Raw genomic sequence first — 125,979 nt, forward strand, 5'->3', positions numbered from 1 at the left:
GTTATGGCTAAATATTAAGTAAAAAAAAGGAAAAGAAGAAGTAAAGAAAGCATCCTGTAAGAAAGCAGTAGGAAACCTTTTCCATGTTACTGCCAAGGAAAGTAAATATTGCATGAAATAACCTGGAATCAAACTTGATTTGAAGAAGACTTAGATACTTACACCTGAAAATCCTTGCATCTATTTAGGACACATACTCATCAACATTTCTTTGTGGTTCTTCTTTGATTTCAGACTCAAGAATATAAGAAAATAGTCACGATTGGGATCTATTAACAGCTCGTACTTTACTCTGGATACCAAACAAGGATTCCTAGGATTCTTTGGTATCTCTGTTGGATAATATCAAACAGGAGTCATTACTTTTTGTTTTCCTTAACTTATCTTCTAATGCTTAGATAGTTCCTGTCTCCTGCCAGATATATAATCCTTGGATCTATTTAGGACACATACTCATCAACATTTCTTTGTGGTTCTGCTTTGAGAATAACTAAAAGTGGGTGGTAAACAAGCATTGCTTCTTCTAACATTCTTGGCTTTCTGCAATCAGTGCCCACTTTGGAGAAGGAAGAGAAGAACCTTGCTTGAACCTTTGTGGGTGGGATGAGATAATTTAATGGATTAGATTCAGCCCTGGGCTAGAAACACTCCATCCCTGTTATATAATAGGGCTGCACAAAGCCTTCAAAATGTTTTTGAATGTTTTTCACAGACTGTTACATAATATTAGATAAAAGAGAACCCAACTTTTCATTGCATTGTGTGTTGTGATCAGGGGTAGGATTCAAAATTTTTAACAACCAGTTCTGTGGGTGTGGCTTAGTTGGTGGGCATGGCTTGATGGGCATGTTATTGGCTGGGCATGACCAACTCAATAACACTCACATAGAGGCATGCATCTCCTCGCCTGGCCTCTCATGACTGTGGGGATGCTGCAATGGTCATAAGTGTGAAAAATGGCCACATCACTTTTTTCAGTGTCATCGTAACTTTGAATGGTCACTCCACACAAGCAAAGTACCAGCAAAGGAGGGAAAAATAACTCCAGAGAAATTCTTGAGATAGGAAGTCTAGTCCTGCCAAGAATGTAATAAGGGTTAATGGAGAGGCAGTTTCTGTAAGCAACACCAGAATGTTCCCTTCCTGCCTTCCTCACAGGATTAGGCCAGTAATTTCTTCGAACAACCGGTTCTCCGAACTGCTTAGAATGTTAACAACCGGTTCTAGCGAATAGGTGAGAACTGGTAGAATCCCACCCCTGGTTGCAATGTCCATTGTTTTTAAAATTAACAGGTGGACAACAAAAATTAATATGATGTGCTTTCTTTCATGGTTGCAATGACATTGGAATTATAAACTGGCAGAACTGACTTATTTGTAAAGATTTTATGGGACCTCCCAAACAATATCATTCATATACATACATACATACATATACTATCTATATCTATATCTATATCTATATCTATATCTATATCTATATCTATATCTATATCTATATCTATATCTATCTATCTATCTATCTACCTATCTATATCTATATCTATATACATACATCCATATACAATATATATATATCTATATACATATATCTATATCTATCTATCTATCTATCTATCTATCTATCTATCTATCTATCTATTTGTTTTCTCAAGTTTTCGCGGGTACTTACATGTATGGCATTCAGCTTTGTTCGGGTATTTTCCCACATCATTGTAATTGTGCTTTTAAAGTTGTAGCAACGTTTCGGCAGAATCTCATCTGCCATCATCAGGCATCATCAGATGAACACAATACAGAAGCCTGATGATGGCAGATGAGATTGCTACAAACGTTGCTACAACTTTAAAAGCACAACTGTAATGATGTGGGAAAATATCCGAACAAAGCTGAATACCATACATGTAAGTACCCACGAACACTTAAGAAAACATATATTTATATATATGCAGGTCTTGGCATGTTTGGATCTTTTCTCATGTAAGATTGAGAGTATCGTGGCAACGTTTCGACGAGGTCCCACTTGCCATCTTCAGGCTGGAGCTTTCGGCTTTGTGCTTGTGCAAGCAAAGCGTGATCGGAGCTGCCATCTCCCTATATATACTGGTGGAAACACACACACACACACACACACACACACACACAGAAAATAGCCTGAAAACCTTACTTCGCTTTCTATATTTGAATAAATATTCTACCAGGTGAAGCCTCATTCCCCCCCAAAAAAAAACCTATTGCAAAAAATCTGGACTGCAAAAACATTTAGTTTTCTTTTTATTTAGTAAGTGAAATTGTGTAATTTTTAAGTTAATGGTGATCTGAATACACACATACATTTTAGTTAGATATGTATGCATGTACGTGTATGTGTTTCTTGTATTACCTTCTCACCTTTATGGGTGCTATGTGTCTTCCTCAATCTCAGATCCTCTACTAGGAGTCTGGGCACTTTAGGGTTCTGTGCAGTATTTTACTAGCACTACGCTCTTCTGGACAGAGAGCTTTCGTGTTGTTCCTGGCATTTGTTACAGCCACTTCTCCAGCTTTAGAATTACAGTCCTGATTGCTCCTACCATCATTGGGACCACTTTGTCTTTACCTTCCAGTCCTTTCTAGTTCCTCCTTCAGATCATGGTATTTCTCCAGTTTCTTGTCTATGAAGATTCTCAGTCATCCAGGTCTTGGTTATCTCAAAGATGCTTTTTCAGGAGGCAACTGAACCTTCTTGTTTTTTCTTTGAAGACGTTTCGATTCTCAACCAAGAAGCTTCTTCAGCTCTGACGGGATGGTGGGGAATGGAAGGATTTATATTCCTTGCAGACAACTGGTCATTTGCATCCTTAGAGAGTCTAGAGAGTAAATATGTATATATTGCATATGTATATAGATGTGTGTGTGTGTGTATGTGATTTTTTATTTCTGAATGTAAGCAATAAGATCAAAATGGAGGAAAAAGGACCAAATGAAATTCATCTTCTATTTCTACAAAGTTCAAACTTCCAGATACGTAGTTGTTTAGGATGCTGAGCAACTTTTGGTGATGGTAGTGAGAATTATAATGCCCTGTTTAATTTCACGTTGCACCTGGATTTTGTATGAATATGGAAGGGGAGTTCATGATTTCATATTTTCAACTGAAACACAATCCAGTTGTAGATGCAAGGAAATCTCAGTTTTAAAAATGCAGTTACAAACCTTAAACTTTAATATTGATATAAATTGCAACTTTCAAGTTATTTCCTGTCATGTCAGTTCTACTCACTATGCCTTGTACTCCTAACAGCGCTGACCTCTTTCTGACCTGTATAAGTCTGCATTATTTCTAACACCTTTAGTGTGAGCAAAACAAATAAAAATGTTGACTTTGAAAAGTTGTTTATTAATTTCCTTGTAATTTTATAGGATAATTCTTATACAGATAGAGCAAATCTCCATCACATTGAGCTCCATTCCTAGTAATGTCATTACTACATTCAGGTAAGATTTTTGTCAGCAATACTAATATGTGTGATATTTTCAATTTCTTAATGTAGCTTATAGTTTTCATATTTCCAGAAAGTCTATTACTCAGGTATTAATCAGATCTGACACTGGTGAAGTTTCCTGCCAGAAAAGGTCACTCAGGCCCTGAGACCTGCTGAGACAATAGAAATACATCACTAATCTCCCTTTATGTTTTTCACACCATTCTAATTACATTGGAAATACAATATTTTATTGAACATAGCATGCTATATTGGCAGAAAGTCACTTTATTGCCTGCTCTTAAAGCTAATTTGTATAAATATTATGAAGTTCCCATGAAAAGAGATTATTGTAAAGTAAATTTGAATGTGTAGAATATTCATCTAGATCTCTAGAGGCAATATTGTCTTCTAGTCATTTTATTTTCACTAATAAAGCTAATGGAATGAAAATATAAATCCTTGACACGCAACAATTCAGAAATACATTGTAGATTTACTACTTTTGATTGAGGTCTGTGGTAATTAGAGCTAGCTTATTTTGTTAACAAGATGCTTTCTTCTACGTCAGCAAGCAAGATATTCCCTATTTTAAAAAGGGACCTTAAAAATGAATCAAAATATGTACTAGATAGTTCCCTGAGATAAGGCAATGTTTTGAAATCATTTCTAAGGCAAGCCTGCCATTCTCTGAGGAGTAAGAGAACATTAGTTCTGCAAACAGAAGGGAAGAGCATGAATTTCCCAGAAGAAAGCAGGTCCCCATTTAGTTTATCAATTCTAAGAATCTAAACAATATCTCAGCATTTCTTATTTATTTTAGTAGGTTATTTTAAGTTGCTGAACAAATATCTTCCCACTCTACCAAATACATTCACATCTAGCTTACCAGGTGTCTATAGGGCAGAAATGGATACATGATTCTCAATTCTATTTCAGTCCCATGAGCGTGCAGTCGAAATTCAATTATACGTTTTCCAGGTTTCCCTAAGCCTAACTCTAGAAACTTTTCAATATCTACATCAGGGAATGGCCATCTGTCATTTATTGTCCCCAGAACCTGCACTGAGTAATTTAAACCAAATGATTTGGACTCATTTCAAGGTGTAGAAGGTAATTAAGGGTAAATTTAGTATCTGTGTTATATGAATCTGTCCCTAATTACATGTTTGAAACTTTGAAGGTCATATTATAATCTAATATTATTAGTAAGGCATAATATGGCAGATGCTCAAGAAAAATAAAATAATTTCTTCTAAATCAGTTCTTTGAAATTGAGAAATCTTTTCTTGCAGGAACTACCAGTGAAGATGGATAATAGATCTTCACAGCTTCATCCAAGCACAGTTAGCCACCTGACCCGAATCATGCAAATTTAAATCTAGGCCACAATAAACTCTGTATGATGCTCCATATTTTCAAGCAGAGGATCAGGCTTGGAGAAATCCCAAAATCTCACAGTGAAATCATAGAAACAAGAAACCAATATAGTGGGATGAAATTGTGAAAATTTCACTCTTCTTATTGCATATGTATGCCCAAGCAGAATGAATATAGGTTGCTGGCTATTTCTCAGGTACCACCAGCCTTTCAAACTGCAGTTAACAGCACCTGTTACAAACAAGTTCTGATCATATTTGCACCAATCACAACTTAAAACTTCAGCTTGGTGATCAGGAATTATAACTGGGAGTCCTGATGATTTTGCATCCCAAATCTATCCTGTTTGGCCACCTGAGGTAGAGGCAAGCATCAGGAGACCATATGGTGCTAAGATAACACCTTTCTGGTCTCTGAATATTTATAATAGTCATTCCATTTCAGGATCCCACAATTTTTCTCTTTGATCCCATGATCCAGATACTATTAACTGATCTCCTCTAATTTGACCCTAGTCAACACTATAGACCTCTTGAGTGCGTTGTTTATAAACCTGCAAATGGCCTTCAGGTTTTTCTGTATCCCAGATTTGTAAAGATCCATCTCCACTAGACGTGACCAGCACATGTTCATTGTTTTCACTCCACATCGCTTCAAATAGACCATCATTCCAGTCAAAATTCCTGAAAAGATGCTTTTCATTTTTTTACCCAACACTACTAGAGTTCTACAATCATATAATACTGCGAGGTAGTACAGGCCAAACGCCCTGGCAGGATAATTAAAGATAATCTTAAATAATTATTTGTTCATTTAATACAGTAAACAGATCCCCCAACTCTGGTCATTCGGGATGTTAACAGCTATGTCTCTTCTGTGAGGCAAGACAAAAACTTCATTGTTACCCAATTCTGATCTTCATAGAACAGCTTGGGTAGCGGAGCAGGGGTGGGATTCTACCAGTTTGCACCTATTCACTAGAACTGGTTGTTAACATTCTAAGCAGTTCGGAGAACCGGTTGTTCGAAGAAATTACTGGCCTAATCCTGTGAGGAAGGCAGGAAGGGAACATCCTAGTGTTGCTTACAGCAAATGCCTCTCCGTTAACCCTTATTACATTCTTGGCAGGACTAGACTTCCTGTCTCAAGAATTTCTCTGGAGTTATTTTTCCCTCCTTTGCTGGTACTTTGCTTGTGTGAAGTGACCATTCAAAGTTATAATGGCACTGAAAAACGTGATATGACTATTTTTCACACTTATGACTGTTGCAGCATCCCCAGAGTCATGAAAGGCCAGACGAGAAGATGCATGCCTTGATGTGAGTGATATTGAGTTGGCCACACCCAGCCAATAACATGACCACCAAGCCACGTCCACCCAGTCACATGACTACCAAGCCATGCCCACCACCTAAGCCACACCCACAGAACCGGTTGTTAAAAATTTGAATCCCATCCCTGTAGCGGAGCCCACTTAGAATCAAGCAGAGCTAGATTAATTGCTAGTCTTTCTCTTTTGAAAGTAAGGTAGGACACAAATACAATACACTAACAATATATATATATATATAAAATAGATGATTTTAATATATTATTAAGATTACAGTATTGGTTATAAAAACATTCAGCTTTGCATTGCATGGTACATTATTGTGTGCATATATTACTGTATATATATATATGCAAAAGAAGTCAGAAAAGGTGCAGTTTTTCTTTCAATGAGCAAAATAAAATTCCACAAAAGCACAAGGATAAAAAAAGCCGCTCCAACATTTCCACCCTAGCAGACTGCACCTAGCAGGGCATTAAATGAATCAGAGAAGTCTGAGGCCAGAGTGCTCCAATCTCATCTCAGGACTAAATTTCATATGATTCATTATTCGCTTATAGTCTTTAAATTTGACACATGAATAAAACTATTTTAATTTACTTAAGTTTGTAGCCTGATTAAAATCTCAACATTGCACTGCTATCTCTATAAAAACTGAACACAGCTGTTTGTAATGTACTTGAAGCAGAAAAAATTCTCACTATTTTTTTTAAACTGTGAAGTACTTCTGAAAAGAGGTTTGTTTCAGAAAAAAAGACATATTATTCATTTCTGAAGAACTTCAGCATGGTTTAAACTTGATGTCGAAAACATACAAACAACTTTCAAGTTTATGTAGCAGTTACCAGGGTACAAAAAGACTTCAAGGCAAAGGATGATTCCCCCCGCCTTCTATTACCTTGTACCAGGCTTTTGCCATAAAATGGCCTATTACAGCACTGAGTCTTTGTTTATTATATCATTGAGGCCATACCCATGGATTACATGGGTATCAAACTTCTGGCATCACATTACCGTTACGTGACGTTTCACGATATTTTTTTTCTCTTTGCAGACCTGGGTAGCCATGGCCTGCCCCCTGATCCTCTCATGATGGCCTGCATGAAGCCAGTTTGACACCCCTTCCTTAATCACTATACCACATTGGCTCTCTACAAGATAATGGAATATAATAACTGTCTGCAGTTTTTAAAGCAGTTGTATCAGTTCCTTTTGTAGCTGGTCTGGTCTTTTGTGCTTGTTCTTTTTTTTTTTTTGAAAATTTTATTGATTTTTAGAAACAAACATAAACAAACAAAACATGAAACATAAAAACATGAAACATCTTTTTTGAAAGCAGCTTGATCCCGGGTTACATCTCTTCGTACAGACACAAATTCAAGTTCATGCTCATTTTTATATACCATTCCATATCTTATTACCATTCTACATTTTCTATATAGCTTTTCCCCTCTTTTAACTTTCTTAATTTTATTTTATTTATTTCATCTCAATTCAGATAATTATACTTATATTCTTTGTCTGTCCTGTTTCAGCTATCTATTATCTTTTCTCATTAAACAAAATTTCTCCTGGGTTCTGCTTGGTACATTCTAAAACTACACACTATATTTTAAAAAAAGAAAAAATATATGAATATATAATATAATTAAAACAACAATCTATACCAGTTCAATTCTATCGTTAATATTAATATTCATTTAAATCTTAAACATTTTACACATTACTTTTCAAATAGGTATCATGTTTCTATGGGAACACTTATAAACTTTCCATAGTTACTTCCCCTACACTTCACTTATATTTTATAAAACATTGAGTAAGTCCTGTTTCTTTACATCTTGCTCCAAACCTTTATAACTTCTCTTCCCTTCCTCCTTCCCTTGCTTCTTCTCTCTCCCCTTTTTACCCCCTTGTCTCTCCACCTCCATTTCCCTCTTCTGTGTTCCCCTTTTCTGTTGCTTTCTAACATTATATCCACTTTTCACATTATTTTTCTCTTTTTTGGCTGTTATTTTTGGTCTTGAATTCTCTATTCTCTTTCCCCCCTTTCCCCTTTCTTCCCCAGATAAAGTTACTTGTTCATTGAAGATGGCTTCTTCTTTGTCCCAATCTTCTTGTTGTGCAGTCTTTTCTTGTAGTTTCTCGTAGGTAAAAATTGCCATTTCTAAGAATTGAAAAACGGAGCCAAAAGAGCCCTTCCCTTCTTGTTCCTTTTCTTTATATATTTTAAATTCCATTTTCAGTTCGTCCACAAACGATGCCATTGTAAAAACATTTTAAACAACCACCCAATTGTTTTTAGTCATTCAAATATAATTTTCAGAAGTCCCAAAGTCACCAAACAATCCAAATACACACAAGCTGTTTCTTTTAACACTTTCTTCTTTTTTCACTTTCTCTTCCTGGGGTTGCTATTTAGTTGCAAAGTTCCAGTTAAAATGCATCTTTTAGAAGTCTTATTAAGATTTAACTTTAGGTTTCTTTAAATTCCAGGCAGACTCCTCCAAATCCTGCCCTTATTCTTTTCCTCTCCCCTCCCACTTATAGCACAAAAAATATATATATATATTTTTTAGTGTTCAGAAATCTTTATTGTCCCCTTGGCATTTAACTATATTTCCAGTTTAATTACTTATTGATGCCAAAGTGGATTTTTCCAATTTCTCATTCATCTCTCTTCGCTGCCAACGTAAGGAAGGAGAGTGGAAAAAAAAAACTTTCCCTTTTCCCTTTTCAAAAGAATGATCTTTGCTGATGATGTAAAGCTGTTCAACACCACAGACAATACTGCTACCCTTCAAAAAGACCTTGACTATGTATCAGGATGGTCAAACAAATGGCAACTTCAAATCTCAACAAATAAATGTTCTGTCCTACATATTGGCAAAAAATATATATCAGAAAATAAAATACAGGCTGAATAGTCAAGACCTTGTTGATGATCCAAACTCTGTCAAGGATCTTGGAGTACTCATCTCTAATGATCTAAGTCTAGAGCCCACTGTAACTACATAGCCAAAAAGGCGTTAAGAGTTGTCTTACATAATCTTACACAGCTTTTTCTCTGGTAATATTACACTACTAACTAGAGCATACAAAACATTTGCTAGACCAATACTCGAATACAGCTCATCAGTCTGGAACCCACATTAGGTATCTGATATTAACACAATTGAGAAAGTCCAGAAATATTTCACAATAAGAGTTCTCCACTTCTCTACTCATTGCAGAATGAATACCTTATGCCACCAAACTCAAAAGTCTAGACTTAGAAAACCTAGAACTACGCCATCTTCCGTCCGATCTAAGTATAGTATATAAAATCATACATTGCAATGTCCTACCTGTCAATGAATACTTCAGCTTCAACCATAACAACACAAGAGTAAACAATAGATACAAACTTAAGCTTAATCGCATCAAACTTGATTGCAGGAAATACAACTTCAGCAACAGAGTAGTCAATGTCTGGAATACTCTACCTGACTCTGTGGTTCCCAAACCCCAAAAACTTTAGCCTTAGACAGTCTACTATTGACCTCACCCCTTTCCTAAGAGGTCTGTAGGGGCGTGCATAAGCACACCAATGTGCCTACTGTCCCTGTCCTATTGTTTCTTTTATTTTTTTATTTTTCTTATATGTATCCATGTATTCATAACTATGTTTTTACTTATACCTATTATCTTGTAAGCAATCGACAAACCAAATAAATAAATAAATAAATAATATCTATAGTATTAAACCTGCAGTAGTAAGAATAAATAAATTTATTTATCCCTCTCTTTCTCTGTGTCTGGGCTCACCAGGTGCCACAGTCCACCACGCAGGCTGGGAAGGACACACATGGGGGTGGGGGGTTGAGGGTGGTGGCAGCTGAACATGCTGGGCCAACAGTTCAATGAAGTCATACAGGCAGATAGAGCATGCCCAGGCAGCAGACGCAGGCCAGGAGGGTGTCCTCGCTCAGGTGCAAGAATAATGGAACCCTGCAGGGAAGGAGGAGGAAGTCCATGCAGGGAGAAAGGGCCACCCCCTCACCCTGCCACTGTGCCCACTTGCAGGCCATTGTCCAAGAAGAGACCAGCCGGGTAGCCATGCAACCCCAGCAGCATATGGTGGATCATGATGCTGCACAAGGAAAGGGCTTGAGCCCCTCTTTGCAGGATATCCAATGATGCCCCCAGCCTCCTTAGTGAAGAGCCAGCTCTGGGTGCTAGAACAGGCCCCCTGAGAACCAGTTGTGTGCCGAGGCATCACATTATTGCAAGGCCTCGCTCACTACCTGCTGAGATGCCTAGACCTGGTGACAGATGGGATCCTTCAGGCACTTAGCTTGGCAGCCTGTTTAATAGCTCCGGATCTTCCCTCCAAGTGCTTTGTCAGAGCTGCCTTGAGTTTTCCATGCGCAGATGTCGGTTGCTTGGAGGGCAGTTGGCGGCTGGTTAGAGGAGCACCGAGATGCCAAAATGGCCTCAGGAGAGGCCAGGCAATATGAGATTTATACATACTACCACTAAAATTCTACTGTAGGGATCTGATAACAAACAAGACAGTGTAAGAAGAAACTATTTAATACATAATTTATAAAGTGTCAACTACTAATTTTCCTGACTTCCTTCAGAGTTTTGAGAAAACTTTTAAATTAGGTAATCATTTAAAAAGATATAAGAAATTGATTTCTGAAATTGATACTTCGTTTAGCAATCATCCAATTCCCTTCCCTTATTTTGTTGTTCTATCACAATTATCTGTTGGACTTGACAGAAAACTCAAAGTGAAAAGATGACAACAAAGTACATGGTGTCAGCATTACAGAAAACAAATTATTTATATTTATATTGTCACCCTATGTAAAGGATTTTAGAACTGACTTTGGAAAATGGAAGGCATTAAATTGGGAAAGGAAGGCATAAGTTGCTGAGGAGTGACTTGTTGCAATGTTCATCTTGAGAAAGAGATAGTATGAAAAACTCAAAATAACCCTGCCTTGATTTTGTTCAAATATATTTGAATACAATATATTTTGTTCAGTATAAAAGAGGGAAGTGAGAAACCTGGGTGCCATTTACCATACTACAACAAGGAGCATTCGTGAACTTCCTACCTGTCTCAAAGGGCTAATGCCCAATTTGCATTGTCTCTCCTCACACATAATTTTTAACATATTTGGTACCTGTAAACATCAGCCAGGCATATTTACCATGGAAACAGGGTGATTTTAGTTGAAAGATATAGTCTATGAAAAGATGTATCAGAGTTCCAATAGTGAGATGGCTGGCTTATAAATGGTTTAAAATAAATAAATGCTCTGAACCTCTGAAAAACTTTACATAGAAAAACTGCATATGGGATACAACTACTGAACCTTATTTTAAAAATCAAACTACATTGAGAAGATAAAGGTGTCCCTAAAACATAGTAAGATATGACCAATATTTAAAACTTTTTTTAATGGGAACTAAGGGCCATTGTGATGATAGAGAAAATGTTATACATACAGTATGCATAACTGCAATTTCTTATCTTCCTTCACAAGTTTCTAAATCTCTGGTATTCTGCAGCTAAAACAACTGTTTTCATATCTTCTCTCCTAATGGAAGAAGCCATTTCACTGGACCTCAGCAATATTGCCACTGAACTTTGATTAGTAAAGCTTTAGAAAACATAGTTGCACCTTATAGCCCTAAAAGGAGATATTTCTCTGAAGGCTCGTTAAAGAATTATGCAAGCCTGTTTGTTTTATAAAACTGTTGTGACTAACAGTTAAGGTGATCCTTGACCTTGAGAGCGATTCCAGCTAACAATCTGCTGTCCTGTTCTCTTTCATGGGTTGCACAATTTAAAAATATGCTTCCTACTATGAAATGGATTGATTTGTTTGAGCAGGGAAATGATACTTATTTTTCAAAAAGTTCTATATTGTGTTAATGTCAGCTTTATTATGTATTACTAACTGTCAGTGTGTAAGAATGTTAAGCATTAAGGTGGGGTGTTCTTTTCTCTTTTTGTGGTATCTGTAGGTTGTTTACCATTCTTTAGCAAAATTGTCCATTTCCTTATGTGAATCTTCAGACTAAAGGTGTACTTTATGAATCATAACATAAGTCAAATAGACCTTTTCAGGAGTTATCTTCTAATAATATGATTATCTTGATAAGATCCCATATGTAATCCACATATTTTCTTACAGGTTGTGGTATCTTAGTTCATTCAGGAATTATAAAAGTTATTGTCTTCTCCTGTCTTATTTTTATCCTGTAGATACCAGAGCTTCAGTGTGTAGCTTGATTACCAGACATTCAAACTGGTATTCAAACCTCACTTTGAATATTTTTCGCAGATCCTGCTAGATAATTTCTGGAATTTTTGAGATAAGAATAAATGAATGAATAAATAAAGGCAGAAAACAAATATCTGTTTTACGAAAAATGTTGGAATCACAATTATTGTGGAAAAATAAAGCTGGCTTCAAGATCTGTTCCACTGCAGATGTACAATCAATGGATTCTTCTGTGGTGTGTTTAATCCACAACCCTCTGATATATTTTGGCCAAATTTTACCTTATATTGTATTACTTTTTTCCTTTCAGTCTTTTTGGCTCCTTCCAACCCTCTCTTTGAAAGTCAGCATTTTTTGTCTTTTTTTTTTCAGCCAGCAGTTTTATTATCTGCTTGCTTGTAGTAGAACTTGTAGTTTTATAACTTAGCAACCACAGTGTGAACATTTACCTTTTCAAGAAAAACCCATAACTTTTACCTGTATGTGCTAATGACAGAAACAGGTGTTGTAGATAAAACAACTAAATCTTTTAGCAATTCAGCACAGAGCAATTAAGAATGCCATCCAGCTTCAGGGAAAAAAATCTATTTAATTTACTGGCTTACTTTTTGTAACGCTTTTTCTTGGTAGATGGTTGATCAACTTACCTAAATGTTAAACAGCCTAGACAAAAAAGAATTCTGGTATAAAGGTATAAATAGCAGCTTCAGAAAAGTTCCCTTCTCTCCCAATACTACAACAGGCCAGGAGTAGGATAAAATTTCCTTTCTGTTGTTATAGGGATGATAATTTCAATTTAGCTATTGTTATTTGAATTAACAAATACTGAAGTACACATATGCAAACAACTATGAAGATTGTGAATAAGTGGCCTGGGAAATCTGTGCAAAACTGTGGAAAGAAAAGTTTTACAAAACTTCTTCGTGCTTTAAAGTTTCTATAGAAATAGGACTCTGCTTCAAATCGCTCTATTAAATTCAAAAGCATATTTGTTGGGTTTTAATCCTACATTTTGTCAAGAGTATATACTTGGGTATAACTTTTTGCTATGTTTGCATCTTACGTATCCTCTATTTACATAATCCTCTATTTGACAAAATCCTGAAATCCTAGTAGGGTCTTCATATCAGAGTCATATAGACCCACTTTGTCTGTCTTCTAAACTTCATCTTCAGTTCATTTTTGATGCAGATAAAAGCTACAAACTGCCTTGCCTTCATTTCATTGCCCTGCCTTTCTGTTTACAATTTTCTTCTCAGTCTCTCTCTCTATCTTAATCTGCCCATTGAAGATAACTTGTCAGTCTGATTACATGGACTCTAACCCATAAAGGAATCTACATTCTTTTCTAGACTTGCTGGAAGAAGTTTTGGTTTGAAAGGAATGTTGGGAGAGAGAGGCTAAGTGCCCACTCAATCCTGTTTCCCTAACTGGTGATATGCTGCAGGAAGAAAATGAATAGGAGTATAAATGCTTTCCCAAAACATACCTGTTTTGGGGTATTAATGATTGTTACAATATGAGGGAAAAGCTTAATCATCTTCCTTTTTTCTACCTGATATAAGGACCCCTAAGTAATTATCATAACATAATATATAGGCCTGATCAAAAATATCATATTTTTCATTAGGCATCTTTCAAGTCTTTTTTTGGGGTGGGGTGGGGTTTGCAATCATTTAATTGCTTACCATTTTGAAATGAGAGTTTCATATTGTTTTTGTCTTCCAATTTTACTATACCCATTACCATGTCCCTTCTATTTCCCCTTTTTGCTATAAGTTATTCCTTACTTCCTAGAAAAGACCATGTATTTTAATCTCTTAGGAGAAACAGCTAAGATAATGTTTAACATGGTTCTGTGAAGCCATTGGCACAGCCATCTAGTTCAAGAATGCTACTCCAAATAAGACAAGTATTTCATAGGAATATGGTCTTGCTTTCTTATCTTCCTCCTCTGCTTATGCTAAACTTTAGTTGGTAAATAGGATGTGGATCTATAAACCATACTGTACTTTCTAAATGTCTAGTACAATTATGATCTGAACACTAAATATGACAGGAATCTCTTTAAATCCACTAGTTATACCTCAATAGGAAAAGGCCCCATCCTACACTGCTGTTTGAAAATAATGAAGGATACAGATCATTGCTGTATGGAAGCACTTTTGAAGAGCTCTGTTCTGGAAATTGATGGTCTAACCAGGCAGTAGTCTTTCTTTTATTTATTTCTACTAGAGAAATTAGGCTTTAAAGTCCTTACTCATATTAACCGTGGATGTTTTGAAATCTATTCTTTCATTATGGGAGCTTGTTTAGGAATGTATTTGTATTGTGTCTGAACATGTACATAAATGAAGAATGTATGTGTGGCTCCAGTCGAATGAATCAGAAGCTGCAAAACTGCACTATCATGGCTCTATTCATTTGGTTGTCCCTCCTGTGAACCTCCAAATCTTCCAATTATCAGCAAACAACTCCTGCTGTGCATTCAACTTGATGACACTTTAGAAATACTATATTTACTAAATAATATTTACAGTATCCAACATTGTTCATTAATAAGAACACAAGAAATCAGCTTTTTCTTTCCCTATTAGCTCAGTGTTGACATGAGGGATCCTTAGTACTCTCTGAGCTTGCTTGTTTTCTTGCAGATATTTCATTCAGAGGTGGTATTCAGCAGGTTCTGGAGAACCAGTAGCGGAAATTTTGAGTAGTTCAGAGAACCAGCAAATGCCACCTGTGTCTGGTCCCACCCCCATTTCTTCTCTGCCTCCTGAGTCGCAGCTGATCGGCTGGGTCTTCTTTTGTTGTCCTGCACAGGAGAAGGGAGCTGGAAAACAGGTTAGTGGAGTGGGGAAGGAATGGGATTTTGCAGTATCCTTCCCCTGTAGTGGGGTGGAATGGAAATTTTACAGTATCCTTCTCCTACCATGCCCACCAAGCCACGCCACGCCCACCAAGCCATGCCCACAGAACCGGTAGTAAAAATGTTTCATTTCACAGAACCACTGATTTCATTACCTAAACTAGGTAACATCATTAGTGCCCCAAGGACCCCTGAGAGCACCAAGAACCCCTCAGAGTTATTCTGAGTTTCTTTCTCACACTTGGTTTAGCCTCTGGATTATGTAAATACTCCCAAGTTCCTTTTTATGGTAATTTCCAAATTCCCTTAAAATGACCCTGATCTGTAGGGTAGGACTGGAGAAACAATTTTTTTGTGAGCTGGAGAAAAGTCTGGAATAGGACAGCAAGAAAAAAATATTACTTTCCAAGTGAACATTTGTTCACATGACATTAGATATAATTTACTATCCATATCAGCATTATTTACATAATTCAGCTTTCTTCAACCTAGTGTCTCAGACATTGGAACTACAAAATCTCAAAATCTACCCAGGAATATATAACTCTAGCCATATCCAATGTAGAAGGCACCATTTTATGAAGTTTTATAGTTTCATGCCATGTCTATAAACACAGCTCAGACATATGAAGAAGTTAGGAAATTGTTGTCTCACGTGGCACACAAGTATGTGCCAGAATTTCTTGCAACTGCTTTAATGTTGCTGTAGTCCTCTTGGCAAGTTTTCTTCTTGCTTTTTCATCAATTTTGGAATGATGTTCAGTTCTTGGTAATGTCTCTATTATGCCATATTTCTCCATGTTGATAACTGTCTTCACTGTGTCCCATTATATATCCAATTCTTTGTAAATTTTTTTGTTTCCTTCTCCTGACTGTTTTCCAACAACGTGATCACTTTGATGCTGTGTAAATTCTCTGCAGACCATGGCTTTTGCTAAGAGGTAACTGCATATATATCAGAAAAATCCTACTAGATCAGCTAAACTTTATAAGGGTTTGATCAGAATTACATTAATTGATGGCAGGTGTGTACTGATTACTATTTACCATCAGTTTGAATGTGGTTGATTAATTCTGAACACACCCACATTCCTAAGGATGTGAATTATGCATCCGTATTATTCTAGTTTTATATTGTTATTTTCCCTCTAAGAGATTTCAGTTTGTTTGTCAATTGAATTGTACAGCTTATGTTATATTAAAGGTGAAAAAAAAAATCTGAAGTGATTTATCTTACTCTGATTTTACATCAAAAACCTGACTTTTTAAAGGGGGTGTATAGAACTTTTTATATCGATTGTAGATAGATAATCTAACTATTATATACCCCTTCCTGAAATCCTAGTCTTAATGTGAGATTTCTTTATTACTGAAAAGTGAAGTATCTTACAAAGAATGATCAGGGCAGTACATTTATTTCTGTTTCTATGAGCAACCATTTAGGTTTTCCAGTGAGTGGTCGCTCTTTATATGACAAGAACATGCTAATATTTCATCTAGCAAGAGAGACAATGATATGACAGATCTATTTCAATATTATTCCTGGAACTCTTCCATATACTAATACTTGCTACCTCATTACCAAATAAGTATCACAGTTTTGAAACATTCACAATTCTTCTCTGTATTAAAATAATGTCAATGTGCAATGTAATGTACTGTTCAAAAAATACTGGTCCCTAAATGTATGGTAAACTTGGTCATAAGAAACCCTGTATTTTTATGACATTTTGATTAATTTTAATGCACACTGTTACAATGCTGATTTTCTAACTTGTCATCCAGAGCTTTCAGTTGTTAGATATATAATTATGATGTTTTAATATATTTGCTTCTGTGGTCAGTCTTGTAAAAATGATATAAAATATTAGAAGCTCATTGGTCTGTAAGAAAATAGAGAAAAGTAAATCCCACTTAAGCAATTACAATTGGAGTCTTGCAGAACTCTTCATTAGGTTAGGTCGGTGTTCCTCAAACTTGGCAACTTCGATGCCATGCTTGCTGGGGAATTCTGGAATTGGTCCATGCATCTCAAAGTTGTTAAGATTGACAAACCACTGGGACAGGTGGTGTAAATGGTGAAAATGGAAGGGAAAATATTTAGGACAGATCTAAGTCTTCCCTTTCCCCTCTTTTTCTTAATAAATTTGACTTGAACCTTTTCTATGGCCCTTGGTTGATTCTAATGAGTAAATATCTCAAGTAAAACAAGGACTACCTTTCCTTTCTTTAACAATTAAATATTGCAAAGTATGTGATATAAGCTATGCTATAGTAAACACTTCTTGAACTATAGCCACTTTCCATGAGTTCTGCTTTGAGATGTTACAAAAACAAGCCTTCAAAGATGGGAGAGGCTAATATTTGGAATAGACTCTCCTGCTCAAGCAGGGGTTGGACTAGATGACCTCCAAGGTCCCTTCCAACTCTGTTACTGTATGATTCCATGAGCTTCATCCATCTTCAGTCCCCCTCCCATTTACCTATGAATGTAACTTTATAAATAAATCAGTAATAAATTAGTAATATAAATAAATATTAAATATAAATAAAACAGTAATACGTTTTTCTTACGAATTTTGAGATGAAACTGAAAAGCAAGTGTAATAAGACTGAGGCCTTTCTGTTCAGTCCATTCTTGAATTAACTTTTATAGGATAAACTATGTAGAACAGATCCGGACAGCTGGTTTAATGGCCTTTAATCCTTAAAGTGGCATAAAATTGTGCTGGTACAGTTTGTTCTGTCCATGTAGTTGGTCTCTAGTCTGTTCCATGAAAGACAGGTGAGTGATATTTTCCCATTTCTTGCAAATGAAGACAAGTTTCTGTATCAAGAAGTGTACCCTGAAATAATATTTTCCTATTCAAGTTTCATGAAATATTAAAATGAAATTAAAAACCAAAACACACAATATGAACATTTCAAGGATTTAATATTTCAAATTAAAATATTCAGTTTAAATAAATGTTAATATTTAATTAATATTTAAAATTAAATATTAATTTCCAAAGAACTTTTTTTTCCTGGCTTACATTCTAAAATGATAAAGGTTTGACACAAAAGATGGGTTTCTAGGAACACCTGAAATATCCTGTTGCTGACATTTCCAAATAGCAAGAGGAGACCATTCTCAAGTGTGATTGTCCTTTCCAAGTAACCAGCTGATTATAACTAACACAATCTGCAAATCTTCTTCTGATCATTTAAATAAACATTTAGATCTGTCATGGATCTGAAATGCAGAAGTGGGTAATCGAGACTAAAGTTATTTACAGCTCTATACATTTACGTTAATACTTTGAACTTTGATTCAAAAATTAAAGAATGAATTAATTACGTTGAATATATAATGTTTGCATAAACATCTCTCCGATTCAAGATTCTGCTATGTTCTGCCTCATCTGTAGTTTTGAATCAGTTACAAGGGTAGCATTCTTGCACACCTCTGAGAATTTTACAGACTAAATATCTAGACATTATTATTACTAGTAGATAAAGTACAGTTTTTAGGGGTTTAAGCTATCTTTGACCTACAAATGCTTAGAAGACAAAACTCTGACAACAAAAGTCAGTTATGTTTCTAATGGTGATGCATCAGGAGTAGAACTGGCATGCTTATTTGAATGTGTTGTTTGTAATAGTCCATCCTTTTATCAAAATAATCTTCCGGTTTGAGCTTCTTCAGCAATGGACTGAAATCCGCGATTGTGCACGGTTTCGATCCGTGCTCGCTGCCGGAGTGCCCCGAGTTGGCTAGATTCGGGGCAAAAGCTACCCTGTAGAGGTGGTAAAGAGGGGGGAGACCACCAGCATGGTCGAGGAGAGCTGCATCTCTCCTCTTCAGCTGGCCATTAGTCCCTTTACCAAAGGCGGTTGCAGTGGTGGTCAGAAATGGCCACCTCAAAGAAGAACCCGACCAGAAAAGATTGTGCAGGAGGAAGATAAGAAGAGAAAGTTTCGACTGACTGGGTTGAACTGAAAAAGCAAAAGGTACCCTGGAATTTAAACTATAAAGAATAACTTGTTTCCAAAGAAGATTTTTGAAGTGGCGAAGGAGAGAGGGAAGGGAAAACATTTGGTCTTTTTTTCTTTCCTTCTCCATAATGACAGTAAAGAGACTTAAGTAAGAAATTGATAAAAATTCACTTTGACATGAATAGGCATTTAAGCTGAAAATAAAATGTCAAAGGGATAATAAAGATTTTTGGATATTTAAAAATGGAGAGAAAAGGAAAAAATAAAAGGGTGGGATCTGGAAAAATGGAGGAGACCACCTGGAAGTAAAAGGAATTAACAGTGAAACTTTAACAAGATTCCTAAAAGATACATTCTAACTGAAACTTTGTAACAAGATAAATAGAACCCCAGGAAGAGAAAGTGGGGGGGAAAAGCAAGAAGACACAGCTTTGGATTATTTGGATTATTTGGTGATTTTTGGATTTTTGATTATTGGATTTAAATGACTAAAATCAATCATGTGGTTGTTTAAAAGTATTTAAAATGGAATCACTCTGGAAAGAACTGAAAATGGAACTTAAAAAACAGAAACAAGATGAACAAGAAGAAAGAGGGCTTTTTGGTTTCGTATTTCAATTCTTAGAAATGGAGATCTTGTACTATGACAAACAACAAAAAATGCTTTCAGAACAAGAAGGGTGGGACAAAGAAGAAGCCATCTTTAATGACCAAGTAATTCTATGTGGGGGAAAAAAGAAAAGGGGGAAAGAGAGTGAAAAATTTAAGATCTGAAAAAACAACCAAAGAAAAAATAGTTTGAAAAGCAATTACAATATTAGGAAGAAACAGAAGATTGTAATTAACATTAATGGTTTAGCTGAATTGGAATAAAATAAGTATTTTATATATTATTATATATATTCTTTTTAAGAACTTGGTGTGTATTTTAAGAATGTACCAAGCAGAATTTGACTGCAAAAGTTATGTGTTATAAAATAGAGGTTAGATATTGAATGTTATAATTGTAAAGGCATAAACTGAAGTTTAAATAAGATTTGAATGGACAAAAATTAAAAGATACAAAGGTGTCATACTCCAATCAGTAACTACAGGGGAAAACTTGTTTAACAAGAAAAGAAAATATGAAATTGAAACAGGACAGCCAAATATATAAATATAATGATTTGAAAGATATTGAAACTTAGAAAAAGATATATAATTGAATTTAGAAAGGAATGAGATAATTAAAAACAAGGTTGAGAAAACTAAGGGAAGGGAAAAATCACTGAGAAAATGCTAAAATAGTAATAAGATATGGAATAAAATACAAAGATGAATATGAAATTGAGTTTGTGTCTGTATGGAGAAGTGATAACCCGGGGTCATGCTATTCTCAAAAAAAGATATTTTATTTGTATTATGTTTTGTGAAAAATCAAAATAATGCAAGGCAGTTTTCAAAAATTACTTCAGCAATGGCTAGTCAGTCAGTTTTTCTTCTGAAGAACATGACAATGTAACTATTATTTATATTTTATCAGTTTGAGTACGAACGGATACAGCTTTGAACATTCAAAAGTGTTCCCAGCTGCAAATAAATAAAAAAAAACCTTATTCAAACTTGCGATAAAATAGGCAATCTTCCATCTTCATAATTTGTCCAGAGAGCTGGAAAAATATCTTCAACATTAGAACTGCTGTGAAAAGTGCTAATTGTGCTGGAGTGAAAGAGAAGATGATAATTTAAAAATATAATTGCTCTGGGGAAAATTTTCTACTGCAGGCAGCTCCATATTAAATAACGCTTTTAATTTATTTCCTTCGGGAAATTTATATTTACAATGAGGACAAATGGGAGAAACACAGTAAGTGATACAGATTTAATGTCTCAAAACTGAGAAGCCTGTTTATTTAATATATGCCGTACTAATTTATATGTATTTATGGCTTTACTGATCTATAACACTAATCTGAGCATCTTTTTCATGTTTTGTGTACCTATAAATCAATTTTAATAAATGAAGTCCCTAGTAAAAAAAATAATGCCTCACAAAGATATGTACTACAAAATGCAAAAAAAAAAAAAGATAAAATACCAATCCTGGCTGCTTAATACTCATTGGGCCTCTGCAGATTGAGGCCAGCAGCTCTGCCTTTAATCAAAATGGTCATTAAGTGGGAAATCACATAACCATGACTGTGCTTTCCTTTGCCCATCCCACCTTTTTCTTTGGAATACTCACTCCAGTGGTGGTACAATTAGCAAGAAGGGAATTAATGGTTGTATGTAATAGTTGTAGTGGACAATGTACAATGCAGATGTGCAGCTATCCTGACTGTGCTATTGCAAACATCCTGGTGTATTCCCCTTTATGTGCCGTTTGCAAATAAGTTGTTGGCAACAGGCTAGTAGGACATAAATGAGAAGAAATGGCATTCATTCTTCCTGTTTTGAAAAAAAAAATGCAGTTAAGTTGAAAAAAGTCAAAGAGCCACCATAGAGACCTGCTTAATGGGACATATACTACACTACAGGATATTTCCGACAAAACCTATGGCAACCAATTTAGAAAGTGTTTGTTTTACAACAATAATCCCAATTATTTATATTTATATTTATTGAAAGCTATGTTGAGGGCATTACTAAACTGAAAGGAGAATATAAATAATTATAATAAAGAACTGAATAGCAAGCAAGTAGTGGGAAGAAATTAATTTATTCAAGTTGTCAGAGCCATTTTAATTGTATTACTATTGGAAGATATAGAAAACTAGCTGGTTCTAAGAGCTGTGATTCTGTCTCATCAGTGATTATAAGTTTACATGTTTAGATTGTGATCCTGCATATTGTTTGTGGGGGTAATCCTATTAAATCTCATGTTTGACTATGATATATACATTGCACCTAATTAAAGTGTTCCAATCTATTTGAAGAACTGATCTGATGTACATTCTTTAAAGAGTGACCAATAAATTGTGCATTTATGGAGATTTTGTGTAGGGAAGCATAGTCAACTAATGAATATTCTTGTTATGAACACAGGAATTCTCATTAGCATTAGTTTTAAGATAACAAGCATGTTATGAAATGTCAGTAAAACAGGGAAAAGAAGGTAAAACAACTTTGCTTGGAAAAAGGTTACCTTAATATTTCATAGAATATCACCCTGTTGAAGTTAATATTAATTGGGAAATGTGATTTAAAAAGAACACTGTAGGAAAACAAAACATTGCCAAGTAGGGGTGGGATTCAAAAATTTTAACAACTGGTTCTGTGGGCGTGGCTTAGGTGGTGGGCATGGCTTGGTGGTCATGTGACTTGGTGGACATGGTTTGGTGGCCATGTTATTGGCTGGGTGTGGCCAACTCAATATCACTCACATTGAGGCATGCATCTCCTTGCCTGGCCTCTCATGACTGTGGGGATGCTGCAACAGTCATAAGTGTGAAAAATGGTCATGTCACTTTTTTCAGTGCCATTGTAACTTTGAATGGTCACTCCACCCAAGCAAAGTACCAGCAAAGGAGGGGAAAAAACTCCAGAGAAGTTCCTGAGACAGGAAATCTAGTCCTGCCAAGAATGTAAAAAGGGTTAACGGAGAGGCAGTTTCTGTAAGCAACACCAGAATGTTTCCTTCCTGCCTTCCTTATTGGATTAGGTCAGTAATTTCTCCTAATAACTGGTTCTCCGAACTGCTTAGAATGTTTACAACTGGTTCTGGTGAATAGGTGCAAAATGGTAGAATCCCACCCCTGTTGCTAAGTTGTGCATATCAGCCCCATACTTTTTTTTGCTTTACAACAAGGGGTATTATCTATTTTTTCCAGCACATTTTATTGTGATCACCCAGGATTCAATTCACTGAGTATATCAGTCATGAAACAGAATAGTAAAGCAAGATAAAGACAAAACTATTTTTAGCATCTGCTATTTCGTTGACATGATGTCTATTTTTCAGCTATTATGTGATATTAAGCAGTTGGTTTATTGAAAGGTTGCACTGAAACAGACATAAACAGCTTTGCTGCAAAGTATACACCTGGGATTTTTTGGTCTGATTGTTGAAAACAAAGAACTGCTAAAAAGCTGTCAGGTACAATCTCTATAGATTATTGTTTTTATTTAACACACAAGCAGAAAATAGGTGTGTTTTTTCCAAGAAATTTCAAAGTTCTCTATACAAGGGGAAAAATACCTACTACTAGGCTAGATGCGGAGTGAACCAAAATATTAAAGTCATTTCCAAAATTACTAAATTAACATATCAGTTTTGCATAAATCGAATGCAGATGGATGAAAGGAGAAAATGAGAGTAAAATCATCTGTTTATTCTCAAACCATATTTTGAATCTCATCAATGCTTCTTCTGCTATAATGTACTGATATTGCAGGGAGAACAACATTTTAAAGTTTACTCATACCTCAGTTAAGGGGGAAATCCAATTCATATCCTAATTAATTATGCTTTACATAATTACATATGATGCAAAACAACAGTTTGGGAGGAGGGAGTCCAAACGTGACATGAGGATATGCAAAATATACTAAGCCATCCACATTTATAGCTTGGCTTTTTTAAAAAATATCCATTTTGGCAGAGTGGATAGGGAAAGTCTTTGATTACAAATAACCTAATGCCATACTTGTTCCCAAATATTCAATATCCAATGCATGGATATTAGAATTCTTCTGGAAGATTTCAACCACTGAGGAACTGTGGCAACGAAAATGTGAGCCTACTTATTCCAATTTTTACTATCCTAAGGGAAAGTTGATTCAATTTCTTTAATTATGCCAGTGAATGTCAGAGACCGAAACATAAAAGTTCATTTCAATCTTCTTCTAGAGCAGGTGAGTCAAACTCATGTTGTCATGGCAGCGTCATGTGATGTATCAGGACTTCCCCCCGCTTCGCTAAATTGAGCAGGAGCAGGGCCAGCAAAGGTGCCGTGAGTTTGACACCTCTGTACTAGAGTGTATCCTACTTATTTGGAGGGCTAACCCAAAGTGCACCTCAGATTTAATAACAAGTTCCTAAACTTTTAAGTATAATGTTTTGCTTTACATAATTATCAAATGCTGTTTTATGAACACAAAACTCTGTTTTGTGAGCAGTAGTAGATCCTGAGATTTCACAAGCAAGTCAGTAGAGATAAGAAAGTCATTTCCTGGTCTGAAATGTAAAAGTCCGGAAACAATTTTGTTATTTTCTGTCATATTACTTTTTAATACAAATTAAAAAACAAGAGCATGCCTTGAGCCAGTCTTTAGTGTAGTATAATTATAAGGAAGTATAATTATAAGAAGTATTTGGGACGAAATGATCAAGTTGATGAGCTGTATCTCAAACAATTATATATCTAAGCATTTCTTTATTCCAGTGTTAAGAGGGACCTTGTTGTCACAGAAGGCTCTAGGAAATTGTAGTAGAAACTGATCAGACCTGGTTCAGTACCTCAGATGGATAATGTGCAAAAAGAAACATTATTCAATAGTTTTAATCAACCTCTCAACATGTTGCATTCTTGCTAGCTGAGACTGTACGTCATAAACATCTAGATATTTTGTTTGATATAATCGTTCCCTCCTAAAGAACTGATAAATTGTTCCAATGCCAGAGGTCTGAATGAATGAAATGCATTGTTAAGACATATCTAAAGGTCCACTGAAGGAAGAACTATTGTATGTCCTGTTTTGGTTGTTAAGTCCAAATTGAGCTGAAAATAAGAATGTAAGAAACAAGACCATTGGGTGATTTTGAAATTATCCATCAATTGCCCAAGCACAGAGTTCTCAATTTTTTTCAGAGTAGAAAGACACATGATCTTTTCATCCAAATTTTACTAATCGCTTCTAATTTACATGCACATGTGCAAGCATGTGTGCATGTACACAAGTACATAAACACATTCATACACATAAGATGTGCCATCATGCTAAGATTTTTTAAAAAATGAAAACAGATGCATAAAGTAACAATAATTTTTAAAACTCACATGCAAAATCAGTTCTTTTTGAAAGTTTCCCTGCTGCTGTAAAAGGAATTATGAATCATTACCATTCTAAAAATCAGCTTCAAAATTATTAGGTCAAATTTATAGCAAACTTAATTAAAATCAACAATCTAATTTATTGCATTATTTTCATGAAACATCGTCTCAAAGCTTTATTTTTTTTTTTTGCGGGGGAAGGAATATTTGTCTGGGTTAAGCAATAAGAAGAAATCAATCACATTATTAAGAAATATTGACCTTGAACATATGTCAATATATCCTTATAAAGGCAAATGCATATAAAAGAGTGTGTTGACCTATTTTATGTCACTGCAGTATTTACAATTATGCACGGTTAAAATATTATTTGTAAGGTTCAGCAAATGTACAGATATTCCTCAATTTACAACCACAATAGAGCCCAACATTTCTGTTGTTAAGTGCTACATTTCTTAAGTGGAGTTTCGCCCCATTTTATAATCTTTCTTGCCACAATTGTTAAGTGAACCACTGCAGTTGTTAAATTAGTAACACAGTTGTTAAGTGAATCTTGTTTCTCCATTGCGTGTCAGAAGGTCACAAAAGCTGATCATTTGACCCCATGACATTTCAACTGTCATAAATATGAGTCAGTTCCCAAGTGGCTGAATTTTGGTCATGTGGCTGTGTGCATGCTGCAATTGTAAATGTGAAAAATTACCATAAGTCACTTTTTTCACTTTATTTAGAATGGTCACTAAATGAACTGTTGTAAATTGAGGACTACCTGTAATTGTAAGCTTCATTTGGTATCTTCATGTTGCCATCAAGTCTGTACATGTATACACATTTATAAATATCCCAGAAGGAAATGTTAGCTGAATCCTGGAATTAGTTCAATTGTTTTACATATAGGTGAAACTCGAAAAATTAGAATATTGTGCAAAAGTTCATTTATTTCAGTAATGCAACTTAAAAGGTGAAACTAATATATGAGATAGACTCTTACATGCAAAGCAAGATAGTTCAAGCCGTGATGTGTCATAATTGAGATGATTATGGCTTACAGCTTATAAAAACCCCAAATCCACAATCTCAGAAAATTAGAATATTGTGAAAAGGTTCAATATTCTAGGCTTAAAGTGTCCCATTCTAATCAGCTAATTAAACCATAAAACCTGCAAAGGGTTCCTGAGCTTTAAATGGTCTCTCAGTCTGGTTCAGTAGGAATCACAATCATGGGAAAGACTGCTGACCTGACAGTTGTGCAGAAAACCATCATTGACACCCTCCATAAGGAGGGAAAGCCTCAAAAGGTAATTGCACAAGAAGTTGGATGTTCCCAAAGTGCTGAATCAAAGCACATTAATAGAAAGATATGTGGAAGGAAAAAGTGTGGAAGAAAAAGGTGCACAAGCAGCAGGGATGACTGCAGCCTGGAGAGGATTGTCAGGAAAAGGCCAGGAAAAGTGTTGGGGACGTTCACAAGGAGTAGACTGAGGCTGGAGTCAGTGCATCAAGAGCCACCACACAGACGGATCCTGGACATGGGCTTCAAATGTTGTATTCCTCTTGTCAAGCCGCTCCTGAACAACAAACCTCAGAAGTGTCTTACCTGGGCTAAAGAAAAACAGAACTGGTCTGTTGCTCAGTGGTCCAAAGTCCTCTTTTCTGATGAGAGCAACTTTTGCATCTCATTTGGAGACCAAGGACCCAGAGTCTGGAGGAAGAATGGAGAGGCACACACTGCAAGATGCTTGAAGTCCAGTGTAAAGTTTCCACAGTTTGTGTTGATTTGGGGAGCCATGTCATCTGCTGGTGTTGGTCCACTGTGCTTCATTAAGTCCAGGGTCAACACAGCCGTCTACCAGGAGATTTGGGGGCACTTCATGCTTCCTTCTGCAGATGAGGATAGGGATGCTGACTTCATTTTCCAGCAGGACTTGACACCTGCCCACACTGCCAAAAGCACAAAAACCTGGTTCAATGATCGTGGGATTACTGTGCTTGATTGGTCAGCAAACTCACCTGACCTGAACCCCATAGAGAATCTATGGGGCATTGCCAAGAGAAAGATGAGACCGAACAATGCAGAAGAGCTGAAGGCTGCTATTGAAGCATCCTGGTCTTCCATAACACTTCAGCAGTGCCATAGACTGATAGCTTCCATGCCACGCCGCATTGAGGCAGTAATTGCTGTAAAAGGGGCCCAAACCAAGTACTGAATACATATGCATGCTTATACTTTTCAGAGGTCCGATATTGTTCTATGTACAATCCTTGCTTTATTGATTACATGTAATATTCTAATTTTCTGAGATTGTGGATTTGGGATTTTCATGAGCTGTAAGCCATAATCATCTCAATTATGACAAATCACGGCTTGAACTATCTTGCTTTGCATGCAACGAGTCTATCTCATATATTAGTTTCACCTTTTCAGTTGCATTACTGAAATAAATGAACTTTTGCGCAATATTCTAATTTTTTGAGTTCCACCTGTAATTCAGTATCAAAAAAGGCCAGTATTGTAGATAGTGAAAATAGCGTTAAGTAGAGAGCAAGACTGGACTATCCCATAAGATTTTCCTCTTACTCCTTACTGCTTGTTCCTCTTACCACCTGATCCTTAGAAATAGGAAAGAAATTCTCCCCTGCCACTGGCCCTTCATTGTGCTGGGGAGTTTGATATCGAAGCTAATTGGGAAGTTAGTTAGTGCTTACTTTATTGATAGTATGTGGCCTCATGAAAGATGGGTAGAGAAATTCTCTTTTGTAAGATTTTTAAAGAGACTGCTGTACTGAGATACAAAATGTGCAACATAATGACAGATTTGATTATACATATAAATCATATTCGGTGTGCTTCTGGCCTCTGCTCATGAGCCATGATCTTGAATAAACCCATACTGATCTTTGTTTATCTACTTACTCATAAAGACACTGAATTGGCAACTAGCACATATTCTGTTCGGACTTAAAGCTAATGCTTTTATGTGTTTTTCAGGTCCCTGTAGTGTTGGATATCTCACATGAGAGAACATCTCTTGTGTTAAGTGTCCATTGATAAATACATTTGCCTGATACAAATACCAATATTATCCATGTTAAAATTCTTTGAAAAATCAATTTGTGCTCAGAGAATAAACAGTTAAGAGGTGCTCAGCAAGAAACTGTAAAAGTGAAAACAACTCAGTTTTGAGGTTTTAATGCAAATGAAGCTGGAAAAGGGAGAAAGTGTGTCCTCTGAGAGAATGTGAAGTCGCACAGGGATTAGAGCAAGTAGATAGAAATATCAGAGTCAATAGCTTAGCATTCTAAGTTTATGTTTAAAGTTTTTAAAGTGCTGTGACATTTTAAAGTGAAGTTGTATTGTTGAAAAGATGTCTGAAGGTAGCAGAAAAATTGGAAAGAAATACAATTATACAGTACAAGCTTAAAATCAAGTCTATTATTCTGTATCTGTAAATGCAGCAAAACAGGTTTCATTCTCTTACTAAATCTACAAACATTCACAGAATGTTAACCCAGAATATTATTTAGAATATCCCATATCATATTAAGGAAGGGTGGACTGAAAATGTAATTAAACTGTAATAATCCAGTGAAACATGTCATGGATAAAATTACTAGGTAATTACTGATCTACCTTCAGTACGGAGCACACTAGAGATTATAGAGCAACGGAGCTCATAACAATCTGCACTCAGGTCTGGAAAATATAAAAACCACATTGGTCATTCTAAGGAATAACCTGTGGAAAGATTTGGATGGTGGAATCATGATTATACTTAATTTTTAAATGTCAATCATAATATCCCCCTATGAAGGTTAGGAATTGGAGATTTGGTTTTGCTGTGATTCTTACCTGAATAGTCTCAGGAAGAAAGGATTGGCCTTAGATCATTCCATTCTGGAATACTCAAAGGCTTGGTTCTTTTTTCTATTCTGCTTAATATTTTTATTTAGCTTCTGGGATATATTATTGAGAGTTTGGAATGAGTTATCATCCACATACACATAATGCCCCTTATATATCATCTGGCTCACCCAAAATGCAGAAGTCTGCATGCCCACTGGGCAGTCTAAGTAACATTGTATTATACCACTGTTGCAGGAAATATATTAACAATGTACTTCCAAGTGTAATTGAGAGTGTTGGTCTCTACTTACAAAAATGTGTAGCTCAGAGCTTGGACACCAGGCCTTTCTTGATACATTCTGCCCACCCAGTTTGGGTGACCAGGGCATGTTGAGAAATTCTTATCAAGAAGTATAACAGGAAGTGGCTTGAATTGGGTGTTTGTTATGGGAGCTGTCCACCTTTGGAATAGTGTCCCAAGGCAAGGGTAGCTTTCGTTTTTAATATATTCTGTTAAAACTTGGCTTTTCCAGAAAGCCTTTGGAGAATGATTACTGTGGAACTACTTACAAGGGCACTGCATTATTAATTTTGGATGATATACATTACTTAACTATAACTGGCAATTAAAATATCGAAGTGGTGAGTGGTTTCTGTCTTTTAGATGAACCATTAAGAGTAAAGGGAACTGGCAGACCAGAAATTTGCTGCATGAGTGCCTTGGAAAAGTTATTCAAATGCCATGATGTGTCTATGACTGTATAAATCAGAAATGTGCAAGCCACGATAATACCTTGACACTCTATGGAAACAAACAATGGACTTGAAGAACCAAGCTAGGAAGAATATTGATGCTTTTCAACTTTGATGTTGGAGAAGACTCCTAAAAATACTGTAGAGAGCCAAGAAAACAAACAAATGGATCATTGAACAAATAAACTTGAGGCACAAGTTATTTTACTTTGGATACATTATGTGAAAACCCAGCTTTGTGGATATGGCTTTAATGCTGGGAAGGTGAAAGAAAAGAGGGGAAATGGAAGACCAGCAGCATCGTGGATCGATTCAGTTACAGTGGTGCCGAATGCACCATTTGAGGATCTGAAAAACTAGCTAAAGATCATCATGGACAAAATCTATGTGGTTTCTAGGAATAGAAAATGACTCGATTCAGTCAAAAATATTACTTTTGCTGTTCTAATCAATAGTTCCTGAAATAAGGTGATAATGCCTCCTGAAATAAATAAAGAACCTTAAAAAATTCAGATGGAGACAATGCAGGAGAATGTAAATTTTAGTATGCCTTTTCCTTTCCTGTATTTTAAGTGGCTAAGGACTGTTTTAATAGGTCATAGCCATATTTAAGGCCTGTGAAAAAATTAAACTGCTCATATTTTCTTTCTTCTCATTCTTTTGCAATGAATTATTTCAAAATCAATAGCCTTAAATTGAAAGGTTAAATTGAAATTCACTGAACACAAATGAATCTATTATTACTGGTATTCATTTTATTTCTATTGCAATTGCATCTTAAAAGCTTACTCCTTTAGACTGAGTGGCATAAATTAACATTAAATAAATATATTTTCCCAAACCCCAATTGTTTTGTTTTCCTTTTATTGAATTGTGTGACGATATCATAATGGGAAGCATGTAGGATAGATTTAAAAAATGAGGTATGACCTGGTGTGCTGCTACTATATATTGCAATAGTAACTATAAATTAATCCTAATTCTTTATACAAAATAGTTAACACAAGTTATTTACTGCATTTAGTGCACGGAGAATCTTTCTGCAGAATGGGCTGCTGTGATGATTTTCTCAGGTGTAGCTGTGCTATTTTTTAATCAACAATTAATGGAGCAAGAGCTGAACATAACACCACCTTAAAGGGAACCTTGGTAGCTGAATGGCAGGGTCAGGTCATAAACACTATGACTTGACCCTGCCATGATATATCAAGCACTCTTAGAGAAAACCACAGCTTTGCTTTCTTAAATTTATGTAACATCACACGTTGAGTGGAAAACTGTGGGGCAATCGTGCAGCCAACACCTAGAACAATGTATCTTAAGCTTGGCATCTTTAATATGCCTGGACTTCAAGTCCCAAAAATTCCCCATCCATCCATCCATCCATCCATCCACCAATACTAGTATACAAAAGGGAATCTCAGACAGATTTAAATAGTTATCTGCACTTTGGTTATAATCTGCCTTGAGTACAACCATCTTTCCATGTGTTGTACAAAATGTGGCAGTTAGCCTGATAATCAATGGTAGCTGCATTGCAATTAGCATAATACCCATGTTAAAAGATTTGCATTGCTTGCCAATAGCTTATTGCATACAATTTAAGATCTTTATGTTGGCAACTTAGGGCCCAAGAACCATATCCCTTCCTACAAACCAGCCCAGGCATTTGGATCATTAAGAAACGGAGGATAGTCCTGCTGCCATCTATGGTTTATTATCAGGACATCTAATGCTATTTTGAACGGGGTACTTTTGGTACCAAAACTCCACTATTAAGAAAATGATAAATATCTCTTTCCCCAAACTTTTAACTTAATGGGGTTTAATGGTGGTTATTTTGATCTTGATTTCTATTGTATTGACATTATTCTTCTGTTTATATTTAGATGCATTGTTATGAATCACATTGAGTGCTTATATAAGATGGGCTCTACATTCAATATAAATAAATCTAATGGAAAATAAGAAACATTACAGGAAGCCTTGGCTATGAGTTACACATTTTAAAATGATCTGGTTTTCATACGGGAACAGATTTTAAACTAACTGGCCAAAAATAGTTATGCAAATTAAAAACCCATGAAATATTTTTGTTTGGTGAAGTGAGAAAGAAATGAATAATGGGAAGAAATGAATAATTTTTATATTGCAATGGTGTATAAAACACTAGCTCCAAGAACAGCATAATCCTGTCCATCAATTTAGCAAATTGATTCTATTTTGTACTGCCCTAGAAATTATAACTGATAAATAATATTCTGTATTTCTTGCAGTCTCAAGTTCTCGTCCTATGAAATTCTCCTTGAGGATTTTAAGGTTCAGGACAAAGATATACATAAACAGCCACTCTGCATTGGAAACACTGTCCTTCAGAAAGAGGGCATTAAGATAAAATGATTAAGAAATGCCAACACTGAAGAAAATGTGTTGTTGTTTAAATAGTGTCCTTCATTCAAATCTATTGTAATAGGTTTGTCTTTCATATTTACCTTGACATTGCCAGATCTACTTTTTATTTCAAATTTGTTTTAAAGGAAGTTTTTTTTTGCAGATGTATTCTAAATGTAGGGTATCAAAATACAAAACACGTGGATATTTCTCCATAGATTTCTAAATCCAGTCTACATCACCCAGAGATCTTCACCAAAACAAAACTCATACAATCTAATTGTTTTTCCTAAGGCCATCCAGTATCTGTGTGGGCATGCTATGATTTAGGCTTCCAAGTATAGCTTGAAATTGAATGCATCTCTTCAAAATTGAAGTAACTATCTGTGTTCACTGAATTAGGACTACAATCCTTGACATTTAGTAGACATTTCTGGTTAAGAATGCTTAACAGTGAAAAATAAATTGGATTGATGCCAAATTTGCAATGTAAAAGTTTAAAAATGGAAAGAGTTTATTGCCACACATTTGTTAATATAACATACCATGGTACCATTGTCTGGAACAAACTGGACTATTTGATATAGGAATAGGTCCTGCAAGATGCGAAGAGCACTCCTCATCCACAAAATAATCAAAGGTGCAATCTCAGTTCAAATCAAGGTCATGTCAATAGTTAGGAAGAACTGTAGAAGCCTCTGGAAAGATTTCCTGCAGTGATTTTTCAGAAGAACTCAGATATACAGTGGGATTATGATGCAGAACTAAAGAATCTAAATGTGTTGGATAAAGTGGAAGCCTCATGTGGCAAGCAAAAATAAAGTATACTAAATGAAATGGAATAAAGTAAGTTAAGAAAAAGGATAACGTCCACAGAAACCAAGGAGCTCCATGAACAAATGTTTGATCTGTGTGAAGGAATTCATACCTACTGATTTTTTTTATCCACAAGGAAGGTTTCTTTAGAAAATTTAGAATGAGTTTTGCACAGATGCACAACTCATATATATAAATCACAGAAAGCATGTTTATCTTGATTTACAAAGACAACCATTTTTAAACAAACGTATAAAAATAGAATGAAGATCTAAGTTTAGATAAATAGGATACGTATTTGAATAAAATATCACCAAAAATGTGAAGTAAGAGATATCAAAGGCAACTGAGCAAAATTTGATTATCTTTCATGAAGTTAGAAAAGAGCTGTTATTTAAAAGGAAGGGTAATAACAGAGCTCCACAACAAACTGTACAAAAAGGATATAATGGGAGTATGTATGAAATAATATCTATTATCTGCACTGGGTAAAATTATAGACGCTCACAGGCTAAATCATATTTCCAGTAGAATGACCATGGAGTTTGTGAAAACTGAAAGCTTTTCTATGAACACAAATGTTTACTGAATAATTATCTTATATAAAGGAACATACACTTTGATCTGCCTACAGATTATTATCAAAAATTCATTGCTATAGTTCCAGCAAGTCCTTTTTGAGGCCAAGCATAGAACTCATATGCAATGGATATTTTTAATCCAATATATGCTTTTCTTCTGCACTGATAGTTAACCTGAAAAATCAGGGAAGCTACAGAGTTTTCAGTAAAAACTAACACTAATTTAAACCAGAATTTGAAGTAGTAGAGGTTCATGTAAAATTCTCTTCTCTAGATATGAGGAAGGGAAAAGGGAGAAACATACCTGGGGTAAAAAGATCATTATGAGAATTGCCAGTAACAGTTTTATAAATTATCTTATAATTTAGAAACAAGTGAATCTGAAATATTTAAAGAAAGCTAAACTATTGAAATCAACATGCATCCAGTTTAAATACACTAACCTACTGGACAAAGACTATATTTTACAAGTGAAACAATTATGTATCATACCTGATCCAAATACTTACGTTTATTCAGTTTTATAAAGTGAAGAATGATAATCTATGCTATGAGATTAGCATCTCATAGAATGATTTATAGTGACAAATTGTAGTTTTTCCTTTGCTTTCACATTATGCCCAATTTATTAACTTCTAATCCTGACATAACAAGAACACTGAAAGAAACCACTTCAACACTATATGGTATTTGAATACGTGTTTAAAGTTTTCTCATCTTGGACCTAAACCTATTATCCTATATTATCCTGTCCTGATAAAGCAAATAGGATAAAATCATGAAGCATTTAGAAGGCTTCCAAGCCGCTTTGTCAGTGTCTAAATACAGATGTTATAACAGTAAGATATATAGTGTATGAAATCAAATATAAAATCTAAGTTTAACTTTTAAAGGTTATCAAGCAGTAACTTCCATTTTGCTTAACTGCCAGTGAAACTTTTAAAAATGAATTTATAACATAGGTTAAATCAACATCTTTACTCTCAGTCTGGTGGGAATAGAGAAAGTCTATTAATTTCCTGACCTAAAAGAGTGGTTCTATTATTTTACTTCTATGTAAAATAAAAAAAAATTTTTTTAAAAATCAGTGATTGAAAATGTATGAGTAAGTTTCTGGTTTTTATCTAAGATGGCATTAAAAATAATGTAAAACATATTATTTGAAGAGGTGCTATTGATTCCAAGTATTATTCTACTGGTTTTTTTCTCTTTGACTGCATAAAAAACCTATAAGGGGAATAAACTTTTCATAAAGCAAAGAATAACACCATGCCTGCTATTTTTTATCACACACAATTGCACTTTTAAGAGTTCTTACAAATAGTTTGCATGATAGGACAGATTGCTAGTGAAGTATTAAATTCTATACAATGTTGACAATTGTATTATTTTTGGAATGTAATATGTTTTGTATCTTTTCTTTATGAGAGTAAATATTATTTAAAACTTGTACTATACCATATCCCATACTATACCATACCCTACAGTACCCTCCCACTACACTCCCCCGTACTAGTGTGTCTTTCAAAACAAGCCTTGACAAGCAGTAAGAAATTATAATGTAGAATTGTTTTTAAAAAACCTAATTATTTCAACCTTTTAATCGTTTAGATTTTATTTAAAATATTGTTTTTAGCTATAAATATCAATTCACTTAGCTTTTGCATAGAAATTACTCTGTATAAGTCATTAGCAAATATATGTAGAATGTGTGGTTTAAATGTCATTATTTTTTAAAAAAACTTAAGTTTATGTTAAAAACTATTTTTCACTGCATATTTTACTTGTCATTATTTTGCTTTTATTTGAAACAAAAAGCTGAAGACTTATTTATAAAACCTATAAGGCCATCTTTCTTATATATAAAAATCCTAGCAACTAACCAACTCTCACCACCATGTAGTCAAACACACTGCTGCAACATTCATAAACTTACATTTGCTGGCTCACTTCTATCCTAGCCAAAAGTCTGAGTGAAGAGCTAGGTCTTCAAAGCCCTTCAGAAGTTAAAGGGTGGGACCCTTCAAATCTCAAGGGACAGGCTGTTCTAAAGGGTCAGGGCAGCTACCGTCTCTTAAAAGTCCCACCAGAGGTAATATTTAAGAAAAGGGACAGACAAACCATGTTATCTGATCTGGTAGGATGAACAGAAACCTTGAGGTGGTCCTACAGCCATTTAAGGCTGGAAAGTAGTAATCAACATTGAATTGCACCCAGAAAACAACAAGAAGTTAGTACAGCTTGTGCAGCAATGGTAAAACATAGGCAAAGCTCAAGCACACACTGCTGCATGCTGGACCAGTTGTAACTTCTGGGTGATCTTCAAAGGTAGGTCCATATAGAGCACACTGCAGTAATCCAACAGACAGGTGATTAAGGCATGAGTGACAGTGAGCAAGGCCTCCTGGTCCAGAACACATGTGATGACAAATGTTTATATAACACAGGGAAAAAAATCAAACAAATGTGAATTTCCAACATTAAGACTGTGCTCTGAAGATAGAAATTGATCTTTTCTATGTTTAGATTTTTTCCCCCCACAGTGATTCCAACTCTTTAGTATTTATTGCTTATACAATAAGTTAACAAGGTACTAAGATTTAGATAGTTTCATGATTTCTCACATTCCATTTATGCAAATATAAGTTTTTGCAAGGTTTGCTTTAAGTTCATACATGTAATAACACATATAGTATTGCATTGGTAAAAATTAGGCAATAGTAAATATGCCTATAAATGTTTTTCTGCTTTGCTGTGCTTAAAATTAAAATGTGTATGTGAGCTCAATTGGAGCTATACTTTTTTGGTTTACATTTGCTATATGGAAAGGCTGGTTGAATGAGATTCCTTTCATCATGCAGGCATTACTGTCTTTGCTACAGTAATAGAGGCACACATTGATTGACAATAAAGCATCAGCTGACAGGCAGTTAGTGGGTAGCTGAAATGGGATTATAGGCTGTTCAAATATGTCTGCAATTGTCCCAGATCTATGAGGATCACAAAGTAGCCATTCATGACCTAGAAAAGAAAATGTAGTCTATTACAATTTGATGAGTTCATCTAATCATAAAACATTATTATTAAGGTTTGTACTAAAACAACTATGGAGGAGCTAGTGGAAGACTTTCAACAAAACAGAATCTGATTAATGCAGGAATAAACTACAATTTGAAGTATATAATTATTCAAGTGGTTCAAAGTTTTATAAAAATGTATATGTAAATTAAAAAACTCGGTATTTACATACAGGTCATTTAAAAAAAAAATTAATCCTTTTCAGTTACCCTAAAAGCAGCCTCCTTCTGAATGCAATAAACGTTTCATTAGTTCAATCAGCTTCATTTTTTCCCAATTGACTAAAAGATTGTAATTAAATGTAGGTTACATAAATTGTTATAATAAAATGTTGTGGGCTGTACATTCTATTTAAAATTGATGTTACAAAGTCAGGAATAGGTTTAAATGAAAATTCTGTAAGATAATAAGGATATATCTATCCGTAAGGTTTTTATTTTTTTTTAAACCAGGCCTCTACCACCTAAGTATTTGGATAACAGAGCAGCAGAAATTTAGCATTTATCTCCTATAAACAGGAACATGGACTCTTTTACCTTCTGCAGTAAAAAACCAGGAGCTAGGTGCTTCTTCAGTCAGTTTGGCATTTGGAGGCAAGTTGAGCATCAGCACGAACTGAAGAGCTTGGCCTGGACTTACAGTCAATGAAGGTAGCTGTAATTGTGAAGCCGATTTAGGGAGCCTTGGTAGTTCTGCTTTATCAGTCATTTTAATACTCCCTCTAGTTATAGTGTCTACTGTATCAATGTGTAGAAGGGGAAGCTATCAAAGCAATAGAAAACATGTTAATTTTTCAGATATACTTTCATATTCTAAAGTTTGAAAAAACAAATGTCATTATCATGCTGATTCAGATGGGATTTTAAGAGCAAGTATTGCAAATTGAATTACTGACAACCTCAGCAAAGACCAAGGGAATGATGCATGGGCAGGTTTCTTGGAACCTTTCTAGATAAGGAAAGGATGAGATATCACACACATGTGGTCCAGGCGGCTGCTCCTCATGGGGCAATGCAGGACAGTGGTGATGGCTGTGATCTGGAATGTTCTCTATGTTCATTATGATGATACATTTTAGACCCTTGTTAATAAGTCTCCACGTTTACTGTATTTACCGACTATAGAGCGCATCGGAATATACGCCACACCCACTAAATTTTAAAAGAAAAAATATTTTTACATATATTAGCCGTACCAGACTATAAGACGCAGATATATACGTTGTGAAATGAGATATTTACATAGAAAGAGAATACTCTTCGCATGCAGCCAGACATCTCCAACGTCTCACCATTGATTCATTAACGCCAAGCTTACATGCAGCAGCTCTATTTCCTTCCTGGATAGACAGATCGATTCTTTCAACTTAAAAGCTGCATCATATGCTTTTCTTCGTGTACTTTCCATGATGAGGGTATGAAAAATATTTTGGGTTTGTGCGTGTCATGCTGCTTGCGTCGAGTGCGCCAAAAACTATCAGTAGCGACTTCTTCTTTGCATTGACCTCTTGTGTCTGTCACGTTTTTGCACCTCCTGATGGCAGTTAGCGAAGAAAAATCTATAGATATGCCGCATTGTTGTACAAGCCGCAGGGTTCAAAGCGTGGGAAAAAAGTAGCGGCTTATAGTCCGGTAAATACGGTATTCTATTCTATTCTATTCTATTCTATTCTATTCTATTCTATTCTATATATTTGTCAATTGCTTACAAGATAATAGGTATAAGTAAAAAAATAGTTATGAATACATGGATACATATAAGAAAAATAAAATTAAAAAAACAATAGGACAGGGATGTTAGGCATGTTGGTGCACTTATGCACGCCCCCTACAGACCTCTTAGGAAAAGGGTGAGGTCAATAGTAGACAGTCTAAGGTTAAAGTTTTTGGGGTTTGGGGAAAAAACCACAGAGTCAGGTAGAGTATTCCAGACACTGACCACTCTGTTGCTGAAGTCGTATTTCCTGCAATCAAGTTTGGTGCAATTAACTGTGAGTTTGTAGCTATTGTTTGCTCTAGTGTTGTTATGGTTGAAGCTGAAGTATTCATTCACAGGTAGGACACTGCAGTGTATGATTTTATATACCATACTTAGATTGGACCAAAGGCCGCGTAGTTCTAGGTTTGCTAGGTTTAGAATTTCGAGTTTGGTGGTATAAGGTATTCTGCAACGAGTAGAGGAGTGGAGAACTCTTGTGAAATATTTCTGGACTTTCTCAACTGTGTTAATATCAGATACGTAATGTGGGTTCCAGACTGATGTGCTGTATTCAGGATTGGTCTAGCAAATGTTTTATATGCTCTAGTTAGTAGTGTAATATTACCAGAAAAAAGCTACGTAAGATTAGGTTAACAACTCTTAATGCCTTTTTGTCTATGCAGTGGGCTCTAGCACTTAGGTCATTTGAGATGAGTACTCCAAGATCCTTGACAGAGTTTGGATCATCAACAAGGTCTTGACTATTCAGCCTGTATTTTATTTTCTGATTATTATTTTTTTGCCAATATGTAGGACAGAGCATTTATTTGTTGAGATTTGAAGTTGCCATTTGTTTGACCATTCTGATACACAGTGAAGGTCTTTTTGAAGGGTAGCAGTATTGTCAGTATTGTCCTCACTTCCTGAGGGCCTCCTTAGTATGAATGTTGGAAGAAAGCTTTCCCCCTTTTCCCCCTCATTTTTAATCAATATATATTTGTATTGAATAAAATGTACTGTTTATGTTGTGTAATATAAAATTTTATTATGTATTCATTTAAGTTTTTATTGTAAATTGCCTCAAGGTGCTTTGAAATACCTTAAGCAAATTACATTTTAAAAATCGATTTCAATGCATTAAATTCAGTGCTACTTACTTTGGATTATATGAATAGAAATTGTAGTGTTATATGTATTAAGTTTCTATCATTGGATAATGTATATCCAACTCCTTTTGAACAGGTGGGACTGAGGCCTTTTACTGTCACTTGGATTAGTTTCTTCAGTTCTTGTAAAACAGAAATTAAATCAAGCATAAACATTCCCTTTTTGTGGGAAGGAGAACAAACCCACTACAGACACAATGGAATTATATTCAACATTAGATGCCTAATATTTGATGGGATGCAGAAGAAACTCCCTATTGAAAAGAAGTATGCCTGGAATTAGACTGTTAATTTGTTTTAGTAAACACTATGATTATTCCTTCTATTTTTACAAGTTCAAGTTTCAAAATTGTCTGAATAATAACTGGATAAAAACATATAAAAGTAAAACAATTTATTAATGGTTAGCAAGCAATCCATTCAGTCAGGAAATAAAAGATTATGCTTTATAGAAGATGTTTTGTATATTAGTATTAAGGAGACTTTCTAGACTCCGGCATACCTTATACATAGTTTTTCAATGCATTTGTCTTTTTGTTTCAAGTCAAACAAAAGAGTTGATAAATGCTACATTTCTTGGCAGTTTTGACTTCCAATTTTCCAATTTAAATAACCTAATGAATATATTTTGGCAGTTTTATATGATAAATTGTAAAAAATATAAGATAAATGTTTGATTTAAAAAAATATCTTTAGTTTACTGAGGAAGCAGCAGACATCCTTTTATTAATGCTATAACAAATACTTTCTTTTAAATAATTTTGCAATATGTGAACCAAGATCTGAAGACAAAGTATAGAATTAATTGTACTACTACTTTTGAAGTAAAAGGAATAAAAGTGTTTTCTCACACTATCTTAAAATATCCTTTAAAATTATTTTTACATACATACACAACATATACTTTCTTCAATAATATATGTATCTATATAAACTTTTCCATTCATTCAAAGGCATAAAGGAAAATCTGATCTCTTCAGGACATAACACCAATCTTCCCAATCTGATCTTTTCGTTGTTGATGTTGCAGATATAGATACAAGATAGGCAATACTTGATCTGTGGGAATATTTATAAAAAGGACCTGAGTGTGCTGGTAAACCACAGATTAAGCATCTGCCAAAACAGCCACAATCTTGACCTATATCTGCAGAGATATAAGTGTTAGATCATAAGAGTGATTGTTACACTCAGTGCTGCACTGATCAGACTGCACTAGAATATTATGTTCCATTTTGGGCTAAGAATGTGAGAGAGAGAGCTTGGCTGTTCCATCACTGGATGTTTTCAGATAGATTGGAAAGCCATTTGTTTGAGATAGTGTGAGAATTCCTGCCTGGCAAATATTAGGACTAGAAGATATCCAGGAGTCTTTCCAACACTATGAGTCTATGATAAAACAGAGTATGATATTGAAGCTTCTAATTTCACATGATAAATAAAAAATATTTTATATGATTTTTTAAGTCTTTTATAAATCATATGTGTTATTTTATGACACTTTAATGCATAACTATTTGTTTATGAATTTATTATATTGACAGTTTTATTGTCTCGCTTGAGTACAATAAATGAAATAATGTTGTTCAGGATAATGAAATACTTCGTTTCTAAATGCCATGAAAGGTGGTTTCCATGACATGGCCAAAGCTACAGAAGCAGCACTGTAGAATATTCTTTGAGGTACATTGGGAATAGGCAGGATTGTAATCCTTTCTGAACATCGTACAAGCAAGTCTTAGAGTAGTATCGATAATATGAATTGAAAGAGTATCTGCTGGATAACATCTTCTGCCCCATCCCTTCTCACTCTTTTCCTAATAAGTCTATTTCTGTTGCAGAGGTTCTTAATTTAGTAGAGTACAGGCTGATATTTTAAAAAATCCAAATATTTACTTCATTTGCATTCAAATGATTCAATAATATGGGCCTTATTTCCAGTTTATGGGGAAATGAACCGAAGGAACATGTGGTTCTTAAGCTCAAATGAGCAAGATGAGATTAAATAATATCTCCAATATCTATGTCAAAATAAGTTCTGAAAGCAGAGGTTTTTCTATTTCAACTTATTCTAATGGCACTAGTGTCCTTTCTAACCTCTTAAAACAGATGGAACATTTATTTTAAGCTTAACAGGATATCCTTAACACAAAAGCAATTCTGTTTGCCAGGCCATTATAAAACACTGCAATAATGCATGTATAATGCAATCCAGGTATTAGAATTAAATTTAGCTCTAATAATTTATTTTCAAATAGAAAATTCTATCCGTATTTTTTATATAGTAACTTACCAGTGAAACAGTACGGGTTTCTAAATCTATCACTTTAATTTGATGGTTGTTGGTATCTGCAATATAAAGGAACTGTCCTCCATCTTCAACACATAGCCCTCCTGGTTCATTAAAAGTTGATGTGGTAATGCTGGAACCAATTATGTTGCTTGCTTCTCCTGTACCTGCTAAAGTGGCACAATTCTTCATTTTGGGATCTACAAATTTAATCTAGAACAAAACAAACAAGACATTGTAGAACATAAAGTAATATTATACTATTTTTGGATTTTAATATGAATGTCCTTATAAATCATAGTTCTATCCATATTTAAAATGACTACAAAGAGATTATATTTTTAGGTTGATCTAGAAATTTACAAAATATTTTTAAAAAACATATAGGAACAAAGATTGACTAATATCAAAATAATTACTAATGGCAACCCAGTGATATTAGCCTTTGTAGTGCTTCATAACTCAAATTAATAATAGTTCCCACTTTTTTGTACATGCATAACCACCACACTATTCTCTTTTCAGGTGAGTAACTTTATAATGTACATAAAAATAGTAAAAAGTAATAAATAAAACAAATTAAAGACACAGAACAATAAAAAAATAAAAGAAAATCTAAACCCAGTTTTCACCAGCAATATTCATTATCTTCTTTAACATATTTCTGTTCTCGAAACAATGCTAGTTTCTACATTCGTGCACTAATTCATACATTGCTTCAGTATTTTACTTTTAAAATATTGTTATTTATGATTTAGGTTCTACTTTAAATATCCTGCTATATGAACTTACTATACTATAGTAAATGTCATTTGCACTCTTACTGGTATCTTAGAAATTGTTTAGAGCAGGGGTTGCCAACCTTTTGGACCTTAGGGACCACCAAACTCATAATTTTAAATCCCGCGGACCACTAATATGAATTTTGACTGACGATTTGCTGACATTGGTGGGAAAGTTGGTCCCATATTCCAGAGCTGCAGTAGTCACAGGACTGCCCCTTTGGTCATCCTGGAACAGCTGCTCCTCCACCTGAGTGCATTGGCCTGCCATGAATTGTAAGAGCTGCTCCAGGATGACCAAAGGACCAGTCTTGTGACTACTGCAGCTCTGGAATATGGGATTGACTTTTCCACCAATGTCAGCAAGCCATCCTGGGGCAGATTTCCCTCCCCCACCATTGGTCTTACCTTCTAGTTCCAGCTCGCGTGGCTCTACTCAAGGTAAGGTTTGCACTCGGCCAAAGGGTGAGGGCCAGCGGGTGGCGGGCCATGTGGGTTGAAGAGGAGTTATGTTCCTGCACAGTCTGGATTAATTGCTTTGGGGAAGTGCTTTGGGGGTGACATTTCTTTGAGCACCACCAAAATTTTCTCGTGGACCACCAGTGGTCCCCGACTCACCAGTTGGCGACCACTGGTTTGGAGTTCACAGTTTTTATTGTCCTTTTGCTTTCTTTCCTATCTTATGGCCTTCTATGCTTTGTCCTTTTTTTTTTTTTTTTGTGAAACTGGTTGTTTTATTTGAGATCAGTGATTGTAGTAAAGATTATCACTCAATCAACCAATCAATCATATATTCTTTTGTTTTTTAAACTTCTCAATTGATACGTTGAGAAGATATTCTTTAATGATATTTAGGATTGGCCATGGGAGATGGGGACAAAGAGATGCTACCTAGGAAACCATCAGGTAAGAGAGTGCACAGTCCACAGCTGGACAATGGAGGGCAAGAGGCTCATTTTTCTTGTGCGGTAAAGGAAGATCTGTACTTTCAGGCTTGTAGGATTCTGTTAATGTGGCCTTACAAGAAAATAGAATTAGCTTATCAAGTTGTGTTTCCCGTCTGGTCTACCTGGTAAGGCTCATATAACCCTCTCTTTTTAAGGATTCCATCAATTCTGTTGAACAATAGCTTTGTCAGTCTTGCCCTTCCTCTTGACTATCATTTTTCTGTTATATAGATTAGGTTTTGAGATTCCAATAAAGGAGAATATTTGTAGCTCAGGGATGAAATGAAGGGTCCCAGGATTTCTCTGAGTTTGGATTTTTTTTCTTGCAGACATTTCAGTACCCAAATTAGATAACATTATTAGTCCTAAGTTGATGGGTTTTACCTAGTTTGGGTAATGAAATGTTTGTTAGAAAAGAACTAAGACCAGTAGCTCTAAGGATCCCTCAGTTTTGAGATTGTATCACATCAGTTTTAACATGTTCCTTTGCCTGAAATCTCATTTCTATGTTCAATCCACATTAATTCAGCATCTATACATTAATGATCTTATCTCTTCTTATTTTACTACACACGTTTCTTAAGTAACCCAGTCCCATTGCATTTAGCATTTATTTATTCTTATACCAACTCTCACTTCTGTATAATAAAGCAGGAAGAACATTCTTAGGTACAATCTTTCTTCTTATTTTTATCAACATTAATTTTCTTTGACAGATCATATTATCCCCTTCTTTTCTAACATTATTTCAACATCTTAAAGTATCTCCATCCATTTCCATATATTTAATAACATTTTACCAAGGAACACAAATTCATCAACCTGCTGTAATGTTTATGGGTTAGATTCATAAACGTGACTAGTATAACATTTACAAAGCAGGGATTAAATCATAAAGTAATGGAGACTTTAACCTCTAAGAGTAGGAGCTAGGTTTAGGAGGCTAGATTTTTGCAAGTCAGAAACTTTGGCTATTTCAACAATCAACAGCTGCCAAGATTCAAGGCTGCAGGAAAGGCGGGAAAGAGAAACACAGATGTTAACCACTGGGCTACAAGAACAGTCTCCTTCTGAAGCTGACAGAAGATAATCAACTGTTTATCGTCATTTCATCCTAGTATGCAATTAAAAGTCTTGTCTAGCTATGAATGTGCTGTGGATCTGGCTAGGCTTTTAGTAAGTTGAATCATGGGAGTCTGACACTAACCTTTTTTCAGTTTGTTGGGTAAAAAAAAAAAAGAAAGAAATATTTTTATCATTTTGACTCCATGTTTAGTACTCTTTACCTGTTATTCATCAATTGTCAGAATTCATTTGTTTGATTTCAATCTAAGAAACTTTCCTGAGGTACTATATACAAATTGAAAACTTGCCTGAAATATTATTTCAAATATGAAATATAAAAAGGAACTGCAATAATACATGCAAATATACAAAGATACCATTGTATTCTGCAATACAAAGTTTTGTATTACTGAATAATAAACTAGATTTTCTAGTGAAAATGAAGTGTGCAAAATCACCTTATGATTATAGGAATCTGCAACATAAAGGAGGCTTCTTTTCTTGTCCCAAGCTACTCCTAGTGGGTGCTGTAGTTTTGCATTCATCCCAGCTCCATCAACATCACCAAAAGCAAATAAATTCTTAAAAAAATATTTGGGAAGTACTGTAATTATTATTAAATTACAATTTTAATCAAACTTAGTAATAATCAGTGTGACTTGTTAAAACATTAACTTGAATTAAAAGTAGACTCATAAAAAACATTTTTTTCTTGACAATAAATGATAATTTGGCATTAATCTCAGAACTAACCTACATATATCTATTGGGTTATCGCTCTAACTATCGCTCTAACGTCATTATAGTTGTGCTTTTAAAGTTGTAGCAACGTTTCGGCAGAATCTCATCTGCCATCATCAGGCTTCTGTATTGTGTTCGTCTGTGAGTCAGACTTTCACAGTTGTTTCAGTTTTAAATTTGGGGCTAGCCTACTGCTGTGCCAGAATGGTTTTTTCTTCATCCTGATTGGTTGGGAGTCTTGGTCTGTGTTTATTGGTCTTGGAGTTTGCTTTGTTCTGCTTGATTGGTGTTTCTAATATCTTTTGTCTGTTTTGTAGCTTTGTTTGTCTTGATTGGCTGGCAACATTGTGTTTCCTGTATTAAGAGGCTTTTAGTGCGGCTTGGCTCTGAGTAAACGGACGGCTATCATTTATTAGGAAGCTAGGTTTCATCTGGGTGCCTGGTTGGGGTGTGTTTGAGCTGGAGGTATCAGGGGAAATCTGTTTGTGCCCAGGTGTTTGGCTGGCTTGTGGTGTGGAGATTTTTTTATTTGAGAGTGCAGGCTTCCAGATAATTGACAGTCTGGTGGAGTCATCTCTTCTGTTCATGCTTTCATATACAAAGGACAAAGATACAAGCAAATTGAAGGAGCCCCTATGGGATCACTACTGTCATCCGTCATTGCAAACCTGTTCATGGAAGAATTCGAATCCAGAGCCCTAGCCAATGCCACCCACAAACCCAAACTATGGTTAAGATACATCGATGACACATTTGTGATTTGGCCCCATGGAAAAGAAAACCTAAACAATTTCCTAACACACCTAAACAGCACACACCCCAAAATCAAATTCACCATAGAAACGGAAACAAATAACTACCATTCCTAGATGTACTAATCTACAAAAAAACAGATGACACACTAGGACACACCATATACCAGAAGAAAACACACACCAACCGCTAACTCAACACCCAATCCCACCACCACCCAGCACAGATAAACTCCGTGGCTAAAACACTAATTGCCAGAACCAAACGCCTGGCAGACAAGACACACATAAAGACTGAAGTATGCACCCTGACTAAAGTAATGACAGCCAATGGCTTTCCACAAAAGCAAAATCACCGGCTTGATCCACAAAAACACACTGAGACATAATGGAGACCTAGAAGATGAACAGACCTATGGAACAGCTGTCCTGCCCTACATAAGAGGTACTACAGACAAAATCAGTAAGATACTACACAGGCATCACATCAAGACTCCCTTCAAAACAGACAGAAAAATAGCAGCCATCTTTAGAAACCCCAAAGATAAAATTGACCTAGAAAACCAAGGCATATACGAAGTCCCCTGTGCATCATGCCCGGCCACATACATTGGTCAGACCAATAGAAGAATAAGTACCCGCCTGGATGAACACAAAAATGCAGTCAAAAAGCTGGAACACACTTCCTCACTAGTCCAACACATGGAAGCCACAGGTCATAGCATCAACTTCAATGGCACCAAAACCCTAGCCACTATAGAAAACCCCAGCTACAGAATTATCAGACAAGCCATAGAGATTGAAAAAAGACCTGAAAGCATGAATAGAAGAGATGACTCCACCAGACTGTCAATTATCTGGAAGCCTGCACTCTCAAAAAAAAAAATTCCACACCACAAGCCAGGCAAACAGCTGGCACAAACAGACTCCCCAATACCTCCAGCTCAAACACAACTCCAACCAGGCACCCAGATGAAATCTAGCTTCCTAATAAATGATAGCTGTCCGTTTACTCGGAGTCAAGCCATACTAAAAGCCTCCAATACAGGAAACACAATGTTGCCAGCCAATCAAGACAAACAAAGCTACAAAACAGACAGAAGATATTAGAAACACCAATCAAGCAGAACACAGCAAGCTCCAAGACCAATAAACACAGAACAAGACTCCCAACCAATCAGGATGAAGAAAAAACCATTCTGGCATAGCGTTATTGTCATTTTCCTGTATACACAATGACACACATTAAAATAAAATTCCTATGATCTACGCTCTCTCTCTCTCTCTCTCTCTCTCTCTCTCTCTCTCTCTCTCTCCACACATATACATACACATACACACACACACACACACACACACATATATATATATATATACGCACACACATACATATATTTAGATATATCATCAGGCTTCTGTATTTGGCTAGCACCAAATTTAAAACAGAAACGGCTCTGAAAGCCTGACTCACAGACGAACACAATACAGAAGCCTGATAATGGCAGATAAGATTCTGCCGAAACGTTGCTACAACTTTAAAAGCACAACTATAATGACATGGGAAAATACCCGAACAGAGCTGAATACCATACATATAAATATTCGCAAAAACTTGTTTTTATCTGTTATGAATTGCCCAGAATCACTTAAAGATGGGCAGCTAATAAAATAAAATAAAATAAAATCTCAAAAAAATAATGAGATTGTTTTTTCTTCTGAATTAGTAAATTATGCAGACTAGTCCTAGCCATTTTTTGATTAACCTTTTTAAAAAACTTATGTCTGCCTTCTTTTCAAAATATTAATGGCTATTTTAAAATATTTCGATTAAAGGATGTGAATGGCAAAATTCAACTTTTTGTTAATCACTAATAAGAGAAGATTGTTTATTATTTAATATTGGAACTATTTTTTGCTAAAACAATATTGGAAAACAAATCTTCATTGTCCCTTCTGGTTTCACAGCAGATATATCTGCTTGCTGGCATGAATCTAAAGATTATTAGCAGACTAATTCAACTGTACTGAAAGTTAATCTTTTTTAAATGATCTCAATTAACTATTGTATTAAATAACAAATAAAATGTGACCAACTGGCATTTAAAATAAGCTTTTATCCATAGGGATCAGAGATTTTCTGATCTGGCTGTGTAGGATCAATGGAAAACAGAGAAATACAGATTTAGATTACCATTGGATCTCTCTCGCCTCCTACAAGGAGTTTCACACTGCCATCTTTTAGATAAATTGTTCGCACAGTACTACTCTCACTGTCTGCAACAAAAAGGCAATTCCATGGATCTTCAGCAGCAACAGAGAGACCAGAAGGTTGAGCAAAGCCTGCTTTGTGGGGATATGCATTGTTTCGGTTCTCTTCATTCCCACTTCCAGCAAATCGAAGACAAGTTCCTTTCTTCAAATCACTTTTAAAAAAGGATAGGAGTGAGATTTACATAGGCTCTACACGCACTTGAACCTACAATTTATACAACAAGTTACATTCAACGTGTTTGATGCTATGAACAAAAACAAGCTTTCTTTTCCATATTTTTTAAACTATGAAATAATTCAAAAAGTATTTTATGCAATGTTCAGTGATATAATACAGACAGAGAGGGAGTCTGAGATTTCTATATTGTATGTAACACTTGCTAATCTTTTTAAAAGTTATTTCTTTTATAACTTATTTTTCTCCAAGAACTCAATTAGCTTACAAGATAGATTTAGTTCATTTTACCTCCACAATAGCAACCCTTTCCTAGCAACCTTAATCAAGAAGATAACTTGATTACAGCAATGATAAATGTACTGTTGGAAGATTTGACGGGGCAAGTCAGGGTAGATCATCCAGGATAAGGTCCATCTATATGGTCATTAAGAATTGACATCAATTTGTCAGTGCATCATCATCAATGAATCAACATTGCTTTAATAAAAACAGAACGTGCCCATTCAAATCCTGCTTATTCCAAATAGTTTGCATTTCTTTCTGAATAGTTGGATAAACTAAACCTAGACTGAGAAGGTATGTATAACAATATTTAGTAGTGCAATCAGATTATCATCACCTATTCCTAGACGAAATGGATAGCAAACAAGTCTAATAAATAAATACTGTAAACAAATAATATGATCATAGGATGATGGTAAGCCAGTCTAATATTCTGACTTACCTTCCTTTAGGTAGTTTTCCACATTCCAACATAAGTGCCCAGATTTGATGTATGCCTGCCATGGCAATCCAAAGAACACCATCTTCGTGAGTTGCTGAAACAATAAGAACACATGAGTAAAAGTGACAATAAATGACCTTTTGGTAGCAAATTGCTTCATTCCTTATATAACAATAACTTCAAATTGCTCTGTAGACATGTTTTCATTCTGCATTTGGATAATTAAAATGCTCAATATATATAATTCTATTTTTATAATACTGTACAAAATTTATCCCCACCAGCAGTTGTGCCTGTGTTTTGCAATTTAAAGTAGTCTAGGATTTAAATACTTGCCACGTGCTTATGAAACAGGTGAATTCTAAGTATATGCAAAAAATAAAATCCAGAACAAAAAATGCCATTAAACATTTACCATTTCCTAAAATGGGAAATGTTTGTAATAATTGTGCAACTAATGATACATCAGCGGTGAGTATTGTGGGATGGAAGCTCATTAACAATTTCAATTGATATGAAAACTAGCAAAGGAGTAATATTAATTCTAACTATGAATAGAAATATTTTGTGGCACTGGACTGCTTAACACTGTAGCAGTTAACAGTAATATTTAATTGTGCTTATTGTTGTTCTAAGACTCTAATTCAGCAAAGGCTTCTATACTACAATATTAAAAATATTTTTGGTAACTTCTACCTCTTTGATTCAGAATTTTGTGGTAATCTCAGAAAAAAGAGTCGCTTTGAACCCTGAGATGAACAACAAATAAATTCGATACAAATCATCATCATCATCATTAAACATCAACATCTGCCAGGTCCTGACTTACTAGATAGATAAAAACGTGAAATCCAAACTAAACATCTGGCTCAATGTACAACAAAGAACAACATCATAAATTAACACTTGGGCAGTGCCTGTAATATAATACTCAGCTGGGATAATTGATTGGACTCAGCTAGAACTTGATAACCTGGATTGAAAGACAAGAAAACTAATGGCAATGCACCATGCTCTGCATCCAAAATGTGATGTTGATCGATTGTACTTGCCAAGATCTCAGGGTGGCAGAATTCTCTTACAGGTAAAAACAAACTGTGGAAGAGGAAATACATGGCTTAAATGACTACTTTAAAAAAAGAAAAAGAACCTCTGCTGAAGGAGATGAACAAGGGAAAACTCTTGAAACAAGACTGAAAGCAGAATATCGAAAGGAAATAATTGAGCATTGGGTTTTTAACTGGAAAAAGAAGTCTATGCGTAGTCAATACCTGAACATCATTGAATGAAAGGTAGATAGAAAGCTAAAATGGAGCTTGAGATTAGGTGTGCTGAAGAAAGAAACTGAAGGCTTCATTTTGGTTGCCTAAGAACATAACTTGTGGACCAATTCCATGAAAGTAAAAATTCAAAATGTCAGCAACAACAGCAAATGTTGCTTATGCAATGAAAAAGATGAAATAGTGTATCACCTTATCAGTGGCTGTAGCACAGTCTCGCAGCCTGATTATCTACATAGTCATGATAGAGCTGTCAAAATTATACATTGGAAGCTGTGGATTGAATGTAGCAAAAATGACTGGAAACACCAAATTGACAGTCAAGATCCTATGGGACTGTCAGATCCAAACATCTGGCCCACAATACCATGACATCACTATTGTGGAAAAGAAAAAAGTCTGATTCATTGGTATTGCAATACCATATGATGCACGAATTGAAGAGAAACACCTAAAAAAATTATCAAAATATCGTGATTTGCAAATTGAAATTGAGTGACTATGGAGAAAGAAATGAATGGTTGTTCCAACAGTAATAGGAGCACTTGGAGCAATACCCAAAGGGCTGCCTAGATAGATGGAAATTTTGAACTTATTAGGCCTGAATATTCTGACTTTGCAAAAAAACATCCTACATGGAACTGCTATATACTCAGACACTACCAATAGCTCTTAGGTCCTTGGTTAGAACTTTTTATTTTATTGAATTGAATTGAAGATTAAATCTTAAAAAATAATACAAGAGTTGGCAAAGAGAGATAGAAAAGAATTTAAAAATTAGAAAACATTGATTTAATATAGTAGTCTAATCCTAATACTAATGTCATTGCAAAGGTTACCCAAATCATAAGCGCTAGTGATGTCTTACAAAGGCATATATTGTGTATCATTAGATTATACCATATACTTTCTTGCATTACTCAATCCAGTAAGAAGGTCATGAGAAGGACTATTTAGACTTTCCACACTTTCCAAATCAGAGTTAAAGATCAACAGTCCTCTGCTGTTTCTCCTGTATTTCAGAACACTTTGCCCCCAGAGGTTTTTGAAGGCCCTTCCCTCTAGGCATTTTATAAAGCTGTTAAAACACAATTCCATCATGCTTTTAACTACTACAAATAGTTCTCAATTTATGGCCATAGTTGGGACCAGAACTTCTATAGCTAAACAATGCAGTTGTTAAGTGAGTCATTCTTGATTTTACCTTTTTGCCATAGTCATTAAGTGATTATCCATGGTCATTACTTGAATCACATAGTTAAGTGAACCAGGCTTCTTCCATTGACTTGCTTGTTGGAAGGTCACAAATTGTGACATTAGGATGCTGCAACAATCATAAATATTTCCTAGTTGCCAAATGTCAAAAAATTGATCACGTGACAATGCTGTGATAGTTATTGTAAGGACCAGTCATCTTTTTCAGTGCTGTTGTAACTTTGAATATCATTAAACAAATGATTACTGAGCACAGTTGCCATCTTGAGGATTTCTATAATTCTAGGTCTTTTTTTTTATGCAGAAATCTTTGCGGTCGTGCAGTATATTTCAGCAACTTAAATATCTGATTATATCTTATCAATTTAAGAATTCCAAAAAGATAAAAATGAGCTTTGATCAGAAATGGCATATTCTATTAAGGTGGCCAAGTTTGTGATTTTAAAATCAGAATGAAGTATATTTCTAAGCAGAAAGCTATTTCTTAGAAATATAATTTCCTATTTGCTTTTCCCATGTGATGAGTTCAGGCAAAGGAAAGGGAAGAAATCATTTTAATTTCTTTTGTGGAAGTAGCCTTAATTTCCAAAGGCTGTGTTGTCCAATAAAAGCAACAAGATCAGGGGTATGGATGGAAAATGATACTGTATTGACGCAACACCATTGTGTGCGTGACTTGAATCTTTTAAGAGCTGATGGGTTTCCCTTGTTCGCCCTAAATTATTATAGAGGAAATATGTATTAATTATATAATACCACACACATGAGCTTCTAAATTTCCTTTTGGAATTTATTTACACTGTACAATTAATAGCTCTGAGAAACCTTTGTGACCTCAGTGCTTCCCAAGGGATTCATCATTTCCTGAAAAATAATAATTCTTTTTCTGGGAAAATATTTGAATACACTTAATAGATATAATAAGTGAACAGTATAAAAGTAGAGCGCATTCTGGTGGACACTATTATGAATTGGTACTTGGTCTTATAACCAAATATTGTAACAAAAAGTTCTTATTATGATACAAATATTGGGGATTTCCAAGTCATCCCTGGTAAATTTTTGTCATGAACAAAATGTCATTTGTCATTCCTTAAAAATAAAACAAAATACATGAACTAATCAATAATAAAATAATAACAAGGTGATTTAAACATAAACGCCATTATCATCCAATCAACCCTCTAAAATACCACATATTATGACCCAAAGCCCAAGGAAAGAACCAGATCCTGACAGACTTTCTGAAACCTATCAGAAAGGACAGGGCCAACTTTGTGGCAAGAACAAAGTTGTTCATAAGAACTAGCATTGAAAAGGCATTCCTTCTGGAAAGATCTGGAATACACCTATTCTGTCAAATTTTATGGACAGGCAGATACCATAGGGAGAAGGCAATCCTGTAAAGTCAGCAGTCACCAACCAGTGGTCCACAGCCCACTGGTGGTTTGCAGAGAAATGTCACCCCAGAGCACCCCCCAAAGCAATTAATTCACTGAGCAGGAACACAAGGCTGTGCCGCCCACATGGCCCGCTCTTCCCACCTACTTACTCCTTACCTGGCAAACATGCCTGCTAAATTGCTATTTTTCCTTTTTCCGGCATCAGCTTTTCTGTTGTGCCGGGAGATTTAGATTAGCTAGAAAGCAGGAAATCATTGGATTTCTTGCTTTCTAGCTATTCTTTAGATCTTTGGCTTAAGCAGAGCCAAACCTTCCTTAGGACCGAAGCAGTGCAGACTAGCTAGCTGATGGCAGAAACACAAATCTCTAAGTGAATCTATGATTCAATCTGCCTGCCTGCTCTGCCTGCTTTTGGATAAAAGTTGCTTTTTTTAATAAAAAAATTCATTATTTACATACATGGTGTGTTGTGAATTAATTTTGTGAGTTTGCTTGCAAGCAAATTTTATGTGACAGGCTCAGGTAGCCAATCTCACAGATCTCTGAATGAATCTGGTTCTGTGAGCAACTCAATCCACCTGCATGCTTGGTGTGATTTTGGGTAAAAGTTGCTCTTTTTTTATAAAAAATTCAATATTTATATAAATATTTATAATATTTACATACAAGCCATGCACAGCCAGTCACATTACCACCAAGCCACACCCACAAATTAGGCCACGCCCACAGAACCGGTAGTTAAGAAATTTGAATCCCACCCTTGCCTCTGTGTGTGTGTGTGTGTGTGTGTGTGTGTGTGTGTGTGTGAGAGAGAGAGAGAGAGAGAGAGAGAAGGAGGGAGAAAGAGGGAGGGAGGGAGGGAGAGAGGTTAGATCAGATCTCTCTCTTTCTCTCTCTCTCTCCCTCCTTCTCCTACCAACGTCAGCAAGCCACCATCAGTCAAAATTCATATTAGTGGTTCCCGGAATTTAAAATTATGAGTTTAGTGGTCTCTGAGGTACAAAATGTTGGTGACCCCTGCTGTAAGTAACCCAATTGTGCGCCATGTAGGGCTTTAAAGATGATATATAGTATCTTGAATTGCACTCAGAAGCCAATTGAGAGATCATGTGAATTCCTCAATTAACAATCATCTGGTCCTGAGGTTACAACAGTATAGGATCGCTGGGATTGCAATTGCTACTTAATGCAGTCGTATGATGTCGCATTTTACGAATGCATCGCTTAGCAATAGAAATTAGACTCCCAATTGCCATCATAACCTGAGAATTACCTTGAGTAGCTATGCCACAGTTTTTGTTTAGAAAAGTTCAAATACAAATAGAATGAAATGGTACCGTCAGAGAAGAAAAAAGAAATATTGCAACTGAATTCCTCAGAGTGTTCAAAGAAACTGGCAATGTGAGTATGTTCCTTTCATAAATACTACTGCATAATAAAGGAAGTAGGAAACCGCTGTATTTTTAAAAATCCTTTATGATAATACACAAAATGTATTATCATAGCTTAAACTGAAATGAGCTTTCCTTAAAGACATGGGCCAATGGCTGTTCTAAAACCACTATTATCTGCAATAATATTAATGTATTATCTGTGGTTAAGGCATTGGTTAGAATCTGGGAGACTATGAGTTTAGGCACAAAACCAGTTGTGTGACTTGGGCCAATCACTTTTTCTCAGTCCTAAGAAGAAGCAAACCATTTGTGAAAAACCTTGCCAAGAACAGACAGCAAGAACTGAATATTACTGAACAGGAAAAAATGTGGAATATATTGGTCCATTGGCCAATGTTGGTTGCTAGAAATCTTTCTTTTTAAAATAATATCAATAAAGTTGGCAAACATTGACCCAAGATATATCTATATTAAACTCCTTAATGATTTATACTATATCTGATAGTTTCTGCTATGGAACATCTGATTTTATTTTTAAATAAAAATGAGAAACTATTGCCAATCAACCATTGTTAGAAGTAATTGTAGAAGATTCTGCAATAATATCTATTTATTTTTGGAAAATAAGAAAAAAAGATCAATTGAATTGAGTTTAGTTGCAGAATCAGGCATGTTATGCATCTAAGTCCATGAATGTGAAGAGTGATGTTTTAATCACAAACTGTCTTTTAACTAGGACAACTATACATTAAAAACAGTTGTCATTTTTTTTACAAAACAGTTAAATACTGTCGTATGTTGTGTAGTATTATATACACTTGCTCTTCACCAGGACTTTTTCTCATATATGCATATATGCTGCATATTTCAAAATTACTTATTTAAAATCCTTATTTTATGGGGCATTATAGTGACTTTTGCTAACTATACACACAAAAGTGGAAATCATAGCTACCCTTCTAGATCATAACACTAAGGTCTTAGATCTGTGTCTTTCAGAAAGAATGTAGCTATCAAGAACACTTCACACTTCAACCAAAAATGCATTTAGCACTGCTTGATTTCAATAGCACTGCATAAAAATAGACGAGAATGGAAAGAACATCCTCTGCATGTACATGTCGAAAAGCACATGGTCAGTAATAAAGTAATAAGATGTCAATGCTATTCAAAAGCACTAGAGCAGGAAAATTTATTATTTTAAAAGTTAATATATAAGTATTTCTATTAAATTCAGAAAAAGATTAAACTATTTACATTTAAATTGTATTTGTTGTTACAAAATGAATGCATGTTCCTAAAAAAAATTGCTTGTCTTGATCTCTTGAATGAATATACACATGTCGTGATGTAATATAATTAGAGCCAGATTTTTGTCCTTATGACCATGTAATGTATATTTTGTACTACCATTTTGTTTAATCTTACTGAAAAAAGCAATGTAAATATACATTTGACTGATTCCAATTCTGCAGTCAGGTTTTGCGTATTTGTTATTGAAAAGAGCATTTTACTCTTTAGGATTAAACTCCATTAATTAAAATGGATCTGTAACCTTTCTCAAACATTTTTCCCCTTTCACTTACATATCTGAGAACAAAATATTTTGCATTAATATACATGAATCAAATGAGTAGCAAACCATTTTAGAACATTAGTCTTAAACAAGAACTCTCATGAATAAACTGTATTTAATATTAAAACATGAACAATATTCTACATTTTAAACTTTATAATGAATGTAGCAAAATTATTTTAGAATCCAATCTGAATTGGTCATTGGGACTAAATGTTTGTTCTTCCAAGCTTTTGGACTCATACTTAAGCCTATTCCCAGCAACTTCTCAGTTTCCAGGATGTGTTTATTGATCTGTTTTATGCATAGTATTTACATGGTGCCTGATTGTATGTGGCTATTAGTTGTTGAGTGGGTTGTTGATAGTTGGCTTTAAAATCTGCATGATACAAAGATCATTTGGAGGTAGGAAAAACTTCTAATGTAATTTACCAGATTCCCTGCATGGACTGTCACTGTAGAGGAAGTTAACTACCAGATCACAACAATACAAATGAGCGATGAGACGAGACGACCTGAATTCACTGGTAGTCTTACATTGCAATGTAAGACTGAATTCACTGATAGTCTTACATTGCAATGAATAAGGACATACATTCAATTTCACAGCTACTAAGATTGTTGGCTGAGCAGGTATAAAAATAGTCAAAGAAATGATTGAAACCTAGGGAAACAGGCTTCTTGACCGTCAACAGGAGTGTTGATTTACCACCATCTTACCAGGTACGTAAAACCAAGATCCCAGCAGCACAAAGAAACAACAATCAACGACTTAATACTGGCCATCATCACCCCAATCAACAACTAAAAGCCATACACAACTAAGCACCATTTAAATACACTGCTCAAAAAAAATAAAGGGAACGCTTAAACAACACAATGTAACTCAAGTCAATCACACTTCTGTAAATCAAACTGTCCACTTAGGTAGCAACACTGATTGACAATCAATTTCACATGCAATTGTGCAAATGGAATAGACAACAGGTGGAAAGTATAGGCAGTTAGCAAGACATCCCCAATAAAGGAGTGGTTCTGCAGGTGGTACCACAGATCACTTCTTAGTTCCTATGCTTTCTGGCTGATAGTTTGGTCACTTTTGAATGCTGGTGGTGCTTTTACTCTAGTGGTAGCATGTGACGGAGTCTACAACCCACACAAGTGGCTCAGGAAGTGCAGCTCATCCAGGATGGCACATCAATGCGAGCTGTGGCAAGAAGGTTTGCTGTGTTTGTCAGCGTAGTGTCCAGAGCATTGAGGCACTACCAGGAGACAGGCCAGTACATCAGGAGACGTGGAGGCCAGAGGAGGGCAACAACCCAGCATCAGGACCGCTACCTCCACCTTTGTACAGGGAGGGACAGGAGGAGCACTGCCAAAGCCCTGCAAAATGGCCTCCAGCAGGCCACAAATGTGCATGTGGCTGCTCAAACGGTCAGAAACAGACTCCATGAGGGTATGAAGGCGACATACACAGGTAGGGGTTGTGCTTACAGCCCAACACCATGCAGGACGGTTGGCATTTGCCAGAGAACACCAAGATTGGTAAATTCGCCACTGGCACCCTGTGCTCTTCACAGATGAAAGCAGGTTTACACTGAGCACATGTGACAGACGTGACAGGGTCTGGAGATGCCATGGAGAATGTTCTGCTGCCTGCAACATCTTCCAGCATGACCGGTTTGGCAGTGGATCAGTAATGATGTGGGGTGGCATTTCTTTAGGGGGCCGCACAGCCCTCCATGTGCTCTCCAGAGGTAGCCTGACTGCCATTAGGTACCGAGATGAGATCCTCAGACCCCTTGTGAGACCATATGCTGGTACGGTTGGCCCTGGGTTCCTCCTAATGCAAGAAAATGCTAGACCTCATGTGGCTGGAGTGTGTCAGCAGTTCCTGCAAGACAAAGGCATTGATGCTATGGACTGGCTCGCCCGTTCCCCAGACCTGAATCCAATTGAGCACATCTGAGACATCATGTCTCGCTCCATCCAGCAACGCCATGTAGGAGGTGGAGGATGCTTTAGTCCAGGTGTGGGAGGAGATCCCTCAGGAAACCATCCACCACCTCATCAGGAGCATGCCCAGGCGTTGTAGGGAGGTCATACAGGCATGTGGAGGCCACATACACTACTGAGCCTCATTTTGACTTGTTTTAAGGACATTACATCAAAACTGGATCAGCCTGTAGTGTTTTTTTCCACTTTAATTTTGAGTGTAACTCCAAATCCAGACCTCCATGGGTTGCTAAATTTGATTTCCATTGATAATTTTTGTGTGATTTTGTTGTCAGAACATTCAACTATGTAATGAACAAAGTATTTATTAAGAATATTTCATTCATTCAGATCTAGGATATCTTATTTTTGTGTTCCCTTTATTTTTTTTGAGCAGTGTATTATGCATAGAGCAGCTCAGTGCATATATCCTGGAGATTCTCTGAAGATGGGCTTCCAGCATGAGTCCAAAAGCTTTGAAGAACAAACTTTCTGTCTGGATGATCAACTCAGATTGGATCCTGCACCATTAGCCTGGGACATGTATATTTGCCTTCATTTGCAAAGTTATTTTGCTACAAGATACACAATTATATATTTAATATACAGGTTCTATGTATCTGGGCATATAACTGACCACATGAGTAAAAAAGTGATTGCCTTCAACACATAGAATTTATTGTAAATACTGATGACTCATAATCTTCTGTGCTCATGAGAAAAGGGTAAGTAGAAGGAAAAAATTAGATGGTAATCTACTGGCAATGGTATTAAGCAGAGTACAATCTTTGGAAAAAGCATAATAAATATAAAATATAAACATCATAAAAAATACCTAAGTTTCCCAAAGTTATATCCCATGGTGAACTAATAGGCTGCTCATCTCCTTTGGCTCCTCCTTCCTTATCAGTGCCTTGTATTCCAACTCCTGCAACAGTGCTCACTAATTCCAACCGCAGGTCAATCTAGAATCAATTATTGATTTATTTTAATAAAAGAGAATATGTGTAACTCAGGGTCAATCTGTGGAATTCCTGGCATTTTTCTGAGCTTCTTACTAATTACAAACAAACAAACTCAAAAAGCACAAAGAATTCATATTAATTTAGTTTTCTAGTAAATTTATAAAATGGCACATCTTTTTATACTGTTAACCATTTTTAGCAAAATATCTTTAATACTGTAATATTTATTTGGAATATACTATACTTGTGCAAGCAGGGAGTTAGTTTGTGCCCTGCTTTATAGTTAGTATCAGAGTAGCACGTATCTTTAATTTTGAAATAGTTTATATCTTTAGTGAAGAATTTATATCTGTCTGTCAGGGATAACAATGCTTTTCTTCACTCAAAACATTGGATGTCAAAGTATAGTCAGGGGACCCTGGGGGTCCTGAGATCTTTTCAGGGAGTCCCTAAGTCAAAGAGAGAAATACTTCAAATGTTATAAATCTTAAATTTCTAATATGCTAATCCAGAAATATAAACCAAATTCTTGGATATCCTCCATCATTTTTAAGAATGATTGATATCTTCAATCATTTTTAAGAGGTCCTGAAATAAAAATGTTTGAGAACCACTAACTTGCGAGATCAAAATATATAATGCAAATGACTTCTATGAAATGAGAGAATAAAGTTCATTAATTAATCCTAATTCAGTATCTATAGGACTAATCCACAATATAAATTAATGACAATTTATTATGTACAAAAATATAGAGCAGTATAAATGAAAAGCTGGCTTTTTAAATCTTAACTCTAAGAGTAGTGAGTAGGCATGGCAATCATTTCAGATGTTACAACACGGAAAGTTTGGAAAGTATGACAATCACGAGATGATTTCATATATGCAGGATCCATTGGTTGGAAATGATTATCAATCAGCACCAAGATACTGAAATTTTGCGATGCCAATGAAAATAAGGTTTGAAATGGAACATATTAAAAAGTTACAAAATGGATTCCCATGGAAAGAATATGAATGAGATACAATGGACATATGCACACATTGTTCTGTGCAGAGTACAACTGGTATCTAATGGCCCGTGCTCTTGTTTAGCAACTGCTTCAGACAGTGATTGTTCGCAGTTATGTTAACAATAATAAAAAATAACTTTTGAGACCAGTGTCTTCATTTATGAATAAAAATATATGAAAAAGAGATTCTGCAGCATCTCTTGGTGAAGTGTATTAAAATCAGCTCATATGTGCTGTCCTATGCCTGACCTGTTTTCTTTCCCCGTCCCACCTCTTTGCAGAGTGAAGAGATTGCCTGAACATGCTCCTTCTTCCCGAGTTGCTTTTGTCTGCAGTGCAGCTCTTTCATGAAAGGTGCTAACTGCAAGTTAACAAACTCAGATCTGTGATTTTAATTAGTTGATTAGAAGCCGCCTGCCGCTGACAAGAATGTAATCAATTTCACAATTAAGGCTTTTTGGCTCCTAAGTGGCTCACAGATAGATGTAAGTGTGCAGTGGATGCTTATTCACTAATGATTTTTTCCTTTCCACTGAATGTAAACGCAAACATTAATTTCCTTCTTGCTAATTAATCTAACGTTTTGGGAGTGTGTTCTAAAAGGTGGGAGAGTGGGGAAAAAAGACTGTTAGATTTGCCCTTTTACACAGCTTCCTTGTGTGTGAACATTCTTCACTGTGGGGACTTGCTCCATTGTTTGGAGCCATATCCCTCTGATGCCATAATGCAAAGGAAAGTTGAACAGTAAAATCATAACCACACTGCAGTCATGTGATTTTTCATTTAGTGACCACTTCATGTAATGACAAGGTAGTTGATCCCAACTACAGTTGCTAAATGAAAATTACCTGCATTTGGTAAATTGCTTTCAAAGCTCAATACAAAAATAAAAATAATACTTTTTTTAAATCTACGTGGAATAAAAATATATTTAGAAATACTATTGCTGGTCACATTGCATAGCCCTTTGTGTTGGCATTGTTTTTTATCCATAAAAAAAATCAAGGTAAGGACCAGGTTAGGGACACATTGTCTATGTTGTTGCTAAATTGGTACTGACATGATAGAACATAATCAATCAATTTACCTTTCTAATTAGATGGTTTTCTGTATCTGCTACATAAATAATACTGTTCTTTATGGCAACTCCTTGTGGAGAACTGAATGATGCTTCTGAAAATTTTCCATCATTTCTTCCTCTGTCTGGTCCTTGAACAAAAATAACATAAAACAAGAGTATAACTTTTTCTAGAGGTCAACAATGGATACACAGATAGATTTAGGTCGCAAAGAATTTTATTTTACATTAATTAGAATAGCAACAGCTGTGGACCTAATCAAATCAATATTAGTCAATGTGTTTAATATTCTTCCACAAAAAAGTGTAGATTCTTTTTAGAAAAGCAGAATTTTTAAACTTGTAGAATGCCTTGCAATATAAACTATTAATCTTTAAACATTATCACATATTTATTGCATCTACAATAATTTCCTTTAAAGATTCAGCTTTCAAACACAAGGAATTATATAATACAATGCAAAATGGAACACAATGCCAAGAAAACATGCAGTCAGCTACGAGCTAAAATAAACAACAAGTAATTGAATTTCATAGAATCTACTGCTCAAGTTATTTTTAGAATACCAGTTTCAAGTCTGAAAAATGTGGTATCATTTTCATGACTTACTAAATTTTGTATGGTTATTAGAGCTCAGAATTAGATAATTATTTATTTGCAGCTCCATGTACACTCAAAGAAGCATTTTGTAGGACTGGAAACTAATTTTAATAGTTTTCTATGCAATATTGAAGAATTGTAGAAGACAGATAGGATTTGCCATGAGAGTTGTCAAGGTAAAATGCAAGGTTTTAAAACAATTATTATATTTTAATCATTAATCAACAAAACAAAACAATACAGTATAAGATCTTTAAATATATTTGATTACCCTTACCTCCAATGATGTGCAGAATGTGACCATTTTTTTTCACAACCAAAATCCTATGATGTCCAGTATCTGCTATTACCAAGGTGTTTTCCAAACTATCTACTGCAATTTTTCCAGGGAACAGCAAAGGTGAAGACGACAAAGAGTCTCTATATAACTGTGTTCTAATTCTGTTACTATTAATTTGCCTTTGTTCCTTGTAGTATTTTAAAGCTATAGATGTAAATAGAAATAGTTTGTCCTTGTGCCCTTCACCAATCAGACTGAACAAGATATTGCCACGAGGTCCAACAATTACCAAGGTTGGCCAGCAGGACACTTCTAGTTCATGCCAGAGGGTTGCATTAACATCATTTACCACAGGATGAGTGATGTTATATCTAAGAACAGCACTTTTGATGTTATCCAAAACTTTTTCATTTGGAAATTTTGCTGAGTGAACACCAATAACAAGGACACCATCTGAAAGCATAGATAAGAAACAAATAATGAGATTTAAACCTAGTTGGAATGCTGTACTGTTGCTGGGATATATGGGATAAGCTAGATAGTTGTACTATGTATGTGGTTTTCAGCAAGAGCGAACATATAGAACTTTACTGTAAAAATATATAGGCCTCTACTACCAGTGTTATAAAATGTGGTAGAGATTTATTGTTCTTATTAGATCAAAACTCAGCTCTTCCCTGTTGGCTAACCCCTCTAATTCTAATAGATAACTTTTCCTCACCCTGAAAGCAGACAATATAGCATAAGCTGACTTCATATGGGTGATCTCTATTACAATATGTATGATCAAAGTAAGCAATTAAGTATTTAAAGAATAAGGGGCAAGTAATTCCAGATGAAAGTTAATAGGGTATTCCAACATAATAGAATTTAAAGCTAGATTCAACATATTTCCATCTGCATTTCTATAAGGCAGGTACAGCAAATCCCTGTAGCTAAGCGCATTTGCTCATGTGGGCACAGGGATTGTAACTTTCTCAGACTTCTTATTATATTGAAAATTTTATGGGGGCCCACCTACATTTGTAAATAGTAAGAATAATTTTTTTTATATTGAGTTAAATTGATTTACAACACCATTTGATCTAGCTCAATGCTGTCTATCTAGATGGCAATGAAAACTTTTAAATTTCATACACAAGTTTTTTTTCTACTCAATCAGGAATTAATCATGGCCTTTTTGCATGTAAAATAAAGGGCTTACCAATGGTATTCACAGAGGTTGGTGATGTCAAAAGAGCAAGATGAAAGCATTCTGTTCAAAGTGTTGCCTTTGTTGTGTGTTGATGTTGTACACACCAAGGAATAGGGTTGTGACCATAATGCTTTAGCTGCCATCTTTCCCCACCCTGCCTCTCAAAGCCGTTGTCTGCTACTGAGCTATCACTTTTTCCTTCATCACAGAAACAGTACTGTAGTGATGTTCTGTGAGACTAACAATGAAATCTGGTGGCAGTCTTTTGCAATAGAGACTAAAGACAAATTGATACACTTAGCCAGGATTTGGATCCTATAATTGTTTTAGATCTGTTTAATTATAATTTTGAGTTTTTTAATCTTTATTTTTATTATTGCTACCTGCTTAGAGCAATTTCAAAAGAAAACCTAGATGTATATCTAATTAAAAATGTGTATTTTCCTGTTTTTTCTTTAAATATGTAACAGCACTTGGAGATTGCCCCACCCTAGTATATATTCTGGGGGTAAAAACAGATTTCTAAAATTCATAATAAAGCATTAAAACAAGAAAGGCCAAAGCTACAACCTCAGCATCAAGATTTAAGATAAGAAAGAGAATAGCCTCAATCAAGACAAAGCAACAAATAAAATTTGGAGTCACTGAACATTCTATAACACACCTTTATGGTGGTTAACATACTGGACAGCTTATATAATCAACTTCAAAATGACCCCTACAGTACTTTCTTTAAATGAAACTTTACAAACCAGAAGACTGGATAACAGCTCTGGACAGTTCAGCGGGATGTCTGAGGCTATGGTTCTTTATCCTATCTCTCAAGGTTATTCTCGCAGGCCATTTTATAAGACAGGATGAGACAGATACAGAGAGGAAGTGTTCTAATGCCATTCTGAGAAAAAGAAGTCCCAGAAATCTTGTTCATTTTTCTATTATGCAGAGTTGACACAATATCACCGTAAATAACCTTGTGCTCTGTAAAGAGACAGAATCCTAGATCAAAAGAACTGAGGAAATGATAGGTCTGATTTCAGTATCCTTTCCCACATGCTTAAGTGACTTTTATACTGTATTTAATTTATTACCAAGTAGAACAAATGCTTAGAACGAACAGTTTATTTGGTTAGAATTCAATTGCATTTTTCTGTTATAAAAACAACCTGATAAAAGAGAGTATCAAGGGTACTGCAATAAAACATTTCATGCAATATCTTTTCATTTAAATTTAGAATAAGAGTTCAAAAAGTGATACAAGGATTTAATAGGAATAAGGATATGCTGCACTCTGCTTATCATTTTGAAGACATGCAGAAGTCTGCAAGAGTTTATAAATTATTCTTCCTTCCTCTTCCTATTTTAAGAATTGAAGATAAGCAGCAGAATTAATGCAGAGACCTGGCTTCTAGAGCTGCTAGCATCTGTACTAAGCAGAATTTAATCTTACTCCACAAGTGAGAGTTGTTATTATTACGTTTCCTTTCACTAAATAGCCAAAAGTGAGTGTTATTTGGTTATGAGTACATAAGCACTGAAATGAAGGAATAATAGCAATAATATACTGCTTCATAGTGCTATACATCCCTCTCTAAGCTGTGTACAGAATTAGTATATTGCCCCCTACAAACTAGGTCCTCATTTCGACTTCAGAAGGATGAGTCAACCTTGAGCTGGTCAGGATCAAACTGCTGGCAGTCGGCAGAGTTAGCCTGAAACATTGCATTGTAACTACTGTACCACCAAAACATAATAACAACGACACTAAATATATCTATTAAAATCTGAACAGAAATAGCAATGAGATATCATAAAATACCAATTTTTGTCATCTCTATAAATAAAAATACAACATAAAATATAGTACATACATTATTAATGAATATGCAATGCATTCTGTTTTAAACTGCTGCTATACAAATATAATTTTGCTACTGAAATGGGATCTGCCAGTTCTATCCCTATTTCCCTGGCTCGTAATTTCATCTAAAAGATAAACAAAACTTCACAATTTCTTCAATGCATAGTGAAGCAGTAGACAAAAAGAGAATGAATGAAAAATCATAGAACACAACCTGTTGTGTGTTCTGATTTTGTATAGATCAAAGCAATAATCCACTAGCAATTTGTATTTAGGCAAATCAATTTGATTAGAATAATATGTTTTCTGTTTAAAAGAAAAGTAATCTATATTTTAAGACAATTTCACTGACAACAGAACAAAAAGAATAAAATATTGCACAGTAAAATTCTAGGATCAGGCTAGATTTAAAACTGCATTAAAAAAGAACTGGCTCTATCCCAAAGTATTTCTGTCAAGAAGCATTTCCTCATACAGCAGTCCAACAGGTCATTTCCAGACTGTCAATGTGATAAGAATGTGCATTAGGGTTTAAAATAACCTTGTGAATACCATTATGAACTCAGAAATAGTCCTAGCAAGGATAAGACAGGAAAGCATTAGACAAATGTTAGTTGACATTAATTCATGCATGTATCAATAGAAACCTGCAATTTTTAAGTATGGCATAATAGTTAAAAGATATGCACTAATATTGGCAATGTCATGAAACAATTCTCTATATTTAAGCATATTGGCATTGGATTTGAAACAACTACATTTGAGGACTAATGTGGCATTTTGTAAAATGTGTACTTCAGGGCATAGCATTGTACTTGAGACATTTTTCAGACTTTCTGCAATCACAAACTACAAGATAATAGGATTTTTGGAAAAGGCACACACCACCCAATCAAATCTCCAGGTACTCCCTACATTTTCATCTTTAAAAGGAACATTTTTTTTGCAACTGAGAATACAATTATATTTATGTATAGTTCCTATCTTCATTGTTAAAGGATTTAGAAAGGAAGGAGCAGCTAAGGAAGGAAGGCCAAAATTTTAAGGCTGACACATCAAGCTGGCTCTAGTTCATGAATGTGAAGAGTGTAGTCAAAGGAGAGACAGAGCCAAGAAGGGAATCGGCCTGGAGTTGTTATGTTCCCACAACAAGTCAAAGTCCAAGCCCTCTTGAAGTCTGTTATCTATCTTTGAACAAAGTATTGACTGGTTTAATACCTTTATCAGAGTACTTCTCCTCTAAATCGTGAAGATCAGGTAAAATATGGATGCAATTGATGCAGCAGTAGGTGAAGAAATCTAATACCACTACTTTTCCAGAAAGATGTTCATATAAAGAAAGTGAACCTTCAGTGTTCAGCCACTGTAAATCTGAAATCAAAGCTCTAATTAGTACTTTATTTTAAGACATTAAAAGAACTAAGCGTATTCTGAAATAACAACTAGTGATTGTATTTTTTTAAACAAAACAATTAATGAATTTCTAACACAAAAATATTCTTAATATTCAAAATCTGTAATTCTTCATAGCTCAGTTAATCTAAAAATATACTTTTTATCATTCTATTTAATATATAAGATAAAATAAAACTATTCAAGTTAATGTTAAAATAATATAATTATTTGAAGATAAACAAGAATCCATTTACAAAGTTTCTAATTATAAAGCATAGCATAGATAACATATGTTACAACAATATCAATGTTTTGTTTTCCTATCTGCTTCATCAAATGTAATTCAATATAATGAGATTAGGCAGAGAACCATCATTAATACCTTTGTTGAAATAACAAAAGTCTCAAGCGTTTTCAAAAACAATTTTTTTGAAATACATGCAATAAGGTCTATGCAACATAACTTCTAATACAAAAGAAATACACTGAAATGATTTCAGCGTTTAGGGAAAAAGTATGCGGAGTGAATTATAAAACAGTGTATGAAAGAAGAGTGAATGATTGAGATGAAGGGAGAGACTTAAAAAGGAGGTGGAGATGGAGGAGATGGAGTTGATGCATTATTTAGAGAAAGATACCAGAAAAATTTAAAGCACGAGTAATGGGTAAATCAATGAGGCAGAAGCAAGGACAGTATGTGAGTTTTTATGCAAATAATAAATTCTTGTTGCTGAAACTATTGCTTTGCTCTGTATGTATAGAAGAGCAAACAGCTTACTCTTTTGAAATCTCCTTTCTCTCCAATCTCTCCATCCTTTGATGGGGTAGGGAGAAAAAAAATAAGCAATTTCTGTTGGCAATTTCTCCTTTGCCTGACCCTTTCCTGCTTCCAGGAGAATTACACTACTCTTGATGTACAGAAAATCAAACATCTTAGAGGTAATTCTTAATTTATGACAGCCATTGTGATTGTCTTTGCTAAGTGATCAGATCAAAAATAGCAATAGCACTTAAAACAGCCTCTCTAAGTGGTTTACAAAGTCAACATATTGCCTTCAACAATCTGGGTTCTCATTTTACCCACTCTGGAAGGATGGAAAGCTGAACCAACCTTGAGCCTGGTGAGATTCAAACTGCCAAACTGCTGGCAGTGGGCAGAAGTAGCCTGCAGTACTGCATCCTAACCACTGTGCCACTTTCCTTAGTGATCGCAATCTTGGCAGTGGCAGTTCTCACCATAATACCAAAACATGGGGGTCATTAAGTGAGAAGTGAAGAATGTTCTAGAGAAGGAGTATAAGAGTGCTACATGGTACAGGAGAGGGGAAACACAGTGCAGGCTATGCACAGGTTGGGGAGGAGAGCTCAGGAAGGCTGGGAAAGAGAGTGTGGAGTTCATGAAAGTTTGAGCGCACGGCAGAGAAGATTAGAGAAATAAGATGTGGAAGGTACTAGTGGGTACAAACTAGCAAAGAATAGCTGGGGTGTGTGTGAAGACTTATCCAAGGGATTTGTTACCTTCTCTGCTGGCTCACCCACTGACTTTGCTTGTGCGAAATCAGAAGAGAAGGTCAGCAGTCACATGACTGTGGGATGCTGCAACCAAATGTGCATGCCGCTTACTAACACCCAAATTTTGTTCACATGACTGCAGGGATGTTGCAACCAAATGTGCATGCCGCTTACTAACACCCAAATTTTGTTCACATGACTGCAGGGATGCTGCCAGAGCTGGAACTTTGAGGACCGGTCATAAGACTCCATGTTCAGTACCATCATTTCAAACAGTCATTCAATAAATGGTCATAACTTGAGGAATACTTGTACTCTTTTGAAATTTCTTCCTCTCTAATCTCTTCATTCTGGGGGAAGGAAGAAGGATGGGTCAAGCAAAGGAGGTTTTTTTTTTTTTACAGAAATTGCTTTGTTTCTGCCCTCTTCTTGCAGAGTGAGGAAATTAAAGAGATTTCAAAGGAATATTATAATCTGTTTGCATAATGCACCTGTGGTTCTCAGAGTGATGATGTGGCTACATTGATTTCACTATGCATAAGAGCACAGTTTATTCTCTTGAAATCTCTTTCTCTCCAATCTCAGCTCTGCAGGGGGGAGGCTTCAGAAGTGATTTCAGTAAGCAATGTCTCCTTTGCCTGACCTTTTCCCCATCCAAGAAAAGAGCAGAAAGATTGGAGAGGAAGATATTGCAAGAAAGTTGTTTGCTCATATACACACTGAAAGCAATGAATAAATCACTTGCTTCCCCCTTACCCGCAGAACTTAGAAATTAAAGAGAGGGATAGCAAAAGAATAAGCTGTCTATGTAGCAAGCCCTTGGCTCTCAGCCCAAGCTGATGGCTTGATCAAATTGTTGTTTATGTGTACAAGACACTAAACAGGTACTCAATATTCCAAAGCGTAGGGGAATGGTTAGGAGGCAACAAAAACAAAGGTGTAAAACTAAGTACTCTTGTCTTTTTCTAGCCCACAAGAATTGTCAAATCATCTATCTATGTGATAGATCAGAAGGTCTCAACCTGTGGTTCCCAGATTCCTTGGGGTGGAGTGGGGTCGTAATTTCATCACATGAGGTCTACGAAGGCTTGAAATTTATAACATTAAATGTTATAAATCTTGAGTTAAGTATTGGATCCATAATGAAGAAAAGGTTGAGAATCACTGGGATAGATGATATGACAAATAAAACAGAGGGTTCAAAATCATACAAAAATGCTTATCAATGTTTTCCATTTAACTGAAGAAATAAGCAGAATGCTATAAATTTCAGTCCTTCATCTCAAACCTTTCAATGTTTTATTAATATACACATACTTAAGAAAACTTAAGAAAACATAAGTTTTCACAGGTATTTATATGTATGGTATTCAGCTTTGTTCGGGTATTCTTCCATGTCATTATAGTTGTGTTGTGAGACGAACACTATACAGAAGCCTGATGATGGCAGATGAGATTCTGCCGAAACATTGCTACAACTTTAAAAGTACAACTATAATGACATGGTAAAATACCCGAACAAAGCTGAATACCACACACAGAGAGACACATATATATGTTAATGTTAAATTTATTTGATCACTTTTTTCTCTTTTTATACAGTTTTTTTTTCTTTTTGTTATTGTTAGTGTTTAATATATGCTTTTGTTTCATTTTGGTTTTTTTCTGTTTTGTATTTTACTTTTTATGATAAAACAATAAATGTATAAAACATTTTATTTATCATTTGAATGATGAGACTGAGACACTGCTTATGTAACAAATAGTGTAAGACCACTAATTCTGCAGAAGAAAAAATGATATTCAAAACAGTATTGATAGGCTGCTAAAATAGGCTTAAAATAATTGAATGCAAATTAATAGAGAAAAGTAATTTCCAAATTGTGGTGTTTACTAAACATAATTCTGAAGGATCCTTGGTACTCTCTGAGTTGGTTGTTTTCTTGTAGAGGTTTCATTACTCAAACTATGTAACATCATCAATATTAGTAAGGAATGGGGTTTGCTCTCAATTTATATTATAGTCAGTGGTGGTGGTGGTGGTGGTCTTAAAGGTTCTTTGGTTGGGCTGTTTACTATTAGCTAAGGTACTGTTTACTTCTTGATTTTTGGGACCATTCCTTACTAGCACAGATGTTACCTAGTTTATGTAATGAAACATCTGCAAAACAAGTGGGTTCAGGGCGTACCAATTATCTTACAGAATTATGCTTAATGAGCAACATAAATTTATTATTTATGGTATTATTTATTATTTGTGGTATTATTTACCACAATTTGGAAATTACTTCCGTAGCTCAGAGAGCACCCAGTACCCCTCATTTTCAACCCAAGCTACAAATATTTTCCTTTGTCAAACAGGATTCTTTAAAAAAACGATTCAGAGAAGATCAGGGATCATATGATGCTTTTAAAAATCCCAATAAAGTCGCGCGGGAGAAGAGCAAAGCTATAAGTTGACAACCAGGAGAAATCTGAAGACTGGAAAAGTTTGGACGGCTCCTGCAAAGAGATCAGACACCCGTGGACGCCCAACTACTTAGGGTAGCTGAGCCGGTGGACAGGCTCTGCTCACCTGCTCCAAACTCGGGCACTTTCAAATCCCGCTCCCATCCGTCCACCTTTTTCACGTGCTGATACACCAAGTTTTCCTTCTCTTGAAGCGCGGTGGCATCCTCCAGCGCGTAATCCAACTGGCTCTGCCAAGGCAAAAGAGCCGGCAAGCCGCCAGTAGCCGCCATCGCTCTTCCCCTCCCTGCCCGCTAGAGCACAAGAAAACGGGCGTGACTCTAACTGCTCTTCCGTTTGGCTTCCGGCACTTTCCAAACTCAGCTCGGTGCGGTCATGTAGCGAACTCCAACCCGACCCCCCCATATCCCGAATATTTAAAATTCCGTCGCCCCATATTTTCATGCCCAATAAAAACTTTGGACCAAAGATGGATTATTATTCCATTATATCGCCACGATGCTTCCCACCCCCCAAAATAGCACAAGAATTCGCACATTCGACAACGGATACCCGGCCGGTATTTTTGTTTCCCTTTCACAGATTCGCCAGAAACAAATCTGAGTTTGCAGGCCAAACAAGTGTAGGAGTGGTTTTCTGGCCCCGAAAGATATTAAAATAGTATTTTTAAAAAAATTAAGGAAAAGCAGGGAGGTTAGTTATTATGAAAGTGCGGAACTCATCGCAATGATACAGGAGGAGGAAGGGAAGAGCCGCCAACAAGGGATGAAATCAGTGGCGGCGACTGGAGCTATCGAAGGCGTGAGGGATTTGGAATGGGGCTGCTGCTTCCTAAGGGGAAGAAACCTGCTGAGGTAACGTGCGCAATTATCCCCCTCTCTTGGATGGAGAAGCCATTCATTTCCATGCGGATATTGTCCAAAGATCACGATCATAGTTAACAGAATTACAGAGTTGGAAAGGAGCTTGGAGGTATTATAGTCCAAGCCACTGCTCAGGCAGGAAACTCTATACACCAGACAAATGGTTGTCCAATCTCTTAAAAACTTCCAGTGTTGGAGCATTCACAACTTCTGGAGGCAAATTGTCCCACTGATTAATAGTTCTCACTGTCAGGAAATATTTCCTTAGGTTGCTTCTCTCCTTGATTAGTTTCTGTCCATTGCTGCTGCTTGTCCTACGTTCAGGTGGTTTGCAGAATATCCAAGGATTACCGAAACGTAACACCTAATAATCCTTGAAGCTAAAATTCTGCCCACATATACTGGGGTTAAAACTAAACAGAATGAACTATGGCATAGGGCTAAAGGTTTTGCTGAATGCAGTATGATTTAATTACAAGTAAGATGCAACTCTGAGGGAGAAACTTGGAATACACCCACCTTAGCTCTAGGATGGCTGCCAAGGACATGTCCTCACTCAAGAACCTAGATCAAAGAGATTGAGTAGGAAAATAGTGTTTGCTAGTGCAAAAATATAACTTTCTCCCATATTAAACTTCTGATTAATATGGATGCAGAGCTGGAGACAGGTCAGCACTGCAGGAATTTAGCTGCTCTACTGCAGGACTAACCACTCTGCATCCAGCCACAGGAATTGTTATTTCTGTGACCATTTCTTTTGGTTGCTGGGGAGCAAAGAGACTTATTGGGCAGTTAACTGATTCTTTTCTCAACTCATTGAAGGTGTACAGGTAGTCCTTGACTTACAACAGTTCATTTAGTGGCCATTCAAAGTTACAACGGCATTGGGAGAAAAGTGAATTATGGCCGTTTTGATTCCATGTGAACTGACAACTGACTCATATAATGGTTGAAGTGTCCCGGAGTCATGTGATCCCCTTTTATGACCTTCTGACAAGCAAAGTCAATGGGGAACCAGATTCACTTAACAACCGTGGTGGTACTAATTTAAGAACTGCAGTGATTCACTTAACAAGTGTGGCGGGAAAAGTTGTAAAATGGGACAAAACTCACTTAGCAACATAAATTTTGGGTTCAATTGTGGTCGTAAGTTGAGGACTAGCTATACCACAAATTTGTTTCCCACTGGTAACGTCTGTCATCTTCCACAATGATGACTGGAGGACTGCAAGTGCGGGGATTGCTATGGTGAGCAAAGACATGGTATTCACACTTGAAGAATTAGGGAAAGAGGCAGGCAGTGGAAAAGGGAAATGTTTCACCTGTTTCTTGCATCTTAATTCCCCAGCACAACAGAGGAAACTTGTCCCTTGCAACAGCTTGTGCAGCCTTGTTTTCAAGGCAAGACAAGGCAGAACCATTGGGATAGCAGCTGTTTTCTACTTTCTTTCGGTCTTGAAGGGAGGGAAGAGCCCTTGGTGTTCTCCCCAGGATAAGGAAGTTTTTCAAAACAAAAATATTGTAGATCAGGAGTGTCAAACCCATGTCGTCACAGCGGCATCACGTGACGTATCAGGACTTTTTTCCCCTTCATTAAACCAGGCAGGGGCAGGGCCAGCACATGACACATCTGGCCCACTGGCCACAAGTTTGACACCCCTGCTGTGAATGGTATTACATTTATGTCATGGCTTATATTTAAAGAACATGGGGAGAAAGCAGAAAGAGGGAAAATATTATTTTGCTTTTCTGATACCAACTCTTAAACCTAAAGTGTGCTTGGAGATATTATCTATTGTAAAATATTATAAAATGAAGTAACAATGCAGGGTTTATTGAAAGGTATTTGAAATTTAGCTATTGTTTTTCAGTTCAGATGATCAATAGGAGACATGATTCTTTGTTGTTTTTAGAATATTTGGAATAATTTCTAAATGGAGAATTGTTAAAGGAATTTTGTTTTATTTTATTATTTGTATTTCAGGATCACACAGGAAGAAAAGAAGTCTGTGGAACAGTTCTAAGATTTTCTAGTCAAATTTCTCAAAAATAAGAGGGTTAAAAACTGGCCTCATGGTTAGAATTGTAGATTCTAATCTAAGTGCACCTTAATATTTGAAATGTCAATTATTGCACTTGAACATTAAACTATATATTTGTAACATTTATATGAGTGGGATAGCATGATGTATAACACGGCAATTGATACTTATTATTTTATAAGTATAGTAAAATAATGTAACTGTATTCAAGGAAAAAAAATTTCCTAATGAAGATATTTCCTTCATTGATGGATTGTGATGGCTGAAGATGGCTTTTTGGAGGAAGACATTTGGGAATATAAATCTATCAGGAAGCAAAAGCCTACAAGCCAACATTCAAAAGTAATTGCTACTGAAGAACAAAAAGTAAAGTTTGAAAATGGTAAATCACAAAGAAATGACAACAGAAATGGTGGGAAAGCACCCAAAGGAAAAGGTGTCCCTAAGAAGACAAAGCAAAGGCCAAGACAAAGACGTAGTCAGACCCCCGTAAAGCGAAGAGTTTGCAGTGGTGATCCTATTGAATCATCACAGGAAGATCTGTCAGCAACTTCAGCAAAAGAAACAAAAATCTGCAAGAGGCAAAACTCTGCAAAAGCTAGACCAGTTTTTGAGGGGTACTGTCCAAGTTGTCAAATGCCATTCTCTTTATTGTTGATCCAGACACCTCAGTGGCATGTTACCGAATGTTTGGATGTCTCAGGGACTGCTGAAAAAGGTACAGTTTTAATGGGAAGCAAGGGCCCTTCTACTTTGTTTTTGAAAGCAGGCTATGTTCCTTTAAGAAGTGCAAACAATATATTCTCGCCATGCAACTCAGTATCTGAAAAACATTGACTAGATATCAGTCTGTTGATTAATCAGAGGCCAGAGCTAAGAAAACGGCAACCTTATATTGAAACAAATCTTGGTAGTCTTTGAATTAATTCTTTAAAAAGCTAGATTTTTGAAATTGTAGTAGGAAACTATAGTTTTAAGGCATGAATTAAAAAGCATGTACTAAATTTTAAAGAACAAAATCCTGTACAAGAGATCTGGTGAGTAAAGAAACTCTATGATGCATTTTTTTTTACAGAGAGTAGCTTACCAAATTAAAAACAATTGCAGATAATTCAGTAAAATAAAACAATTCTGTTCCAACCACCATTATTTGAATTTGAAAATTGTCATTAAAAAATCCCCCATAGCCTATTGAAGTTTATTAGAAAAGACTGGTTAACCATTATGTATTTAGTTAAGTAATTCAGAAAAAGTAGGCATTTATACCTGCACTGAACTCTTTTTGCTACAAATCATGTTATGTTTCCATCAGGCATTGTATTAGAAGTTTTGCATTCTCATAGATAAATTCAATTTGAGGAAATAAAGATACAATATGAAAAGTTGTCTGTATTAGCCATGTTTTTTAAAGCATAACTTTCAGGATTGTAATATTTGTTCATTAAATCTTGTTTTTCATTTGTGCTATATTCAAAAACATTTTGCTAATACTTTTTTCCTTCTTTTATTAGAATGTCCTGATGGCATTTTGTGCTCTTCAGTCATTCCTTCTCATTACAAACGCTACAGCCATTTCCAACTTGCAACAAGTAGAGCGCAGGATTTTATCTTTGCACCCTCATTATTTAGTGCAGAAAATTATTTCATTAGACCTGGTGCTGCTGAACATAATGAATTCAGTTGTACAGTATTACAGGATGTGAAGGTCTCTCAGAATATGGAAAAATCAAAACAGTCTCTTTTATTACCACAACAGAGTTCAATGACTATGAATTCCATCAATGTAATCAACATCATGGCTTCATCTTTGGGAAATATTAAAAAAACTGAACATACAATACAGCATATAGATGAACCAAAGCTGTCTGAATGCCTTAATCTTTTTTCTGAAGAAACTCAAACTGAGAAGCTAAACAGTCAACTTAGCTCTTTTCAACAGAATACCTCTCGCTTAGATGCTGATTTGAATGACAGTGACATTTCTTATTCCCCACTTTATACTGATGAAAATGCTGTAGAATCAGATGAGGCTGATAAGGAACAATTGCAGAAAAAGATAGAGATAATATGTAAAAAAAATCTATTTGATACCAGAAATTTGGAAAGCCAAAGTAGAATTGTTGAAAGTTTATCTAATAGATCCCAGCAGATACAGCTTCAACATAAGAGTGTTAAAATGTTGCTAGATGGAAAAACAATCAATGAATCCTCTAAAATTTTACCAGCAAGTGTGAATGAAACATCTAAGCCTCTCCCACAAAAGGACATGCATAATAGCACTGACAGTTCAGCAAGTTTTCTTGATCAGATGAAATGTCCCACAGGAGATTTCAATTCAAGAAAAACTAAGGATAAGTTTGACTGGCTTAAAGTGAACTCTTCTAATTTTGATGCAGATGACTATGGGCAGGGCAATTCTAGTGATAGTTATTGGTTCTCTGAAGATTCTGCTGTTAAGGATCATATGCTTTCTTCAAAATCTAAAAAAGAGCCTCTGCAATCATTCCGGCTAAGTCAAAGTGAAGTAGTAGAAAAATTCAATAACTTAGATGTTAAAGTTAAGACTACTATTAACACATGTGGAAATAGAGCACTTAAGAACAATTTGTGTTTGGTGAAAAAAAAAGAGGAAGGATCTTGTAAGAGTATTACAATGCCTATTTTACCCAGTACAGTATCTAAAACACAGCCACATCCTACTACAAACACTAAGGTCCAAATCACTCCTCCCAAGCACCTAAAACAAATGGACATTGGTGTTTTCTTTGGGTTGCAACCAAAAGTAAAAAGTAAGACTCCCCCACAAAAAAATCTTTTTGAAGAAAGAGTGATTGTGAATCCATCAGCTGCAAATGGAAACAAGCTCCTATCCCGAAAGAGGAAGGCTGAAGGATCAGTAGGAGAGACTGATACAGTCACAAAAAGTTCAAGCATTAAATATGACACCAAATCAGATAGTATTTCTGGTGGTCAGAGAAGACAGAAAAAAAGATACAGAGAATCATATCCTGGTGAAGATGGAATAAAAAAGCAGTGTCCCTTTTATAAAAAGATACCAGGTAGTGGTTTATTTATTTTGTAAGAAAACAATTTAGGATTTTTTTTGGGGGGTGGGGGTGCGCCCCTTTGCATCTTTAGTTTCTCCTAAAGAATGTGAAAATAACTTCTGCTATATATGTAAAATATTTTTTACTCAAAGCCCTGCAGGTGTTCTGTGTTTAGCTGTCCATGAAATGATCCTGTAGAAAATTATTCAGAATAAATTATATTGCATTCAGTAGTAAAATATGATCATTTGTTAATGGCAGGAGTAGCCAGTTTAAATCTTACTTGTAAAGAAATATGTAACTCGGGAATAGAAAGGAAAAGTTATTATATTATTTGGCTGACAGATCTAAAATTACAGAAAAAAATTTAAGGCTGTAGAGAGATAAAGTTATTTAAGTTCTAGCATCAATGAAATGTGCTAAGGTTGCAGTCCTGTACATACTTGAGGGTGAGTTCCACTAAATTCAATGAGGATTGCTTCTGAGTTAACATTTCTAAGACTGTAGTGTAAGTTCTTTGATATGTTATTTGTTTCTACTGATTATAGCTATTTTTCCTGTATTTTTGGCTCCTCAGACATTTATAATTAAAATTTCCAGAATTCCCACTAAGTATATTAAGTAATCCTCTTTTTTTCACTTAAACTTAAGGAAACAAACATGGTTAGTACTACTGTTCTGAGTGTAAATTCAAGAAAGAATCATCAGGTAAAGTTTTAACATTTATTCTGGCATAAACTTTTATGATTAGCATGGGAATGTGAACGTTGATGCATTGGCACATAGTTCACAAAAGCTTATGCCCTGATGAGTCTTGACAGACTCTGGAGGATTCTATAATTCTAAATGTACTAATCAGCTTTGGCAGTTACACTGTGTAAGAAATGACTGTGTTCTTTTATTAATTTGTTTCAGGCACAGGTTTTGTAGTAGATGCATTCCAGTATGGAGAGATTGAAGGCTGCAGTGCTTATTTCCTTACCCACTTTCATTCTGATCATTATGGTGGCCTAACTAAAAAGTTTACATTTCCAATATATTGCAATAAGGTATGTATGGCTACTGCAGACTCATTTGGAAAGTACAAAACATGTAAGATATATCTTGTCTGTGCATATGATATTAATAATCCTTTGGAATTTTGGAACTAATTTTAAGACATATCAATCAACAAACTGTGGGTTGCACGAGTGCCTTACATTTGTGTCATTGTAAATTTATTGCTGCCATTGCTAAATTATTATACTTTTTTCTCCATTGGACTAGTGTTGTGCTCTTCAGGATTTGTAAGGTATAATGATGAAGTAGAGATTCCAAGTATGGAAAATACAGTATTGTCTGGCTTCAGTCAATATTAACTGTCATGAAAAGTAAATCTATATTCAACCCCAACTCTTTCCTCCTTTTTCTTCCCTCATTTGTTTCATTTACCATCTTGCCTAATTAATACCTTGTAATTAGGTCCAAATGAAATTGGTGCAACAGGTGTAACTAGCTGCAAAACATTTTTGTATTTTAGATAACTGGAAACTTGGTAAAGAATAAACTCGGAGTGCAAGAGCAATATGTCCATATCCTGCCAATGGATAGAGAATGTATAATAGATAACATCAAAGTAGTGTTGGTTGATGCTAATCAGTAAGTATTTTTTAAAAAGTATATGATTTCAATTTTGTTTTGGGTTTGAATTCAAAATGCCATTTCTTCTTCTCTTTCTCTCTTCTACTCCACTCATTCTTCTTGCAGTTGTCCTGGTGCTGCAATGATTCTTTTTTGTCTTCCAAATGGGACTGTAATATTGCATACTGGTGACTTTAGGGCAAATCCTTCCATGGAGCGCTGTCCTTTCCTGAATAAATTGAGAGTTCATACTGTTTACTTGGACACAACGTAAGTTTTTGATTAAATATTTATAATATTGAAATATGGTGAGAACACTTTGTAAACTACAAAAATGTGCCAGGGTAGAATCATGGAGTTGGAAGGGATTATCCAAGTTATCTAGACCAAACTCCTGCTTGCTTCTAGGTTATATCTAACATACAACTGTCTCCCTCTGTAAAAACTTCATGTAGCAGACTTCTGCTAGGCAGAGCATTCTTCATGTCTAGCCTGAACATCTGTTCTTGTACTTTTAACACTTTGGACATTTCTACTGTGGGACAATAGAATACAAGTCCATGGTTTCTTCTGTGTGACAATCCTTGAGATGTTTGGAGACAGATACTTAATTTTCCTAGCTTTGCATTTTTGCTATGGTTTATGTCACTGAAAGCAGTATCATCCTGCTTTGGCAATTATAGAAATAAATGCCATCTATTTCTTATGCACAAAACAATTGTGTCCTACTCATTGAGACAACAGCATATTTTTGTCGACAGATGTGGCAAAAAAAGATAAATTGAACAAATGATTGATTTAAAAATTGTGCTCAAAGCAGTTAGCTATACTTGTTCCATTAATTATTTACTTTTTTTGTGGAAAAAATGAATGTACTTGTAGTAGCCTTTTTTATCACAAAAATATGCAAACTAAAAATAAAGGAAAGGACTTTTAATTCAAATTATTCCCAGAAGTATGATTGTTGTCTTCTACATGTTTGTATATTGGCAGTGGAGCTACAACTTATGTGTACTAATTGTTCTCTATACTAGAAACCTCTACCTTGACTTATAGTAATCCCTTTGAGTTTGACACTTTTCACTTTTGAGTTTAATACTTTTCACCATATTGTATATTGATACTTATTTGTGATGCTGTTTATCTGTTCATGTAAATAGAAGGCTAAAGATGTTACTTTGTTTTTTTTCCCATCAAAACTGAATTTTCTAATATGTATTTTATTACTCTTTCTTAGGTATTGTAGTCCTGAATATACTTTTCCTTCCCAGCAAGAAGTGATTCAATTTGCTGTCAATACTGCATTTGAACAAGTGACTTTAAACCCACGAACTTTAGTTGTTTGTGGAACATATTCTGTTGGCAAAGAAAAAGTCTTTCTAGGTAAAGAAAGGACTCTTCTATAAGAACTACAGAGATACCATATCGTAAATATTTGAGCTGAACCTTTTATTCAGCACAACCTAATTATCTGTTTCTACTCATAATGTTACTTTCACAAAAATATCACAGCTCTAAAATAGTTAAAATCATACCCTTTTGGACTTCTTGGCAAACAGTTCAGAGGCAAAGCAGTGTATGTCATGAACAATTGAAGATGCCCCATTTTAGTAATGCTATAGTTTACGAATGGTTTGGAGATATTAATAGCCTTGTAAATGTAAGTGACTTTTTCAACTTCTAACTCAGCTTTTTGGTATGTGGGTAACTTTCCAAATGCAATGTAATTTATTTGAATGCTAAATTGGAAAGTGGTGAAACATGCATGTCGGCCTTCCTAACACTGATTATCTGGAATGAAATGAATATTTTACCCACTTTTGGAACTCTTCATAGTCTATCCTATTACTATTTTTAAGCTGGGAAGCAGATACAAATTTTTATAGTTAAACAAAAAAAAGAATAAATTAGTGATTTGAACGCTTTTTTAAAAAGACGTTAATGAAAAATTTGCTTTCTTCTTTAAAGATAACAGAAATGGTATAAACTATCTGAACTTTTCACTTATATTTGAGCTATTTTTTTTCTTAAAAATCTGAAGGTGAATTCTGAAATCTCAATATAAAAAAACCCCTGATTTTGTTTCCTAGTTTCTTTATTGCCATTTTAAAACAATTGGATGAATTGGCATGCAGCAAGAGTAGGTTTTACTAGTTTAGTCAAATTCCCTGGGAATCCTCTCTATTCCTATTGGATTAGAATATTTTTATGGGTAATCCACAGAAGATGTGTTCAAAACAAACATATAAGCAAATACTACCTTTAGGGAATTATCAGTGAAATACAAAAGTAAGCTTATATTATTTTTCCTATTTCCATTTTCATGATGTCACTTCTGCAGCTATTGCTGAAGTTCTGGGCTCAAAAGTAAGCATGTCTCAACAGAAATACAAAATACTTCAATGCTTAGAATCAGCAACAATAAATTCCCTCATCACTTTGAACTGGAATAATACTTTCCTACATCTTCTGCCCATGATGCAGATAAATTTTAAGGTAAGATTTAAAGCTGAATCCCAGCGTAAGAAAAGTACAGTCTTCTACCTTAAGATACTATAATTACAGTAAATAAGATCCAGTTGCAAATTAATAGTTGAAAATACAATTTACATGATCTATGTAATGTAAAGCTTTATGGTGCAAGCAAGATGGCATTTATCCAGACTTTGAGTCAATGTAATGATTTCTTTTGTTAGATATGCTGTTATATGTTCATTTTGATTTTTTTTGCTTCCAAGGAATTTCATATCTTCCAGAAGTCAAGTTGTGAATGTATTTAAAGCAGCGGTGTCAAACTTGTGGCCTGCGGCCTGGATACGTCACATGCTGGCCAAGCCTATGCTTAGTTTAGTGACGGGGGAAAAAGTCATGATACGTCACATGACAACACCGTGATGATGCAAGTTTGACCCCCTTGATTTAAAGCAATTTTTCACGAGATAGATATAAAATATACCATTAATAACTTTCAGAAGCCTGGTGGTTGCAAGATGCCAGCTGATGAACTTTCAACTGATTATGTCAGTTTATTATTACGTTATATATTTTTTATCTTTCCCAAATCTGTTACAATGGAAAATAATGTTTTGCTGTAACTACAATGGCAGATACAAATTTACTTTATTGTCATAAGCCTTGCAGCAGCCCAAAATGGAAATGGTTAAAGCAAAAGAAAGGCTCACAGTTACTTGTTCTGTATTATAACAACACGTTAGATGCAAAACTGAATTTGGGAAAGAAGAAAAAAATTAATTATTATGCTTTACTGCTTAACTTTTGTCATGGTTTAGGAAGTTGTGCAGAATTTCTTAAATTTATCATATAAATCTAAAGCAAACCAAGACACTCTTCCGAAACAGTATATCTCTCAAATACTTGCAACTTGATATCTTTTGGTATCCTTTTGCCCAGTGATTGAGAAAGATCCTGTTGCCTTTTAAAACAAATATCAATGGAATCCATGACCTCTAGATTGTTAGAGTTCAGTTCTTATAATATATATGTGTGTGTGTGTGTGTGTGTGTGTGTATAAACAACTTCAGTTCTTATAATCCCTAACCAGATGGCCTTTGGATATGATGATTGGGAATTTTGAGACTTAAAAGTTAAATATATTTAAAGAGCACCAGAGTGAGAAAGCTTCTATAGACAAACAACATTAATGCCATTACCATACTGTACTGAAGTCATTAAGAAAATGTAGTTAAGAATATACCTTTTTAAAAAAGAACTAAGGTTGGTCTCTACTGAAGCTACTTTCAGAGAGTAAACATAAAGTAAAAGATGGGTTAAGTTAAAAGGCCATCTTTGTGTTTTTAAGATTCTTAAAAATAAGTTTCATTTGTATCAAACATTTTGTTGTCTAAAACATTTTGATAGTTAGTATGCATTGATCCTTGCCTTTCTCACTTCGGTATTTTCCTGATAGATAGACAGAATAGATAGAATTCTTTATTGGCCAAGTGTGATTGGACACATAAGGAATTTGTCTTGGTGCAAATGCTATCAGTGTACATAAAAGAAGAGATACATTCATCAAGAGTCAAGAATCATAAGGTACAACACTTAATAATAGTCATAGGGCACAATAAGCAATCAAATCATATTAGGAAACATTGAATATAAATCGTAAGGATACAAGTGACAAAGTTACAGTCATACAGTCACAAGTGGGAGGGGATGGGTGATAAGTGATGAAAAGATTAATAGTAATAGTAGTGCAGACTTTGTTAAATAGTTGGAAAGTGTTGAGGGAATTATTTGTTTAGCAGAGTGATGGTGTTCGAGAAAAAACTGTCCTTGTGGCTAGTTGTTCTGGTGTGCAGTGCTCTATAGTGTCGTTTTAAGGGTAGGAGTTGAAACAGTTTATGTCCGGGATGTGAGGGGTATGTAAATATTTTCACAGCACTCTTTTTGACTCGTGCAGTGTACTTTTCGATTGAAGGCAGATTGGTAGTAATTGTTTTTTCTGCAATCCTAATTATACTCTGAAGTCTGTGTCTGCCTTGTTGGTTTGCAGAACCAAACCAGACAGTTTTAGAGGTGCAGATGATAGACTCATTAATTCCTCTGTAGAACTGTATCAGCAGCTTCTTGGGCAGATTGAGATTTCTGAGTTGGTGCAGAAAGAACATTCTTTGTTGTGCTTTTTTGATGACGTTTTTGATGTTAGGTGTCAATTTTAACTCTTGTGATATGATAGAATCAGAAAATTGAAGTGTCTACTGTTGATACTGTGTTGTCTGGTATTTTAAGAGGTGGTGATATGGGAGGGTTTCTCCTAAAGTCTACCACCATTTCTATGGTTTTGAGTGTGTTCAGTTCCAGATTGTTCCGGTTACACCACGAGGCAAGTTGTACAACCTCCCGTCTGTACGTGGATTCGTCGTCGTTTCAAATTAGACCAATCACTGTTGTATCATCTGCAAACTTCAGTATTTTAACAGATGGATCATTTGAGATGCAGTCATTGGTATGTAGGGAGAAGAGAAGTGGAGAAAGCACACAGCCTTGGGGGCCCCCTGTGCTAATTGTACAGGTATCAGATGTGATTCTGCCTAGCCTCACCTGCTTCTTCCTGTCTGTTAGGAAGCTTATGATCCACTTATAAGTGTGTTCAGGTACCGCTAGCTGGTTTAGTTTAGTTAGAAGAATGTTTGGAATGATGGTATTGAGTGCTGAACTGAAGTCTACAAAGAGGACCCTTGCGTAGGTATTCAGGGTGTTGTAGGTTGTAGTGCAGAGCCATAATCTGTCAATCTATTTGCTTGGTATACAAACTGCATGGGATCTAACAGCAAATCCGTGATGGTTTTCTGGTGGAACAGCACTAGCCTTTCAAAGGTTTTCATAACTACAGATGTTAGAGAAACTGGTCTGTAGTCATTCAGTTCCCTGATGGAGAGCTTCTTTGGCACTGGGATGATAGTAGAGCATTTGAAGCAAGAAGGAATATAGCATATGTCCAGTGATTTATTGAAGATTCAGGTGAAGATAGGGACCAATTGGTCAGCACAGACTTTTAAGCAAGAAGTAGTTATCTTGTCTGGCCCTGGTGCTTTTCCTGGCTTTTTCCTATTAAATACATCTCGCAATTCTTTTTTTGTGATCACCAGAGGTTGTGAACCCAATGGTTGGGGTCAGTTGTAGGACGCTTGGCTGTTTTTGGTATGTTTGAGATGGGGGTTGTGGAGATAAGTGGCTGTAGTTTCCTTTCAAACCTGCGGTAAAACACATTCAGGTCATATGCTAGTTGTTGATTTCCTTTTGCCTGGGAAGGAGGTTTGCTGTAGCCAGTGATGTTTTTAAGAGTTTTCCACATGTTTGCTGGTTCATTTGTTGAGAACTGATTCCTTAACTTTTCATAGTAGCTTCTTTCTGCTGCTCTGATCTCTCTTGTTAATACGTTTCTGGCCTGATTGTATAGCATTCTGTCACCTTTTCTGTAGGCTTTCTCTTTGGAACGGCGTAGCTGCTTAAGTTTAGCTGTGAAACAAGGTTTATTGTTACTATATATTCATAGGTTCCTTGTTGGTACACATAGGTCTTCGCAGAAGCTGACATATGATGTATCTGTGAGCTCATCTTCAAAAGGTATCTTCAAAACATTCCAATCAGTGCAATCAAGGCAATCTTCAGCTTTGCCTCATCAGTCCAAGTCCTCATTGATTTAATTGTTGGTTTCATGGTTATAAGTCTTTGTCTGTAGGCAGGTACAAGGTGAATCATGCACTGATAAAGAGTGTCCCACAGCTACTCATGGCAATTTAAAATTCCCGCTCTTTTACCTCATCTCCTTTTTCAGCACTGCTGCTTCTTTCCTTTGTTTGTTGCAATCCATAGCACTGGGGAATTAGTTAGAATCTTCTTCGTGTTTGCAAAGACGGGGGGTGGGGGAGTGTGAGGAATCAGAAAGCTGCTCCTTAGAGAAACATTGCCCAATTCTTAGCAGATGGTCTCCTGGGTATAAAATCCGTAGTAAATTGCAGACAATAATAAAGAATAAAGAAACCGTTAGAGAGCATTTCACCAAGGCAGTCGTTGTTGAGCCACCTTGGAATCTTGATGTTTTGGTCCCAGATTCTCAGCCAGCCTGTGAATTATAGTCCACCATATCCGGAGTATACCCGATTGGCTGAAATTGGAATTAAATGATAACAGTTTAGGGGAAAGGAAAATTTGGTAGTTCAGGAACAGAACACTTTGGAGAACTCTAGAATGTTCTTCTTTCTGTCTGAATCATGCTGTTTCAAGAGCAGTATCTGGAAGAAGGAGGGAGGCTAAAAAAGTATGGAATGTAGCAGAAGGAGAACAGAATGTTTTGGAGTTCTCCAAAATGCTACTAAATCACCATATTTTGCACACTCCCATAAAAGTTCTTTAAGGTTTCAGATGTCTTTATGAATACTATCTGGAGATGCCAAAGTTTAAGTTGTGTCTGTTTTACACGCAGAACATTTATTTCACTGTACAATAATCAAAGAACACACAGTACATTGAGATATATTGAAAATGACATTCTGATTCTAATTATTCATGGCAATATACTCCAAAATTCTTCAATTATTTGGAATAATATTTTTCCAAAATTTCTTTGGGAATATTTTGAGTTTAATGTGCTTCAGATTACTTTGAATAGTCCTGTATTTATTAACTCTGGTTTTTTGAGGTTGTGGGACGAATCCAAATATTTTCTATATACTTTATATACAGGTAGACTTAAGACCACAACTGAGCCCCGAATTTTCATTGCTAAGCAAGATAGTTAAGTGAATTTTGCTCCATTTTATGACTATTCTTGCCATAGTTGATAAATGAATCAGTATAGCCAAGTTAGTATCGCAGTTCTTAAGTGAATCTGGCTTTTCCATTGACTTTGCTTATCAGAAGGTTACAAAAGATGAACCTGGGATACTGCATCCATCATAAACATATACCAGTAACCAAGCATCCAAATTTTCATCATGTGACCATGGGATGCTGCAATGATCCTAAGTGTGAAAAATGATCATAAGTCACTTTTTAATGCTATTTTAACTTCAAATGGTCACTAAACGAATGGTTATAAATCAATAACTCCCTGTACTTTTGTTCATTTCTGTAGTTCTCATGGAACGAAGAATTTTAGTCAATTAAAATTGTTCCAAATAAGTATATGTCACAGAAGTATTTTTAGGATTGAATCCTTATGGACTAATTTTACGTATGTTTATTCTGAAGTCATGCTAATTTAAGTGGTAAAATAAAAAACATATTGCTATTTGAACAGTTTAATCACAAACAGCTTGTTCTTTATCTTTAAGTTAAAGTGTATAGATAAACTGTAATAAAACTACAGGAAGTTCTCTGCTTATGATCACAATTGTGCTGGATCTCAGACATTGAACAAAGTATTAAGCAAGACATTGTGTGACTGCTTTGGATCACCCCAGTTGCGGTTGTTAAGTAGGAGATAAAGAGTGTGGGGTGCCTTGGGGAGAGAAGACTCCAGAAGGCTGTGTTAAGGAATGACAGTCTTCCCTGCTAAAATTCAAGCCGGATTTTCAGCCTCTGAGTGAAGAAAAAAATTATGAGATTATTATGACTTCAAACACTTATTAAATGAGTTGAGGACTACCTGTAAACATTCCAGTTAAATAGTATATATAGATAGTCCTTGACTTACAATTACAATTGAGAATAAAATTTCTGTTGCTAGGTGAGAAATCTGTTAAGTGAATTTTGCTTCATTTCATGACTTTTCTTGCCACATTTGTTACGTGAATCACTGCAGTTGTTAAATTAGTAACGGTTGTTAAATTAATCTGGCTTCCTCATTGACTTTGCTTGCCAGAAAGTCACAAAAGAGGATCACATGACTCTAGGACACTTCAACCATCATAAATATGAACCATTGTCAAGTAAATCACATGACCATAGAGATTCTGCAATAGTCATAAGTTGTTCTGACCCAAGAACCAAGAAACAGAGTCCTTATTCCAAAAAAACCCCTCTTTATTTAGTTACTATGAAGTCATGCCATTTAGTTACAGAAAAGTCCCAGCAATAACCTTTCTAAAGGTTAAGTGCAAGAACAGACCTTATCAGTCCTTGGATAATTGCCAGGCTGAGAGCTTCCAGTCGCAAAGCTGTAAATTAATTCCTGGCAAGGAGTCTCTGAGGCACAAACCACGATAAACAAATCTTCATAATAATAAGCAAACTAATTGTCTCCTACAACTACCACTCCCCTTTTGCTTCTATTTATTCCCCAGGGAGAGACCATTCAGGGTCATTCCTTCCGAGTTGGCCTCTGTTCCTTAATTGTTCTCCTCTCCTGACAGCTCTGGGCATATGCACATCTGGAACAGGCTCCAACTGTTCTTCTTCCTCATTTATGTCTGATTATGAAGGCAGCTGGGAAATATCGGACGGCCCTGGCCCTATCTCTGTTTCCGATGCAGCACATCAATCAGAACCTTCCCCAGACTTCAGGACTGGCCCAAGTTCCTCCCCAACCTCCTCACTGTCCGAGTCTGCTTCCAGTTCTGTATAAGTGTGAAAAATTGTCCTAAGTAACTTTTTTCAGTGCCATTGTAACTTCGAATGATCACTTACACTCTTGTAAGTTGAGAACTACTTGTATATTGCCTTGTATTTGCTTAAGAAATGTTTCAAATAGAAGTGAAGTCTGTCTCAGTACTAAATAGCATGATGTAGTTACCTTTTTGTTCTTTTTCAAGGATATTGCTGTTTTAATAGTATTTACTGGTCAATTTGTGTCACTGTGGATTTTTTTTTCATTGCTGCATATTTTTGCAACGTTTCACTATTTTCAAACTGTCTAATAATTGAACTAATAATAGAAAGTCCTGAATTAATATTCTGACACTTTATCATGCATTTTCTCTAATGGTAATTCAGATTATATAGATGAAACTTTGACCGTTATTTGGCATTTATTTTCACAACAGGGATACTGAAAATTTATAAAACTATAATAACCTTTTCTTGTAAATATTTTTATTCCTGCATATTAACAAAATCTACAACATGTGTTGCCATTATTATCTAATAATCTGTTACCTAAAAGCTATTTATTTTCAAATGAAATAAATTTGTTTGTTGTTTTTTTTTGTAGAATTTGCAGAATCATTTGAATAAGTTCTCTGAGAAATTTGATCATATTTTGGCTTTTAAGCCCACTGGATGGACATATTCAGATGGATGTTATTCTTTGAGTGATATCAAACCTCAGACAAGAAGAAATATCACTATATATGGTAATACAATTTCAAATTATTCATATACTTAATTATCTTGTCAGTTTTCCATTACAGATTGGAACCAAATAACCCATGAGCTAGCCAAGAAGTTAAAGGGATACAAAATAAATAGGGGATGTTGTATGTGACCTTTAAAAGACAACTTATATTAGTCAGGCATTGTAAAATGTTTAGAGGGCGCTTACATTTTGGGAAGGATGAGCCCTTTTCCCTTTCCAGCTGTAGGCTTGGATTCAGACTTTTCTAACAGGATTATCTGTAACCAGAATATGTCTTTGCATTGATCAGAAACAGATCATGTTATTTCTAATACACATTTTGATAGTGAAGTAGATAGGGAAATGTTTTGCTTGTTTCATATTAAATAACCAATAACTTTTCTTGAGGAAGCAGTATTTATTTCATGGTTTTACTATTTATAATGCATTTTCTTATTTTCAGTCATCCTCTTTCAGCATTTGATAGGAACAAGAAGTTATTAAACAAAAAAATTAAAATAAATATGAAGCAGATTAATGAATTTTTCCCAGAATTTAGCTGGACATTCAGTATGTAAATTTAGTTAAAAAAATCTGTTTCAAGTTTTGTAAAGCACATTATGCCAAATTTATGCCATTTATGCTCATATTGACCATTTGTTTTTGTTGTTGTTTTATTTGCAGGGATTCCTTACAGTGAGCACAGCAGTTTTCTTGAAATGAAACGATTTATTCAGTGGCTGAAACCTCAGAAAATTATTCCTACTGTAAATGTAGGTAATTGGAAAGTTAGACATGAAATGGAAAAGTATTTCAAGGACTGGAAGATGGAAGTTGCAGAATGGAATTAGGAAAGTAGGATCTTTATTACAATTCTGATCAAATTTTTCTGCATTGTTCTTTTGACTGATCTACATGGAAACAATGTAGATGTATAGAAACAAACATCTTCTGCTGCACTAGCAGAATTTACAGCATTCAGAAGAAATGAAAAATGAAATCAAGTAATATAAACTTATTGTTTTTACATTTTTACTTATTGTACTTAAAATAAATAAACAATCTGAAAGAGTCTAGATAAGTGTTGCAATGTTTTAATAATTTGCAAACCAAGCACTGATAATTTCAAGATACTATATTTCCTTTGGTCTCATATGTCTCCAGTTGAAATACTGGTATAATTTTTTTATTTGTGTGTTGATCTAAGTTTTGCCAGCTTGCATCAATGGTTGCATCCTCCACATAATTATTAGTAACTTATTGTTTAATCCCCCAGGTTAATAGCCATCAACCTGTCTCTATGCATGCCAACACCAACTTTCATAGTGTAATCAGTTTTAGTTCTTTCTGGAGTAGGAAAATCTGATCACAGTAGAGTATTAAATATGGATTTATACATCATACATTTAAATAAATGTGCAAAACATTTTATTTTAAACCCCTTTCATAGGTTCTAATGATTGATCAGACAAAATGCACTTTAGATGATCTTATGAATCATTCTATTTTTTCATTATTTTTAGCATGATGAAGATAGAAAGACATCATATTTGCTTTTGCATTCATAAACAAAGCAACCAAAATTCAGTTAATGCCTACAAAGGAGAGAGGGAGGGACGGACAGGGAGGCATCTATCTTTTGGATCTGTTTTCAAGTTTGTTGAAATTTAGTAAAGGTTCTGCAAGTCAGAGATTAATTCTCTCTCTAACTCCAAGACTAATAATAATAATAATTTGCTGAAATCCCCAAAAATGTGGGTTTGTTTCAAATTGTTAAAAACTATTAAAAATAAGAAACAATACAAAAAACCTAAAAGCATAAAAAAAAGAAAAATGATGATAGAGGCAACAAACCCAGATGGGAACAAGAAAACGAAGAAATGGGTCTAAATGCATTCTTGTCAAAGAATTGGGTGAATTGCCGTATCTTCAAGACCCTACATGGAATCATGAGTAATCTTTCAGAGATTTCCATTCTGTCTACCCTAAAAGGTAGCTGCAATTAATTTCCCAGAATTAATCCAAGATCTGATTAGAACATTAGAATTAGCTAGAAACATTTCATAACTAGCAAAATTTGGATCTTCTTTCTTCATATTCACTTCTCTTGGATACCTGTGTTGATAGGCAGGATCATATTTCAGGTCATGTTCTGTCTATTTAGTTCAGTTTTCTTTTTAATTTGGGTACATCTTCAGGAAAGAAATTGTTCTTATGATAAAATCAGAGTAACATGACTTAGAATGGGAAAAATTGATTAAAAATGGAAATTGTAAGTTTGATTACTCAACAGAATTGTCAAAATTATGGAAAATTATATTATTACTGAGATAATTCAACTTTTTCCGTCACCATAACTACGGTTTCTCAAAGTTAGTGTCTTGTAGATTAGAAAAATGAGCAAAGATAGAATTAAACATTCACATGAATGTGATTATAAAATGCATGTTTACAAAAGTATTTAAATATTGGAAAATAGAAACAACATATTGTATTATGTATTGTATTATATTGTATTATGAATAGAACACATATACTGTGAGATATAAAAACTAAATCATATTTAGTCATTTGTACTCTTATGTCAAAAGGTGAGTCTGAGTATTTTTTTTAAAAAAGGAAATAAGTTTTTCCACTCTTTTTTCCAGAATCTTTTTTTTGTAGGCAAAAAATACAGAATTGAAAAATACAAATTGATGCACTACTAAAGTTTTCCTTTTCAATATATAATTTGGATTTTAGCACAAAGGCAGCTGTTTTAACTGAATCAAGAGACTAAATACATACCAAACTCTTATTTATTCACCAGGACTTTTTTTTAACTAGGCTTGGAAGAATTTAATTGGCAGAGTGACATGATTCTTATGTAACTTGAGTTTTAGCTGTTAGCTACTTCACTGAAAGCTCAAAAATAGAAATATTTGAAATCTTTCTCCGGGTTTTTTTTTCTTTGAAGCTCACATTATTAATTACAGATATGGTTCAAAATAAACATTACAAATGTGTAAATGCCTGTTTTTAAAGGAGTGAGACTACAGTGCTACTTTTGATTTAATGAAGAGATAAGACCACCTGTCAGTCTGGTACCTTTCAGGTGTGCTTGACATTTCTAGTGGCATATGTTGACTAAGAATGAATGTTCAACATATCTAGCAGATGTCAGATTATGGACAGTTACCAAGATAATAGGACAAATATTCTTATATTCTTGGTTAAATTTGTTAGGTGAATATTTTCTGGAAACCTTTATAAAACATTCTTATAAATCTCAGCATTTTGGAAATAAAATGCTCTTGCCTGGAAGTGGCTATAAAAGTTATTCTTTCAATAAAAGAGTATAATAAGATGACTAAGTCATACCTTAAGATTTTTTAATATCTGCACTGAACCTTTGATAAATGGATTTGCAATTAGTCATCTGTAACCATATAATAATCATTTATAAAAATACACAGAAGGAATTATACAATTTTTTATAGTACTTTGAACAAACTCTTGGATTTTCTATTTACAATCAATTATTTAATCTTGGTTAAATTCTGACAGAAGTAATCTATTTACAGACCATTACAGGCTAGATAATATGAGTTAACTTTTTATATAAACATTTATATCAAAATAGTTTATAATATTTTCCTATAGTATGAAGAAAATATTGCAATGCAATATGGGAACATCCTGAAGAGGATTTATTTATTTAGCATATGGCACGTGTTAGCCAGGGATCACCAAGGTGCCGTTATGAAAGGATTTTGGGGTGGTGGTGTTATTTTTATTTCCGTGGGACACCTGAATGCCGAAAGGCAATTGGGAGAGGCTTCTTTCTTGTCCCTACACGGTTTATTCACTGACGGAACCTCAACTTGGGACCATGCGCTGCCAAGCTGCCGACCTCCACGATGCACAGGCTCAGCGTCTTACCATGTTAGTCACCGCGGCCCCTGCTGAAGAAATAAACATTTACAGTATCTACTCATCCAAATCATTAATAAACATAATAATTGAACACTGACTTTATGGAATCCCACTTCTTAAATTAGGTCATGCAGTCCATACTGTTGCAATTTGCAATTTGTGTTTATTCGTGTTAGAAGATGTCACATAAACTGAAAGCAAGAAAAATTGTGATTATGTGAAAACATACTTCTAATGAATTCGATTACAGGCAGTAATAAATAAAATAATATCATTAACTATTGTTAGTAACTTGCTAATGCTAACTAGAAATATAGAAAATGTAGCGTACTTGTCCATCAGAAGATCACTTTTTTAAAATTATCCCTTGAGGGCAGTTTATAAGGGTTCCTGAAAATGACTTCGTGGTTGAAAAGCTGAAATAATTGTATTGAAAAATGACTTATGATTCAGCAAATGCACCTGAAAAAAACTTTCTATTTTACATGCTTTGATCTTTTGTTTTTTTAATACACTGTCAGCTTTTTATCAAGTCTATGATGACTACCTAGACATGAACAAATATTTTCCACTCTTGTGAACAACTTCATTCCTTTTACATGAGTGGCAGTATCACTGTGTTGATAAAGCAGCTCTAAAATAAGTACTTATGTAAAGCAAAATACAGGGAAATATGCCTGTCTTTGCTTCCAGCACATTCCTTACAGAATCCCACAAATCTCTCAGCAGAAAGGATTGTTTGCCTTCCCAGCTCACAAAAGATAGCAAAGAAAGTGAATTTTGAATGATCACTTTCCAGAAATGATATTAAAAGTTAATTTAGATGTAAAATCGATTTTCTTTTTAAATGTTATCTCAATCATTTGATGAACAAATTGGATTTTTAAAAAATGTGATGAATAAGAAGAGGGATTTTTTTTGTATTAGATATAATTATGGAATGTTTCGCTTGTAAAAGAATAAATAGTGTCTTGATTTACATTCTAAACATACAGGAAGGACAGCTGCTTTCTAGTTCATTGATGGTTTCTTGATTTAACCCCTTAACACTGAGATTAAAAGGGGGACATTAGCAGGAGCAATTCTGGAGGACAGTTGTAGCAGCTATGCATCCATAGAAATGACAGAATGAAACTATTTTTCATTCTGTTGTTAACGGAACAATTGAAACAATTATCACACTGGTAGAGTATTAGATATGAAGCAGAGATAACACAAAAGATATTTTGGAGAATGAAAGCAGCTGGTAAAAGGCGAATAGGGCAGAAGGAAGTCATGATCTAATGTGTGTTTATAATTAAATCTGCAATTCTTCATATTTGTAAGTAAGAGAGATTTGAAAAAGATGACTGGTGCAACAGTTAAATAAAAATGAGGCTTAATTAGGAAGATGTCAGGATGGAACATTTGCCAAGCGACAGAACAAAACAATTTATGTTATTCACATTCCTAATTAGCAGATGTTAATAATATCTCATCTTCCACTAAACTGCACTTCACTTAGGATTCTTCCAGATTCAGACAACTTTTATCTAAAAAGTTGAAACAAACCCATGTACAGGAATATAAATTTACACAGAGAAAGCCACACACCCACACACAGAGAATAGGTTCAAACAATGATAGCTATATAGTTCAAGGATCGGAAGGAGCACGCCACTAAAGTTTAGCTGCTATGAAATTACACAGTTATTGCCCTCCTATTCCCAGGGTGTCAATATAACCACTCTTTGAACAAGATGATGCACATTGGGTATCACATTCGCTGCCCACCCCCGGTTTAGTGAAGGGAAAGTTACAATACATCACATGACAACATGACGCCTTGAATTTAACACCCCTCATGTACATGGTTCATTTTTGACTTTTTATAAATATGCTGTAAAATATAATCCTTATAGATGTTTTTAATAGACTTTTGAACAAACGTGAGATATTTAGATCACATTGAAGCAGTCCAAATTGGAGGTGACAATAATAACCCCTTTTCTGTAGGTGAATAGAATAGAATAACAGAGTCTGAAGGGACCTTGAAGATTTTTAAGTCAAACCTCCTGCTTAGGCAGGAAACCCTATACCAGAGGTAGGGAAACTTGGCTCTTTTATCACTTGTGGACTTCAACTCCCAGAATTCCTGAATGAGCCATAAAAGGTTCTGCATCCCTGGCCTATTGGTTTTTCAGTTGTGGGGGAAATCAATTTTTGACTTGAATTGGACTGTTTATGTCCTATATTAAACAGTCCCATTCCAAGTCAAAAATTGATTTCACATTTATCTGCAGCATAAACAGAAAACAGTCTTGTTTTGAAGATCTGTTGACGTATCCAAAATACCTGAAAAAGCATTGGATGAATTAACTATTTTGACTGCTACTAGTTGTTAGCAACTCAGTTAATTATTAAAATATAAGTAGAAATCATAAGTACATATATAAAGTATCGATTTCCCTCACGTTCAGTTGCAAAGTTCTTTCATTTTCCATTCATTTGTAATAACTAGGATCATCATTTCATTCACAAAGAGTGCAAGAATACCTGAAGACCTCATGTATACAGTATAGAAGCATGTCTCTTTTTAAATTATCAAACAGAAATTACATGGAAGAACCTCATTAAAAGAAAAATGAGAGGAGAATCAAAGAACATTATGTTCCAATTTTATATCACAAAATGAAATGATTGAACAATTTTGACACTGTAACTTTTAGAGTGTATAATCAGAAGAAATAAGGTAAAAAAGACGAATCCTTCCTATATATGTATAATCAAATAAAGGGTTATGAGAAGCTACATTCATGAGATTGGAGCATTTTCCCAAACTTGTTTCTAGTTTTACTTTTTTCAGTTTCCTGCAAATCTTCATGCAGTTAACTTCTTGTTACCATGCTGTTGGGAAATTTATGTAATAATTTAACAGGGCTGTATTAATTTTTTAAAAATCATTTAAAATAATGTCACTGAAAACAATGATCTGAAAAGGGAAATTAACTTGCAGGAAAGAATTGGCAGATCGGTAAATTGAACAATTGTCACTGAGCTCATCTTTATTATTTATTTATTGATTTGATTTGATTTGATTTGTCAATCGCTTACAAGATAATAGCTAGAGGTATAAACATGAGTAAGAATACAGGAAATATATATGAATAAATGAGACAATAGAACAGGGACGATAAGCATGAATGTGCACTTATGCACGCCCCTTACAGACCTCTTAGGAATGGGGTGAGGTCAATAGTAGATAGTTTAAGGTTAAAGGAGGTTAAGGGGGTTTAGAGGATGTAACAACAGAGTCAGGTGGTGCATTCCAGGCATTGACCACTCTGTTGCTGAAGTCGTACTTTCTGCAGTCAAATTTGGAACGGTTTGAGTTTGTATCTGTTATGTGCTCTTGTACTGTTGCAGTTGAAGCTGAATTACCTTCTACAATTTCCTACCAGTCAAAGAGGTAGTCGTTGACTGGTAGGACATTGTAGCAGATAATTTTGTGTACTACAATCTTTTCATTGATTTCTTTCTGCAGATAGGATAACAAGCCAGTGAAACCACGACAAAACTGATTGCTAAGATATACTCTTATGATATACTTACACTGTTCTTTTATGCCATTATGGACACGTGCATCCTGGAACATGCAAAATCTCTGAATTTGGGAGTCGATTTATTGTCACTTTTACCTTGGGGCAAAAAAAAAGTAGGAATGGTGATTATAACATTATATCTGACAGTTTATCTTATACTTTTTGAGTTAGTAAGATAATAAACAATTTTTTCAGGTCCAAACTATGAATCAGCATGCATTTCTATAATAAACACTGGAGTTGAGAAATGTATACAATTCTGGTGATTTAGGCCTGCAGCAGCAAAGACTTTTCTTGCCAGACAGTTTTATGAAGTTGTGTATCATTAGCATCTTGATGGAGTCCATGAAAAATCTATTGGCAACAAAATCCTGAAGTGAATAATTGCTGCAAATATTTCTAATGTTAAGACACAGAAAAATATATGGAGAAAAAGCCAGGAATTACCATTGCCATAACAATGGACTGATCACTCTGTCAGAGTGATTTTAAAGCGTTGATGAATTTGTCTTACAATTTGACGGGCTAGAAAGGAATGTTAGTTTGTTTCTTGCTACAAACAGAAATTCTACTGGTTCTGTCTGGTTCTATAGAACCCTTTGTTACTTCCTAAGCAGTTTGCAGAACCGGTAGTTAGAAGCAATCTCCGTTTGTTTTTTTCCACCCTTATTACATTCTTGCCAGTACGCCTAGACTTCCTGTTTCCGGAGCTTCTGAGGCTTGGCTTTCTTAAAGGGGAAAGGGAAAGGGTGGGATTCAAATTTTTTAACAACTGGTTCTATGGGTGTGGCTTAGTTGGTGAGTGTGGCTTGGTGGTCATGTGACTGGGTGGATGTGGCTTGGTGCTCATGTTATTGGCTGGGTGTAGCCAACTCAATATCACTCAAATTGAGGCATGCATCTCCTGGCCTGGCCTCTCATGACTGTGGGGATGCTGCAACAGTTGTAAGTGTGAAAAATGGTCATAAGTCACTTTTTTCAGTGCCATTGTAACTTTGAATGATCACTCAACACAAGCAAAGTACCAGCAAAGGAGGAGAAAAAACTCCAGAGACATTCCTGAAACAGGAAGTCTAGTCCTGCCAAGCATGTAATAAGGGTTAACAGAGAGGCAGTTTCTGTAAGCAACACCAGCATGTTTCCTTCCTGCCTTCCTTACAGGATTAGGCCAGTAATTTCTTCTAACAACCAGTTCTCCGAACTGCTTAGGATGTTAACAACCGGTTCTAGAAAATAGATGCGAACTGGTAGAATCCCACCTCTGGGAAAGGGTTGTTTCAAGTTTTTTACATGCTGTTGGGAGGAAATACTTCCCTGGACAATCAGCACTTTGAAGAAATAATTGAATAATGAAGCAGGGAATCAAGTGGCAGGGAACCAAGATGAGTAACATTCAGCAAGGCTTCTTGGCTAGCTAGAAAGATTGACATTCAAATGTGAGTTTACATACCCTTTCTGAGTTTTGGTCTAAAACTGGTTTTTGGTGAAGGTTAATTCAGTGCTTGGTGACATTTAATCCTGTATTGATGGGATAATTTTCCCTATTCAGCTTCAACAAGCAATAGCTACTGTTGTGATTTAATTATTTGTATTGTGTTTGAATTTTTTCCTGCCTCATAGTTTCTTTTTCTATCTGGGGAGGGGGTCTTCCTCACTGCTTTAGTACTATCTGGCACTGTCCTTTTGGGATGTACTTCTAAGAGGCAGGATGCAAGCTTGGCACTGATCTTTTTTACTGCCTTTCTGGGGGGAAGTAAATCTTCCTTAAATCTGGATGATTTCCTTAGGATATCTTGTGAGCTGAGTGAAACCAGCTGGCATCTTTAAGTGGTGCAGGATTGTTTTTCCTAGGTGTGCTTTTTCTGGGAGCTTAAATGACCTCTCTGCTAAAGGGTTTCACTTATGAGCAAGACATGGCTGCTTGATAGTCATCACTGCATTTTAACTATTTTCATTCCTTAAGGTGCTTTGGCACCCTGCCTGATTTGTAACTCTGGCTTGCAGGTATTTTTAATCTAATGATTGGTATTTAGGGCAGCTTTTTGCAAGTAAAGAAGCTTTTTGTATTTTTGTACAGGTAACCATTTTTCACAATTATGACCGTTGCAGCATCCCCACTGACATGAGAGGCAAAGTGAGGAGAAGTGCCCCTTGACATGAGTGATGTCTAGTTGGCCACACCCTCCCAGTCACATGACTACCAAGCCACACCCACCAACTAAGCCACACACACAGAACCATTGTTAAAAAAACTGAGTCCCTGCGACAGCCCTCCTGCTTGAGATTTATTTCTAGTTTTAAAAAACAACAATCTATTTCAGTTTGCTGACCTCCTTCACCAGGAGTTAGAATATTCTGGATATTTCACAAAACCAGTTTATGTGTTGTTGCTAATAATAGTGCTGGGATTTAAAAATATTTAAGTTATTGAAAGGAAGTAGTTTGACAAAAAAGAAACCCTTTCAGTTTTTACTGCGCTTGTTCATTGTCACTTTATTTCTAAGGTCAGACTTAAGTTTAAAAAGGGATCCTATGGCAAATGAAACCAAGCTGGAGAGGTGAATGGGGAGAGAAGGGTGATACAGGATCACTTATCATCTAGCTGGACATTTCTAATTGTGTATTTATAAGCAGATAGATAGGGCAAAACATCTAATGATAATTTTGCATAAAAATCTCGTATTGCCTAGTGCTAAGCTTTGCCTCAATTGCCATTTCTTACCTCCTTTCTTGTGGATCTACTTATGAACCAAAACATTTCATCCATATCTTTGATTTGCAAATCATTCACAGCCACTATACAGTCCCCTTGATGAAATATGCATCCTAAACCATATGGGTCTTTCCACTGAGAAATGCTGCAGTAAATTAGAGAAGGGACAAAAAACAAACATTTCAGACTTCTTATCTAACCTGATATGGAAATTAACAGAGGAAACTATCTTAGACCACAGTTTTAAGGGAACATTTCCTTACTGTTGGCAATTTTTGTTGAAGTTAGTGGGATCTGATCATGTTGAATTTTCATCGCACAGCACATCTGTCAGGCTGGGATTAAAAATGTTAGAAAATTGAATGAATCTGAGAGCTGTTCATTTATTAGGGCCAGGAAGAACAATTAATTAAAAGTAAAATTGTCTGAAAGAGGAGAGTGGAAGGCTATTACTATATTAAAATATTCCACACCAAGTTATTATGCAGTCATATACCAACTCTCTTGTGATCTTAATATCTTGCAGCACACTATACTTCAATAGCATATACTATACTAAAAATTAGCAGCAGAAAAGTTGATTCTCAATAAATGAGCTGGGAGCAGAATTTGTTTTGGTGTGCATGTATGTGTGTGAGTGTTTGTGTCTTTCTCTGTGTGTACTGAGTTTCTCAGTCCAAGAACAAACAAAAGATCTGTTATGCAAAGGTTTAAAATGATTATGGACCCAGAAATTGACTGCTCTATATCAATTAATTAATTAAAAACATCAGACATGCCTTTCTGAATTACTGAAAAGTATCAAGTATTAAACCTCATATTAGGTCTGTGAGGTAGACCAAGTTAGGAAACATGCTCCTCAAGAAATACTGAAATTCTACTATATTTATATAGAGCAGTGTATATGCTGGCTGGGGGAATTCTGGGAATTGAAATCCATGTATGTTAAAGTTCCTGGGGCTGAGAAATTGACGGTCTGACAGTGTTTTTCTTTTCCTACTTTTTATATCTGACAAAGTCAGTGCAGGATCACTTTCAGTTTCTTTATAACAGCTTCCTTTTTCTGTGCGTAATACATGTTATGCTAACTGCCACAATCCTGATGGAGAGCTTTGAATATTGCTAATCTCTTTTCCACTTTATTGTTTGGATCGTTCCTCCTTTTGTCAGTCCCTGATAGGCCAGTCATTGATACCGATATGCCTCTTTGCTGATCAACAAGGTGGGTGGGGAAATGTCCAAGCCTTCAATATGAAACATGAAATTTCCCATTGATTTGAAAAGAAAAGAGGTGAAACATGTGATATTAGAAGCTGACCGTTTTGTTTGTAGCTAATCAAATTTCCTGTTTCATTTTGTTATTAACTGATATCTTGAGGGGGCTGCTGGACTAATGTCAGACTCCCCCACCCCACCCCTGCTCCGCTCTCCATCTAACCATCTTTTTTGGCTATCATATTTTCCTTGTGTTCTTTTCCATTGCTTATTTTATTTCTCTATTATTTTATTTCTGCTCTGTTTACACTTTTATATTCTTCCTTTTTATTATTGTAAGCTGTCTAGGGCATCCCTATGGCAAGACAGACAGCAAATAAATTTAACGGATAAATAAATGAATGACGTATACATTATTGTAGTTATTAGACAGGTATAGTATGGCAGTCTATGAATGATGACAATCTAAAGCTGTAGGATCTTGATAGTTTTATTGATGCATTTTCCCCCACACTCTCCTACTTTTGTTGAAGGTAAGCAAGCAATGCAATGTTGTTAAAAGGAAACCTGTTACTTTATGTCTTCATAATCTGGAGAAAGATTGTGGTAGAGAAAGTGTGACACCTTGTGGTTTACCAAGGCAGTGGAATTTTAAAAACTTGCCAAGTTTTTGGTTTGTTTTTTTTAATTTCATCCTGAGTGTCTATTGTGGGAATAATGACGAACCCTATATCAGGCCTCAGACAGTTATTTTCTGCCAGATGAATTTACTTTAATACTGATGATAAGATACCCAAGAGCAACAATGCAGTTCAGGCAGCCTGGACTGTATAGTTCCATCCACCAATTTGGTTTCTTCATATGTATGTTCCCCCTGAGGCAAACACCTAAATTTCCTTTTATTAGTATCAATTCTGATGCTAGGAGATATAAATACAAAAACTATTTACTACTGCATTGACTTCAACAGTTAACATTTTTGCATTTGAAGAACTGTTCTCACATATTTTCCAAGTTACTTTTTGATTGCTTGAAAGAGCTATGAAATCTATTACCGATTTCTAAGATCTACCAAATGTTAGCTGGAGACATTATGATAACTATGGAAGAGAATGCACCTTCATATATCTTCAGCCCTGACATTTCTTTTCACAAGAACTGACTGCATAGTCTTAATGCTTAAAGTTATCTATCTTAATTTCCATATCTTAATTATCTACACAACAACTACATGAAAAAGTCTTCATTTTCCAAAGATAAACATTCCAGTATCCCAATGTCTTTTGGCAGGATTTAGTTTTCAGATAGTGTTTATCTTTGTTTTCAGGGAAGGGGAGCTCTTTTTGTGAATCTATTTTACTTTGTTTCAATGCTTCTTAAAGCAATAATGATGCCCTGTTGATTAATTAAATTTATCCTGCCATGATTTGCTGCAGGTAATCCATCTGAGATCTATGAAACTATGTTCCTTTGCTTCTTATAAAATATATATCTATTTTCCCCCTTTGGGAGACTTAGAATCTATGTCTAGACAAATGTACAATAAGTGTAGTAAATAACAATGTTAAAAAGCATGAAATATTAAATTTTTTAAATAAATAAAGGCCATAAAATTAACTTATTAATGACTCTTCAAATTAAAAGAATTAAGAATTAATTAAGAAAAAATTAAAATTAAAAGAGTTACTTTGTGACTTTAACAAGAATTTTTATAATGTTCTTTGGACAAAACTCTATAGAAAAACCTGAAAGATTTTTGGTAGGGTTGGAACTATCTAATTAAATTAATTAACTTTAGTTAATGAAGTTAAGAATCTCTCAAATGACGAGCCCCTAACTGGCCTTTTCTGGACTTGAAAATTAAATTAGGCTAGATTATGGAAAAGAGATCTCAAAGGAATATCAGTGCTGTAGGACTGAGAAGTTGAGGGAAAAGTATCTTGGAAGATGGCAGTCATAAACTGTTTCTATAATACTGCCAAAAACAGCAGTGGGAATAAGTCCATGAGTTCAGCAAAAATTGGACTCACTTTGAAAGTGACTTTGCTACTTTTAATAGTTAACCAACTGCACATTAATTAGTTGGATCTGTCCTTGTGAAAGAATATTTGGTGATGAAAAGATGGCATTGCTAAAAATAACTCATGCATTTATTTTGGCCTGACAGCATATTAATTATGATAAAGCAATATATTTAGTTAAGCCAGCAGGAGTTTTATCAAAGTCCCTTCAATGTAATCGTCATTGAAAACCTGTAATTTGAATTTGATCATTTAGTTTGCTGATCCATTTTAAGAAGGCAAGTAGTTAACACATTCCCCATCTCCCAAAACAATTCATCTGATTGTTATTTAGAAATTTACATAATAAATACAGTAAATAATTAATATAAATAAAAAACTTTACCATATGTATCCAGATGCTTTTACAAGTGTTAAATAGGAAATAAGATTTTGTTGAGGAAGGAGAATATCCACCTTCTCCAACTGGTTATCATCTGTGATTTTACTAAAAAAGAAATGAATGAAATCCAGAATGTAAGGCTGTTTGATCAAAACATACACCATTGCAAACTATTGCTATTCAAGCTAATTCTTAAGATAGAAAACATATACTGTAAGCAATAGCAAGCTATATAGCTGTCTAGATTGGGCTGGGAAACACCCAGCCAGATATGGTTTATTTAAAAATTTATCTTTACAAATTTTAAACAGTATTAATATCTCTTTCTCCTTTTGGCTAGGGCAGGAGTACAGGATGCTGTCAAACCAAATACAGATAGACAATTACATGTCACAACAAAAGAAAAGGGATCCAGTAAGAAGGAAAAAATGGGCCATTTTATTTCTCCTCTATGTCTACTTAATATGTAAATTAAGGAACAAATTTATGCTTTGGTGAATTCAATGAATAAGATGATGGAGAGATAAAGTTAAACATTACTTCCTGGTTCACATAATGGAACAACATGCTAACTTAAATTTTTTGTTTATTAGCTACAAATATGATGTTTATCTATTTAGAATTGGAACAATTTAACAAGGTTTCCTTTTAGATCTCAACATTTACAGTCATGAAAGAAATGATTCTATTCAAAAGAAATTCTTACCTGAGAATAATGGACAATTGAACCACTGATAAAAAAAAGAGTTTGGGTGTTTTTTCCAATATTCTTGGTAATGGCTTTGCTTTATGTTGACTATCTTCTGCCACTTGTAGATCCATCTGATTTTGGGAAAGGACCACTAATTCATTATTGACATGTTTTGCCTTTATTTTATCTTCCACCATCTCTGGAATCCTGAGGAACAGATTATATTAACCTTAAAAGATATTTATCAGTCAGGTCCTCAAAAATCTGACTTCTGGACAATCACCTGAAGAGCAACAGTTGAATGAAAACAGATCATGTAAAATTAAGAACAAATTTAGGATAATGCAGGTAAAGTTTAGTTTAGATATGTGATGGTTTACTCACTGACCTCATAGCCATAAGTCATTAATTTCTGAAGTCAGTCTTTTGACATGTATTGAAAGTACATTGAGTACACTGAAGTATTTGGAAATAAACTTACTTATGTTGCATTGTTATGCTTTCTTATTTCCCCCCCTTCCCAAACTGAACATTCTTCCTGAATTTTTCTTTTTCTCGGCCTTCACATATTTAGAGATCTAGCTTTTTATTTGCTTCTTGTTCTAGCTCAAATAATTATGGGTGATTCCATATTTAGACAGTCATATATGCTTTTAAGTCAGTGTTGACTCCTGGCAACTGCCTGGACATATATGAACTGCTTATAGCAAAACCAGAAAAACAAAACAAAACATATTACTTCCAACGTCATTATTAATAAACTTTAAATACCATGTTAGGCCATACAACAAACATCAAGGTCATGTACTTCTCTTCTTATTAGCAGGTTTTGCTTAAATCCATCTTGCAATGTCATTCTCATCAACAATATGTAGTCAATATTACATACAGACTAAAATAAGTTTTAGAAACTTATTGATTACAAGTTAAATATGCGATCAATATGCAATTAGAATTATTGGTAATAATTAGCATCTTTCTGACTGTTCTAGTATTAATATCAGAAATTAGATTTTACTTTTGGTACTGATCTCCAATCTTACATCAGTTTGAATTCAGGAGATATAGTTAATCAAATGTTCACATGCTGATAGTCCTTTTGAAATATAATTGTATATCAGCAAGACTGAATGTACAATAAAGATTAATTTAAACTAGAAAGAACAGTCAAGAGGAACAAAGGAGCCCAAATTCAACCTTGGAATTTTCCCTTACAGTCCTAAACTCCTTCCTCGTCCTCTAAATCTTTGGCCTATCTCTCTAGTCTTTATGCTTTCAGAATTCTCATTTTCTCTCCTATCCACATTATTTGCAATAAGCAGTTAGCCAATTGAGAGAAAATCATTCAGTCTTTCTGAGCGGGAGGGGGGGATTTATTTTGACATAAAAAGAGAACCCAGAAGGAAGTGCTTTGTGCCATTTTTTTAAAGGAGAAAAGACCAGAATGGGACACCTCAGCATGACCAACTTGCTGAGGTTGCCCAGATGGAACTGGGCCAGCGAGCAGGCAAGTGAGCAAGTCAGAGGCAGGTGGATGAGCAGACGAGTGGGTAGTCAGAACACATAATGGCAGTGGCAGCCATTCTCACATCTCCCACCACCTCTGCCTCCACTGTGCACTCAGGCCACCTCCTCACTCACTCACTTGTTTGGCTCTCCATTTAGGCACTGGCAACGAGTTTCTCCCACAATGAAAGGCACATATTGAGTTGTCTTGCAACAACCTGGTATCAGTGAGTTGGCAGAGGCAATGTGATGACCTGGGGCATGGCACAAAGGTAACACAGTGAGATAATTAATAAGAGTCCCTTTATTATCTCCAACTTTTCCCCAATGTCTAGGTTACCTTCTGGCTGGAGAAAAACTCTCCCAGGAACAGCCTTTGACTAAAGAAAATTAAGTCCAAAATATGGTCAACACAAACTATAACTTAAAGTCCAAACAAGCCAAACTGAAGTAATTAATTTGATAGGGTAGGAACAAGAATTTCAGATTTGAAGGCATGGCAAAACTCACACAGTTGGGAAGATGCCAGGAACACAGATAAGCCATGACAGCACCAGACAAAGTCACGTTTGCTCCTAACAGCCTGCTGCTTGCAGCCTGCCTTTCTTTTCAATTGTCTTCCCAGCTGTGCTAATGAAGGGAATCAGGGCCCTTTCCTCCCCATAAGCCACATAACCCACTCTCTTCTCTGTTTCTCCCTCTGTGCCCTGGGATGAAGAATGGGTGGGCCTGGTTCTTCTGAACTCCTTCTCCCTTGTTCTATCTCTTCCCTGCTCTGCCCAGCAGGACTTTGCCCTTCCCCAGTCTCCTCCATAGTCAACAGAGCCACACTCCCATTCCCTGTCAACTGTCCTGCTTCCTCCTTGGATTCAGACACTGACAGGGGCATGACAGGTAACTTGCGGGGCAGTGGGGCTGCCCCTAGCTGGCCATCCATAGCTGGCTGCACCAGCTATGATCAGAAATGACTGTATTGTCCATATAGGGGACAACAGAAACCAAACACTTCTAGTAGTATCTACTAGATATGGGCTGCCAAATAAAGGATTGGTTTTTCTGTCATCTGTTGCCATTCTAGTTTTGAAGCCAACTCTGGTGGTCTTACCTGCAACATGCATAATCAGGAAAACTTTTAAAGTTTTGCACTTATTGTTGACTTTGTTGACTTTGACTTTGTTATTCACATGGAAGGAAAGTTGTAAAAGGAATGTGTAATATTTGTTTCAGGAGAGAAATATCTTATTGCTAGTATACTTACAAATCTTTCATGAACATGTATTCTTCATTGCTACTGAGCTTTTCATTGTCTGAGATGCTAGGTTTTCCTGGAGTGTTAAACCCATCAATCACCTCATCTAACTTTGAAAATAAATGATATGCAATTAATAAATGTATGTCTTATGCACTGTTTATATACAAATGTCATCAACTAAACTTAACAGTTTCTAGATTTGGATTCTGCTATCATGGGAATATTGATACACTATCTGGTTAAAGCTAAAACTGTTTCTTAGTAGTGAAGCAAAATAAAATAGTAATTGTTTAGTAATCAATTTAGTTTCTTAAAAAATCTCAGTAACTAGGACTGCTGAAAATCCTAGAACATGGTTCAATTTGATTTAGACAAAAAAGATGGCAAAAGGAAAAATAGGCTCATTTCATCAGCCCTGCTCAAATCAAGCTTTTTTCTCAAAGTGGTCCCTAGTGAATCAGCATTATATATATCACAGTTGGCCTCTATGGAATTGCCCTTTGGATGACAAATTAATGACAAAGAAAAACAAATCTGTTTTTTTTCTCATTTATGGTTTTTTTCCTGGTGTGGTACACATAATGTTTAAATTATCTGGGATTATGTTAAACATAAATAGATGGAATATGTACCTGTGTTAACATGAGATGTATTGGGGACTAAGAATCTACACTTGAGATACTAAAGGAGGCCAGTGTGTGTGTGTGTGTGTGTGTGTGTGTGTGTGTGTGTGAGAGAGAGAGAGAGAGAGAGAGAGAGAGAGAGAGAGAGAGGGAGGGAGGGAGGATGGAGGGATGGTCACCATTCTCTTGCTTTGGAACAGCTTATTTCCTGAGCTCAGAATGTCTGCTGTTAACATTCTATTCAGGATAGCAGTTAAAACTGTGGATGGGCGAAAACTTGGAGATTCTATGTTTCTATGTTGATTATATTTCTGTGATGAATTCAGATATTTATAGCTTATGATTATAACCCTCCTAAATTGATTAAGCAGCACACAAATAATTAACATAAATAATCAATGTGTAAATAAATAACATGCTAAATTATGTATTTATTAATACAAAAAAATGGATTATGCATACTCCATGGCTAGCCTAATCAATAACAAGGGAGGTCATGCCATTCTGCTTACTTGTGCTAAAATACTTGTTGGAGAAGCATAATATTCTTCTTTGTCTTTTTCTTCCAGTTCTTCAACAGGAATATTTGTCAGTTGCCTCTAAAACAATAATTTAATTATTCTTTACTTAACACCATTTGACAAGATAAAAATAAATGTTATCTATAAAAATAAGCACAAAACAGTGAGGTATCTGATTTTATTAGAAAATCAGAAATGAAGTGCAGAAAATGGAGGTCACTGTCTAAAATACACTGCTCAAAAAAATAAAGGGAACACTTAAACAACACAATGTAACTCCAAGTCAATCACACTTCTGTGAAATCAAACTGTCCACTTAGGGAGCAACACTGATTGACAATCAATTTCACATGCTGTTGTGCAAATGGAATAGACAACAGGTGGAAATCATAGGCAGTTAGCAAGACATCCCCAATAAAGGAGTGGTTCTGCAGGTGGTGACCACAGACCACTTCTCAGTTCCTATGCTTTCTGGCTGATGGTTTGGTCACTTTTGAATGCTGGTGGTGCTTTCACTCTAGTGGTAACATGAGATGGAGTCTACAACCCACACAAGTGGCTCAGGTAGTGCAGCTCATCCAGGATGGCACATCAATGCGAGCTGTGGCAAGAAGGTTTGCTGTGTCTGTCAGCATAGTGTCCAGAGCATGGAGGCACTACCAGGAGACAGGCCAGTACATCAGGAGACGTGAAGGAGGCCATAGGAGGGCAACAACCCAGCATCAGGACAGCTACCTCCGCCTTTGTGCAAGGAGGGACAGGAGGAGCACTGCCAGAGCCCTGCAAAATGACCTCCAGCGGGCCACAAAAGTACATGTGGCTGCTCAAATGGTCAGAAACAGACTCCATGAGGGTGGTATGAGGGCCCGACGTCAACAGGTTGTGCTTACAGCAGGATGTTTGGCATTAGCCAGAGAGCACTAAGATTGGCAAATTAGCCACTTGGCACCTGCGCTCTTCACAGATGAAAGCAGGTTTACACTGAGCACATGTGACAGATGTGACAGGGTTCTGGACACACCATGGGGAACGTTCTGCTGCCTGCAACATCTTCCAGCATGACCGTTTTGGCAGTGGGTCAGTAATGGTGTGGGGTGGCATTTCTTTAGGGGGCCGCACAGCCCTCCATGTCCTCACCAGAGGTAGCCTGACTGCCATTATGTACCAAGATGAGATCATCAGACCCCTTGTGAGACCATATGCTGGTGCAGTTGGCCCTGGGTTCATCCTAATGCAAGACAGTGCTAGACCTCATGTGGCTAGAGTGTGTCAGCAGTTCCTGCAAGACGAAGGCATTGATGCTATGGACTGGCCTGCCCGTTCCCCAGACCTGAATCCAATTGAGCACATCTGAGACATCATGTCTTGCTCCATCCACCAACGCCACGTTGCACCACAGACTGTCCAGGAGTTGGGGGATGCTTTAGTCCAGGTGTGGGAGGAAATCTCTCAGAAGACCCCCACCTCATCAGGAGCATGCCCAGGCGTTGTAGGGAGGTCATACAGGCACGTGGAGGCCACACACACTACTGAGCCTCATTTTGACTTGTTTGAAGGACATTACATCAAAGTTGGATCAGCCTGTAGTGTTTTTTTCCACTTTAATTTTGAGTGTAACTCCAAATCCAGACCTCCATGGTTGCTAAATTTGATTTCTATTGATAATTTTTGTGTGAGTTTGTTGTCAGCACATTCAACTATGTAATGAACAAAGTATTTAATAAGAATATTTCATTCATTCAGATCTAGGATGTCTTATTTTTGTGTTCTCTTTATTTTTTTGAGCAGTGTATATTTATATGTTATAATATGGGAAAACAAATTCAAATTAAAACCCCTTTCTGTCAGTTGGTATATATTTGTCTATTAAGTACAGTGCTAAAAACTGTTGATATAATTTTAAAAGGCAGTAAAATGCTCAGATATCTACTGAACATTATCAAGCTAATGCCTAGTTCCCACACACAATTATTTTGTATAGATAGTCTGTCCAAAAGACAAAATATCTACATACTGCATTGTTTTACTAATCATCAATACTAACTCCTTTGTCAAACATTACCATATTTGGAGCTTCACAAGAGTAAAAAGAACCAGAAGTAAAGTAACAATTGGTAAATAGGTAGGTAGGTAAATGGGTGGGTGGGTGGGAAGGAAGGAAGGCAATACAGTTTGTGAAATTGTTCCCCTTATTGTAAATAATATTATTAACAAATATTTCAGATAAATCTGATGGACAACATAGCCAGTATCCGTTTCTGAACTCACCAGGCGTTGTAGGAGTTTTCTTGGTGATTCATAAATATGTAATTCTTTCTGGATTTCTTTACAAGTCGGGTCTGAGTTTGGCCTTTTTTTGTAAGCTGATGCTGCTATGTCCTATGCCGCAAAGAAAATAATTAGTCACTTAATGGCTTTATTTCAAGGTGCTTAATTAACAGTGATAGCTGAAAATTTGAGATAGAGTTTCTGATAAGAATTACTATAGACACTTTTGCTTTAATTTCCTTTTAATATGTTAAAATTGTGGAAAAAGAAAAGGATAGTGTTAATTTTTAAAAAAACTATGCTTAATCACTAATTTTGAATTTTAAAAAAATCATAAATATCTAGGGTTATAAGAATGGAAGAAAGTCTGATCAAGTACACCCCTCCCAAAACTCCTAAAGCAAGCTAATAATGACTAAGCATGCTTAGTGGGAATATAAGACTGACTATTGGGAGAAAGAATGAAATCAAATTTCTTAGGAGGGTATTTCTGGACTTCTTAATACCTTGTTCCTTTATGCCTTGCAATTAAAGTGGATATGTCTATAAAAGTCTATAAAATTAAACACTTACTTCATATTTAGTGCCAAGACACTGATCCTTTTTGGTGATAGAGATAGTATCCAAATTATCAAGACAGGCTGGGACAGATTGGGACCGACTTCTGACTTTCAGTTTCTGAAATTCAAAATTTACACAACAAACGTTATATACTTTTATATAAATCATCTAATTGTTGTTCATAACAGCTGAAGACATGTTTCTTCAAGCATTTAGGGGCAAGTAGTGCACAGGATATTTTTTAGGCAAATTATTAGTTGTTGCTTGTATTTGTTTTTTTTACACATTCCTTACTTTGTAAACCAAATTACAAATTACTTGAGATCCACAAAAATGGGCAGTGAATAAACTGTGTTACAAATAAATGGCCATATTCTTTCTCTGAAATGCAGATGCCCACAATTAAGATCCACATCACATTCCATCCACCTAGGGTGGTAAGTATCTTCAGAAAATTATGCAAAAGTTAGCAAAGCACTACTTGCTTGTTTATTGTATTCATGGTCATTTAATTGTCAAACGTTTTGCAGTGTTGAAAACCTCCAAATTGTCTTTTCTAGGTGAAGACATGTTACCTTGGGATATAAAATTGCATTATTTATCTGTGAGCTCTTGCTATTAAATATTTTGTGACAGCGGTCATTGTGGCTGATCAAATAAGCCTTTTTCTGTCTTGGTGCTTTTCTGGAAACAATGCAAGGATTGTGTTGCAAGGCTACAATAGTCTCAGGTGTGCTGACCTTTCATTGAAGGATCAGCTCTTTTCCAGGATGTGCCCTGGAGAAAAATTGATTAACACTTTAATGTTTTAGTTCTTGGGTTTTCACCTTTTTTTTTTTGCTTTTTACCACATTGTATATTATTCTAAATTGTATGCCATCCAGAACGCTTGTGTAAATGTGATTTATAAGTAAACATTAAACAAAGAAAAGTTTTCCCTTACCAGCAAAGATTCATTAGTAATCAGTTTTATGATTGTTAATAACATGGGAGATTGATGATTTAGTTTAGACTGTCTCAAAATTTCATCTAACACTTAAGGAAGTTGCTAAATATTAACAATAGCCACAGTCTGGATAAACCATCTGGTGCCTTTCTTACATTATTTAGTATTATTTTCTGTATAAGTTTAATTTATTGTTTTACTGTTTTTATGATTGTTTTATAGTTGTTACCTTTGATTGCTTTATAGTTATTGCTTTCATTGTTGTTGTGAGTTACTCAGAGTTGCTTAAGATATAATTATTTTTTCTTCATAACAAAGATTGGCAGCCATATAAATATTTTAAATAAATACAAGACAAGACAGTTTATATTTGATATGTTGTAATCCTGTCTTTTAAAATTGGACTTGGATCGCAAGTAAAAATCAAGAATCAGGTAGATATTATCTTGTCAACATTCAGGAGATTTAGAAGCCTGCTTTCCTCACAGAAAATTTTAGTGAAAGTAAAATGTGAATCGGGTGGAGAAAAATTGATTCACATCTTAACTAAGGAAAATTTTTAAGTAAACTTGTCTTTAATGAAGGCAAATAAAAAAAGAATGAGCGTATCATTATCAACTTCAAAAGTTGACAATGTTGCTTGTAAAAGGGACATTTCTTGAGTTAATAATTTGAAACTTGACTTCTGTAATCTGATTGCCTCATTAAAGCTTTTGGTAACATTTGCTGATAAAAATCCCATTTGCTATATATGCCGTGTTTCCTTGTGAACTAGAATATGTTTGGAAAAGGACAGAGGCAAATGATAATTAACAGTTTGGCTTCCCCACTCCCTTTAGAAGCATTAGATATGGTATGGTATATCACAAAAGACAACATTAATTTACCTGTTTTTCTGAGCACAATGTAAACAGGAAGGTGGCCCATTCCTCAACTTCCTTGCTAGAGTTTTAAATGTTTTACAACAGACAAAAGAGTAACAAAAGTTAAAAATTAAGTCCAGATGATGCTCACAACATTTAGAAATTGTCTAAGATGATGACTGTGTGTCATTCTTTGCCTTTGCCTATGAATTGCAGAATTAATCAAGATGCATGCAACAAGCTGCAGCACCTATCTGGACTTGGGTTAAGGTGGCTTAGAAGAATGGAATTCTCTTGGATTTGGATGCTAGAATAGGAAATTTTAAAAAATCCCAGAAGACACAGGAAAACCACTTCCATATTGTTGTCCAAAAAAGCAATGCAAGTCCGAACTTCAGATAGTTTTCAAAGGAGCCATGCAGAATATTTCACTGGATTTGATTTCACTTAAGAATTAGCTTATGTTTCCCCTCTCATGATTGAATTTCCTCTATTCTAGAATAGTGCGAAATAGTTAGCTCTTAGAATAATCTCTAATTATAAAAAATATCTTTCTTTCTTTTCCTTTCTTCCTTCCCCCTTCTTTCCCATAATTGTGAGAAAGTGTTCATCATAAGTTGTTTTTCTCTTTTGCAGCTTTATGACACAAATCTGGAGAATCTAACTCTGTCATAAACAGTATTGAACTATGCCCACTGCAGTTGATATTTTTTTCTATGCAAGCTGCAGAATTCAGAATAATGGTCTGAAATTATAGGGAAGCAGATTATAGTTGGATGCTAGAAAAAACATCGTATCAATAAGAGTAATTTCATAATACATGCAGGTTTCAAGATTGTAAAATACCTCCATCACTGTATGTGTTTAAACACTGAGTCATACCCCAGAAATATTTAGTCTGAGGATCCATTTTTAATATTTGGGTGTTCTTTTTTCCAACATTATAACAAATTAAAACTATGTCCCATAAAAGGATTGTGAACTTACCTATCTTTTCCAATAAGGTAATATATTCTGTTCTCTGTAGTGATACTCAATACTTCGGCGAACTGGCACTTGAACATCTTTTTCACTGCAGACATTTTCTCAAAATCACCTATGCCGATTTCTATTTTTAAAGCCCTGTCAAATAAATATAAAATAGGTAAACAAATATTATAAATTCTCCTCAGATATGAGAAGAGAGTCTGTAGCTTATATCTGGTATAGAAAATTCCTGCCCAAGAAGTTTCTAGGCAATCAGTAGAGCTATCATACCCAGGCTACAAAACCCAGGCGACCATTAAATAGTTCGTCACTCTTTGCTTGTAGTCATCTAGGGTTTTCAAGCCCAGATACAGTAATTGTAGAATCAGGATTGTTTATTTTATTTTATTTTATTTATTTGTCAATTGTTTACGAGATAATAAGTAAAAGTGTATACATAATTATGAATACATGAAATGAGTACATATAAGAAAAATGAAAGAAAAATAAAAGAAACAATAGGACAGGGACGGTAGGCACGTTGGTGCGCTTATGCACGCTCCCTACAGACCTCTTAGGAAAGGGGTGAGGTCAATAGTAGACAGTCTAAGGTTAAAGTTTTTGGGGTTTGGAGAAGAAACTACAGAGTCGGGTAGAGTATTCCAGACATTGACCACTCTGTTGCTGAAGTCGTATTTCCTGCAATCAAGCTTGGTGCGGTTAACCTTGAGTTTGTATCTGTTGTGTGCTCTTGTGTTGTTATGGTTGAAGCTGAAGTATTCATTGATAGGTAGGACATTGCAATGTATGATTTTATATACCATGCTTAAATCAGACCGAAGACGGCGTAATTCAAGGTTTTCTAGTTCTAGAATTTCAAGTCTGGTGGCATAAGGTATTCTACAATGAGTAGAGGAGTGGAGAACTCTTCTTGTGAAATATTTCTGGACTTTCTCAATTGTGCTAATATCAGATACGTAATGTGGGTTCCAGACTGATGAGCTGTATTCGAGTATTGGTCTAGCAAATGTTTTGTATGCTCTAGTTAGTAGTGTGATATTACCAGAGAAAAAGCTACGTAAGATTAGGTTAACAACTCTTAATGCCTTTTTGGCTATGTAGTTGCAGTGGGCACTAGCACTTAGATCATTAGAGGTGAGTATTCCAAGGTCCTTTACAGAGCTTGGATCATCAACAAGATCTTGACTATTCAGCTTGTATTTTATTTTCGGATTTTTTTTGCCAATATGTAAGACAGAGCATTTATTTGTTGAGATTTGAAGTTGCCATTTGTGTCTTCACAAAAAGGATCTCTTTGTGCATAATCATATAAGGTCTCTTTTCACAAGCCCACAGAGTCAGAAAGCGACTAAACTCATGCAATTCTGTTACACCCATTTATTTTAATGCATGAAAAGTGTAATTTGACTGTTCTCTTCCACCTTCATCTCTAATATTTACTTACTTACTTATTGAAGCATGCCTCAACTAAACATCAAATAGAAATTAACTAAGATGTTAGGAATAAAAATGATGATAATGATCCTACAGCATAAAACAAAACCTAGCCAAGCTTATGAAACAGAGATTCAGTATCAGGGACTGTTTCATCCTGTGCTAGGAGTTATGGAAGAACTAGGTTTTTAAATATTTGTGGAACAGGGTTAGGACCACAAAGAATAGGGGGTCATGGAGCTGTGACATAGGGAAAGTGCAGCCTCATATCATATAATGTAGACCAACATTTGTTAAAGAACCAGAGAAAAGTACAGTAACCTTTATTATTTAAGCATCAGAAATGTTGTATTTCACCAATAAGTCAGCTAAAATAAACTGTGATCCATTTGTTCAAATACTTACTCATTAATTTCAATGTGGCCTTTTATTTGCTGGCCTTTGTGATAGCTCAAGATATAACGATTTTGGGCAGAATGAGAAAGAATAAAATATCTCTTTTTCCAGGAAACCTACAGAAAGGGGAAAAATTAATTTCATACATTAATAGAAAATCAACACATTAGGAATGTATTTTGATGATGCTATAATTTTCCTAACTGTACCTGATTATTAAAAAGCTGAGGTGGTGGTGATTTTATGAAGAAACCATGCTTGTAAACACTGCTGTCACAATTTCCTAAGAAAGAAAAACAAAAGGTCATGTTTTATAAAAAGATATTCTTGCACAATAACTAATGCTAAATGCTGGGCAACCAAATTTTGGCCTTGAAATATCATCAAGCCATCTCTCTTTTTCTTACTCATGCTCTACCTAGGCTTTAAACATACATGAAACAAACTAATAACTGCAATAAATTAGAAATGGCATTCTTTATTTTTTTTTAATGAACATCTTCAAAATATCTTGAATATGTCACTACATTGCAAATACTTCCTAGACCTAGAAGATGGGAGGTAAGCAAAGTGTATATTGGAACAAGGAACAAAAAAGATGACAAGAGACATGGAAGAGCAATTTTCTGGAAAATAAAAAATAAGGTTCTAATATGGTGTTTTTCAACCTCAACATCTTTAAGATGTGTGAACTTCAAATTCCAAAATTACCACAACCAGAATTTTCTACAGACCAAAGTTGTAGTGTGGGACAAGAAAAATAGAATGAATGATACATAAATTGCAAGATTAGAATAAGATGATTAATTTGTGTAGCTTGGTATAATATTTCCTAAACATTGAGAAATGAATGGAGAAATGTTCAGATATGTAAATGCTGGAAGAAGACAGTGGCTAGCTCATTGTGAAAAATGAAGATTTAAAAAAGTAAAAATAGTTATACATATTAAACTGATTCTATCCATTGCATGAAAGTTGAAAATTTCACAAAAGGAAATTGAATGCCATGAGAAAATTGTTACTGTACTTAAGAAGTGATAGTGGTAAAACAAGAAGAGATAAGGTTATGAATGAGTAATATACATATGAAGACTAAATATAAATCTGAATGACAAGTCCAAAATAATTATTTGAAATCTTTGGTCATTTAGGGACAATGGATGAAGATATAATCACAAATATATAAAAGGAAACTGAATTCATTGAGAAGGCGGTGAAAATCAAGAAGGTTGTTTTTTGGATATGATGTAAAGGATAGAGTGCATGAAGAAATTTGTTTGCTGGGATAGAAATATATGGAAAAGTACAGACGATGGGGTTTATGAAAAGTAGTTTCTTTGGGTTTCCTTTTATCTCCTGATTTTAATTTGTGTTCCATACTATTGCTTACACTTACACTTGCATTTGCAAAATGTTGTTTAATCTGAAAGGGAATAATATAATATCTATATATGTTTGTGAGAACACTCCAAACACAGCACTGCCTATTGTATGATTTCCAATTGACTATATATGTAAAAACAAATAAAAATTTACACTGTGGCAAAGCATATTAAAATATTTTGGGAAAAACATATTTGGAAGAATAATGTATAATCTAGTCCCAATATAATAATGTTATATAGTTAAGCAATGATGGTGGTTATAAAGAAAATATGCTGCTGTAGACACTATGATCTGAAGCTAGATACAAATGAAAGCATGAGGAAGCATTTTTTGTATAAGCTCCTTTCATCCTTTGCACAATACATTTTATTGATTACTATGGTACTATTGCATATCATCAAGGCCTGTGAACAAGGTCAGGAACTGGCCCATTAGTTCTTAAAATCAGAAAATAGCCCGAAGGATTTGTATGAAAGTGGCAGACTACAGTTACAAGCAGAATTTCTCTTTGTTCTTAACAAAATTCTAGCAAATTAACCTTTTAGTTCATAAAAATAGTTAAACGAGTTGAAATATGCTTGGTATTCACAGAAAACTCAGAGCAGTATTTAAAAAACATTGTCAAGTGAAAATAAAAATGTATGTGTAGAGCTTTTTGATGAATGAGAAGCAGAGCTCAGTGTGAAACAAACTCCATTAGATCAGATCTCTGAAGTGTATAATAAATATAAAGGGTAACATATAAAGCATGGACAAGATGCATTTTCTGCTTCATTGAGTAACAATTTAATGAAAGGAGCAGGTCTTTTAGTATGAAAATCTGATTGTAGGGTGGCTTAAGAATGTCCATTGCCAAATTCTTGATTCGGTTTGAAATTTGGATCAAAGTCAACCTGAAAAAAGAGTGGGAATATAACCTGGTGACTGTGTAACAAATTGTTATAACTTTATAACAGAGACTTGTTCTGCATTTATTGAACAAGGGACATATTGACAAGTATCAAGTATAAAAAATGCTGTGAAAAGAGGAATCAGGCAGAAACATATTTAGAATTTATGTACCAATACTAGTTCTTGTAGAATCCATATTTGATTATTAGTTCAACCTGAAAAATAAACAAAGAATGAATGTTAAAGATGAACTTCACTGTTTCTCAAGGCTACCATAACCAAAGGATTTCTAAAAGACAGACCTTTTTTTTTCAGGATTCACTAATCTATTTAATACAAACAGAAACTGTAACCACACAACATATTATCAGATGGTAACAATATTGTTTGTTAATCTTATTTAAATTTAAGTTACTCATATACTTGGAATAAAATAAAATAATTTCATATGCCAAAACAAACAAAAACTCATATGCAATAGTTGTCAGTTTCCCCCAAAGAACATGGTATTTGCCAAGAATAAGAATGTGATATTTAATTTCTATAATTTTGTCCAGTTTCTACTTGGAATGTTATGCAAAAAAAAAAAAAAATACCGGAAGATTCAATTACCATCCTGGAAATTCAACAGAATAATAAAATGCAACAAAAAGTCCCTTGAGATTAGAATTGTAAGAATTACATTGATAAAAGTTTATAAGAAGGAAAAGAGATTTAGGAACTGATATATAGTACTCTTTAGCAATATATGAAATTCCTACTTTTCTTTCATCTTGCAGATAAAAACATCAGTATTAACAAAATGAACAATTTATAAGGCATTAGTATTATGCAAAGATTTATTTATGATATGACTTCCCTTTTTCCCTTTTGCCTGCACAGCGACCCTTTAATCTGCTTCAACTATTTTGGAAAGCTTGTTTAGATACGAAGGGGAGAAAATATATAGTAGGTTTGCTAATAAATGCAACTTTACTAGCAGAATTATAGTCAAAATGAAGATTTTCAAAACTAATTCTTACCTCTATGCTGAACAGAATTCACCATATTTTAGAAATAAATTGGATTTGTTTGAAGAAAAGAACTATGGCTTTTAAATACTAGTGCCAAGATAAAAGAAAAAAAATAGGACGTGTTAAATTTGAAATATAGTCCATAATCATTGCAATCTAGTTCATGTGAAAAATGCTCTTTCATTTCTAAGTATTTAGAAAACACAGTGCTTTCAGTGAAAAGTATCAGACAGACATGTTCTGTACATCAGTGATGTTTCAGCAAGAAGAATTTCCTATTCTTTTCATTAGACATTGCATTTTGTGGATACATACAGTTGTTATACTGGACTGAACTTTCTCTGTTTTTCTCTATAAATAAATTCAGAACATCAACTGTTCACTAAAAATTCAATTTCTACAAGGAATTAATTAACTGAAGAAAACTGCAGTTTTAAAAAACCCTATTTTATCATGAGATTAATCATTCACTGAACTAAAACCCTATTCTTCTTCCTCTTCCCATTCCACCATATCTGTGATTAGTAGATAACATAATTCTTTGTTTGCAAGGATTGAAAGGAACAAATATCACTTCTTTTTTATTTTATTTATTTGTCAAAAGCTTACAACAACAGAAACAAGAATAAACATAAGTTTATTCTTGTTTAAATACAAGAAATAGGAACTAATTGGGGACAATAGGACAGGGACAGTAGGCACAATTGTGAATGCACCTTATGAATGCACCTTACAGACCTTTTAGGAATGGGGTGAGGTCAATAGAGGTTAGTTTGAGTATAAAGAAGTGGGGGCTTGAGCAGGTGACAACAGAATCAGGTAGTGAGTTCCAGACATTGACCACTCTGTTGCTGAACTTCCTGCAATTGAGTTTGGAGTGATATACATTTAGCTTATATCTGTTGTGTGCTCTTGTATTGTTGTGGTTAAAGCTGAAATATTCATTAACTGGTAAGACGTTGTAACAAAAAAAATTTATGTACTATGCTTAAGTCCAATTTTAGTTGGCATAGTTCAAAGTTCTTTATTCACTTTTTTACCACTTCTTTATTCGTTTCTGCTATATGAAGAATATATTTTACATAAGAATATATTTAACACCAACCTCCAATAAAGGATGCCTAGAATGAAACTTATAATTGGATGTATTTTTCCGTCCTGTGTCTTTATTTTTCCAGGAAACTAGGAAGTATTTCTTTCTATGATGCTTACCATGTCTGCCCATACCTTGTGGACTGAGATGTCTCTTATCTGACTATTGCCGAGCCTTTGGATCTTCATTCTCCTGACTTTCAAAAATATTCCCACAGACCACTACACATGCATGCGTATATGCACATCCATAAATGTACATAGGCCCAATAAAACCTTCCTACAAGAAGCAGTGCTACTGGTGATTAGTGGTAATCAGAATGGTATCAGGTGAGTTGTCCAGTGGGAGGATATTGTATCCTGCTGCCTGGATTGAATGGCTTTCAAACTGTTGCCAAAATATCTCAGTCTGGACAGGATTTTCTTAAATTGGTTTAGAATAGAGGTCTCTAACCTTGGCAACTTTAAGCCCAATGGACTTCAATTCCCAGAATTCCCCAGCCAGCTTGGGTTGGAGACCCCTGGTTTAGAAGATAGCCAGTATAAGCACAGGGTAGGTACAGATTGAGGGTTTAGGGCTCTTTATAACTGAATATTATGTTTCAGCTTTGTGGGCAACTGCATTTTACATTCAAGATATTCAAGTGACATATATTTCATATTCCTAAAAATATTGGTTTTCTACTATTTTAAAATTAATCTTTGATAGTATACACTTCTTGGGAGTGAAGGGATAGCTTCAGTCACAGATGGCACAATGTTATTACTATTTCCGCACCTAATTTTTCTATTTATTATCTAATTGAACCGGTATCCCACAAAAACAAAGAAACACAGCAAGTCTAGAAGTGCTCAATCATTCAATAAGTTGATCAGATTATACTTTTAAGAAAGACAAGAAATTGATAGTCATTTTCCAATGAGAAAGAATACAAAATTAAAATGCAAATCACTCTTAATATAGTATTTAAAAGAAGATTTCAATCCAATCAAATATTTGTTTAAAGAATTGAAACAGAACCTGAGATGGGAATGGGAATGACTTGCCTTGATAAAAATATTTTTCAGATATTTCTGAAAAAATTAACAAACAATTTAAGGTCTTATCAAGACAGACACCAGACTTTGCTCACAGAACTATTCAAGTTTATGATTGCTTAAATATGCAATTGCCATGACAAAGAAATGAACAAAATATCATAGATGTAAAATATCTCAGGTAGTTGTTGAAAATTGTAACATATGAAGCAGCACCTACATCAGACATGTTGAGAATGACAATAACAATAGAGTACATTGCATTGTACTAAGAGTTTATGATCTCTCCCAAAATTGCATGTATCTGAAAAGAACATAGTATAAGTTCATCAAATGCAAAATTCAGAGTTTTGAAATTTAATAAACCAAGACAAAAAACATTTATTGAAGACTATAATCCTCTTTAATGCAATACATTTTCCTCAATTTATTAAAATAATTTAAAACATTAATTCAAGAATGAAATTATTCAAAAATATGAAAAAAAGAAAGGATATGAAAATATGGAACTAGAGTTATCATAGCATTTCAACCCATATTACAATAACTAAGGTCTTACATTAATGGTATCAAAATGTGATAAGTATAACATATATATTTCATATATAATCAGTGAATTTTGGGGGATGCAGTTGAATATTCTTTAACCCTGCTAGAATATGATAAGATTGTAGATTTTTGAAAGAAAGTATTTAATAATATGTACACAGAATAATACGTACAACGAACAGAACAAACAAACAGAAGTTAAGAATTATTATACATGTAAATTAGAATAAAAGTACTGCTAGGTAAGAAAGCATTTTCATTTTTAGCAGTTAAATTATTGCTGAACAATGAAATATATATATATATCTAGAGTTAAATAGTATAAGATCTAGTTTACATCGTTGCTTGACAAAGTTTATTTTAAAACCTATTATTTCACCATAAAAAATAGCAAATCATTATTTTATAGAGAATGGTGGGATATTATTGCTTATATATATAATAGAAATTATGGGAATGTTAAATTTTACTAAGATCATGTAAATTTAATTTAACTCTAAATATAATTTTGGTTGTTTCATATCTCCTAGTAATCAATTATTATGCACTTATATTATATTCCTGTTACAATAATCTAATAGGTATTGTACAAAAATTATTTTCAAACTATAATACTGTAGATTGAACAATTCTACTACTGAAAAGTTTTAATTATAAATGTTTGTTTTACTTAAAAAATAATGATTTTAAAAAAATAAGACTGTAGATAAGATAAAGGAAACATAAGGTACCTTTGACAGGTCTTTGGTCTTCTTTCAAATGGTAAATCTTCCAAACTAAGTGCCAACTCTTAGTCTTATAGGGCATACACCAAATAATATTAGAGTAAGCTAGTGTCATTTGTTTTAATCATGCCATTTGTATATTAAATTTTCTTGAGGCTGAGAGAAGGTGAAACACCATTAAAATTAAAGGATGTTATCTTAGGTATGTACATCATTAAGTGTTGTATGTTATGATTCTTGATTCTTAACAAATGTACTTTTTCTTTATGTATACTGAGAGTATTTACACCAAGACAAATTCCTTGTGTGTCCAATCACACTTGGCCGATAAAGTGTTCTATTCTATTCTATTCTATTCTATTCTATTCTATTCTATTCTATTCTATTCTATATACTTGTGAATTTACAAGAGGGTCTATGGCCAAATTTGGAATACTAAAAGAGTGCAGGACTATTAACTGCAGATAATTTCCATGCACAGTTAAACTTTTGTACAACGCTTCCAAAGATGAAAACAAAGAAAATTCCAAGTTTTATTCCTGTTTTAAATTTTATTTACAGTATTTATAAGGGGGTTTTACCTAAATTTTGTGACAATAAAATGTAGTGAAACAATTTACACTTTAACTACTGTACACAGAATAAAATTAAATTTTAGATATTGTCAGCTGTAAATAAACGTTATGATTTTTAGCAATACTTACAGGATAGGATGTTTTCTATGCTAGAGATCAGCAATGTCCAATCATGTCACTGAGAGAGTTATTGAAAATTGGATTATTTAGAGTGGCTGTCTTTTTATATCAGTCTTAATTATACCCCTAACTATGACTCATAAGGAAATACCCAATTTTTTCATATGGGAAATATTCTCTTTTACTGTCAAAACTGAAAGTTGTTTTAATGAGGAAATACGGGAAATTGCAGTGTATTTAAAAAGCTTTTGACAGGGCACAGAACAGGTGCAATAATAATACTAAATCCAGGTTGGCACTTGGTTTGCTTTTCTATTTCATTTCCTCATAGCATTAAAAAAAAATGTAACACTACTCCAACAGCAAGACAGATATGAATTGCTACGAGGATATAGTTGGTGACTTGATTGCTATTATTACAATCCAACAAAATACTTTATATAATGAATGACACAGGAAGGGAAACTTTCAGAAAACAAATCCATAGACCTTTCCTTATGTATATCTAATGGTTGGGGAAAAATGTTTTCTTAGAATTCCTATATTATCTCATATAACCTTACTCAAACTCATACCAGAAGCAGCCACACTATTCTGATGTTGCTGAAACATGTTAAGACAATTCTAAAATGTGTAAAATCTGATGTTGACTATAGCAGTTGATTGACTACTAGTGCAGAAGATGACTGCCACTGGTACCTGTTGGCAATTTTAGTCTGGTATAGGCAAATCCCACCATAGTTCCATCCTTTCATAGTTCTCTCCTAATAGCAAGAACCTGGCACAAATGTAATGGGACTTTGTGAGATGATGGACTCCAGAATTAATAGGAAGAACTGGCTAGATATTGCCTACTGTTTGATAAGATAGCATATTACCACACAGGCTCCATCAGCCTACAAAGCCTGTTTGTCTGGCTTGTGTACACTCTGGTTGTCCTGAACTGGCCCAGCAACACAGCCATCATTCATGATAGAAGGAGAAGTATAAGACACAAATATTAAGATAACTTTTGAAACAATTTTTCTTTATCTCACTTCTGCTGAGAGGCAATGTTTGCCCCCCCAATTTGCCAATCAAGAATTGTGCAACAGATTAAGACATTGGCCGGGGGACAATAAAAGTGACATCAATGGAGAAACAATCCTCAGTACCGGTAGTCCTCAACTTACGACCAAAATTGAGTCCAAAATTTCTATTGCTGTTTGTTAAGTGAGTTTTGCCCCATTTTATGACTTTTTTTGCCACAGTTGTTAAGTGAATCACTGCAGTTAAGTTAGTTACATGGTTGTTAATAGGTTTTCCCCATTGACGTTGTTTGTCAGAATGTTACAAAAGGCAAGCACATGACCCTGGGACACTGCAACCAGCATAAACATGAGTCAGTTGCCAAGCATCTGAACCTTAATCATGTGGGATTAAGAATAGCTTTAGTGTTTTTCCTCCTACTGACCCAGTGGTGAGACAAGACCAAGGAGAAGAGAAGAATGAAAGGAACTTCTGTTTTTTATTTCCCTCAGGTTATCTGTCTGTCTGTCTATCTGCATTAATAGACAGGTTAATTCATGTCTTCTTGCCCATTATCCCTCAAACAAGCAATAAAAGTTTACTACTGACAGTGCATCTTTATTTTATTTTTGTTTGAATTTATAAAATAAAATTAAAATGTAGGTTTAAATGAAAAGCAGAGTATGTCTCTTTTCCCCGTACCTTTGTACCTTTCTCTTGAAAAAAACTTGTTTTTTGGAAAAGAAATATTATGAAGAGTACAATGTTAATTTTTCAGTATTCTTACCCACAAATATCATAAAATAGGATGTTCTGTAACCTTAAATGAAATATTGATCTCCTTGCTGTGTCTTTTCAGCTGATCAGGGAGACACTTGTGTCAGGAGTGGGGTTTTCTGTTGCTTGCTTTACTTTAAGGACTAAAAACTAGTTTCAGTTACTTGGATACCTCAGTAAAAGTATTACATTGCAGACATGCTTAACCAATCAACCAATAGTAAGAACCCAAATAGTATGTACTAATCTCATCCTAAGTATTTCTGGAATAGGAAAATTTTTACAGCGAAGGAAAGCAAAAGCAACAAACGAAAAAAAAATTAGTGATTGGTAGCTATTATCAAGCCCTACAAATACCACTATCTCAATAAATGCCATTTTTGGTGGCAAGGCAAAACAACTGAACAAAATAACAAAATGTGTATGTGGAGAGAGGGAGGGAGGGAGACTTGCACAGGATAATATGTAGATGCGTTTCTAAAAGGAGGAGGAAAAAAGCAAGAGAAAGTTTATGGAAATTAAAACAAATGGACAAAGCATTCTCTCCCACACTGTGTTATTCAGGTTTTTAGAATTCAGAACTTAATTCTGCCCACACCCTGCAAAAGGCTCCTTAAAGTCACCATCTCATGTTTCACATTCGTACAATTTCCTGAACTTTAATACTGCTTGATATTTTGCTTTAGTGCACCCAAGAAATAATTCATACATAAGCAAGAGTTCTGCCTACTGCAAATTAGTAGTGTGTGTGCCTGCAAGTCTTTTTGTCTCTCCTTCATTATTTTCCAAGACTTTAAACCCAAATGTTCCATGTTTGCGAAAGTTCTCTGGTTCAAGTAGTGCTGTTTCCTATCTCAGTTTTAGCTCATATGACCCTGGTGCTGTCCATGTCCCAGGTTTGCAGAAGCCTATCTTGCTTCCTTCCATTACCTGCCTTAGCTTGTCAATGTCCAGCATAGCAGTACTTACCAGTCCAGATGTCCCAGATGCCCTCCTTGTCCTTCCTCCTTTCCAGGCCACTTCAGCTGTGCCTTTTATAAGTGACTGTTTCTCATTCATAAGTTTGAGTCACTTTTACTGTAAACTAATGCATTTCAGTCCACCTCGGTCTCCAGAACAAAATAGAGGTTTCATTCCAAGACCAGAGTTCCCCACACCTGCAAGGCATTCAAAACGTGGCTTTGCCATTTCATCTGTGAAACTGATAGTATGGTTGAGTGGGATCTATGAATGTTCTTAGATACTATTTTATGGTGTTTTTGTTTTTAATTTTATTAGTTTCCCAAAGTCAATTATTTTATTTGTCAAAAGCTTACAATATAACAGAAACACGAATAAACATAAGTTTAAATACAAGAAATAGGAAATAATAATTGGGGACAATAGGACAGGGACGGTAGGCACGATTGTGCGCTTATGCACGCACCTTACAGACCTCTTAGGAATAGGGTGAGGTCAATAGAGGTTAGTTTGAGGGTAAAGGAGTGGGGTTTGAGCAGGTGACAACAGAATCAGGTAGTGAGTTCCAGACATTGACCACTCTGTTGCTGAAATCATACTTCCTGCAATGGAGTTTGGAGTGGTTTACACTTAATTTTATATCTGTTGTGCGCTCGTGTTGTCGTTAAAGTTCAAGGTTGTCTAAGCCAAGAATCTCAAGTCTGGCGCTGTAGGGTATTCTGTTGCGAACAGAAGAATGTAGTACTCTTCTGGTAAAATACTTCTGGACTCGCTCAATTGTATTTATGTCATACAATGCGGGTTCAAGTTATGTAAAATGAGCAGCAACGTAATTCATTAAAACCATCCAAACACGATGCTTTTATTCAAAAAGACCAAGACTGGCTGTTAGTTGGATAACTAATACTAGACCAAAGTAGCATTGTTCCGCTTATCATTTGGCCCTAAGTTGTACTGTTTTTTTTCTATTGCCATTATGTTTTTAATGTAATTTTAGACTTCTTTAACTTCGCCAGGAGCCAACCTGATTGAGATGGCAACGAATACTGCAAAGTAAATGAGTAATAAATAACTAAACCAATTGTTGTGTACAAAGAATTAGTGCAGAGATTTATTTTTATTTAGCAAGTTTTCCCTTCTTTTCTTGTTACGCTTGTTGGAGTCTGAGGCAGAAGTAGTTTTTTATAATGGAGATGCTTGTGCTTATTTGATGTCTCACTGATCATATTAGAATTGATTTTCAGAGTTTCCAGGCCTGCATTTAACAGAGCTTGGGAGTTCTTTCTCCCATACTTCCCTAATAATTGTCTTAAAATAGATTTTTCCTCAGATGTAGTCCACAAGTTTGAAACTCCATTCCAGCTCTCCTCCTTTTCCCATAATTGAGAGGTAAATGACTGGCTCAAGGAAATTTCTAACTCACATTATGTGATGCATTTTTTTTTAAAGTCATCAGAAGATCTATCTCATTTTACTGGATGTAACCTGGGCAGTAAAATAATTTTACAGAAGTTGGCCTGTAAACTGCTAGCAATTGCTGGTCTTGGTCCTATCTGGCTTTTTTGTGTAAATTGGTTGATTAATTTGGATATCTTTCAGAGAATGATGCAGACTCACCTAATATTTAAACTGGAGTAAGACATTACTGTCTTATTCAGAGTCAACAGCAGGCAAGAGGATTGGTTTTGGAAAGTTGAAGCTGGGTTGACCCAGAGTAACAAGTCCCTGAAATTGTCAAGCTTTAAAGAGAATCACTCAGACAATGCACGAGAAAATCCAAGTGAGAATTAGTAATATTTAAGAAAATTGAATGTTAGCAATGAAAATAAATACTGAAGTAGTCTTGTCACTGATGCAACTGGATTGTTTTCAAATGAGGTGATATTTGAAGAGAGGGCAACCAAGTTGGAGAATTTTTCTACTTGTTTTATGAGGCATGTCCTCACATGTTAAATCAGAGCATCATCCAACAATAAATCAGGGCAGATGCAATGGGATTTGATATGGGGATGATAAGATGCTGCTGGTTTTCTGTTGGTTCAAGTGCGTATCGAGAACTATAAGAAAAGATCA

General features: G+C 35.2%; 3 protein-coding genes and 1 pseudogene across 8 annotated transcripts; 1 reads left to right on the plus strand and 3 right to left on the minus strand.

Annotated features, from left to right (window-relative positions):
- Positions 1-4,724: 4,724 nt before the first annotated feature.
- On the minus strand, positions 4,725-16,127 carry LOC113439036 (peroxisomal targeting signal 2 receptor pseudogene; annotated as a pseudogene).
- A 17,146-nt stretch (positions 16,128-33,273) lies between these two features.
- NHLRC2 (NHL repeat containing 2) lies at positions 33,274-71,105 on the minus strand. The gene is made up of 11 exons (XM_026704809.2): positions 70,690-71,105; positions 66,426-66,578; positions 62,152-62,607; positions 61,283-61,404; positions 59,053-59,182; positions 49,355-49,448; positions 48,373-48,604; positions 45,147-45,269; positions 41,898-42,107; positions 37,277-37,502; positions 33,274-36,683 (listed from the first exon to the last, which is right to left on the minus strand). The coding sequence occupies exons 1-11, from the start codon at positions 70,853-70,855 to the stop codon at positions 36,427-36,429; spliced, it is 2,169 nt and encodes a 722-aa protein (XP_026560594.1). The 5' UTR covers positions 70,856-71,105; the 3' UTR covers positions 33,274-36,426.
- Positions 71,106-71,163: 58 nt separating this feature from the next.
- DCLRE1A (DNA cross-link repair 1A) lies at positions 71,164-88,973 on the plus strand. 2 transcript variants are annotated; one of them, XM_026704808.2, is made up of 10 exons: positions 71,164-71,437; positions 73,431-74,206; positions 75,000-76,547; positions 77,451-77,584; positions 78,055-78,173; positions 78,282-78,425; positions 79,393-79,538; positions 80,497-80,651; positions 87,775-87,916; positions 88,582-88,973. In XM_026704808.2, exons 2-10 carry the CDS (start codon positions 73,747-73,749, stop codon positions 88,746-88,748), a joined length of 3,015 nt encoding a protein of 1,004 aa, XP_026560593.2. In that variant the 5' UTR covers positions 71,164-71,437; positions 73,431-73,746; the 3' UTR covers positions 88,749-88,973. The 2 variants fall into 2 exon arrangements, with proteins under 2 accessions (XP_026560593.2, XP_087788833.1); XM_087932707.1 differs by lacking the exons at positions 87,775-87,916; positions 88,582-88,973 and adding an exon at positions 82,088-82,194 and having other exon boundaries at positions 71,179-71,437.
- Positions 88,974-91,397: 2,424 nt separating this feature from the next.
- On the minus strand, positions 91,398-121,292 carry PLEKHS1 (pleckstrin homology domain containing S1). 5 transcript variants are annotated; one of them, XM_087932710.1, is made up of 16 exons: positions 121,171-121,230; positions 117,072-117,149; positions 116,221-116,264; positions 113,982-114,055; positions 113,782-113,888; positions 111,943-112,077; positions 110,980-111,034; positions 109,159-109,263; positions 108,586-108,696; positions 106,309-106,395; positions 105,180-105,280; positions 102,431-102,622; positions 101,728-101,829; positions 98,116-98,251; positions 95,404-95,489; positions 91,398-91,838 (listed from the first exon to the last, which is right to left on the minus strand). In XM_087932710.1, the coding sequence occupies exons 3-15, from the start codon at positions 116,243-116,245 to the stop codon at positions 95,421-95,423; spliced, it is 1,299 nt and encodes a 432-aa protein (XP_087788836.1). In that variant the 5' UTR covers positions 116,246-116,264; positions 117,072-117,149; positions 121,171-121,230; the 3' UTR covers positions 91,398-91,838; positions 95,404-95,420. The 5 variants fall into 5 exon arrangements, with proteins under 5 accessions (XP_087788836.1, XP_087788837.1, XP_087788834.1 ...); XM_087932711.1 differs by having other exon boundaries at positions 91,398-91,841; XM_087932708.1 differs by lacking the exon at positions 117,072-117,149 and having other exon boundaries at positions 121,171-121,291.
- Positions 121,293-125,979: the final 4,687 nt, after the last annotated feature.

This window comes from Pseudonaja textilis, chromosome 4, assembly GCF_049901715.1.
Source record: "Pseudonaja textilis isolate UNSWEBS1 chromosome 4, rPseTex1.2, whole genome shotgun sequence".
NCBI classification, from domain to species: Eukaryota; Metazoa; Chordata; class Lepidosauria; order Squamata; family Elapidae; genus Pseudonaja; species Pseudonaja textilis.

What these genes read in the sequence shown, in the direction of transcription:
- NHLRC2 (XM_026704809.2), bottom strand. Translation starts at nt 70,855, where the DNA reads ATGGCGGCTACTGGCGGCTTGCCGGCTCTTTTGCCTTGGCAGAGCCAG. An exon ending in GGAAAACTACCTAAAGGAAG is followed by an intron (nt 48,605 to 49,354) that starts GTAAGTCAGAAT and finishes CTTTTTTAAAAG; the next exon opens with TGATTTGAAGAAAGGAACTT. An exon ending in AAACCCGTACTGTTTCACTG is followed by an intron (nt 37,503 to 41,897) that starts GTAAGTTACTAT and finishes TTGCTTTGATAG; the next exon opens with CTTCCCCTTCTACACATTGA.
- DCLRE1A (XM_026704808.2), top strand. Translation starts at nt 73,747, where the DNA reads ATGGCTGAAGATGGCTTTTTGGAGGAAGACATTTGGGAATATAAATCT. An exon ending in CTCAGGGACTGCTGAAAAAG is followed by an intron (nt 74,207 to 74,999) that starts GTACAGTTTTAA and finishes TTCTTTTATTAG; the next exon opens with AATGTCCTGATGGCATTTTG. An exon ending in CAAAGAAAAAGTCTTTCTAG is followed by an intron (nt 79,539 to 80,496) that starts GTAAAGAAAGGA and finishes TCACTTCTGCAG; the next exon opens with CTATTGCTGAAGTTCTGGGC.
- PLEKHS1 (XM_087932708.1), bottom strand. Translation starts at nt 116,245, where the DNA reads ATGGATTCTACAAGAACTAGTATTG. An exon ending in CTCAGCTTTTTAATAATCAG is followed by an intron (nt 113,889 to 113,981) that starts GTACAGTTAGGA and finishes CCCTTTCTGTAG; the next exon opens with GTTTCCTGGAAAAAGAGATA. An exon ending in TACCTTATTGGAAAAGATAG is followed by an intron (nt 111,035 to 111,942) that starts GTAAGTTCACAA and finishes TTAAAACTCTAG; the next exon opens with CAAGGAAGTTGAGGAATGGG.